The sequence below is a fragment of the Varroa destructor genome, unplaced genomic scaffold (genome assembly GCF_002443255.2).
Source record: "Varroa destructor unplaced genomic scaffold, Vdes_3.0 BEIS01000004.1, whole genome shotgun sequence".
NCBI classification, from domain to species: Eukaryota; Metazoa; Arthropoda; class Arachnida; order Mesostigmata; family Varroidae; genus Varroa; species Varroa destructor.
Genome location: NW_019211457.1, coordinates 40,041,415 through 40,163,459, shown reverse-complemented (window position 1 = coordinate 40,163,459; position 122,045 = coordinate 40,041,415). Strand labels below are relative to the sequence as shown.

The 122,045-nt window shown below is 40.1% G+C and overlaps 6 protein-coding genes and 1 long non-coding RNA gene across 21 annotated transcripts in view; 2 read left to right on the top strand and 5 right to left on the bottom strand.

The window, feature by feature from the left end:
- Positions 1-658: 658 nt before the first annotated feature.
- Positions 659-25,084, top strand: btv (dynein cytoplasmic heavy chain beethoven). Its single transcript, XM_086986798.1, has 21 exons — positions 659-693; positions 859-1,015; positions 1,967-2,169; positions 2,754-3,000; positions 3,393-3,727; positions 3,849-4,004; positions 4,202-4,482; positions 9,199-9,485; positions 9,667-9,761; positions 10,004-10,254; positions 10,444-10,676; positions 10,945-11,469; positions 13,590-13,772; positions 14,055-14,382; positions 15,693-15,889; positions 16,176-16,436; positions 16,525-22,620; positions 22,760-22,956; positions 23,280-23,352; positions 24,467-24,589; positions 24,828-25,084. Exons 1-21 carry the CDS (start codon positions 659-661, stop codon positions 24,984-24,986), a joined length of 10,422 nt encoding a protein of 3,473 aa, XP_086842924.1. The 3' UTR covers positions 24,987-25,084.
- A 3,003-nt stretch (positions 25,085-28,087) lies between these two features.
- On the bottom strand, positions 28,088-38,717 carry LOC111250089 (unconventional myosin IC-like). Of its 7 annotated transcripts, XM_086986515.1 has the most exons (12): positions 37,377-38,717; positions 36,900-36,966; positions 36,125-36,209; positions 35,184-35,634; positions 34,916-34,970; positions 32,767-32,868; positions 32,442-32,564; positions 31,181-31,306; positions 30,649-30,790; positions 29,751-30,281; positions 29,383-29,489; positions 28,088-28,294 (listed from the first exon to the last, which is right to left on the bottom strand). In XM_086986515.1, exons 4-10 carry the CDS (start codon positions 35,315-35,317, stop codon positions 30,109-30,111), a joined length of 855 nt encoding a protein of 284 aa, XP_086842641.1. In that variant the 5' UTR covers positions 35,318-35,634; positions 36,125-36,209; positions 36,900-36,966; positions 37,377-38,717; the 3' UTR covers positions 28,088-28,294; positions 29,383-29,489; positions 29,751-30,108. The 7 variants fall into 7 exon arrangements, with proteins under 7 accessions (XP_086842641.1, XP_086842640.1, XP_086842638.1 ...); XM_086986514.1 differs by lacking the exon at positions 36,900-36,966 and having other exon boundaries at positions 37,957-38,717; XM_086986512.1 differs by lacking the exons at positions 35,184-35,634; positions 36,900-36,966 and having other exon boundaries at positions 29,751-29,824; positions 30,143-30,281; positions 37,957-38,716.
- A 3,080-nt stretch (positions 38,718-41,797) lies between these two features.
- LOC147756194 (uncharacterized) lies at positions 41,798-52,361 on the top strand. Of its 3 annotated transcripts, none has more exons than XR_015326046.1 (3): positions 41,798-41,970; positions 47,543-47,701; positions 50,757-52,361. It is a non-coding gene; the product is annotated as an uncharacterized LOC147756194 (long non-coding RNA). The 3 variants fall into 3 exon arrangements; XR_015326047.1 differs by lacking the exon at positions 41,798-41,970 and adding an exon at positions 46,692-47,250; XR_015326045.1 differs by lacking the exon at positions 41,798-41,970 and having other exon boundaries at positions 47,400-47,701.
- A 466-nt stretch (positions 52,362-52,827) lies between these two features.
- On the bottom strand, positions 52,828-55,526 carry LOC111249419 (uncharacterized). Of its 3 annotated transcripts, none has more exons than XM_086986509.1 (3): positions 54,816-55,526; positions 53,464-54,327; positions 52,828-53,163 (listed from the first exon to the last, which is right to left on the bottom strand). In XM_086986509.1, the coding sequence occupies exons 2-3, from the start codon at positions 54,290-54,292 to the stop codon at positions 52,961-52,963; spliced, it is 1,032 nt and encodes a 343-aa protein (XP_086842635.1). In that variant the 5' UTR covers positions 54,293-54,327; positions 54,816-55,526; the 3' UTR covers positions 52,828-52,960. The 3 variants fall into 3 exon arrangements, with proteins under 3 accessions (XP_086842635.1, XP_086842636.1, XP_022659003.1); XM_086986510.1 differs by having other exon boundaries at positions 53,464-54,182; positions 54,816-55,523; XM_022803268.2 differs by lacking the exon at positions 54,816-55,526 and having other exon boundaries at positions 53,464-54,675.
- A 14,538-nt stretch (positions 55,527-70,064) lies between these two features.
- On the bottom strand, positions 70,065-83,357 carry LOC111250028 (uncharacterized). Of its 3 annotated transcripts, none has more exons than XM_022804626.2 (19): positions 82,948-83,357; positions 81,744-81,916; positions 81,069-81,270; positions 80,742-80,922; positions 79,944-80,174; positions 79,332-79,668; positions 78,419-78,663; positions 77,548-77,962; positions 76,676-76,906; positions 75,453-75,576; positions 74,982-75,311; positions 74,357-74,788; positions 73,459-74,013; positions 73,135-73,255; positions 72,735-72,983; positions 72,326-72,563; positions 71,875-72,066; positions 71,404-71,585; positions 70,065-70,973 (listed from the first exon to the last, which is right to left on the bottom strand). In XM_022804626.2, exons 1-19 carry the CDS (start codon positions 83,169-83,171, stop codon positions 70,800-70,802), a joined length of 4,836 nt encoding a protein of 1,611 aa, XP_022660361.1. In that variant the 5' UTR covers positions 83,172-83,357; the 3' UTR covers positions 70,065-70,799. The 3 variants fall into 3 exon arrangements, with proteins under 3 accessions (XP_022660361.1, XP_086844321.1, XP_022660362.1); XM_086988195.1 differs by having other exon boundaries at positions 78,419-78,555; XM_022804627.2 differs by lacking the exon at positions 76,676-76,906.
- Positions 83,358-84,200: 843 nt separating this feature from the next.
- Positions 84,201-87,452, bottom strand: LOC111249943 (DNA damage-regulated autophagy modulator protein 1-like). The gene is made up of 6 exons (XM_022804425.2): positions 87,310-87,452; positions 86,924-87,035; positions 85,743-85,947; positions 85,322-85,499; positions 84,966-85,051; positions 84,201-84,776 (listed from the first exon to the last, which is right to left on the bottom strand). The coding sequence occupies exons 1-6, from the start codon at positions 87,356-87,358 to the stop codon at positions 84,573-84,575; spliced, it is 834 nt and encodes a 277-aa protein (XP_022660160.1). The 5' UTR covers positions 87,359-87,452; the 3' UTR covers positions 84,201-84,572.
- Positions 87,453-96,835: 9,383 nt separating this feature from the next.
- The window catches only part of Ptp99A (Protein tyrosine phosphatase 99A), a 136,669-nt gene continuing 111,459 nt past the window's right edge, over positions 96,836-122,045 (bottom strand). Inside the window, exons 5-14 of one of the 3 annotated variants that reach the window (XM_022803937.2) lie at positions 121,133-121,334; positions 120,483-120,596; positions 118,749-119,116; positions 117,793-118,310; positions 117,045-117,213; positions 116,305-116,346; positions 114,143-114,329; positions 113,147-113,971; positions 112,555-112,828; positions 96,836-106,186 (exon numbers count right to left, since the gene is read on the bottom strand). In XM_022803937.2, the coding sequence (XP_022659672.1) occupies positions 105,685-106,186; positions 112,555-112,828; positions 113,147-113,971; positions 114,143-114,329; positions 116,305-116,346; positions 117,045-117,213; positions 117,793-118,310; positions 118,749-119,116; positions 120,483-120,596; positions 121,133-121,334 (3,201 nt within the window). In that variant the 3' untranslated portion in view covers positions 96,836-105,684. Of the gene's footprint in view, positions 106,187-110,606; positions 111,035-112,554; positions 112,829-113,146; positions 113,972-114,142; positions 114,330-116,304; positions 116,347-117,044; positions 117,214-117,792; positions 118,311-118,748; positions 119,117-120,482; positions 120,597-121,132; positions 121,335-122,045 lie in introns of those variants that run through there. The other 2 variants (XM_086988196.1, XM_022803938.2) reach the window with 2 other exon arrangements.

The window sequence follows — 122,045 nt, the reverse complement described above, 5'->3', positions numbered from 1 at the left end:
TTTATGAGATTGTAACTTAGAAAATGTCATTTTATGTACTATTGTTTTCTCGTAACGCCTTCTCAAATAGGACTATGTCCACGTTTTCCTGGTGTTGTTTGTGCCTATGGCCAGTTAACTACGAGGGCTCAATTTTTACATGAATACATCAAGGAGACGTGTTTATTTCTTTCCTACAGTGAGACGATTTTATAAAAATGACGAATTTGGATCTACGTATTTTATTGGCATCCGTCGTAACATTTGTTTGAACCTGAATTTGTCGGTAAACGTTTGGGCCTGTGGACCTTGTTGTTTCCATATCGATTCTAGTATAAATTCTGATTGAACATTTGACCAGTTATCCTCTAACTACTTTCGAAATAGGCCTCAACATAAGCAGCTTCAATATAATGCGATAAGGTCAATAATGGCGGCAATATGGTTTGTTGCAGAAAACATCAAATCGAGTTTATAGTAAAAAATAATTTGGCTCGCTGCCCGTTACAGCGGGAAAGGACGTAATAGCGCTAGTTGGGGAACTCTGAAACCGCACTAATAACACCACTCAAATCTAGTATGGCGCATTGATAAGAATAATAATGGAGATCATTCTATGAAGCAGGCACAAGTAAATATAAACGATCCTCAACGTCAAAGATGTCCATTGCTTTACACAATGCAATATTCAAACTCAATGAAAACGGAAGATCGGTTACGGCTAGCTGCTTCTCCACAGTTCATCAGTATACTAGTAAGAGAACAAAAGAGCTTCGACTCTTTCTACGTACATGCGGCGAGCCTTCACTCGAGCTCGCTTGTTTGTTTCCTCGAGCACTGCAAATCAATGAATATGTTTACTTTTTGACTTCTTTTCAGAAATGGAGGAATCGCTTTCCGACCGCCACTTGAGGAGGTTCGCGCTAAGTACTTTCTGCAGATCAAGAGGTTTCTTTCAATACCTCACCACTTCAAAGGAGTTTCAAACACCAACGAAGGAACGCTTGCCTTCGCATCAATCATCGAAAAACATGCTGTATGAATATATAATAGCAAAATTAAATGTATTTGATGGGTTTTTTTTTTCTATCATGGGAAAAAATAGTGCCAAGCACGCAGCCAACGTTATCGACAAACCAAATATGGTGGTTCAACCACATACATTTTAAAATCTGTTAAAGGCGGCATTTATGCAGTAGGAAGTCTCACAAAAGAAACATCGCAATGATTGAACGTAGCTGGGTATTTGATTGAATCCAAATATCCTTGAACCTTCGATTCAATACCATACGTTCCCAATTTACTATTTTTTTCTGGCGTTAAACTTGTTGTCTTGACCCAGACGCAGTAGAAAACAAACTTACATATTGACAGGAATCACGTTCCTATAGAAGTCTGTTTTTGGGCCTAATCTAATTGCTAAAGTGTTCAGGACCTCTAGGAATAGAATTGTCTTCAGAAGTCTACAACCGCTTTCAAAGGCAAAAAGAGATACCTTTACAGTTAGCCAAATTCACCTACACGGGGTTACGGCCATAAAATTGTTTCGGAGCAGGAACGGGCCTCTGCAGACAAACTTAACTAATTATTTTTTCTGCAGCGCAAAACAAAGGTTCTAGGCTTCACTCCGAAGTTCCTAAATAGAAATATATTCAATAGCAATGAAATCTGTTTCGATGGGATGTGAAAGGAAACCAAATACTCTAATCAAGGTAGACCGCACAGAATCTAGCAGTCTAGGGTCTTATGGGAAATGGCGACCAGGACAGCAGTGGCAAGAAGTTCACGCTCAACGGATAAAATAGATATCGTTTAATATGTGTAGTTAATTAAATGCTAGTTATCTCAGTAAGGGTTAATGTAATGAGGTTCGTGTTTACTACGAAAAACTCTCTCATCATTTATATATCATATATTTGAGAAGTACATGTTTAAGGACAGCGTGGAGCTGGTGCAATATGTCTATACACTTTTCTTTATTTTCTAGGTAAAAATAAATCAGCTTTATGCTGATGCTAGCCAGGTACTCGAGCAGGTAGAGAGAACACGGGACCGCTTTGAGAGCTGGGTAGCGTTTGGTGGAATTGATTTAGATGCCGTTGTTCAAGACTTCTGCAAGACCCCCGATGAGTGGCGATTGAACCTAAAGATGGTGAAAATTAAGAGTCAGGAATTTGTCAAAATGAACATGTAAGAACAAATGCAGATTTCGCTTTTTTTTTAATCGAAGACTGGCAAAATACGTATGAGTGGTGTATTTGTTAGCGTACCATAAAGCTCATATTTAACATAAATTCGCGTAGTAATTTTAGATAAGCTCTGGGGTAAATGCATGCTACTTCCGTTAAATCCATCCCTAAGTTGACTTTTAGATAGACGAAAAACGACTATTGGACAGTCGGAGTTTACCAGCAGTGATATGTATATGACGTAGCTGAAGCGTTCGAGTTAGGTTCATCCTCTGTAAGACTTACAAACTTGCTTAGTGAGTTTTAAGCCGAAGTGTTTCCTTATACAGGACAACCCTATTCTAGCCGACGTTGAATGTAAAAGTCTGTTGTCCTAAATCTACCAATTTGGGAAGGTCTTCTTCAGAGGGTACTTCTAAACTTAAGTGTTTAATACATGATTGCTATAATGAACTGGTGAAAGGCGCATTAAACATGCGCGGTATGTCTTTAATATGCTAATAGTGAACTTTGGCTAGCCTATAAGAACTTCCAATTCAATTAAAAAAAACTGCAAGTTAATGGTGAACCATTGGTGCCTTTCAGTGAAGAGGAAAAGTTCGATTGCATAACTGTGAGTTATGCTCCGATCAAGTCGTACATTGATTACCTGCTGTCAGAAATTAACAGCACTTTGGTTCGAGTTCTGCAGAGAACCATATCGCAGGATGCATCCAGAATACAAGTGTTTATCCAGGAGTCAACAAGCGCTTTACTCAGAAGGTCGCAAACGGTTGAGGAAATGACCGAATCAATCATAAAGTTTGAAGAAATCAAATTGACTAAATCTGAGGTTAGAGGAAAAATTTGAATGTGAAGGTAACGATGGTCACAAATATGTCCTTCCCTCTGCCTCTTGGACGTTCCTGATAACGAAACCCTTAATGTAGTACTAAAGTATAATCTATATATGTATATATAGACGTGTCACAATACCACATTGATCCAATATTTAGTATGAGTATTATCAAAGCATAATAATACAGTTTTTTAACCGGACCATTGCTTGAGCCAAACGACAATACCTACCATTGAGTCCTTTTAGATTGATGGCCTTGCCACATGCATATGCATGTGCAACATATGTGTAATATATATATATATATATATATATATATATAAGAAATTTCCGTCGCTTACTTATAAAGCTCCAATTGCTTTTATACAAATGGTATAACTTTACAGCTTCGTAGTGTCTACGAGCAGAACGAGGTAAAAAACGAGATCCTCGGCCGTTGGAGCCGTAAAAGCGTTAAGGAACTGAGCCAACTAAACGCTCAGTGGGATACTCTGGATCGCCTGCTAGAAGATTTCGAGGTCAGCGTGAAGGAACAGACCGAAATTCTAAGGGCTAACGTCCTAACAAAGATGCATAATTTTGACAGTGATGTCATTCGATTTGGACAACGTTGGAAAAACAGTCGACCAAAGAAGCAGGACAATCCTGGACAAACCGCACAGCTTCTTAAAGAGTTTCGGCTGGAGCTTAATGCCCTGCTAAAAACTAAAACAGAGCTCATGTGAGTGCCTTATGTTTTATCACTCATCCTCATTATGAGCTACCACGTGTATAGAGAAGGATTGCCATTAAATGATCCCACCACTGATACGTTACTACTTGATCCACCTGCCTATTTTCAGGGACGAAACTGTGCACTTCGGTCTGAAACCGCCCGATATTGTCGAGTTAGAAGCAATGGCAAGGGCATTTGATGATGAAGAAAAAGTATGGCTGATGTTCGAAGAATTTGAAAACGATATTAATAAGGTGGCCGACGAGGAGTGGGTTGTGGTCAGGTTAGTACGAATCAGTATCATAAGTCTGTGCATGATTCTACGAAACACGAATCTAATGATGCTATACGAATTACATTAAGGATTGAGCCTAGTCAATGCAACGTTTATTTTTCTAGAGATACAATACAGCTATCTAATAATTGTAAGAACTTCAAGATATAGCATCAGTATATCAACTATTTGGTGTGACATCGTAGGGGCCGTCTACATCGTTTCGAGAGTTTATTAGACGATTGGAGTCGTCGTCTGAAGGATATCGAGGAAAGTGCCGTCGCTGATCCATTATTCGCTCAGATTGATTCTTACAGAGAGATGCTCATTGTCCTCAAGTTCTGTAAAGGCGAAGAGTTTTCAGCGCAACATTGGGCAGATCTGTTCAATCTCACTCAGATTCCAGTGAAAACCGTCGACAAACTGCTATTTAGAGATTTCCTACAAGCAAAGGCAGCTTTGCTGAATAACGCGGATCAACTCAAAGGTATGTTTCTATATAACAAAAAGATAAAAATTTCAATGCTCAGCTTTTATCTTCAATAATCAAAATCTGTTCAGTCATCAGTGACACCCAGCTTCCTATATGTAATACACATTTACCATACATATACGGATTTAGAGCTGAACGTTGTCGTGCGCCGTAGGGGCCGATATATTTTGCACCATCGCTTAGGTAGATTGTATCTAAACAGACGGACACGGTAAATCGAAGTGAAAAGAAAATCCAAATATCAATAAATATTTGAGAGAACCGTAAGGCATTTCTTTCTGAGAAAGCCAAATTTTATAATTTCAGAAACGTTTAGGTAACAGCAGCGCAAAGGAAAAAAATGTGATTTTTATGAGGCCAATACGTTAGAATGGACCTTCTTGTGTATAAGACGACTGTCCTTAATACTTAACTGGGTAGGCTCAATTTTGATAAACTTTTACGTAAATGACTCGTTTGCATCATTAGTAGCATGAATTAATTTAAAGAATTAAATTGTTTCGATTAATAAATACGGACTAACTGTACGAACTCACACAGCCGAATAAATAAGTTAGTTTTAACTATGTCAAGTTAAATTCATCGTAGTTATGTTATACTGTTGAACAGTATAGAGTTAACCACAATCGTGAAATAATTTACGTACATAGGTAGCCAGCGCTGGCGTAATGTTTGATGCAATATCACCTTCAGTCGATAATCTCATGAGAAATCTTCACTCGAATTTGAATCTGGGACCACTAATTCATTGATTCTTTCTGACATTCAGCGAAACAGGCCCTATTTGTCATGCAGTTGCTCGATGAAAGATACGATGTCCTATCGGGCGCTGTTAGTAGTGGATAACATGCCAGAGAGAAAGACCTCGACAATGCGAACGATTCTAAAGCCCTGCTTCATCTGAAAATGAAGCTTTATACTGCTCTTTAGGAGGCGCAATGCTAGCTAAACGTTTCCAAGTTATAATCCCTCGTGTATCCTCAGATAGCCTCTACACGGATTTTTACACTATAGCGATGAAGACACACGTACCGAATGAGCAGCATAAATGCTCATTTGTACAGTGTTGTTCGATCTATTGTACACTGTTGTCCATTCTTGTTGTATAATGAAGCTCAATTATCCTGACAGTTACGCGTTTAAATAATTTAACTTTGTTCCTAGCTCGTTTGATACATATCGTTGATTGTCGGTCAGTTTACTATGACAGATATTTTTTGACATAGGCAATAATTTTGTCCCATGGTGATTTGGGATGCAAGCCATGCTTTCCGCAGCGAGAGACAAGATGTTCTATAAAATCGCACTTTGCATGTAATAGTAGCTCTCCTGACCCAATTCAGCCCCCGGGACAGTCTTTTTGACTCGTAGAACGAAACTCTCCCTGTGACGTTGTAAGGACCGAAAAAGGCCATTTTTGTATATTTGACCAGTCGAGTCCTTTGTGTACCCTTTCTGGTCTCGAGCAGACATTACGCGATATTGTCGACGTAAAACTACAAATAACAGTTGCATAGAACTCCTTATTTGAAACTCTCCATCCAAATACCTCACCTACGTCAGCTCGTTAGAAATCATCTCATACTTTTTGGTTAATAGCATTTTTTTCAGTTTTTTAGCAGTCTGTCAAAAGCATAGATTTATATATAGTACCACGTTAACAGAAGCCTTTAGTACAGTATATATAAATGTGTGATAATAATGTAAATATTTTTATAAAACTCAGAATTTGCTTGTGCCATTTATATATTATTATGGTATATTAATAAACAACGTATAAAATGAGCTCGCTCAGGAATTAACTGAATTGGTTAGTTTCGAATGTAGGGTCAAATGGATGGACGGTGAGGGCATTACCGTTAAAGGCTGAACCAGTTCTGAAGTAGCGATTTCTGTAAATTACGAGCTACAATTTAAGATAAAAATGTCTGGACTAACTGCTTGTTACCGCAAGCTGACGTTGCCTATATTTTCGCTAGCTACATAGTTTGAGATTAAGTACTTATATTCCATCTAACTAGCTCATTTGCTTGAGATATTAACATGCTGTGCCCCTTTGAAAAATAACAACTTGTTCTATATACTAGAGACAAAAAAAAAAAAGCTTTATTATTAAAGAAGTTTCTAAGTCGTGAACCTTCTCGCGTCAGCCATTAGTCTAGGAAAAAAGTTTAACTCACTTCAACCAAGTACAAATATAGGTCGGTCTTTGGTAGGTTCTTTTTAGGTCCATTCTTGGCAAGTTCAAGTATCTTTGCAAAGAAAATTCCTAGAACGCCATGAGCCGTAGCCGCTGGCGATCTGCAAAAACAATTAGCGTAAGAGTGTATTCAACTTATCGTTGCATCCGAACGGCTTCACATTAGTATACACATTGTATAGTGCATAGTCGACCTTGTGTCGTCTGCGGCAAGTACGCTTTCTATCGATTGCCCTATACAATTTTCACTTAAAGTACACTACACCCGAGATACATTTTAATAAGCGGCCGTGTCGAGGTGTGCCCCAAAAGCCAGGAAATAAGCAATAGCCGTACAAAACTAAAATGAATTTTCTCAAATCATTCCTGAACCGTATCCTATTGCTATTCTACGTTATAGTCACTGTTACCGATTACCGCATCTAACTTTCGAGTTGATAGAGCAGTAGGCCTAGGAAAGTCATAATCATAATAGCACAAAGCGGACTAGCATTTGAAGGGACTAGGACGAAAGCCGGACGTGAAGCGTTGCTTCTAACCGGAATGTACTCCGGTCATATTGCATTCATCGTTCATTTTGTTCAGGTCGGATCTTGTTAGGATGTACGACCCTGCCTCAGGGTCACCAGATCCGCTACAGACCGAAGTGCAAGGAAACACTTCATACATTTCTGCTATAAGGAAGAGTTTCTATGTTTGTCTGTACAACGTTTCCTCACTTACGTCCACAAACTTAGACCTATAAGTTGGCTTGGTGATGACTCATTACATTATAACTTTATATTACGTTAGCCAACAGTTGATTTGACTAAAACTGGATTATATTTTCAGGCAAGTAGAGCTGTACAGGTGCCTTGTTAACACTGATTGCTGAGTGAGGGGCTGCAAGTAGACCTGTTGTGAAAACTTCCGGGGCTTTTGAGACAAAAATATATATGCGGCGGCGGGTCAGGCTATATTACTGTGCACTGTTTAAATAAAAAAAAAAGCCTATGCCTTTAGCAGCGACAGAACTAAGGACTAGTTTGAAAGTGAACTTCACTCTATACTGATAGACTTACGAGCGAGTGCTTACAAATACTTGGCGTCATGTTATTTTTTGAAAACGTACCAAACTGACTCAGCGTATGCATGTCGTTACGTTCTGAAAGTTACAGTGGTTGTTACGAAACTGCAAAGTGAAGCTCCATTAAGAATATTACCAGAAGGTAATATACAGGCCAACAATAACTATAGACTAAAGCATCACGGTAGGCATGCTTCTATTTCTCATCGCGTATAGGCGGAAAGCGACTCGAAACTAGGCCGATATTTTAGAACATAGTCGCTTATGTTATTGGCAGACGAGAGACGGCCCCATCCGTATCGCCAGTAAAGGTGTTGTGACAAACCCTCATAGGGAGGCAAGCAGGCTACATAAAAGGATATACTGAGTTACTAACACGATGCGGATCGCTCGAATTGTTATGTCGCGCTGTCCTTGGACTCATGATTACATCGTGTGGTCGTCAATATCCGTCGTACAATTCTTCCAAAAACGAATTTGGTCATCTGAGTCCTGCAGACTAAGTCGACCTTTGTGGAAATTATGTTCTGCGGCCAGTGGTCGGACCACCGCGAGCGTACTCAGGCCGAGTAAAGTTAGAGTAGGCTATTTGGGTTAGAGTAGGCAACGCTAGAATCTAGCACAGTACGAGGTGAACGCTTTTCTAGTGAAACATGACCTGTGTCATGTATCACACATGTACATCATTGGGGGCAGCGAAATTTTTATTTACTTATCCTGCAAAGGGTGTCTCCGGGATGATTAAGGTAACTTTCCACATCCGGTAACAGCACTTCATTACACAAAGCGCTGAACACGGCATATGGTGCATACACCGTCCGAGCCTTAATTTCTTCTCAATCGAACCTCTCCTATATCTGTATATATCTGCGTATATATACCACCGCCTTGGTATCGACAATCGTTAAACTTTCAGGTTATTCGAGTTTTTTAATAAGGTATAGGAAGTGCAGTAACGATTTTTTATTATTTTGCTGAGTCGGTCTAGGAGGGGGAGACCGTTGTTGGAATTTGACTGAATCACTTGATAAAGCGGCATTGCGGAAATAATGTCGGTTAGGTCTTGATACCAGCGTTTATAGATGAAAACCCAACATGTTTGATTATTAGAGCATTTACGCTGTCCTAGAGTAAACCGATCAGACCCCTTTGTATGTTTAGGGGCACATTAAGCTCTGTAGTTTTGGTGCTAGAGCCATTTGAAGCAATGCGTATTAACGTTCGGTCAAGCCATAAAACATCACATAGATCAGTCCTTTCCTTGCTTACAGTCTTGCTCAGAAATCAGAAATACAAGGCTACACTATGAATATTTGTTTAACTGTATAATTATGTTTCTTCGGATGGAAATTTGCAATTGTCAGGATACAAAAAATCGACCAGGCCATAAACTGAACGAACAGTAAATAACTCTGAGATTGAACCTTTTATGATATTCTGCCAGACCTCAACAATCGTGCCCATGGTGAGGTGACCATCCGGGAAGCTTTTAACGAGTTGGATTTGTGGTCAAATACGGCCAAATTTACACTCGTGGAACAACGGGACTCCCGCGGAGAACTGCTTGTGCTAATCCGTGACTGGGCCGAGGTGACTTCGAAAATCGGTGACAACCAATGCCTGCTTCAGGCCATGAAAGACTCAATATTCTACTCAAATTTTGCTGACCGCGCTAATATCTGGGCCCAGCGTCTCTCCACACTCGACACGGCCCTTTACATTATGCAACAGGTCAGTTAAAAAAGAATTCAATTGTTCGTGTGGAAGTCAAGATGACCTTGGTCACTTGATGACTTCAGGCGCGACCTTATTCTGCAATCTATTATAGGACAGTTTCCTTTTAAACACTGCACATAGCATGGACTTCATCGCTACGTTCGTTATAATAATAATCATTATAATAAACTAACAGGTTCAACGACGATGGACATATCTCGATCCAATTCTGGGCCAAGGGGCCCTTCCGAGTGAATCCGCCAGGTTCAATTCAATTAGCGAGGAATTCAAGTAAGACCACTCGTTCGCTCGATGCAGCAAACATTACGGATATTTTACGTTACCTCTACTTGGCTTTTTCACCGACATAGATGATACGTTAATAAATATCTACCATTCATTACGAATCGAATAAAACCCATGAAGGCCTTTTGGTGATTGCGCAGTCAGGAGTCCAACTATAATTTAATAATATAAGCCATGCAATTGCTACTATATGCTGATGGATTGCTAAATCTGAAATGTTTATTCAGGAACCTTATGCGTACAATTCAGCGCGATTCACGGGTAGCGCTTCTAACAAATCAAATGGGATTGGTAGAATCGTTGACCAATATGCTGGACCAGCTAAATCGCTCACAGAAGGCCCTAAACCAGTATCTCGAAGTGAAGCGGTCCTTGTTTCCACGATTCTACTTTTTAGGCGATGAAGACCTTCTCGAAATCCTTGGACAAGCCACACGACCGCAGATAATACAGTCGCACCTTAAGAAGCTGTTCTCTGGTAGGCTATGCAGATCATGTAACAGACACATGGCTAGATTTTGCAATCAGTTCAGTACTAATCACGTCTAACGTATAAATACACCAATAGTCCAAAATTTAACCGAAGTATAAATGTGGCCGTCTGCGCAAAAATAAGGTATTGACCGGTGTCGATTTAATAGAAAATTTTACTTTTTAAAAACAACAGGTATTCACCGGGTAGAGTTTAACGACGGAGGGGAAGGTGGTCTGCAAATCGAAGCCATTATTTCTCAGGAAGGCGAATCAGTTCGGCTGGAGCAACCGATAAGGGTAGTTCGAGAGGTCGAGGTATGGCTATCACAACTTGCCAAAGAAATGCAGAGCACGTTACGGAATATGGCCTATCGATGCTTTTGTCACGAGGCCAAGGAAGTTGGCCTCGATGAATTTCCGTCGCAGGTGCGCCTGTTCTTCGTGTACTCTGCCATTGAACTTAGAGTAGAGAACGTAGAGGAAAAATAAAATATGCAATGTTCACGTGGAAAAACAAAAAGAAAAAATTATGTATATATAACACGTCGTATTTATTTTATAAGCATTTGTTGAAGTTTTGCCTTTGTATCCTCAATTGTGTTGTTTCAATGTACCTGTTGTTACACTTATGTAAGATAACGGTAAAATCATATGCAATGCTCTATCACAAAATGCTTCTACCGCCTACTCTTAGGTACTCTGCTTATTCGAAATGTTGTGCTTCACTCGGGATTGCGAGAAAGCGATTGCATCGAAGCAGCTTGATAAGTTCCGTGCAAAGTTGACGACGAAGCTTTCGTCCCATACATCTCGATTAGGAATCCTCACAAACCATGTGAATTCCCTCAAGCTTAAAGCGCTTGTGCTCGACATCACCCACAATATGGAGGTCGTTGAACAGCTTATCGAGCATAACGTTACCGCGTTAAGCGACTGGTGCTGGCAGAAGCAACTGAGATTCTACATGAAAGAGGACAATCGTTCAGTTTGCGTTCATATGTTAGACGCGGCCTTTGACTACACGTACGAGTATCAAGGGAATGTGCCAAAGCTGGTGCAAACGCCACTAACCGATAAGTGCTTCTTAGCACTTATGCAAGGTATGAAAATGGGAATGGGCGGCAATCCTTATGGTCCAGCCGGAACAGGAAAGACGGAATCGGTAAAAGCGCTGGGTTCGGCCCTCGGAAGGCAAACGCTGGTCTTCAACTGTGACGAGGTAGGTTCTTCGTTCCTATGAGAGCGTTCATTTTTGTAGAAGCAGGCCCAAAATTAGCGCAAAAGGTACCTATGGGTACTTGTAGCATATTTCTTGCACAATGGCATGTAGACCAATTAGAATATCCTAAGCCAGGCACTGGTTCCCGTTCAGTCGTGACTCCCTAACAGGTAGTTTAATTGCTAAGTGTTTATATAAAGATAAGAATACTTGAAAGTATGTATATATGTATGGGGAAGGTGAGGTGAGATGAGGCGGCTTTAAATCAAGAGCCCATAAAATGAAAAAAACACCGATTCAAACTTGGTGTAGTATAATTCTTCTTTGGTGCAAATACATAAGTAGTTCCAAGGTCAAACTGTAGTGCGTGTATGGTGTTGACTGTGACGTATAAAAGCGCAAGAAGGGATGGGACGCTTGGCACAGAGACCTACTCTCATGTATCTCAAACTCGAAAAACTTGCGCTTTGGCTGGTCACAATATACCACCAGATAACAGGTAAATAACATCCGAAAAAATGATTTACGGCGATTGGGCAAATTTGCACAAACTTGAAAACTAACCGGTAATTATATACATATGCGTGGTGGAGCGAAGATCTTTTGTCAGAGGCTTCACTTTTGCATTATCGAAGTACTAAAAAATAAGCAAACTATGTAACGAAGGGCAGATTCAACTGTACAATACATTTGTAGCAAAGATGCCGTAACGCTGCGCGCTGCAAGCATATTGTGAAGTATAATATTATAGGAACTACAGTTGACTAGCGTTGGATCTCTAACTCACAATTTCCGACTAAATCCATCGAGTGTGTCTGTGTATCTCTGTAACTCCATCCCGATTCTATGTTAGCATGTCTACGGGACAAACACAACCGTAAGTTGTTCGCCCGTTACTTATTATTTTTTCTATATATTCCTTGTATATACAAATACTGAACAAGGGCAGCCTTATTAAGCTCAACCAAAAAGATCAAACGAAAAGAAAACAGCTTCAACTTATAGGCGAAAACGTTTGTGCTCAATTATGTGATCCGGTACTTAGAAGTAACACTTACCGTGTTCCCAGCATTTTTTCTTTAAAAGCTGACGTGATAAGTTAGCGTTAATGTACCGTACATGGTATAAGTCAGACATTTCATATCCATCATCTAATCGGGAGTCGTTATTGTAGCCATGGCATCGTTGCATTCTGGACATCTACTAATGCTGCTATGCCATTATGAAAAATAGAAAAATATTATTACCGTGTTCCTGTTTCAAATATGTGGCACAATTAACCTCACACTTTACTGCAGTAATTTACGTAATCTTTTCTACTCTAACGGACGTATATTCGGTTCGTCGGTACTTCGCGCGATCTTGTCCTAGGCCAAAGCGCTTAGCAGCTCTTTGATCAGCCTACCCTAAAATGAACAGATCTTATACGTGTTACACCTCGTATAGCCTTCGAGTTGATATTTATTAGAGATTCACTCAAGAAGTTTAAAACGCTTATTTTAATTAATAATAATCTGATATTTTAATTTTCAAATACAGTTTTTATTTATTATAGCACCATTATTCAGCTTGCCGAACTCTAGCAATACAATCGAAGAAAAATGGCAAAATGTGCGGCGTAATTCATAGCAAAAGTATTTTCGATATTTTGATGTTTTTTCTTTTTTTTTCGAAAAGCCTTTCAGGGAATATTTTCAAAAGTCTCGTAGTCCCCCAAAACAGTCGGCATATAAGCCGCTTCGACGATCCTTAATCAAACCTCGTTAGAAAAAACATTATTATGTAGGCCAATTAATAGGACTAATACGATTTTCTCCGCTTAGATATATGTATTGCTCGTCATCATGTCAATCATCAACGCGTCAAACGTAGCGATCAACTATTTTCTGGAGGGTCTTTGGAAAGCGAAGTAGTTTATAGGACCGAGCCCTCTAGAATAAGGAATATAAGCAAGGAGTGCATCCACAAAAAATGTTGAGAATTACTCTCGATTCATGTAGGAAAATTATCGAAAATTGCCAGTGCCTTTTTTTCTAAGTAAGTCAACTACTGTTTAATAATAATCGTAAATGCCAGAGGACAAAAGAAGCAAAACGTTCGATACTATTGCGCATTTACAGGGGATCGACGTCAAGTCCATGAACCGAATTTTTATAGGATTGGTAAAATGCGGAGCCTGGGGTTGTTTTGATGAATTCAACAGACTCGAAGAAGGCGTACTGAGTGCCCTATCCGTTAACATCCAGGCCATCCAAAACGCTCTCAAGGACAAAAAGAAAATAGTCCACTTGTCTAACCAACAGGTTTGTCGTTACAAACTCGAAGCTTCTCAATGCAAAATAATCACCATTTATGCCTTGCGTAGGTCTCAGACACCTCATCCCATTCATATCCCTGCTAATCATTTGATTCCCGTATCACAGTGAGGACCCTAATGTGCTACTTGGTATAAGCAACGTTTGTGGCTCGAATTAATGTCGATTGGCTAATTAGAAACTAGTTTTTTTCACTGGTTTTATGTACATTTCTAGTACGTATAAAGATCTGAGGGAATATTTTGTTTTCAAAACATACATTTTCTGTAGGTGGACGTTAATCTAAATGCCGGCATCTTTGTTACCATGAATCCGGCCGGTAAAGGTTACGGCGGCCGACAGAAATTACCCGACAATCTTAAACAGCTTTTTCGACCTGTCGCGATGACCGTCCCTGATAATGTTGTTATTACTCAAGTGTTGCTCTACGCCGAAGGATTCAAATACTCCAATGTACTTAGTACCAAACTTGTAGCCGTCTTCACTCTGGCTAAAGAGTTTCTCTCGGAGCAACAACATTATGACTGGGGACTGCGTAGTCTCAAAAGCGTTATCCAGGCGTGCGGCACTCAGCTGCGTCACGCTGCCCTCAGTAGAGGTGAGTACCTGTCCTATATTCGAATTGACATAATTGGCTCGAGATCAACTAAGATCGAAAGACAATACACAGCCTTCACTGCGACGAGTTCTCGGTGCTGTACGTATAGACAGACGTATCATTTATCCTTATAGTTTCAATACTTTCAACTTGCTCCGCGGCGTAGCATGATAGGATTTTAACATACGATAAAATTATCATACAGTCAAAAGCTATCACCTTAACATTGATACTCCGTGCTAGTATAGCGTGTTGAAGACGTTTGGATTGTACGCGCTGATATAAAGTGTAAAATTTTTTATGATGGAACCGAATTGAATGACTGTTAAAGTTCGGGGTGTGCTACTTACGCCCGAATTAAAGTATACCAAAGTTGATCTTGGATGGAAAGAGCTCACCATGTAGCCAGAAAACATGCATGAGTAGTCTCTGACTGACTATCTCTTTGCAATAGATTGCCCAAACCATTTCGTTCCGAATGACCCATATATATGCGCTATTTTCCTATAGCATATAAAATGTAAGGTATCATCAACTAAAGTTGGTTAGCGATTATAATTTTTTTCGCAAAAAAATGACCGAATCGTGTACGAATTGGAAGAGGAGAGAGAGAGCCCCAGCTCTCTGGCTGTCCTACGTTAAATATGAGAAAGACTGTTTCTCCTTTTATCTTGTATCAGTATATCTTTACTGAAATATTCTTCCGTTCTGGAATTGCGTTGTCACTGATCACTGCGATGAACAGCGCCCGTTTGTAGCTTTCATAAGCCATTCGCGCCACAGTTTTGAAAAACAACGGTATCTCTGTATGAATCATTTAGATGTTAATGTTATTAAAATACATCTGTTTAGAGCTCAATGATATTCATTCTACTACGACGCAGGTAACGATAACAATGCTAGTATTTCCGGACAAGTTAAACATCTTTAAATGGCTATATTAACAGTACATGTTTGTCCATTTCTTCCCCTTCAACACTTGAGTCGGTAGAGTCTGGCAGCTGTACATATATAAATAACATCGTATTTGCAATACGCACATCATACAACAATGACTGGTAAACCACATGAACAACAGGTTCCTATTCAAAAAAAGGACAATTTTAAATTCGGAGGAATACCTTAATATTTGATAGATGTATTCCATTTAAGCACACATCTTGCATAGCGGGACCTATAAATGCTTCTGAATGCAATTCCTTTGCTTATAATTATCCTTCCAAAGCTGTAGGAAGCTGACCTCGCTTAATTAAGTTGTAGATGTAATACCGCTTGTAAATTTGTTGTATTTTATGTTGTGCATGAATAAGAATGTAGAGAACAGGATGAGTCGGCAGTCATTATTCGGGCGCTTCGTCTTAATACCCTATCGAAGCTTGCCTATCGAGACTGCCAGCTGTTTGATGACCTCCTCTGTGACATCTTTCCTGGAATAGAGCTAGAAGACTTCTCCAACGATGAACTTGCACAGACCTGCCGTGAGGCCTGCGAAGAACTTCGTCTTGAGGTAAGCCGCAGGAAGTAAAAGAAGAGATGATTGAAGAAAAAACACAATCAAACAAGCGCACTATCTAAATACTGAAAGCAGCCGTTCTTCAGTGTAGATCAGTACACAATATTGACCACGAAACAGCCTTACTTGACCCTTGAACATAAATAGCCCTTCGTATTTCGTATGAATCCTAGCTTTTGAAATGGTCACCAAAGTTAGCATATATTACAAACAACCAATAGACCCTTTTCATAAAACAATACTATAGGCTTTGATTATTTTGTTCCTTCCTGGCCCGTAGGTGGATGAGAAACAGGTTAAAAAAATGGTGGAGTTAAGCGAACAGTTACGACAAAGGATGGGGGTGGTGGTTGTAGGACCAGCAGGCTCCGGGAAATCTACGCTTTGGAAAACGTTAAAGGTTGCCCTTCTCAAGCAAGGCATAGATATTAAAACACACGTCTTTAATCCTAAGGCCATGGGCCGAGCTCAACTTTTAGGCAGAGTCGACCTTGACACGAGAGAGTGGCACGACGGAGTGCTCACCCTGTCTGCTAGACAGGCAAGTAGCTTTTCGAAAATAAATGTTTTTACGTTTATCTTTGAAACAATTTATGAAACAAGTAAACTAAACAGTGCGTGTGCTGCAGGTAATAAAAGAAGAGCATTCTACGAATTCGTGGATAATTTGTGATGGTGATGTGGATCCGGAATGGATTGAGGCGCTCAATTCTGTTCTCGACGATAATCGTCTACTAACAATGCCCTCCGGAGAGCGCATTCAATTTGGACCGAATGTGAACTTCCTCTTCGAAACACACGACCTGTCGCACGCTTCGCCGGCAACCATTTCGCGTATGGGTATCATACATCTAAGCGCGGAAAATATAAACCCGGCCAACATCGTTTCGGCGTGGCTAAAGAAAGAAAGGCCCGACGTGCAGTTGGCGCTCAAACCACTGTTGGATAGTTACTTCTTTAGCTGTCTTGACTGGGTAGTAAAACGTAACGAGAATGCTATCACAACCACTAGTGTTGGAACCTCTGTTAGTGCATTGTCACTACTGCATGGCGTTAAATCCAAGGCTGAGTTTACGGCTGCCCTCCTGCAAGGCTTTGCTGCGAATCTGAAGCCTTTGGCGAGACAGCCTTTCGCTAAGCTCGTGCTCACAACGATGAATGAGATGATCCCTGACCCCAGCAAGGCTGAATTTACGTTCTATAACAGGAAGCGTGACCGCCTCGATGTTTACAGCTTTACCGACACAAAGAGCGTTGACATCTCAGCTCTCACAGGACCGATAAACAGGATCCCCGTCATTGAGACGATCCACCTTCAACGAGCTGCGGACATTCTGATTTCCTGGCTGGACCAGCTCAAACCTATTATTATTGCTGGCCCTCAAGGCTCGGGGAAATGTCTTCTGGTTCGACACTGTTTCTCTAAGTTATCATCAACTTCAGTCCAGATGGCTATTTTGTACTGTTCATCGCAGACGCAGCCATCACATGTTCATCACAAACTTTTACAACACTGTATTACCGTAAACTCGGGCAGTACAAGCAAGGTCCTTCGGCCGAAAGATAGTGAAAAATTAGTTTTTTTACTTAAAGACATTGATGTACCGAAAAAAGATAAATGGGGCACTTGTCGGTTGATCGAATGGCTCCAACAAATAGTAAACTACGGAGGTTTCTATGATGATTGTCTGAATTGGATAGCTTTCGAGCGAATTCAGTTTATCGCAACGGTCACTGATCGGGCCCAAATTTCGACTCGACTTACTTCTATATCGCTAATTATTTCACTCGAACATCCTGACCGCGAGGAGCTGACCCAAATCTATTCAACCCTCATATCGCCTGTCCTCAAAGAGTCGTCCATGGATCAAAATATCGTAGCGACTGCCATGGCAAACGTGCTTACAAGGATACGAAAAAAGTTTACAATAGATTCTCGAAAGCATTACGTTTTTACTGCTCGAAACTTAACCACGTGGGCCCGTGTTATGACAAGATACACAAAATCCGAAGGTGAACTTCCTGTGGTTTGGTGTCACGAAGCATTGAGAATATTTGGTGACTCGTTGGCCACTGACGCTGATATGAAGGATTTCCTTACGTTATTTGCTGAAGTCCTCGATAACGATCTCGGTAGTGGATATAAAAATGTTCTGGTCGACTTGCTGACAAAGGAGTCATTTTTTGTATCTTCAGATGGCTTTTCCGGGCCTTTAGGTCGATATCTCATTAAACTTCATTCTAACGATTGGGAAGCTAGCCTGCAAAAAGTTTCAACACGATACGCAAGTGAAATCCGCCAGATCAAACCTGTGTTTCACGACGATTTCCTATACTTAGCTGCTAAAATTGATCGTCTACTAACACAAAACAACAATTCATTACTTCTTGTCGGACAACCTGGTATTGGCAGGCGGTTAAGCGTTTCACTGTTGGCCCACCTTTACGACTATATGTTTGTGACTCCTAGAACCACACTAAGCTACTCAATGGTCAACTTTAACAACAGTCTAAAGATTGCGCTACAAAATGCAGGAATTGAGAGGAAACCGACCATTCTATTTATTGAGGAATACCAGATTGAAAATGAAGAGTTCTTGGACACAATTTGTGGCGTCCTGGCATCCGGAGAACTCGCTGGACTGTTTGCCCCGCAAGAGCTGGAGTCTCTCAAAGAGGTGGCATCGGATGAAGGCTTCCGTGGTGGAGTGTTTGCATATTTTTCTGAAAAGGTTAAGCAGAACCTGCGTGTAATTATAAGTATGAATTATACTGACCCGCGGTTTGACAGAAGAATCGAGGACAATCCAGCGTTGTATAAACATTGCTGTGTTATCTGGACAACCGAATGGAGCACCGAGACTATGGAGCGAATGCCCATGCTAATAATCGAGTCTAACGACCGGCCTAAAACAGCGAATTCGGATCGTCGAACTGTGGACGCATTCTCCAAGCTTTTCTGCAAAATTCACAAGAGCGTCAGCGAAGATTACTGCTCGCCTAGAACGTATCAAACGTTTATTAAGGCGTATGATAGTTTGTACCAGCTGAAATACACAGAATTAAAACAAAGGAAAAATCACTTAAAAGCAGGAGTGGAGAAACTTGATGAGGCAAAGGAGACCGTCAACAAACTTAGAGCAGACGCGAAGATCCAAGAGGACTTGCTTGTAAAGAAAAGAGCTGAGGCCGATGAAGCTCTGAAGGCTATTACCGATAGCGTGTCGAGAACCACCGAGCAACGAACGGAAATGCAAATATTACAAAAGAAGATGGTAATCGAGAATAGGAAACTTGAACAAAGAAAGAAGGAAATTGATACTGAACTCAGCGAAATTGAGCCCCTGATTAGTCAGGCCAAAGCAGCAGTCGGTGGTATTAAGGCTGAGTCTCTTTCAGAGATCCGATCACTTAGAGCTCCACCAGATGTCATCCGAGACATTTTGGAAGGCGTGTTGAGCCTAATGGGCGCCAATGATCTCTCATGGGTTGCAATGAAAAGCTTCCTCTCAAAGCGGGGCGTGAAAGACGAAATAATGAACTTTGACGCTCATCAAATTACATCCGATATCAGACAGAATGTCGAGACACTCCTACAGAAGCGTGCCACTTCGTTCGATCCTAAAAATGCTAAAAGAGCTTCGGCTGCATCTGCACCTCTGGCCGACTGGGTACGCGCAAATGTTAAGTATGCGGCGGTACTTCAGAAAATCGAACCACTCGAAAGAGAACAAGCCGAACTGACGAAAAATCTTCAACAGTCTCAACAAAGATCCAAGGATCTCGCGTCTGCCCTTCGAGGTGTCGATAAACAAGTAGCTGAACTTAAAGAGCAGCTAAACAAGCTGACGACCGAAGCAGCTCAAATCGAAATTGGTCTTAAGGCAGCCCAGGATACGTTGAACGCTGCGGAAGGATTGGTGGCACAATTACAAGACGAATACTCCAGATGGCGGCAACAACTAAGTGATATCGATACTCAATTGCAAGACCTGCCTCTCCGTTGCCTTATGGCTGCAGCGTCTGTCATCTATTTGGGTCAGCTTCCAGAAGACGTTCGGCAGAGCTTGCTGACCACGTGGTTGAACACTGTGAAACTTTCTAGCGATTTTGACACCAGCAAGTTCCTATGCTCTGAGCAAGAAATACTTATTTGGAGGCAATATAACCTCCCCTCCGATAAGCTATCTGTGGACAATGGTGTATTTATTAAGAGCTCACCGATAGCAACGTTTCTTATAGATCCGACGAACTGTGCTCTGAAATGGCTTCAATCGTACAAGACAAAAATAGTCGAGGTCGTTGCTCAGAACGAAGATCGCTTCCTGACAGTGCTGGAGCTGGCAATACGTTTTGGGAAAATGCTAATAATTCCCCACACACAGACAGTCGCTCCCGTTCTTATCCCCCTTCTGCGTAAAGACCTTATAGCGCAAGGCTCCAGATCAATGGTGCAGCTTGGCGATAAACTTGTAGACCTGAATGAGGATTTTGAACTAATTCTTCACACCCAGAACCCTTTGACGGTACTACCACCTTACGTAAATTCTCTGGTGCAGGTTGTCAACTTCTCAATTACTAAAGCAGCATTATCCGAGCAACTTCTTGACAAAATTATCCACAATGAAAATCCCGATTTCGAGAAAAAACGAATGGAGCTCATTAGAAATCAGGAAACGATGAGGGTTGAACTTGCGAAAATGGAAGACGAGCTTTTAAATCAGCTGGCGTCGTCTCAAGGCAGCCTGCTCGACAACAGAGTACTTTTGGCGTCATTAAATCAGAACAAACAGAACAGCATTACAATTGCAAACGCGCTTAAAGAATCCGAGAAGCTGCAGGCTTCAGCGGAATTCGAACGTCATCAATACTCTAAACTAGCATCCTTCGCCAGTGATATGTTTTTTGTGACCCGAGACTTACGTCATTTATCACCAATTTATCTCTTCGACCTAAGCAATTTTGTTGAAGTTTTCGAAAACGTTCTCCGAACTACGACTCGGTCACCGAACGTTGAGACGAACATACAGGAACTCTGCAATGAGCTTCAAAAGGCAACATTTATCAATTTCAGTAGGGCTCTGTTCAAAGAAGACCGAATTTGTTTCGCACTCCACATCGTACGCAAAATGCAGCCGGAACACATTACAAAGATGGAATGGGACACGTTCATGGGACTTTCCGATACAAAAGCGGAAGTGTCAAAGAGCTCAGTACCCCCGTGGGTTGAGCCTGACCAATTCCCTACGATAGCTACCTTCAAAGCCAATAACATGGATATTTGGCCCTCCTTAGAACTGCATAATAGAGATATGTGGAGCCAGTTTGGCGCCAGTAGCAAATGCGAGGATGAGATTCCATCGCAACTTCGACTGAAGCCATTTGTCGAGGTATTGTTGATAAAAGCTCTTCGACCGGATCGTCTCTATTCGAAGATGAACGACTTCGCTGCATCCGCTATAAACGTCAAGGACCTATCGGCGGGAATCCGATCACTGAAACGTGTTTTCGTCGAGTTGTCTTCTTCGACTGTGCCGATACTGATTCCGGTGCCATCGGGGATCGATCCCAGTATCGAGATCGCTGAGGCAGCAGACAGTACAATTGGCAGTGGAAAATACACCCAGATCTCTTTAGGCCATGAACAGACTGTTGAAGCAATTAAAGCGCTTAAAAGGTGTGCGGTCGATGGCGAGTGGCTGTGCCTAACAAATCTACACCTTGTTACGGCTTGGATTCCGGTCCTACTCAAGGAGTGGAGTATGTTAGAGCCGCATTCCGATTTCAGGTTGTGGCTTACCACCGAACCGAAAGAAACCATTCCTCCGCAATTGTTGGAAATGTCTCTGAAAATCGCCTACGAAACGCCTCCGGGTATCAAACGTAATCTGCAGCGAATTTATGATTCATGGAACCAGGATACTGTGTACTGTCGAGGTAACCTTCAAGCCTCGCAGTGTATCTTTGTTCTAGCCTGGTTCCATGCCATTATTCAGCAACGCAGAGCCTACCTTCCTCAGGGCTGGTCCAAGGAGTATGATTTCTCTACAGGCGATCTCAAAGCCGCCCTACAAGTCTGTCAGCAGCAATTCTGCTCAGGGTCCGTCGAGTGGACCTATCTTCGAGGTCTTCTCGATGTCGCCATATATGGGGGTCGAATCGAATCAGAGTTTGATGCTCGTATTTTGGCAGCCCATATTCAACGGCTGTTTAATCCACTCGTCATTACTGGTAACTCGAAATCGAAAGGAGTTGCCCCAAACGTGTCTATGCCGATCAATACCACAACGAAAGAGCACCTCAGGGTTATCCAGGCCTTGCCCGATGAGGACCGTCCCGTGTTCCTTAATTTGCCCGCAAACATCCAGCGTACTCAGCAGAAAGTTAAGGCAAATGAAATTATCAGTCGGCTAAAACAAATGAATACTGCGAAAATCGAGGGAAGAGTGGAAAAAACTATAGAACGTTGGAGTCGTGGCGTCGGGCCGTTGCTTGCTTTTTGGAAAAAACTTAATGAAGGACTGAATATCCACCAGCAGAAGTTGGACGATTTTACTGAGGGGGACAGTCCTCTGGAGACGTTCATGCTAAATGAATACAACGCGGCTATTCGACTAGTTCAATCGGTGCACTCAGATCTTGCTGAGATCAGTAAAACGATCAGAGGCACCATACTGGTTACAAACAGTTCGGCCTCAATAGCAGAACAACTACTTAAACTGGAGGTAGGTTCATCGACGAGGACGATTTGTCATAAAAGTTGGCTTAATCCTATTATCAGTAGTAGTATTCTAATTTTGATGGTTTTCGTGTTTCCTAACTAAGTATGAAGATGTCCATAACAATTGCGATCTATTTGAACAGACACCGCTGGAATGGCAACGGCAATGGAGTGGTCCTGAAGACCCATACAACTACATGCGTCAGCTAGTATCTAAGGCGTCTGCCATTCAGAACAAATGGATGTCTTCATCGGGTTTTTCGTTTGACGCCATTTTCGACCTCGCCGAACTCCTTCACCCAAATAAGTTCCTTAATGCTCTCCGGCAGCAGACAGCTAGGTAAGCGAGCACAGACACATAATTTCCCTTTAAATTGGCTATTCATCAAACCATATGCGAAACGTTAGTAACAAAAAGAAGCAATGCCCTAGAACTAAATGAAATTATTATGTCGTCGATGTAGCGCAGTTATGCTCCTAGGCCTATTAGATAATTATTCCAAGCTGAAAATTATCTCAGGTTTTAAAGTAGCTTCCCCATAAGCCATCGCGGCAACTAAAGATACGGCACGCAACCCATAACCCTGAATCTGAGTTGCGGACTGTACCATTCTATACGGACAGGTCTAAGGCATATTTTTCTAATCGATAACCATATTTAAGGATAACCAAGAGCGCCATCAACAGCCTGCGTCTTGATGTTTCGTTCCGGAAACCACTGTCATGCCAGATTCAGGTGGGCGCCACCACAAACAATTGGTAAAATTCAATAGTTATCTCTAGTATTAAGACAAGTTAACATTGTTGCAATCACTATTAGACATTTTAGCGGCTTGCATTGCTCGAGATTGCAGTGATAAACCATCCAACTGGTCGTAAAACTTAAAGCTTTTGTATAGTATTCAACTGTCATCTTCCAGCATGCCTGGTCACCACCTACGAATGGCCAGCTCTGTTTTTTCTCTATAAGTTACATCGGAATCACGTTTATCGCGACGAGAGAAATATATTATAACAGTAACAGTATAAGAAATAGTACCATGTTATAGTGATCTTACTGGTAACGTTATTTGACTTATCTGTGGTAAAATTCAAAAATATTTCTCCATAGAAGCAGCTTCCAACATTTATCGTCCCAACTCAGGCTATTTCGGACGTTGTTGCCGCGTCCTTAGCGCGGAACGCGTTAAATTCGATGCTAACGAAGTATAATATCATATCAAGTAGTTTCAACCTTTTATCCATGGCAATATCTGCGTTAGAGTGCAATTTATATGTAGATCGAAGAAGTAGGCCAATGTGGTTTACGCCGCCTCTGAGGGCAACTCTTCGAGCAAACCGATTTTGCATTTGTTCAATGACGTCCACGTGTTTTTTTCCTAGAGATTGCCATATTTCGGCACCATATTGGAATTGGACAACGGCAAGCTTTTCGTAGAAAAATAAATGTAAAATATGTTGTTTCTTTTTTTTGGTTACTAAGAATCTAAAGACGTAGAAACCTATCGTAGTTGATGCTGATGTAATTATTCGGTTTATATAAAGATGAAAATCAAAATTTCGCTTAATTGTAATATCTAGATCTTTTTACCGACCTCATAAAAGAAACGATCATATTAGTTATAGTATATTTCGTTTTATGGTTTGTGGAAATATCTAGCCGTACAGCCGACGACACGCTTCACAGTTAATGTGATGCATAAACTGTGCCTTGTCTAAGGTCGCATCGTAAAAGAAAAACCTAAAACAACAAACAACAATGACTGAGTGTCGCTCGGCCTGTGATGCCAATGATAATAATAATGACAAATGTCTTGGCCAAAAATTGGCTCTCGTATTTACGAAAGCAGGTTAAAGTCGAGAATTTGTTGATCGAGGGGGCGGTCTTCGATGGGACATCATTATCAGAGTGCTTGCACAAATCAGCCACAACTTCGTTATTGCCCACCGCCCACTTAGGATGGATCGCGGATGTAAGTGCCCATTACTCATTTACTTAACTACTATATACAGAGAATATTCAACACTTCCAGAGCAACTGCAAAGCTATAGCTGCCTTGTTCTTAGTGATTTGATCGATTAAAGGTAACGGTTTGGCAAAGTAAGCGTTGACTGCTGAAACTCAAATTGAAAGGTAGCTTTCGGAACGCTTTCTTTTTCATATTTCATCAGCTTTATTTCGAATGATTCATACTATTTTGCTGCGTTTAGGTACGACTCCAGTCATCCAGCCACTCCAACATGGTCAGCGTACCCCTTTACGAGGATCCTGCACGTACAAAATTGGTCGCTTCCCTAGACCTTCCCTGCGATACTGACCCGGACACATGGGTCCTCTTCAATGTTACCCTTCTGCTTACGAATCTCTAGGTGTTGAGTGCGTTTCATGCCGTACAAATGCCCCTTGCGTCACTATCTCACATTAGTTTTCCGATTAACATTAAAGAAGTGCCAGTTTCACACATAAATCTGGTCTTTTTTTTTAAAATCAATTATCTGTCGATTTTATTTATTTAGCGTTTGTAAGTTAAGCTGTAAAAGGGAACTATCATCTGAGTCGTATTTCAGTCAAATTGTATGACCAAACTACCACCTAAAATGGTCTGTCTTCGGCAAATGACAACTGTAGAACCCGACCTATCAGTCGCCGCCTTTGGGAACGTTAACTCATCTCAAGCGGTTCACTATCACACCCTCTAACGAAACTATTTGACTTGAATAAACGATTTGAGAACCTGTTACTTTTGATTACGTAGCACAGTATATATATATATATATATATTACGCTAACTAATACTAACTATATAGCTATATGGAACGATTTCACCCCGGCCAAACTTCCATGATGGCCTAAGTGGGAGTTTTCATGCTAAAGAACCCAACGAACGACAACTAACCCGTCTGCCTGCCCTAATTCGTCAATACATATGTTACTTGTTTTCCAAATTTATGACCAGTGTCACCAGTACTCTATAATAACTGTTGCCAATCAACACTAGGCATCAGCCTTCCTAATGGACCTATTTCTGCTTCCTAGACTGTAAACAGTAGCATCAAGGTGTTTCATTTATAGCCAGTATTAGACGATCAGCTCAGGTCCGCACTGCGTATGAAAGAATATATGTATATATATATATATATGAATACGTTCTACGAAGACCTCTTCTAGAGGAAAAACGTTCACCTACATTATTGTTTACATACTAGACGGGTGGTATCAAACATCTTTTTCTGTTGTATAGGTGCTTCCTATCAGTGTCTTGTCGATTTTCAGCATGACTTTTCAGTCGAACGTGGAAATTCGGCTGCACTTTCTATTTTACATGCTTCATAAAATATATTCGATCATAGAAACAGGATCGAGTGTAACCTGATTTAATTTACCTAAATGAACACCCTTTTGTCGAAGTTGCTTTATCCATTTTCGGCCAGCAAAGTATATTTTCTAAATGAATAAATAAATCTACGTTTTGAATATATTCGTAAAATGTCGGAATCCTGATAAGCTTAAAAGCGTACCCTGTTCTGGCGCATATTGCTATTTGTTCCGTCAGTTTAACCATGCATTATTTTCGCATTTGGTAATAATGTGATTGTTTTCGTATTGTTACCTGTTTATATCAACGTCATGGAAGAACCAGGCGAGTACTCTTAACGATACGAGAAGCATGACGACTGATTTTGTAGGAAAAAAAAAGATGCCCTGCAAACAGTTTTGGCAGTTAATTCTCGTCGCTTTCTTCAGTTGGCCTTTAATAATACTATGGAGTATTAACATTAGCGGTTTGGCAGGAACGGCAAGCTATTTCCTCAATTCTGCGCCAAAATCACGTTTGCTAAACCGTTTGGGTATCTGCCGATATAAATCTCGCTATGACGTACGATAACCACCACCACCACCAAGACAAGGATCGCGTTTCTGTCTCGAACTAAAATTGGAATTTATCATCCTCTTTCCAACTTCGAGATTGTTCGTAATTATAGCAAATATATTTACGTATATTTGCTAAATATCGAGCACCGTTCGCTTTGTCTTCTCACTGCCCATGTTTTTTACGCTTCACGTAAAATTAACATTCTGAGCGGTTTAATCCCATGTGGTGTTATTTACGTGTACACCGTCAGTCAGCGCTCACGTACAGACGCTTAATGTAGATAGCGTCGTCGAGGTTTGCTGGACGACTTTAATTTTTTAACTGGGTTGGTCGATTATATCGGAACAAAGAATACCATTGACACTCTTTCAGATGTTAGGGCTAGACCGTCAACAGCTATCGATAGTGGCATAGATTTCCTTGAACGCACCCCATAAAATTCGAAGCCGTCGCACCAGTTTGTATCGATTTGTCGGTTCCGCGTCATTAGGGGTGTGATCGATAACAAGCGGCCAGTAACTAGTTTTTTCCCCTTCATCGACATTTTTATCATATTCGAAGTTTTCGTTTGCCAGAGGAGAATGAACCTACATTTCGGCCTTCCGTTGGGAGGTCTCTAACCCGTGGAAGTTTACATATATAAATGGATTTGGCCTGTCTGAGAAGGCAGCCAGCCGCTACAAAGCACCTTTTCCGCATTCAAATCACGTTTCGGGAACATATAGCCGAACATGTACCTTCTTGCAGCGCAAAAATCGGAGAGCAAAACGAAAACATGACTCGTTTTGTAACGCCTCATAACACTCAATCCCGTGACTGGTTGAAATTCCTGCGTTGGCAAAAGATTACCATAACATATGGTTACTATGCTGTCACATGGGTCTGCTGGAGAAACCCAAAATGGGTCAACAAAACCTTCCGCTAGGCTTTCTCACAAGGGTGAGTCCTGGATACGATGTGAAAAAAAAAAAGATAATTCTGAGAACTTCCACAAACAGTAGGAGTACCTGAAGCCGTTAAAAGGAGATTAGCCAACACAAGATAGTTTGAATTCAGTCTATTCAGGCGCGAGTTTACTTTTGCTACAATCGACCTAAGCCAAACGGTCAATATCAAATTAGCCTTTTGGTGCGGATAGAACAGGGCTTGACGAAAAGGGCATTCCACTTAATTAGCTTTAATAAACGTCCTAACGGCTATTTGCTTGATGACAAGAACGATTGTATAGAATTCACGTGTGAAGAACTGATGAGGGAATTGAGCTCGTCCGACATTGCTACGACGACATGGGCTTCGTATGACATGGCTCCCAATGCCATAAAGTCGAGCGACGGTTAACAGCTGAGGATCTTTCATGAAGCTTGGATTTTGGCAATTCCGTCGGTTCGGCCCTCAGACTGTTTTGTACTGTATCTTTGCGACGTTATCGAACATAGGCAAGCCCTAACGAGGAGAAAAGCACACGGTGCGTGTTTGTGCTAATACATAAATCGGGGGGTGGCCCCATTTGACAGCGGGTTGTCAATTTGCCTAGCGGTAGTGAAATGGTGTTGCTTGTCGGCTGCCATGGACGCTAGGTTGCGAAAGGATGAAATGTTTTGAGGTTTTCTACAATTATTATTTATTATTGTACTTTTCACATATTATAATCCGTGATCGGTTGATGTAAGTTATTGTCAGTTCGTATCAGCTTAACTAAGTACATGCAGAGCCCGCCGACTTGCGCTTCGCGTGATGCAGGGACAAACTCCGCGTCGAAACTCTATTGTCCCAACTTTGCCATCGCCTATGTGATGATATATACTGCAAGGTATCTCAGAATAACGGATGTTATATATAGTACGACCAAACTATGTAAAAATTACGATCCCTTTGTACAAAGCTCGCAATATCGTTCAAATATCCCCCGTGAATCGTCCATTAACTCGTTGTCGTGATTTCCGCTCTGTCAGGAATATACGGTTGCTTCTAGGCGTCGCGAAACACCTCACGATTGTCGGAAACATATATTTCAAATACATGTGATATCAATATATGGTCGAATACTAAGAGGTTTACTCCAAACGGCTTAATTTCACCAGAAAGTGATTATAAAGCTTTTTTGTTTTGTTTTATTAGCTGTCACCCACCGTAGTCGACAACTTGTTATGGAGATTGATAACATTTAGCTCCGTAATAGTACTGAATATTGATATGATAGGTTTACCGGTGGCCTTCGCTGTCGTTCTGAGTTGGGTATCAACATGCCGGAACACTGATATACACACTAACGATCTTGATTTCCATTCGCTATAAGAATCTAAGCGTTTCGATAAATCGTTGTTAACTGGCAGGTGTTTACGTTATTTTTCTGCTATCGCAATTGATGTGATCTTATGTACCTATGCTGTTTTCGATACATCTCGATAGGTAAGCAGAAGCCCGAATTGCTCCAGCATAAGTTTGACAGAAAAAAAGAAAAAAGTTCAGCGATCGACTACGGCAGTGCTGTGACGTTAACGCTGGAATAGATGAACGCTTATGTTATGTTTTTGAAAAGCGATGAAAGCGTTACTAACCGATACTGTATTTCCCTCGTTTTTTTTTTTACGAAAATTGTCAACAACTGAAAGCCGTTACAAATACAAGCAGATACGTCCATTTTCATCGCATCGTAAATATCACAACAATTATATAACGTGCGTCGTATAGCAACGCTTCAACGCAGGAATATTTTTCTTCTCAAAAAAATCTGCTCTAGGAACAACCGCACGACATGGTCCTGCTAAGGCCCTTTAATAAAATTCGGCACACGTCAATGCAACATCAATAATAATAATTTGTATTTATTTGTCAAGCAGATTGGGTAGCCGACAGCATCGGAACGCTAAAAGAAAGCAGTATTTACTTACGTGTCATTTTGTATAATATTCAGGGACGTTCTGTTTTCGGTGAGTAGAAAGGTCAGCGATAGACACTCGATTAGGAAACCACCCAAGTCCAGAATCAAATCGCCTTGCTGAAGACAATTGCGCAAAAGTTAAGGTTGAGACACCGTCTTTCCACGCGACCAATAACAGATTTTGTCCCCGAGTTGATTGATAGAAACATTTTTTATGAAAATAAACGCGTTCTGTGTAGGGTATTAGTTACGTAGAAAGTATACGCACCAACGATACATGACGAAGAATGCTAATTATATGTTATAGTATATTCAGTAAGTGTAGTTAGTCGCGAATCCACTTCAGTTGATCAATTTAACAGTGTTTCATGTGCTAACCTTTTTTAAGTCAATATTCGCACCGCGATCTTGTAAAACCACCAATCCATCGCTACGTGAACTTACATTTATGCCTGAAATAACAAAAAAGAAAAAAAAAGTTGTTATACTGTTGGAACTGTTCAAATAGTTTAGCTGGTGTGCGAAAGGTTAGGAATAGAGGAAGTTTGCGATTACTCCTTTTGTGTGCCAACTGTCTAATTTGTATTTAATCAGCAACAATAATCTCGTCCCAGATACGTAAAAAGTAAGTTCGGCTTAGCAAGTTTAAATATTGACACAACATAGTTACTTGACTTGCCCTAAGTAGATCAACTAAACTGAAGTATCTGTAGTTAGAGCACGAGTTAATTACGTTTCAACGCTTGAAATCTTTAAAGACATATATATACTTTATGTAAAGTTCAACGATAGTATAAAGCGTTCCATATACTGTATGGGAGCAAGATGGGATTGTTTCGGTCCCATCACAAAGATGATAGCCTGAACCAGAGCCGGTGCAGTTAGTTCGGACGGATAACTTACAAGCATCTGAAACCAAGAGCAGACACATTGTAAACTTTACTACTACTAACTACTTACTTACGTTTCGATATGACATATTCCTAAAAAGTTTCCTTTAATGCCATCAAATTTGTCATGAATTGTTTGCATGCCATTATGAATTATCACTGTTTTCTTTTTTTGAACGAACATCCATTACGATGCGATGGAAACATTCAATCAAACATCGTTGCGTAGCGCGAGGTAGTCAACAACCCCTTTGTCTGGTATAGAAGTCCCAGTTCTCGCCAACTATTACGCCAATAAATGATGTTTAAAAATTATTTGCCTATTCAAAAAAACAAAACAGCTGGTTAACCGAAATCCCGGACTCAGTAAATCTAAACGATGTTACCAGGCAGAGCCTTGAGGTGCAGGGTGTGCTTAATTTTAAAGTTCTTTGCGTCAACCAGGTAGATGCACTTTGTCGTAAGTATCAGCACCCATCGTCGTTCTCTGTAGCCGTGTCGATCGTACTTCGTCACTGGCAAAGAGTACTGCGAAGGACGAGTACAAAATCACGTTACTGTTCACTGCTAACAGTGTTGAAATTTGAAAAGCAGCTAAGCATACGATGCCCTCGTATTAGCAAAAGATTTCTATTCGTTCTGCGTGATTCCATAGGTAAAATAAGGACGATTTTAATGGTAAGACAACGGTACGGTGTTTGGCAAGCTCAACCGGACGCAAATACACCTAATAGCAGTAGAGCCGAACGTAAAACTCGAAAAATTTATCTAAATGAAAACGAATCTGGCAGACATGTTTTAGAAGGGCTTGCGAGAGTCTGTTATTGCAACTGACAGACAAGCTATTGTCCAGGTTGGATAAACAAGCCATAAGTTATTTTCTAACTTGTTGCAAGTCGCTGTCTATGCAGTACAAACCGATATGACGTCGCTATTTTCCAGATACTCATTTTGAAAGAGCTCGAGTTGTTGCTTCAGACTGGATGGCAGATGCGATGTAACGAATGGAACCTCAACACCATTCGAGTAACTTGATTTTTTGCCCTACAAAGCACATTAAATGTATGCGTTAAACTTCTTTATAGAATATCAACATTTTTTTTTTTCTAGATAATGATAATAATATGTGCTCTTGACGTCAACTCAGTTGACTGGATACTTACACGAGCAAGCTACTCGAAAGTAGTAACGATAGTTCTATTGCTTCATTTATTCATAACCTCTTATAGAAATGCAGCAAAATTATGAAATTAAGTATTTACTAACGCGTCTACAAAAAAAAAAACACGTTTGTCGCCAGTATCGCAAATGCGTGATAATCGAAGTACAACTACGTCGCAGAGCGCTCTCTTTGCCAGCTTTGATCGAACAGCTGCCTCACTCGCCTGTGCTGGCTTTGCATTTTTACAACGCTGCTATGGAAGATTCTTTTTTCAACGCTGACCGATTAACTCTGTTTCTGTTAGGGACGGACATGGATCACGTCGGCCCTAAGCCGACCCCTATCAGGGACTACGGCCCCGATATTCTAGCCCAATTTTTGGGACTCTGATTTTTTAATTTTGAACATTTTTACTAGTAAATATTTAAGATACAATTATGTAGTATGTTTCGATTGGCGTGTTCTTGAAATGTCCAAAAAGAGACCTGAAGGTTTTTCAAGTATTTGTTCCTTTCATTTTAGGGTTTACAAATAGTTATTTAGCACCTTTATTCAGTTCATCGAAATGTATCGGTTTTTTTGCAGAAATTATGCCCCTTCAGGAGTCGTTTTCAATATTCGATGATCACGTGACTCGTAGAGAAGGCAAGAGAATTTTTTAATTCTAGAGTAATGATATAAAAAGAGTGATTTTGCGTTTAAGAGAGATCTACAAAATGAGACATCAAATATTCTTGTCGTATATAACTTCCCTCATTTACTAAATTATCGACGCACCATTTCCCGAAGCCAGAATACTTAACTGACTCTTTTCCGTAACCCGATCCGTTTTACAAGCGATCCGATCGTCCTATATTGTTAACGCTTTACGCTTGTTCGCCAAGCGGCAGTTATATCAATACAAAAATGAGCGCGTATAAAGAACGCTCGGGAAACGAGATGCTGGTCATGAAAAGGAACGTACTATGACGGGGTCATCTTGTTTAGGTTAAAGGACGTGGCTTATGGTACTGGTACCTTGAATAATTCGCTGGCCTCAAGCTTCCATCGGAGCTGTTCCTTCCGCTCCGAACTCATATTGAGGAAATAGTTTCTTACAAGGATGCGCCGGTGCAGCGCCTGTAAAATTTGAGATGCTTCCTGAAAATAGAGCACTTAGTCCGTATTTGTCGTGTTGTCGACGTAAACTGCAGTAATTATTAGGTTGTACGCTCATATAGGTGATAAGAGAGTCAACAAATGTTAGCTTGGCGAGGGTACGTTCTCTCCTATTGAATCATGTATCTCATATATTCGACTAATGGATTTCTGTAAGATAATTCGCCAAAGGAAAAAGGATTACTTTGCAAAGTGATGGTGCTTCTGGCCAAGATTTGTCCATGACTGATTCGGGCAAGCTCCTTGCTAGTCGCTGCAGATATTCCACGCGTATCAATCTTAAGAACTGCAAAACACGTATCAATCATGAATTTAATCAACATTAATAAGATAAATAGTGAGAATAATTATTTAATTTAGTTGAAATGAGGAAAATCCTCTTCCGATCCGACAATGAATGATGTACCAATCCAGAGGGCGCTTGTCTCACTGCACCTGTATAAATGAACTAAATACTAACATCACGTTTTAGCTTAGGTGCGCATAATTAGGTACAGAAAAGCCACCATTTTGTATTGTAGAATCTTTTCCAGTTCGAGCTCATGGGCGCATAGGTGACGTGTCATAGATATTTGTACTCGTACGTTGGTTCACCTATGGGGTAAATTTCATATGGAGCTGCACACTGGTAATTCTCGAAAGCACCTTGATGAAGGATATGTTTATAGCTAAAATGCACTGCAGTATGCCTCAAGCAGGCAGCGGGCATACCGTGGCCGTGGGGTAAAAGAGCATTAACGGATAAATCGGTTAATCAACTTATCACATAAGTTAAAGCAGTGTCAGGAAGAGATGAGAAAGGCGAGTAAATATAAAATCGAACTCATAAAGTAAAGGTTCAATACGGAATTTGAGGTTTGATTGAAAGTTTCACACGGGTCAGCCATAAATGGAAACGCTCATATTAACCGTACATACATATATATATATATATAGAGAGAGAGAGAGAGACTCCCATACTGTTTTGCATATTTCTCATTGGCAACACTATGCAACGACAAAAGTCAAAGGAAGCTAGTTGATTCGATGGGCGTGTAGCCGCGATTGATCGCGGCCTTAGCTTGTACCGGGCACACATTAGCCCGAAAGCTTGTGAGAAAAAAAAAACTATCGCAGCTAGATATTTTACTGTTGGCAACAACGGATCGTGTTTAATGTGTGCATACAGGCTCGGTGAATTACACAGATGCTAATTAGCAAAAAAGACTGCCATTTCCATAACTGTCTAAAAGGTAAATTGGCCTTAGAGCACCACACAGTCTGTACGACCCTTTTTAGGTAACATAGGCTTTTTATTTCTTTCGTAGCGTGTCCAGGAATTATCAGTGAAATGCTTATTATAATAAAATCATGGTAATAAAAATAGCATAAGTAAATCTTGACACCGCTTTTATAGATGCTACTTATAAAAGACACCAAATATTCTTATTTCAACATATAGTATATGCATTGAGAATACTTCTACGCCCTACTACGTAGCGTATAGTAACCCAACATGTCTCAATTTTTGCCGAAATTAAAGACTGGAACCCGTGTTTCAGTAGTAGGCCTTGGTCCTGTAAGTTTCAACTTGGCTCAGAATTTGTTGAGCAATGGATTAAAGATACAGCCGTCAACTGACAACTTTCAATCGATCAAAGATTTGAAAATATAGCAGAAAAATATATAGTAGATTTAGTGAAATAGCAGAACATCGTATGAAATGTTTAATAGGATGACAACTACGCAAGGATTATCATGTTACTATTACGCAGCCACCCGTTTCCGTCGCGCAATAAATGCTGCAAAAAAATACGACGCTCCAATGGGCAGATTGTAGAACATGCGGCATTTTTTCTATAAGATTTTCAACTTTACCTTTTGCTTCTCTAAAGAGTTCCAACAATTCTGACGCACGAGAAACGTTATTGTTCCTATTTGCGACTTCAACTCGTCGTAAGGAGCCACCTCGGGCGCTTTGTCTCCATAAAAAGCATATTAAGCTTCGTTACGAAAACGTAGTTACTATATATAAATGATAACTTAGAACACTCATTTTCACTTCAGCAGGATCTATGCGAGAAATAACCTCGATAGACATGGATCACTTTAGAAAAAAGCATCGCAGGGCCAGCGCAATCATATGGCCGATCTAAACACGAGGCAGGTGAGACAGAGAGACAAAAAAGAGAGAGAAAGCAAAATAGTAAGCATAACGTGAAAATGAAGGTGTACTTAAAGAATAACTATAGAAAAATGAGGATACCAATAAATGCTTTATTTAGCTTTTCACAAAGAACACTTCTTATTGGAGCTAAGTAATGTGTATCACAGTGTATGCCCTAATTACGTACCTGTCTGTTCACGTCACTTTCTGGATTTTTTCTCATGATGAACCCTTTGATGAAACTGTAACGTGCGAACACATAAAGTAACTTCGTTACTTGAAATGCCCAACTACAATAATTTTAATGTAGTAACTTATACGAGATAAATAGAAGACAAGCGCAGATTCAAAATAGGCAGCGCGATCCAATAACGCAGGCGTAAAAAGTTGTACAACTTCGAATGGAATCGTAGAAATGATCAATGCTTCTAAAAAGATAGATTTTAAAAATATACCTGCTAGATAGAAGCCTTTTGTGTTTTGAAAGCATTGTGTCGTATATTAAAGGTACTATTGTGGCAGATGCTCTCGTCCTTCGAATAGACAATTCACAATGTAGAACTTGTGCAACGGCTGGTACCTGACACATGTAACGAGTCAGTAAATAAGCCTTAAGTAAATACAAATTCTTCCATCAGGAATCATCGCACAAAATAGCAATTTTCTTTTCTGGTTCGAGTCGAAACAACTCGTGCGAGCACCGGCTATGGCACTTCGGAAATGCCCTTGTGCAGGGGACCTTGACTGAAGCAAGCGATTCTAACGAGGCGTATCCCAGAGCCCCTTGCCCGTTAATAAATCATTGGTAACGGATTTACTGTGTGTTAATCCTTCAGCATGCTTCGGGAATTGTGGTAGTAATTCCGCTTGGAATCATGTTGCTTCCCTTGAATAGCGATTATCCAGCTAAAACCATTGTTTTCAAAGACCCGAAAGTGTTTGTTGTTAATACACCAAAGTTGAAACATTTGTTCGTGCCTCAACTATAATTTCGAATCTGGTATGATATACTGATAGCATGAAAACAGCTTGTAATTTTCTTGGACAATAAAAAACACTTCTAAAGGAAGTCGTTATTTATATTATAGAGTAATATAAATAATGACCTCCTTTATATATATAATAATAGTGCATAATATAATAATAATATATGTGTCCTGACAATAGCTAACTGTAGTCCACCCCCTTTGGGGGACCCTCGAAAAGGCATCCAGATAACTGCATAGGGAACAATGATTCTTATATCTAGCCGGTTTTTTTGCCCCAGCGCATATACAAGTATGACCTCTTCTACATCTTTGTTCTTCTCGATTATTTAAACTCCCTTTTTGATACACGTGTCTATTGCGTCATCATAGATATGCGATTTCGGATCGCTGACCTTGCATTTGCGTACCTGCGAATAATCTCCGCTGCCTTTCTCCGCTTTTCGAGCTCTCGCTCAGCCTGAAGACGCTTCCATGAACACTGAATCCGAATCGCTGTGAGAAAAAATTGTAAGAATCTAATTAGCGATAATCCACTTGATACGCAATGGTATTGATTGTAAACGTAAATGCATGTCCGCTCTTTGGAACTAAATAGCCCGCTTGTTCCAGTTGCTCTGCCCTACAATAGGCTGATACTAGACACTTTTTGCTTAGATGACCATTAAAGGAGGATCTTCTAACATAGCTCAAGGCGCGTACCAATGTTTAATGTTTGACCTTCATTAGCATTTTATGAGCTAAACGATTCAGCCAAACAATACTACCGAGAACAAAGTAAGTGGTCTTCGTCATCGAGCGGTTATGCTAGATGACGCTACACGCCCGTTTCCTTTGAGCGTTCAGACAATGCTGACGTCTGTGGGTTCACATCTATTCTTAAACAAGTTATTGAAATTCGTATAATTATCTACTTGAGAAATGAACATATCAATAGAGGATCAACTTGATTGATCACTGTTCGAATGTGTAGGTTGCGAAATTAGGTACATTTTTAAAAATTTTCAGATAGGGTAATATGTTTAAGCACCGCCCATCAGCTGTGTCTTCTCTATTAGTTTAGTATCATCATAATAACTAGCCCCTGTTATTACTTCGAAGCTATATTAAACAACGTCAGACTCACTTAACCAAGACATAATAGTTGCTATAAAAGTATTACTGCCAAGCTGAAACTAACGATACCTTGTCGAAGATCGCTCCCTTCGATCCTATTATGTATTTGCCCTAAGATCAAATACGTTCCCGTGGGCTTTTTAGAAGACGATGAAAAAATTCAAAGGTAATAACGCAAGCAGTCATATTTAGCAGATAAATTCCATGTCCACGTACCACGTTTCTTCTATCAAAATTGAAGTCTTTGCCTTTTCGCTGGAGCCTATCACTACTAACATTTCAAACCGAAATTGAACGTACAGCAAATCTGATTCGACAATGACTATTCCTTCTTACAGATCCAGAATTTAGAGCATGCGAGAGTTTCGTATTGAAATTTCAATAGCTATACCAGAAAGGATTAGCTGGGCTAGTAAGACCTCGAAATAAAGTGATTTCATTTTACAAGTCTTATAGACAACAATTTAATTAAGAGCCTTTCCTAGTTTCAGGTGTATAGCCAATTCAGGTTAAGATATGGGTAACAAGAGGACGTGCGCAGCTTACGGTTCTCCAGCATTATCTGGATACAATGGAACTTTCGTGTAGAGCTTTCAGGTCTATCTCGTCCAGTCGTATTCCTTCCGACTATGAGTTTACCCAGAGACGTTCACATCATTAGGGCGCCTCAAGCTCAGCTCTTTCCCCTCTTCAGTAATCTATACCCGGTTTGCTTTCCTAATTTTTCTAGCGTGTTTTTTTCTGATGAGTGTCTTTTAGTTCACACGTTGACTGGCTGAATTGTTTATTTTGCCGGTGAAGGTCCGAACCGAATTGTAGATCGACAAATCCGGATCGTTTGAAATGGTGAAAATTCGTAGCTTAATGATGACACCAACAAAAATCGATGGGAAAGAATACGTGCTCGCGTAATGGAATTGGTTATGGTAATATTATTACTTCGATTGCGTAGTGGGCACTGGCTTTCGACCAAGACAAACCGCTCTTTCATTTTAGTCACAAAAACGCGTTTCATTAGTTACTTGTTGCGTGTAGCGTATCTAGATAATGATCCACGATTCATGTTAGTGATCCAAGGTCTATCCGTAACTGTGCGATGTGATCAGGCAGTGATGCTTCAACTCACCCGCTTTCTTCATATGTTTGTACCTTTTCCGAGCAATATAGGCCTGAATCTGTGATTGGATAAGCGTGGCAGGCGTCGACATACTGCGTATTCTTTCAGGTAGTAGCTCCGTAAACCTCCGCATCCATTTTTGGGGTTTGGAGTCCGCAGCTGTCTGACTTCTGGTTACTGGAAACATCTTATACGTAGAGCTGATCAAGAACGATCGTTAACTGGTAGTACGTGTTGACCTGCTCACACTCGTAGCTCGCCCGTAATCTACATTCAAAGGCGAACTATTGCCATCCTTTAGTCGCCATGTGTTCACCGTTAACTTCCAGCGTAGGCACAGGCGTTTACGTAGAAAAGATCCCTCAGATATCAATATTTATCGTACTCTTTTCGCTTTACTTTGCACAACCTTTCACAGCAGTTCGTCGTACAAAATGAGTAAAAAAATCGAGTTATGTAGCACCTAGAAACGGACAAGTATCGATCAAACTTCAGATCGCGTGAATTGCGATAGCTGCGTTCTACGTCGAATTTCGGCTGTTGTGTATCCTTTTCAAAGGTTGTTGTAATCCTTTTTAACAGGAACGAGCAGTTCAAAGCCGGAAAACCCAGCTGTAAACAATTCACAAGTTAGGAGAGACTGTCCTGTTAGCTGACAAGGAAGGAAAGCGACACTGCTACTACCCGACCGTGTATCTAACAATGAATAAATCGGTTTTCAAAAACGATAGACCCAGCGGGCATGTACCACCAACCATACTATTGTTATCCAATTGTCTAAGGTAATTTTTTCACAGCTCAGAATAAGAGAGAGAGGAATCCCGCCTTCTCTCCAGTTCTGGTCGCCTATCACTGTGTATTAACTAAGTATAGGATCTGTAAAACCAAGGAAAGTACGCTTGCCGTACCAAAAGGCAAAGCCAATGGGACTCTCCTCCCCTGACGTCCCCGATCGTAATGACCACGTCAGGGCGAGAACCATAAGACGAAGTCAGCCGTATGAAACACACCACTAGACCCATAGCCATCATCCCTAGCAGTGTTGTCGTACTGACAGCCTTCGCTGCTGCCGTTGGTTCCAACGCGAGAAGAAATACACCTATAGATAGAGACAGTCGATAGGAAACGCACGTGCGGATCGCATCGTCGGCCGGTGTAACGCGACATTCACGTAAATTGTCGCGTTTCGGCAGGGCCCATAGGACGCTCCGAAAGCAAACGCGTGAGCAGCTACTGACTCGAAGCGATCGGCGCGGATTATCCCGGCTGACGAATCTTGGATAAGAAGTAAAACAATGTTTTCAACAGACAATGAGTCCACAAACGGGCGCGCGGAATCTTCTGTAGAAACTGTATTGTAGAAGTCGATGAGTTAGGGGCCCAGTGGGGCCCCGATGTAGTGAAACGAAGAGAGCTCGTAAGCCCTTTGAATTCAATGTGTGGATACGAGACAGGGAGGTAAAAAATACAGAGGATCTGAAAAAGGGCTGTCACGCAGTGTGGCAGTGAATCGATATATGCAGTCATACTGTATACATACGTAGCAGAAAACAGCGGAAAAACAGTAATGTCTCGTTTATTTGGACAGAAATAAAAACATACTAACACTGTAATGAATTTACTATTATAAGAGAATAAAAAAACACTCGACTATGACTCATACGATACCACACTTTTTTAAAGGAATCTAATTTCGTGAGAATTCTCTAAAACGATGATTTACATAGGCGAAATGGAACCAGCTTGGGTCGGTGGATAGCAGTTATACGAACCCCATTCATAGAAAGCTCTATATTACTTATGCTGATAATTCGCCTGATTAATGAATGTTCGAATCGTGGCATTATAATTTATTAGACGGATAGAGAAGGAAGGGGGGGGGGGGCATTATAGAGAAAATGGACCATTGAAATCGAACCTATAAACCATTATGGCGACGACTAAATCGAAGGTGCATAATACAGTATGTTCTGTCTAATAGTATATAGAGGGCGTCAGCGGTAGCTATTTCATGGACGTGAGGCCAATCCATCCCCCCATAACTTAATCGTTATCGTATCGCGTACAGTGTGGAAGTTACACAACTCTTTGTATTTTCTAACAGAGACGTAACATAAAGAGCAACCCTGATCAGAATTCGTGCCGTTATAATTTTTGTCTAGATAGTTATCTCTGAATTTCTATACTTGTAGAAAATTCGGGGCACAATTTATAATTCATTATACTTCCACTTTGTTCACCTATATCTCCAAATGAGTTTTGATAAGATTACCATCGGTGAAGTCATTATCCGCCGTTACTTTTCTGTTTTCGTTCATGTTCCATACGTTCTTAGTTATTAGGAAAGGAACTATCTTTTTCATACAATATACCATATAGGTGCATGTAGAGTCAATAGTGATGAAAGTGTGCTTTTGTCCTTCAGCCGGTCACTACTCACATGCAATAATAGTCTTACTAGCTAACTCCTATGGATCACCCTTTGCTGTTTCTGTCACGCAAATTCCAACCCCTGTCCCCTCTCTCCCTTTTATGAAATTTGAAGATAGACTTCTCGCTAGAACTTAATGCCAGATTTTTTCGCCTGCAACAACAACCACCGAATGAGCAGCAGCGGAAGTCGTTGACCAAGTCGAATAAATTGAGTAAAAAATTTTTTCCTAGTGGTTCTGTCGTTAAACTCTTCAGAACAAAAGTACTCGAAGTTCCCATAATGAATGTTTCTTGAGGGCAACTGGTGTTCCGTCTCGTAGGGAAGTTCTTATAGGTAGCACTTTTAAATTTAATAACGATAGTACTAGGATATACATTGCATCGACCTTGAGGATACAATGTACAACGTACTTTTGTCTCTATTTAATGTATGTGTCTCCCATTTTACAGTTGGTTTAGCGGTGTTACAAAGCTAGCCCGAAGTATAGCTTAAATTCTGTTTAACTAACCTGCTTAAGATTACTTAAATTTTAGGTAATAATAATAATTACGATTATTATTATTACTTTTTATATGTTTCTTTTTGTTACGATTGTTATATGTTGAAGTGATACACAACTGTGAATAATTGATGTTTTCCGCCTCCTAAATCACTAACGAGCTAATACCCTATACTTAACCACAGTATCAGTTCCTATTGGTATCAGTAAGGGGCGTGAGAAACTTACCTTTTCCCTCGTTGTGTACTATATCGATGTGTGTGTGTTTAAAAAAATTTCTTTTTTAATTAAGATAGGTCTGCAATTATATAATCAATAAGCAAGGAGGCAATTATGAAATAACCTTACCATTACAAGTGTATTATTGGCTGACCAATTTTAATTAAGTTCATCAGGTAACGAAGTAGCTTTGCTAAGCTCGCTCTCAATGATTTATGAGACCCTATAAAACTTAACAATGACCTTTACGATCATTGTTATTAGACGCCTAACATTAGATTATGTATTTTTCAAGCGCCGACGACAGTTCGAAGTGATCAGTCGAAAACGACAGTGGACTCCTCTGGAAGAACATCCCTCTACCCACAGACGCCTGAGTAACGCATGAACTAGCCTGGATATAATTAACATCAAAATGACAGCTAACGGCTGTTTAGCCGACTCAATTTTTGTATTTTTTCCTGACATTTCGAGTTGACACATTTTATTCTAATTGGAGTTATCCCTTCTGTTAGTCAGGTATAGCGATAGGCAAGTAGCGAAGCCAAGCAGTGGATGCAGTCATAGACATCTGGCCTATGATGTTCATAGGCTCCTTCCGGATAGAAGTGTCTACCGGTAACGTGATAATTAAGGGGACCTAATTTCAGAATATATATATCGAAAAAGGTGAAAAAAGACATTAACTGAATATTGAAGCAGGGTATCGAAAATTCCGGCGCCTGACTATCATGGTTTGTCTCATAGTATTCTCGTAGCTACCGGCCAGTCTTTTTTGGCGATGCCGGCCCGAACTTATTACCACAATGCTTAGAGCACCTGAAGGAATACCAAAGACGGTCTGTGTTTTCTGCTCGCCCAACTGCGTTTGGTACGTGTTAAAGCGATTTTTTTTAGAAATAATATTCTAATTGGCTTATATTTAGAAATTTACCTTATTTAATATAACGTAAAAGGCGCCTAACTAATTCCGATAATAGCAATACTTGTGTGGGATAGGTAACGACCCACTGCGTATGCGGGCTCGGTCTAGGCGGCTAGAATATTATGGGGGAAAATTTCTACCCAGAGCTTGGAGTTGTGCTCATTTTAAGCACCTTGACTGAAAGGAATGGGTCTATTAGCCGACCCCAGGCAAGAAGCAACCCCTGACAATGCTATCTTCAATGGAAAGTGTTCCATTGTTTGTCGACTAGTTTGAGACCATGTTCAGGTCCTCTCATCCTTAACAATAGCCATTTATTTATATTACGTTCCCAGTTCATCCCGGCGCTCGTTCATTGAAATACTCGTATTATGACGGAGTTCACCGAATAGCTAAAAGGTCAGATGCTGAACATCAGATTTCCTTTAAATGCCTTATTCGAACCCAGTAGAGGCTTTGTGTCGAGCCCTTAATCCGATGCAACATGTTACACTACAAACAAGACGAATCTCAAATTAAGGGCCCGCCTGAGGTCCAGGAATAACGATACTCACACTAATCGGACTACAGTTAGAACTTTCAGTAGGGAAAGTCCTTCAGACTATACCGATTCCGAGAACTCGCTCACACAATAATGATCATAGTAATAACCAAAAGCGTTATAAAGAAATAGGGCTAGCCGGGTTCTGTTCGATCCACGATTTCCACCATAAACCAGAACACAATGGATAAATATTTTTTTTTTTCCTTTTCGCCAATAGTAAAGCAAAGTTTGCTTTGTATGCATCACTTCACTGGCTGCATCTGTTTGATATAGAATAGATATAGAGTAGTAAACACTGAATTGGATTGAGTAGAATGGAAGGGGGAGCCGACGGTCAGCAATACGATGGGACCAAAGGAAGAAATAGCCTAGATACGAAAGCAAATGAATCATGAAGCTTGATCACAATGGAAAGCGGAGAAATGCAGGAAACGGATAGTAGATTTATATATTTGACGGGCGAGCCTCGACGTCCAAGTTGCTTGCTGAAAGAGATCGGAGGGGGATCATTGTTTCGAGTCTCGAAAATACACTATTTTTGTGTAAAAAACAAACCTTATATTTGCATATCGAAAAATTAAAGCAAACATTTTTGATAGTTTCAAATAGTACTACTAAGCTAAGCGTACGCCGATGGCGTTCTGCCGTTTCTACGGCAATACTGGCAATACCCTCTTGCCATACTGTAAAACCCCCACGATCTCCGGGCGAAAAATTATGAAGAAAACAAGTGACCTTTGCATTCTCTCATTGGAACTAAATCAATATTATTAAAAAGCTCTCTAAAAAGAAAGTATCTAAGAAGTATTAGAAGAAGAAGAAACAGATGACAATCTGATAGTGCAACAATCGGGTTTCCCCGATTGTTGCACTTGCCATTCCAAGTTCTCTCAACTTTTGCCAAGTAGGTAAGACGTAGGTGGTCTGGCATCGCCATGCTGGAAAACGACGTCTTTCTGTTGGCTTATATGTCATAATCTTGTTGGCAGTCTTTGGCTTTACCTTTGACCACGAAGTATACATATTTTTTTGGTTTCGTTTTTTATTTGCAGACAATTATCTCATGTAATACATTTTTCATTACCCGTGATAAATTGTTTTTAAGATACGATCGAATACATCTTTTGTTCGTCTTCATTCATGTGGCACATAAATATTGAATCCTATTTGCTTTCAAACTATTTGGCAGTGAATGTCTAATTTTTGTTGAATCCATGACTATTCACAGGTCGGCCTTGCTAAACTCTTGATAATAATTTCAGCAACTTTTTCCATAATTTATTGACTGCTAGGGAAGCATCTTGTACATCGAAATTCCGAGAACAAAAAGCGGCACAACTATCTTTGGGTCTTTTCTTCCAATCTTGGACAACAAGAGTTTTTTTTTCTGGGCCGGGGCAGAATTTTTGCCCTACTATAGTTTGCTAAAACCTTAGTTATCTTTAGGGCGCCTTATCCTAAGCTTTAATAGAGAATTTCTAAAAATTTTAATATTGCTGCTGCCGCCACATCTCAGCTTTCAAAGGACATCGACTTCGACCCGATACGACTTCTATTACGTAAAATATGTGATTTAGATTGATTCTGGCCAACATCATGGCCAGTATTTTTTTGACAGAGTAAGTTTCGAGAATAGGATCGCTGCAAACGCGTTTGTGACGTATATTAGAATGGCGTCAAAGGAAAATGCAGAATGCTTTTAGAAGGTCCGAATAGTTAGGAATTCTAAAATTTCTTTTTTTTAACAAGTTTTTTTTTTAAATCAAACCGCAGATCTAGCGAAGATGATCCTAGCATTGCTGCTTACGAAGCGAAAAATAAATTTGAAGACGCGTAAAAATAACGCATGGTAAACGAAGTCAATTAAAGACGCATTTACTAAAAGGAAACAGAAAATGAAAAAAATATATAAAGATAAATGTGTCGATAGTCTAGAAAAGGATGTAACTATATTTTTGCGGAGCGCGAAGAAGGAACTTTTGTCAATATTACCAACGAATAATCATTATTTCTCATGTATGGAAAAACACCTCAATTAATAAGAACCTTACTGGTAATCAAAGAAACTATTGCTCCCTTAAAGCCGTTGTCGCTAAATCAGTAAAACATATTAGTTAATGCGACTACTATAATAAAACATGGACGGTGTGCTTAAAGTAGGGAAATTGAGCACTATTATTCGTTCGTATTGTTCTAAATTAACAATGGAAGGCCATAATCAAACCAGGGCGTAATAAAAAAAATTGCCAAGAGGCTCCGAACTGTGGAAGCCCTGAGTGGCCTCGAAACGATGCTATGTCTTCGAAAATCCACGATGACGATTGCCATTGTTCTGTTATCTTGGGCATCAATATAATACATTGTCATTAGTAGTTATACCAGAGCAACTATATGTAGCGTAAATGGAAAAAATGAGTTGTTAGTCCTTATTTAAATAAGCTAAAGCAGGCATGAGGTAAGAACAAGGCACTAAATAAGGCTATCCAGAAGAAGACAAACATCACAAGAAGTGATTTGGTTAGTCTTCTGGGAAACGATCCACGATTGCGATGAAGATGTGAATGTTTCGTAGACGAAAAACAAATAGTAAATAACCGTAAATACAAGTAAACAAAGCTACAATTAAAAAGGTCAAAGAGAAAAAACATGACTCACAACCACATATAAACAATGAGAGGTTGTTAATTAGTAGAGATTACCGTGCGAAAATCAATGGAGATTGATCTTGCAATGTAGTATGCCAGATCAGTCCACCCACCGATCTGGTTTTAACGTAAACACTCATCGCGCTGATCTATTTCATATATTTTGGTCAGAGGCACATTTGAAAGCAACGGCTCATAAATAATGGAGCGCTCCTGTAAAATCGAAAACAAAGTGAATGACCGTTGATCTCTGTTATTTGTCAGCCTTAACGAAGTTTTGCCTCCGTTAGAGAATGATGAACTGGGTGAGAGGACACTTCACTAAATAATAGAATAATAATAATAGGAGGGCGTGACTATATGCGTATGAGTTCCAGCGTACGCACCTCACGGCTTCGGTAGTAGCAAAGCTGAGAGACTCCAACGTCGAAGGTCCTGAAGAAGTCGAGCATTGGCTAAGGGAGAATAATTTAATATGCGAAGCCTCACACGAACAACAACTAACCGAAGTAACGAGTTTACTGCTAAAGACAAAACACGTCGGCAGCGGTAACAACCAAAACGTACCAGCTAGTTAAATCGAGAAATAGTGGCTGACACCAAGAACAAAACACCTTAATTGGTATCAAAAGATTAGCAGCTGAGGTCGAGATGTATACATATGTAGATCTTAAAGTAACAAACGTTTATCCATATACCATTAATAGATAATAATAAATAAATAATAAAAAAAAAAACGATAGCACGATATTCGAGTAACGTCCCAGGGTGTTGGGGATCAAATCTGCAAACGTGTGACTTACTTCATTCTAGATCAATCCCATTTAACTCTGGAGAAAACATGCGTTATATCGTAGCGAAACGGAGAAAGACCACTTTAACAGGATCGCTATATGTATTATGGAAACCTTAATTTGGTCCGGTCGATTGCAGGCGCTCGCTTGCGTTCATTACCGGTAATGTTTTCGTTCCCTAAGTGGGTAACTGCGATCAACAACTCAGCGATACCTATTAATTATAGTATGATGATGAGCCATGTCGTTCTTGCAGTGCCTTCTACACGAACAGCAACTGATAAAGAACACCGCGGTAGGAACCGATGTTCGGTACTGTTGTTATTGTTGTTATGAACTGACGTCCATAATAGAAACAAAACAGCAAAGACGTTGACGTCAATCGAGGGTTTCGTACTGAATCGAGACTACCATGACTAATCATTTTGTTACGTGCGTGTGACTCACGTACACAGAAATGACGTGTAGTCTGTTAGATTAATAGTAGACAGCATCCGCCCCGCTTTGGTCGAGCAACGTAAAACGATCTTCATAAATTTTTAGCTCCATAGTCGGGACTAGGTTTTAGTTTTTTTTTTTTTTTTTTTTTTTTTTTTTTTGGTTATTTTTAACGCTTCCGACCATTTTTACTGTGCGAGTTTTTGTTCGAAATTACCTATTCGGTGTAATACTAAGGAGCGGGACCCACTAGAAAGTCTAGCCGAAGTGGGCTTCACTGAACTTAGCTGAAATTTTTCCAACAGACCCATCAAACGGCATTTGCGAAAGCTGAAATATGAACGAGCGATTGCCACATGTTTACGGTTACTACGGCACCGCACTCCAGGCGACGCACATTAGCGATTCAAATTTGTCTATTCGTTGTGAAGGACGATGAAATATCTGAGAACGAAGCATAAAAATCACTTTAGGGTTATTGGGACTTGGCCGTCGTGACTCGTTTGTATCAAACAGCTTGACAACACGGTGTGTCCACATGAACACTTTTTGTCTTAGAAAATACACATAATAATAATAATACTTGGTGCATATATAGCATTTTAAGTTCATAATGTATAATTTAAGTAGTTTATTTCATTTTTCGACGCACTTTCGATTATTATCTTTATATAGATAAGTTTCGAAGTCATCTATTATGTAGAATCAAGAATTTGCTCTCATGCGAAGTCTAACTGGAACGGGCCTCGGGTTTGTCCAACACTTACGAACACACAACTCAAGATGCGGCATAGAAATCTAAAAAGTAACTATTAACATTGTTTTTCGTTTATTCTTTATTTTTCTGATCATCAATATATAGTAACTATTTCTGCTAGGGTTAAGATCTGATCCAGTGTGCCAGCATGGTCGTTATTTTTGGTCACCATGGCAACGAACTCACAGAGGCGCATTGGCTACCCAGATCACGTCGTTCATTATATGAATAGTCGAAAATGCAGATCCTTGAGTGAACGACCTTTTACAACATATTAAGTCAATCGCCTAACCTAGAAACGTTTTCGCTTTGTCTCGCTTGTTCCCTTCCCCTACGACAGAGTTCGGTACGTCTGTCTAGCGTTGCTTCCAGGACCTGTCATGGTGGACCAAGCTGTTTAGGCTCGTTTGACTTGAAGCAACGTGGCTGAAACTTGATTTACCTGCACTGTTTAGCCGAGATCGACGACGGAATACTTCAGCCGCTCCCGTTTTCAGAGGTCAGTTTGTATGCTAGTAAACGAATATATATATATATATATATTCGTTAAAACGTCTCGAAAGAAGTCAGCTTACAGTTTGCTTACGCATTAGCATTATAGTTACACTATTTTTTAAATAAAATAAAATAAACACACATTTGTGAGAAATATTTCTCTCAGTACCTACTGCCTTAGATTTAAGTGGACTTCGATTATAGCCCCGGGCATATTAATAGTCGTATCCTAGCCTCATATCAAATCGCCTATAGAATTAAGCTGTTAGCATCATTCAGCTGAGTCAGCAGCATTCTCCCTAGGATCACCAATAAGCCGCGCGACAGCCCATAAATTAAGAGATGCTATGCAACGTGATGTTCGCTAAATGTCGAACAAACAACAACGGATACTTTTAAGTTCTATCTCATTGTCTTCATCGCGAAAATTACATGACGTTAAGCTACTAACTATGAAAATTTAAAAAACTGGTACACCATATTGTCACACACATGCGTCCAGTTAACCCAAAATCAAATTGGGCAATATATATAATCCCGAAAGGTTTAAGAAACCCATCTCTACACCACTTCTAGAATGGACAGCTGTACATCCAAGTATGGAATTAAGTTACACCGTCTATAAGAAGGGACGCTACGCTTGAAAATATTAGCAAATAAGTTACGCGAGATAACTTTAATAAAATGCTTCCCTATAATCCTGTGCAAAATGCCTCCTTTCACTAAGTCTAACACGAGGCGGTCGGTTCGATACTATGAATATATAGATAGATAGATAGGATAAGATCTCCGTGGTTGAAACACCATAAGTTATCAGGGTTCATCGTCGTCCAGTCCCGTGACGTTGACTAAATGATTCTGTAATATCTTATATTGTACATTTCATATTTTACAGGCTGGCGTCAGAGAGATTGTCATCATTTGACTGTAGTGCGACTATGTACTTGTCCTTCTAAAACGAAGCTAAACAGATACCAGAGTAACATTTTTGGCACATGGACGGTCATAATGCTTGTTAAGAGAGAATAGTTGCCAGTCCTCCTCGCCTATATTCAGCGTACGTCGAGAAGTGCCTAGAAAAATCAACTATCTCATCTTGATTTATCTCTAGCCGCCTAGTTTCTTTCTGACATATTACTGCAAAACATGAAAACATCTTGTCCTTTTTAAATTTAGCTTCCCTAGGCTGGACGGCTGTATCAATGCACCCATTAAAGTGAAATCCTAAAATACTTCGGTGCGCACACGGTACGACCATTGGAAATGCTACCATTACGCAGATATGCGCCTTCATTGTGGCTTATACTGTAAATGACCTAAACCATTTACTATTTCATATTCCCAGATACTTAGAAATATCTACAAATCAATTTGTCAAGACAGATTTACGCACTAATTATAACTTACTCAATGGCTAAGGTCCTTAACACAGACCTAGCTATACGCACCTTAACTGTAGGTTTTGTGCATGATGAAAAACGATGTAGCACTCGAGAGCATTGAGAATGCTTAGCGTCTCCTTAGGCGATAAGCACAAGAATATAAGGTTTACATTTTAAGAGGCAAATACTCTGAGGTAATGGATTAAGGTATTCTAAGTTTTCCTATAACTCCGTATCACCGTTCAAAGAAATCAGGAAGAGCGCTGCATTAAAAAAAAAAATGATCGTTACTTGAGAACGAGTAATTGCAACGAATGTTGAATTAAAAGATATACTAACTGTTGGATATGGCACGCTTTCAACTACAAACATATTTCGTATAAACTTAAACCATATTATCTTCCCATCTTCTTCCCAGTTTATGTGTCGCAATAGTTTTACTAGACTGAAGTTTTAGTATGCAATGTAATATTATAGCAATAGGTCGATTGCGCGTCACAATAAAAGTGTGGAAAAAAAACGTGTAACGTGTACTACGCGGCCTTTGTAGTGGACACTAACGGCCCAATAGCCGTGCAGCCGTCAGCAAAATGCTAAATACATAGCACAATATACCGTGTAGCAAATTGAAGAACGTCTGTACTCAAACTTCTACTTAGAACCTTTTGTAAATCGAAACGTCTGGAGAGCGAAGCAAACACAAAAACAACTTTATGGTTTACTGAAAGCTCTGTAGTCAATTTTTATCGAGAGTATCAAAGAGATTGACAGAACACATTGAGCAGTGGCAGCAACAGGGTAACAAGCTGTATGCTTACAAATGATCAGTGATTAATCGAGATGATTGATTCTTCGAACGTTAATTGTTTGATTAACTCTATGAGCTAAAAGCAGGCAATTGAAGTCAATTATAACTAGACCGGCTCAGTTTTCAAACCGAACCTGCACTATATTCGAAAAAAAACCGCGCAAGGCAATAACCTCTGCTGCGAAATAAGGTGATCAGTTCCATTCGGTGACAGAAATAAACCTTAGCTTGGCTTAGGCTTCGGCGCATATACATGCGGTACGTCATAATTTTTAAAGTATCACGTCACTGGCTATTCGTGGTTTAGTTGTTCCACGCTGAGCGAAAGGTATACGTATCCATACATACAGAAACGTGCTTGCATTGATGAACCAGCCCAGCGGAGTTTCAAACCATCAGAGTAAAAAAGATCTAAAATCCTTGCACTCCTAGATGCCGTGCAAGAAAAACGAAGCTTAATAATGGGGTCAGCGCTCTCTATATAGCACATGAATCCTAAAAATATAGTATACACGCATGCGCACACGAAAACGATTTTCTCGAAGATGCATTCGCGATCTAACCTTGCAGGTAAATTCAGGTTCTATTTTAGCTGCAGCAATTTAAGCATACTCCTCTCGAAGTTTAACTCTTTTGCCAACTTGTATTGTCTTAGCCTCAGTCAGGTAGCAACATCAAATATGTAGAAATAGTACTATAAGAATAGATGTCGACGGCATGTGCTTAAGGGTGACGAATATATTTGCGTTCTTGTGAAAGAACAATAACCGACCAGGTCCTTAAAGTCAAGCACGCTAATTGCTTTTTTTGTTGTTTATTCCCATCATCCTTCCTGTTATCGTTGTTGCTGTTCTTCTTATTCTCTATAGTCACTTTTGCTACCAGAACAACAACAACAACAATTTTTCGCTATGTTGTGCGCAAGCAGACAAGCCATTGCCTGTCTGTCTTCACCAGAAATTGCCCTCCGACAGTGAAACGACAAGGCACGCGCAATTTTCTCACTTCCGATGATTGCGTCGGACCCTCGGCACTGATGGCAACGCATGGACGGGGAACAATTTTAACAAGACCACAACAGCAGAGACAGCTGAAGTTGCGGTAGCAGCAGCCCAACAAGGAGAAGCATGCACGAGCCCACAGCGAAAAGACATTTATCTGTCTCACGGCGGATGCTTGTTGCGAGTATTTTTTTCGAGGTGCGTTACACAGGGAAAACACACTTGGTCCCGCCTCAATTGCCTATCGATACCGCTTACGACTTAAATGACCAATAGAAAGATCAAAACGATCATCTAGCCGATTGTCGAACGGCCAGCAACAACGCCAACAATGGCTGGAGTCGAGCCCATTGAAGGAAACGCAATCAACTGTAATTGAATCTGGTATATATCCGTTCGATTCCGGTGGCTCGTTCTTGGGCAGATGCAGTATTGTCTTGAACACACGTCGACTATAAACGTTTACTGTATTATAGCCTGGTGCAATTTTTGCTTTGGAGTGACAGTGTCAAAAATCTAAGCTCCCGGGACAATTTACAACGTTTATGTATTACAACAGGAGTATACTCATGTGTATCTCTGTGAGCTACCGTTGTATCCATCTGTCGCTACCCTTTGCCATGTTAGACAATTCAATTAACCATCTCTTTGGCCATTTTTTAACAACACACAAAACGCAGTCAAATACTACTGACGAAATAGAAGATAATGAATTTTCCAGGTCCCTAGAAAAACATCGCTCGATGTTGAGCTACGATACTTTTATGTCGGAAATAAGCGCCTGCTAAAAAGACGTATTTTGGCCTTTTAACAACTAGAAGTACTGAAAAAATAGGCCTATAAATCGTCAGCGCTATTAACAGTGCAAAAATCGGGACAAACCAACGTGGCAAAAAAATACTCCGTAAAATACTCGCGGCCCCGGAAGACGAGTCGCTATTAACCAACCGATTCGTCAATAACGAAAGACAATTATTTTCCTTTACAATGACAGAGATAATTCTTCTAAGGCCTATACGCTAGATAAAAAGTCTTTGTACAGAAAGCATTCATTCACCTGGGTGAAAATCGAGTTTCCATTTTTTTGGAACGTTCCCTGTAAACGGATTTACGTCCCTTTGCGCGAGTCACCCCACACATGCCTATGCTTGATTTCGTTTCATGGCACATAAGGATCAAGTCTCAATAAGCGTGATCTCGCAAAAAATATCTATTTTTTCTCTACAACAATGTTTCTTTCAGGTGTGTAATAGAATGCAAGGGATGACGATTTTCTCCATTATAGCAAAATATTTTCAGCACTTACAACTCATATGCCCAGATTGGTTATCGGTAGGTTTTCCTTCAAAACCGTTCATCGGGTTTGTAATATAGATCTGTTTGTCAGTGACATTGTTTCGCAAGCTTCTCTGCATGTGCTACTTAAGTATGTAGATTTATAAAAATAAACCAATAAACATATTTAATCCGTCATTCTGACTTTTTTTTGACTTATTACACCATTGACTCCAAGGAACGGGAGGAGGACGGTAGAGAAAGACCGAGAAGTAAGCGTCTAAACCCTTTATAGAACAGAGTAGATTAATTATATCGGCGTTGGTTTGAAAGGACCGTGAAGACGCGCAGAGAGCGCCCGCAAAAGAAAAAGCTCAAATCTTTATAAAACAAATTTTCCGTCGACTTTGTAAAGTAAACCCAACATCCGTTACAATCGTCTTTTCTTTGAAACTTTCCATATCACAATAAAAAAAAAATCACCAATTTACTATTTACTACTAGATTTACGATTCTGTTATTCTGGCCGAACTTGAGCTTGGTCGGAAAAGGATTTTTTTAATATTTTAGTTTTAATTCATTAATCATTTGAAATGTACTAATTTATTAGTCATTTAAAATGTACTAATTTATTAGTCATTTAAAATGTACTAATTTATTAATCATTTAAAATGTACTAATTTATTAATCATTTAAAATTCGCCAACTGAACGCACAGGTAGGGGCTAGAAATGGTTGTGTCACCATATACATGAGTCACGTGTCAAGCGTCCTATTACTAGTTTTTTTTTGTGATTTTAATAGATCTGAGAGAAGGAGTCCATTAAAGCAGAAGTTATGCTCTTTTCCAGGAAAGTTTTCCGGGACGACAGATCAATGATAACTTCATCCTTATCGTCCTTTAACGTATGTGCGTGCTTTAAATAGAATAACAACAGATTAGCCCGACTGTACTTCGACTTGCACGTTGACGCCCCCGACTGGTCACCGCCATAGGAACCTGTAAACGGAGCGTCGCTATCAATCGTGAAGAGAAACGCTAACAGCGAGCAGGAAATTCTACGTACACGAATGCATTTTTGCCTACGAGTACGAGTCCACACCCCAATCTATGATTTACTGATATCAGCCGTGGGCTATCAAGGTGTTTCATTAAACAGATTACTTATCGATCGACAGCACCTTGCTATATGACTAGCTATGACCAGCACAGAACTTTCTCACCCAACATTCAACTGTTACCTACGACAGCGCTTAAACGTAGATAGTAAATTCGGAGAATGGAACGTAAAGGTCTCACCGTGGGCTATTTTTGACGTCTTACGGATGCAACTACAGTCCAGCTCTGCCAAGACGGTCGGGATTAGGTGATTTGCATTATCGCCATACACGAAGCAATCGTCAGAATCGGCCCTGCCGATACAGCCACCTTCTTCCTCACTATACGCGGTGGTTATACTGTACGCAGAACTTTTCGATGCTGGTTCCCTTTCTGCACTGCGGCCCTTAAATGAAACAGATCGGTAGCCAATGACGGCCGATGTCTCCTGGTCTGTATATTCGTCATCGGAATCTGCATTTAATTCGTCATTATAATCACCTGTTGTTGAGCTGTACCTGTACGGTGTCGTTCGCATGTTTGACTGCAGTCCGGTTGAGCGATATCGAAAAGAGCATCTACTTTGTTTTCTTGTGTCCTGCGGCAGGTCAGACTTTAGCTGAGACTGCTTGGCTACCGGTTTTCTATGGCATTGTGCTATAGTTTCTGCAGGACATTTCTCAATGGTAACATTCCCACCACGGAGCTCACGACGATTCGTTAATCTTTCGTCATTTGGTGACTGACCGATATGGCGCTCGCTAGTTCCTTTGTACTTTGTGTTCACTGACGATGAATTTTGTTGGTCCTGCTCTTCTGAGATGGAACGTTCATCCGCTTTTCTGCGAACTTCTTTACTATGGCTGATATTTGCGTCGTACTTACTTGCCGTTAACCACGCTTGACCGTCACTGTTCGAACTTGAAGATACCAATGTCGTTATAATTGAACTAGAATCTTGAACGTTTGAGCTATTAGGTTTACAAACTGCACTTCGTTGTGAGCGTTTGAGGTCGCACATAGAAGACATCGTTGTGGGTACAGGATACAAACCGAGATAGTAAACTTTGTCGTTTGTAGGAAAAAAATGTATTTTTAAAAACTGAAATCTCTATAAATTACTTTATAAATTATATAAATATGGATACATACACTATGTTATTTAAGTTCGCTTCAATTCAGTGCAACGTAAAGTGTTCTGATATAAACTTTTTAGTAATACTAGCATGTTTGTTTACCTAATAACTACATCTTTTACAATTTCGACTTTGATATGTTGGGAGATCGGTAATGTTTACCCACTATACTTCGACTAAGCGAGAAAACGTAATTCACAGCGAGGGCATTGAAGTTTCTACATATTCTTAGCTGAAATTTTATAGGTATAAAGAGCATTAGTGTAACCCATTGAGCTAGAACCGCTTACCTAATTAAAAAGCTTTCTTTCTATTTTATCGTGACGTACTACCCTCTGCGTACTAAACTAAGAGAGATTCCATGAACGCGCGAACGCTATAAGTAAACTCGTCAATTGAGATTAGTCATTCACGTACCAGTCAGCCAGCCAGCCAGCCGGCTAGCCAGACACTTCAGAAAAAAGGCAATGAATCAGAGATTTGCATACGCTTGTGAGCGTCACGTTTATCTAGCACGTTCATCGTGCAGCTGTGACAACAATAGTTCCACATAGTCGCCTAGTTTCGAATAGCGTTCATTTGAGCTTTTGCGTAAACACGTTTACACTGAGGCATAAGCAACCTGTCTGACGGCTAGCAAAGCACACCTCACTGAAGAAGGAACAGAGAATCCTCTTGACAGGGTAAAGGCTCAAAGGTCCTTAAAATTCCAAGTGTTCTTCGAGAAACGAGATTTATAAATAGCTTTTCAAAAAAGGTAGAGTTGAATTTGCATAGCGTTTATCCTTTGGAACATTTATATAAAATAAAGCTTCACAGATAATAAGTTGAAAGTTGCTTATGAAATGCAAGACACCACTTAGTTATCCGTAGATCAAAGAGAGACAAAGCAGAACATTCATAGACATTTGTAACCGTAAGTTGAATTAGCAGGCACATTGAACATCTGTTGGATTAGCAGAGGATCAATATAGAATGTCTGAGCTAATGAATAAAACAGCACCTGGACCGTAGGAGCTATTGTCCGATGTATTTGTTACCATCCTCGTGGAAGTCAACGAAGACTAAGGGAATAATCAATATTCTATCTCACGCTTGGCAAATAAATTGTAAACATGTTCTCGGGACCTTTCAGTAGTGATCTCTGACTGCTGTAGCAATTCAATCTCTTAATTTTCGCTATTTAAGAAAAAACAACAAAAAACCTGAAGGATGACGGTGTAGCTTCAGCGGCCGCCGTTTAGGTAGCATTTTCATTGGTAACAGTTAACAATACTGCAGATATTACCAATAATACACATACATAAGTGCACGCGGTTTAATTCATCTAACTTCAAACTTTCTAAAAGAGATAAATATGTCAACGCTGAAGGAGTTTATGGCAATAGACAGACCTAATTTATCGTAGACAGCATCATAACAGCCGTAAACGGTAATTATGATTGCTTTACAAAGTTCTTCCATATCTAATTGTTAACCATAATTAACCACGAAATTGTAGTACGAATTCGTTAAATAGAGATTCACAGCTAAATGGAAGTCAACACCCCTTCATTTACCAAAGCTTTCTTGCTAAAATTTTGCAATTATACGTAGTGATTTCCAAGGCCTCTATGAAATTACTAAGTACCAACTAATCCGTCGAGCAACTACTTAGGTTAGCTGCTAAAAGATCAATCAGACGCATCAAATAATATTATCTTTGAATGAAGCTTATGAAGTACATTAGAAACCATGCCGTGTTGCTTTTTGACCCAAAAAAATCAAAATTAAGTCAGTCGGGACAGTCTCGTTTCTCCAATTTCATGCCGTCATACGATTTTCAAAAACCGTAAGAATTTCCGATCTGAACTTTTTCAGATCATGACAGAACGCATATTAAATATATTAAATCACTTAAAACCCAAAATATTATATAAAAAAAAAAAAAAAACGTTTGTTCACCCCTACATCTGTCCTTGGAGCTCATTGAGCAGTGGGTAAGCACTGAGTGAATGCTTCCCTGCATGCACGGTACTAAATTACAGAGATACCTGCTCGATCGAATATGAAAGGCACTTTTTGTAGTTATTATTTGTGAGGCATACGTGGAAGAAAAGTTATTAAACTTTGCGCGGCAATTTTGAAAAAGATTGCGTTGCTTACAAGAGCATTCACTAGGTGGGGCCTGGTGGTTCGCGATTGACGAATAGCGGGTATGTCTAGGTCGTAGCGAACGCAGAAGGTATCACGACTGTAAGAGACCAACGAGTAGGAGCAGATCTGAAAAAACAGCTTGTTTCAACAGGAAAAAATTCTAGTTAAAAGTTGCCATTCAAGAAAGGCTCAACTCAAGCTAAGCTGGCTAGCTGAGGTAAAGCAGCATGTGTTAGCCTGAAAAACTGAATGACGATTTTTTTTTTTAGAAAAAAGTAAGCATAATGTTTTGACACTTTTTTTACATGATGTCTGCAATCTGGTTTGAACATCTACGTCGTTTTGCCTGTGTTATGCTAGGGTTATTAACAAGTCTTTGACCTTACGTAGCAGAGATCGTACGAATTTCCTGGTATCAAAATGTTCCGTCCCACGTTTACCTGACTTGCGTCAATCGTTCATACTCTTAGAGTACATGTCATGATACAGGACACTTGCAGTTACCACGCATTGATGTTGCAGATCCTATGAAGGCCACAATCTGCCACCATGCATTCCCGTGGCCTTCTAGAATGCGAACAGAGGTTAATACATGTTTTATTAAGAATACTGGCTTCTTGTTTGGCTATACAGTATAGAAGACCTCTCTCACAAATGTTGTGAAAATCACCAGCCGTTTGACGTACGATGTCAAGGTAGGTTTCACCGTGGCCCGAGATCACCATGCGCGCCTCCGAAACTCCCAGTCTATTCTTCTTTCCAGTCTCCGCGTACACCTCCCACTGAAAAGGCGCAAACGACCGTGGCAAAAGAGAACTGGCAAAAATCAAGTCTGGGATCAGAAACACATCGAAGGGAATAAGAGTAATGATCATGTTATTTAGGTGCCATAGTTGTTTGATTACTTGTAGGTAATGTAAAGCAAAGTCAAATAATTAAAAAAAACTAATCGGCGTATAGGCTTCTACGCTACCCTAATGGAGTAAGTATAGGTTGATGTAAAACATTGCATACTTTTCTTCTATAGCAATGTAATTTGAAAGAAAGAAAGAAATTCAATATGTTGGAAGTGTTAAGAAATCAGAAAGCAACTATGTATGAATGTGTCACGCTAACAAATTTCCAAGCAAATAAGAGAGCAAACACGACTAGAAACCAATAAGGAGAACCTTTTTATGATCCTCGTTCCCAGTTCACTGTTTTTTTCTCTATAGCTCAAATCTTGCTTTATTTCGTATGTACAATGCTGCTACCAACGAATTACATAACTATGTCTTGGCGCTCAACTCTTGCGAAGCTTTCTAGCAATAGACGTTATGAGCTCATTCCCTTTTCACGTTCTCTCTCAGCATTCAAGGTGCTATTAGTTCTGAAGAAAGAATCACACAACTTAGGTTGTAACTTAAACAAAATGAAGCAGATCCTTCAAGCGATAAACTGTGGCGCATTTGATATAATTATTCATTGACTATCGGGCATTGTTTATTCGACATGTCATCCAGCAGATCTGCAATAAAATTAAGTAAATGCAACAAGCTTGACCTGAAGGAAGTAAAGCAGGTGACATGAGAAACGCGCAAGAAAAGATAGCACTGATCGGAACGAACTAACTAAGCTAAACCTATGTATCGTATACGATTTTTTTTTCATAAAACAGCCTAATTTATAGCTACTAAACACGAAAGGATCTTGAAACCTGAACCTACTTCTATTTGGGTATTCTAACCACAGGCTTCAATAATATGTTGGTTTTCACCAACAATCAATGTAATGTAAATGCGCCTGTTAAGTCTTCAACTTTTTCGTAACTCGTTATAGAGGAGCAAATCATTACTTTCCGACACTCGTGATAATATTATCATCATAGGTCGACTATTCTTTTTGGTATCTGCGTTTCTTTTTAGCTTAGAATTCACAATAGATTCTTTGGCCTTTGAGCCACAATACGAAAAACCTTCCTAGCTTTGCTTCATTCTTTCTATATCATAAGACTGAACTTCTCACATAATCATTGCTGAGACTGTATGGCTACTGATACTTTAGGTTACGGTAATCCTGAATAAGGACACGAAAACAACTTGTGCCTCTCCTACAAGGTTTTTAATGAAATCTTTAAAGCTCAACTGATCGCGTAAGTTTAATTAACGAGATTAAAACGTTTATAAATCTTGAAGTTATTCTAATAATTTATTGACCCAAGGGCTACAGAAACAAGGAGCTCCGAATCAATATTTTGTTGACTATTCGTAAAAAGTTGTAGTTTGAAACAACCTAGCGAAACTCTTCCATTCAATCGGATCTGAAGCTAATTCTAGATCTAATATACGCATCAGATATCATACATACGATTATAATTTACCTAACTACAATTTATACTGCTTCATAGACACATGTGGTGATACAGAAAGATCGTAAATTTAAACTTAATTCCTGTAAAATTTAACATGTTCTTTCACTATTAAGAGACTGACATCATAACATATTTGCAGTCGATATATATTCATGTATCAAAGTTATAAAATGGATAATTTTAAATAAGGATGGCTAACAGTAAATAAGTATCAGGATCACTTCTTCTCACAACAAATAAAACTCGTTTAACGAAAAAGTTGTAAATTAAGTTCTTTTAAATGAAACATAATTAAAGTTGATATCAAGCTGGCGTCCGCCGCATATATTAACGCTAAAACATACAACGTCCTGTAATTGTTTACACGACGTTGTGTGTTCTAGATCAGATTATACATATATATGTATAATATAGAACATACAGGAACAATGGAAATGTATTTTTAACTATGATCAATTCATTCTAGAAACTATGTAATCTGAACCACGGTTGCCTCGTGCCGATATTTCCAAATCGAAGATGTGCTCATCCGGTATAGAATTGTAATGCGTACTCAAAGTTATTCGAGATATTTCGTAACGCGCGTTTTACCCTCAATGGGCCCTGCATTCTCTTCTTTTAGTTTCAGGGTGCGGTGCATCAGCTCTCTAATGCACCGAGGCCCTAGAAGAAGCGCTGTCTGTTCGGAAGTCTCTAAACGAAGTACCTGATCTTTTCCACCGTTTTTTCCAAGACATTAATAGCAATCGCCGTCGACAGAAGCAAAATGGCGACACGCATTTCCACACTGCTTCCACCTATTTCTTGTCAGAAAAAATTATCCTTATTATTAGTATTATTTTTATAATTTGAGCCGCTGCCTGAATACTATCGATTAATGTTTTTTCTCTAGTGTCTCACTGTCGATTCGATAAAAAATCTCTTTATGGATGAAAACGGACTAGACTATACGAAGAAATCGTTTGTGCAAAAGACAATGTTCCAAACAATAAATTACCGTTTTTTCCGTCATGGAAACGCTAACACCATTGTCGATGTCTTTACCGCGCGGCATCCTCTTCTTGCGACCTTGTGTTAGGAACATCCACAAAATTTGGCCACGATTTTTGGCTAGTCTACTTATCTGCAATATATAGCATAAAGCAGGTTGCAGAGAACTAAAAAAGGAGATTGGGACAAGCTTTGATCCAAAGATAATTTTATACGGATGGAGAACAAAAACACGCAGTAAATACCCGACTATGGTTCCATCGTATAGTCGTTTGGGTTATATAGGAGAGGCAGTACGGGCGGGTTGTAATAAGAAGAGCCTTTCCGTTGTACAAAACCTTTGCACAAATATCGACAGCATTCCACGGCCAAAGTCGGGCTTACAACCCAGAAAAAGAGACGTGTACATCGATATCTGTTTGTGGAGTACAGTTTTTCAAATCCGTAGCTGTTTGCTTACGAATGGACGATCCGATCTAACAAGATCATCTAAAAATTCCGAAAAGTTGTTTTTAAGCGTTCTTATGTTCTTAACCGCGTTCCGTGTTGCCAATCCTATAAGCGTCCTGAAACGAACTTCAATTCACTATGGAGAAAACTGACCCACATTTAAACGAGAACAAAAAAGAAATAGAAGCTTTGGATTCTAACCATCACAGTAGGAACTTCTACTTTGTGGAAGAAGGCTTTTCTTTAGGGGAAATTTAACTACATTCACTAGAAATCGTTGTTTCCTTAATGCGATCCCCTCTTCTCACTCCACGGTGAAGAAGACTACCGCTCGTAGTATCGTATCACTCGAAGCAGTCTCCGAAAAGCGACTCAGAATAGCCTAAGAATTGATGGTTTTGATGATTTGCCGAACTGCCGTGGTACGTTAGTCAATATAAGGGGGTATCCCTGCCTCGGGTATGATGAGCTAGCGGAAAGGCGTGAACCACCTAAGGCGCAAACATGTTTTCACTCGTTTTGCCTGCACCTGCATGATTTCCACCGTAGAGTCTGTAGAGAACCGAGATCACACGGGCTTGACGATGCATGCACATGTTTCAAACGCGGGGAAATTGTGATAGATATCATGCTGCTCGTAGCCTCCTGGTATCATCTTAAGCACATCTGGCAAATTTCTTGAATTCATTTTATAGACTTAAGAAGAGTCGTATCACCCATATGATGCAAAGCGTGTCAATTGTCCCATCCATTTTGGAATATCGTGTTGTTGATGACCTTTGACTACTAGAAAAGGTGTATACAAAGTGAAATTTGACGTTGTCAATAGTCCCAAAGACCCCGTGAAAACAATAAGAAATAGTCGGTACTGTTATTTGCTTTTTATTATTATTTGCAATTTAACTCGTTACATTGGGACGATTGAAATCACCGAATTTTTGCGAGGTGCCTTTGTGCTCTGACACAATGATTGCCTGCGTATACTAAGGACATACCATTAATAACGGTAATCGGCCATAGAGGCCTAAATAAATGAGGATAAATTAGGCAAATACGTGATCACTTACGAGTAACAGTTCTGAACCGTTAATATATATAAATGATAGCCATCTATCATTTAACATTCATCTATACTGGATGAATATTTATACGGAAGCTTAGTCAATAACAGTGTACATTGATCAATCAGATATGCTGTTTTATTTAATAATCTCTGGCAGCTGTACTACCCTTCAAGTGTTTCCGTAATGAATCGTCGTCGACTTTCGTCGAAGTTCACTTGAACTTTCTGCTAAACTTGATCTCGAAAATGACGGTACCATTGTGGCCAAAAAAGCACGAACTGTTTTCGTAACCTTCTTACTGTTATCTCTTTATGTACTGCCTGTATAAATACGACAATACTATTCGTATTATAGTGCGTGCTTTGCTAAGTTCATGTTCAATATCTTGTGCAGTCAGAAAAATTATAAGAGGGCTTACGGCCTCTATTAGTAACCCATCACTGGAGATTTACAACCTATTTAGCTGTATTTGGGTCGCACACAGTGAATTTCCTCTTTTGGTGAACCCTGGTATCGCCGACATAGACGGCACTGTAAAGGTCGTCTCGGTATCGTTCAACCATTGATCTTTATAGCTTTTGTGAAAAAGCTGGTCCTAACCTATGTAGCGATACTCGTAACGACGGTCGTTTGTCAAACAGTCGTTTTAGTTAAGCGCGCCCCAATTATTAGTAATACCGGTGCAGATCTCGATGAGTGGTGATAAATTATCATGTAATACTAAAATACTTCTCTCCTTAAAACATGTATATTTCGAACTTCGTAAATCGACTTATATAGAATAGAATATCCTGTTGTACATATGCATCCGGTTGTGCAAACCATCATTCAATAATTTTGGCGAAGTCCAAAAAATATTTTTTAATTATACACAAACTAGAAATTCATCCCGGAGATAAAATTAAATACACTGGTATACTCCAATGATCTACGTGTACTATGTTATTGATAAAATTTTAGAAAATTAAAAAAATAGATTAATGAGCCATGTGTTCTGCTTGTACCAAAAATGCGAAAATGTTACTGCACTTTAGGTTAATTATGTTTTAATAAAAATAGAAAAAAATTCTATTTGCAACTATTTCATTTCCAAACCTTATCTTCCAAACCGAAACTCACTCGTAGGCCACAATCCATATCCTTTTTTAGGCTTTTAAAGGCTTCTAGCTTGCATAACAAAGCGATCAAAAAACCGAGATAAAAAAAACTCTAAATATTAATTCGAATAATGCTGTCTAAACATAGCGCTTAGTTAAGCTGTAGTTAACATGCTTTGTAAGTGAATTTCGTTTGCCTTAATACCCGAGTGGCATAATAGAATCGACACTCGAGAAAGGTCGTACGTGACCCTCAAGCCCTCACCTTCACCCGAATAGAAGAACAGTTAACAGACGACGACATCTCATATACAAGCATCAAATTAGTTCCCACAACACAGGCATATCATTAAATAACCAAGCTTGATATTTAGAGCTTAAGAAAATCTTCATACAACCCCTTATAAAGGAGAACGAATGTCTGGCATGGCTTACCGTAAAACTTATTGAAAAAAATTGTGATTTACAACTTGAATTGAGAAAATTTAATTTAATAAATAACTCTGAATGTTACAGAATTATTTTTTGGCTATTATTTTGTTCATTTCTACTGGGCCGTAGTGAAAGAATGATTCCGGTAATCTACTCTGTATTTTTGGAAAGCATAAAGGGTTAGTATTCTCGGTGTGTAACGACTCGAACTGATTTAATATGCCTACATCTTAGTAAATTAATGATTGCGAAGTTATCCTAATTGACAAAAACGTTTTTTAGGGCTGCAAGAAAGTCACTTTATAAACAATACTGTTAGAGGTGGGAATTCTTTTGTCCATATAAGGATTCGCTCTAGTTTATACTTCAGCGTGCGTAAACGGTTACTATGCCTTTTTATAGGCATGTTGGAAAAAAGTTCAGTAAGACCCATCGCAAATTATGCCTAATGGCATAAGTATTGGGCGTAAAAGAGAATACCTTAACGTCTGTTCTTGTACATTAAGAAATGTGAGCAAAAAATAAGCGTTATATAGAGCCGCAGTAACAAGCAAGGTTTTGGTAAGAGATGCATACTCTGAGCAAAAACTTGCTTACGATTATAGATTATAGAACTTTGCACTGCGAGAGATTTTTAGACATAACTACAATTTTTGAGAAATGCGTACGTTTGACGTCGAAACTTAGCAGGGAAGCTAATCTCACATTGAGAGCAAACCAATGGCAACAGTGTGCGAAGGGCCTCCGGTTTCTCTTCAGTATATCACTGATGGCCATTATTGCAACAGGTCGTAATCAAAGTCTTAACGCGATGCCATACTTCTTGGGGTCGACCATTTTTCCTAGTTTCTGATATGCATCCGAAAATTACTATGGACAGTATGATGAATTGTTAAAAAAACTCGAAACTTCCGATCCTTTCGCTTTGCACTTGTATTCCTTGTCTCGAATCAATAAACGTAGCCTAGCCAGAGTCCTGTTCCCGGTCTTCTTCGTGGAGTTTGTGAACAAATAGTGATCGATACACCGACGTTTCCGCCTGATCGCTTCGGCCCGTTCTCCACGACTGACTCCTTAGTCCCGCAATTATTTGTATACACATGTATGCCCCAAATGTCATGCTCCGTCGGTCACAACCGGTAAGGTGATGTCTTTTAGGAGTCTTTTGCGGCGAATAAAATGAATATAAACGATATACACTAGACATAAAGCAGCATTGGTTTTCTTACCGCCGTTGGAATACAGCCAACTCTGAGTTAGGAGGCTTCATCATTTACCCTTCTTGTTTTCACCCGACCGAAACTCTCTTTCGTTTACTTGCTGGCTCGCACACCACCGGTCTGTTAGAAACATTACGAATCGTCTCTGCGCAAATATTCTTTATTCTCAAAGGCGCCCAAACACTGACGAGTCTGACTGCGGCAACTTTTCTATCGTCGATACAGCCATTCTACAAAATTGGGGTTGTCACGTAGACGACAAGTAGCTGTAAGGAAGAAGAAGGAATACGGGGGTGTCTATTGCGGTTTCAATGGAACCGCGTGCGCTGAATGCCAGCTGCACGATGGGGTATGCTCAGCGCTGGAAATCTTACCGAGAAAGAAACACCCTGCCATTGTATCTAGAAGTGTGTGTGCAATATTTGGGTACCAATTCCGAAGGCTTCCGTTTTCTTGACCAGTACGTGCGTTAGTCGTGCTATAGATGGGTATGCAGAACGAAACAGAACACACTGGAAAACCATGCACGCATCAAAACATAGAAAGACACCCGTCGAATGCTATATGAAATGCGGTGACGGTTGCTAGTCACTTTTGGTTAAATTCATACCTCACAACAAGCGGATACAACAAACAGTAGCGTTTAGCTGGCGAACAAGAACAGTTTTTGGGCGTATATCGCCTGTGATGGGTGCCATCAGTGTTACGTAGGAAAAGTCGAGTCAAACAAAATTTACTTCAAACAATGAAATATAGCTTGCTAGAATAGAAACTATCTAAACTAGTTTGGAAACATTTCACCAAGCTTAACTAACGGTAAGATGGGATAAAAAAATATTGTGCTACTATGCCAATAATATTTTATAAATGAAGATATACAACAATATGACTCATTGTAGTTAATCATTCGTTCATCATAAAGTTCTCTCTAGGTAATCTCTAGTGATATGTACGACGAAAAATAATCTTCATGTTTCATGATGTTTCCGAAAAATAACTTCCGGACCACTACTTTTAACGAGATTATTGTACCTGAAATAGTTCTTATCACCCATTCAGCATTTTCCTCCAGAAGCTACTTCTTTGGGTTGTAGCAGCTTCCCAGGTATCAGGACAGAATTTCCACATACAAAATAGGAGTTGGAACTTAAATAAATACCTATTAGCTAAGTGTTAGGGCAATATGATCGCGTCCAAAAGTTACTTGAGTTCTAACCCATCCCTTCATTTAGAGTTCCCTGCATTTCAGTCGATGTTGTTGCATTGAGTAAATATATCTCACAAATTTCTTGGCTTTTATTCGTCGCGCTCTATGCCGACTGGAGAAACGATTGACATTTTGATTGTGTCGAGAACCAACAGTACGTGTAGAGAAATTAACTCACCAGTTATCCTTTAAGGGGCAGTTTCAGTAGTTTTGATAACTGCAACCCTAGAATGACAATCTTTTTTAACTAACCTACACGACGGCGATTGATTGCAGGAATAGGTTTTCATCAAAGAATTAGATTTGTCTAGATATAAAAGTAGACATACCTGAGGATGGATCGTTTTATTGGCCTATTATTTCAAGTAATATCGTAAAGGACATGTGAACTACGCGAGGATATTTTCATACACTTTGTAAAATAATCTGAAGCATTAATATATCTAACTATATATTAGAACTGATCATAATTCAGCCCTCTCACTGAAGTAGAAAAATGTATTAAGCCAAGTTTTGTACACTGTAATGAGTACATAAATTTCAGCTATATGGCGAAGACTTAGGCCTTTTTTGCTACTACTGCTACTTCTCTCTCTACATCTAAAAATAACTAATGTTTTAAGATGAGAATAAGTCTAATCGATAATGGAAACCGATTAATTAGATGTTGATTCTCTATCACAGAACCCATCGCTTGCATTAGGCAAATCCTAAGATAATCGTGGCACGGGTTTATACAATCTCACAAAAAGGCAAGACGATCCGCTGACTGGTAAGCAAAAGTACTCGAAAAGAAACAGACAAAATGCCAACGCTGCATGATCGTGCCTCACCGTAGCTTGAAGCATAGTAAATCGTATGCTCTTGATAGTCCATCTACCTCTGAAGTCTGCCAATAATAAGAACCATGGCGACAACATTGCAGCATTCAAGCAGGCAGACACAGCCAATGAAAAGGGAAAGCTACTGCAGCAGCTCTAAAGAATCTGGCGACAGTCGATGCCGGCGGCTTCACCTATAGAGTAAACAAACATACAGAGACCGATCGGAAAATTTGGTCGATACCGAAAGTTGAGTCTACGGTAGACGCTAAATAAACGAAGACAGATGGAACATTCCAAGAGCAGCTATTAGGTCGAGTCCGAAGTGCAGTTTCCAAAAGCCTAGCTTAGTTTGAGCGAAGGACTACTGGTGAAATGGACTGGGTCGACGAACGTCCGCAGCCCAATAACAACAAAGCGAAGATCATTTATCATGTAGACTTGTGAGTATGTGAGGAAGGAACTAACAATTGCCATACAATTTTTACTTTGCAAGACGTTATATTCGAAGATCGATCGAATAGAGAAACCCCAGCACAAATCGAAAACTGGACAGCTTGGTCAGCAAGAGCGACCGGTAAGACAGATCGTTCACGTAAATACATTTCAACAGTTTGCGTACTTTCTACTATTACTATTTCGCATCTCAGAGTACGAAATATATTTTCAGGTCTATAAGCTAGACATCGGAACCGAGTGGCTATAGCCTTTCACGAGCATAGATCAGCAGCCGGACTCATGTGCATTGTTATTAATTGAGAGTATGCTTCTCCTTTTTTAATTTGAAGATCAGTCTTTCTTAGCATGAATTTTACAATGGAGAGAGCCTTTGTCACACTAAGCCTAGCTATAAAAAATCACAATTGATTATCTTGCCATTTTCGAGATTATACGGCCCCGGGACGTAAAATAGATATGAACTTTGCTTACTCTATGCGTAAGGATAGACAGCAGAATTTAGGAATAGAACATCGCCAAATGAGATCGGCCAAAAAAGGCATTCATATCGCAACCAAACTGAGTCTCTCTACAAAAATCAGTACATGCCTTATTTATTGCAACGTATACATTATATAGATAGAGACAGCAGCAATATATGATATAGTCTTCATAATACGTGCAGGCGGGAAGCCACTGCAGCAGTGCAGCAAAGAATTTAACAAATCATTATCTTTTCAAATACCTTCAAGTTACTTTACTTTATAAAGCTTTTTAATGCCAGTCGCCCTGGTACTGGTCAGATTTTTCTCTAACCAAAAAGGAAAATACCATAATAACACAGGTTGATGAATGTTACTTATAGTTGACAAGATAACTCCTTTCAACTTCAGAAATATTACAATATGTAACAACATTCAATCCCAATTGTATCAACGTCATGACCAGTCGGCCTATCGGAGAAATATAATTGTATCCGTACATTCTGCCTGCTAATCAGAGAATAATCAGATATACAATTTGGTATGTTGAGTTATTGAACTTGGTAATACCTTGTGACTATTAATAAGCAGTTGATTCATATACGAAATGAGATGCACTGTTAATTTTACGTCTCAAAGCCAATTAAATTATACCTGCCCATTGAGGAGTAAACGAAATAGTACTAAAAGGGTATGAAATTCCCCCTAAAAGAATCACGCCAAAAAAAATCGTAGTGGGGCCAACGTGAAGATTGTAAACTCTACCTCTGAATGTTGCTCAGTGCTATAATCCCTCTACGAAAATCGAAAGTTCGAATGAGCCAGTTGCTGGAAGCCCGCTTCGCATAAAATGTACTTTGCAATAAATTACGAAATAATCCTATCTTCTAGCGTTACTGACATTTTTTAAAAGTACGTTGTTATGTTAAATTACAGTTTGTGGTTCTTTTGCCGTCTTGCGTGTCGCCTTGGCCAAAGGTTTGATCGGTGGCTTCGCGGGTGACCACAGCATTGCGGGTACCGCAAAAACCGCTTCTGTATCGTGCTTCAAGTAATCGGTAATTTTCACTGCATTTGTAGCCCGTCTTAACCCGCCAAGACGGTATCATTTAGTAAGGATGTATTCATTTCAGTCAAATACGCCCCATAATATGGCGAGGCCACAATGGCGGATTATGGTGGAATAAGTATTTCACGAATCGTGTAACACTACGAAGCTAGGTAGCTTTCGCATCTAGTCTGCGTCTAGGTCGCATCGGCTCATCGGGGCAGCATAATGGTAGTCCATAAGACAGTCAAAGGTATCATGAGACATTCAAAGGCATTGGGAGGTGTTCGGGACTTGGCGTAGTCGTATGAATAAGAAAAAACGAATATTACCCAAATTCAACATAAGCAATGCATTGCGTTCACTAATTCTCTATTTTGTCATTTTAGTTACAGTTTTCATAACATCTTTCAGTAATACTTGGCGGTACGTTCTTGTCAAAAGGATGTCATTCTATGCCTCAAGTAACTAATGGACTTAACAATCATAAGCAGATTAGGTTATTATGTACCACCAAGATTTTACACCCTTAGTATTTTCGTTTTATGATTTCGAAAATTCAATCAGATCCGACAATCACAATACAAGCAAATCCTTAAACAGTTCGTATTCACGATGAGCTTATCTGCTTGGTCATGTGAGGCCTCTTTAAATAGTTCAGTATTCACATTTCGACCGACCCCAGTCTACGAGTTCTGCTCGCTTCATCGGTATCTCTTAGCAGCAAAGACTCACCGCACTGAGATTTATGTACGATAAATTCAAGATTGTTGATGTAGATCAGTCATTCGTTCTACCCTGCTGGGAAACACAACATTACGCATTGGTCTCCTCTTTAACAGAAAAGACAACCCTATTCGATGGATTCGACGGTCTACGCCAAGACGACTCGCAGGTAGCACCCTTTTTTCTGCATTTTACAACCTACTAGGAGTCATAAATCCGCCATGATGTGTATGTGAATGAGAAGACTTCAAAGAAGAACTAAGACAGAAAACGGATATTTACCTTACTGCATAGGCTTATTTCTTACCGTTAATGTACCTTAGTGTTAACTACGGAAGCAAGACACTTATAGTCAAGTAGAAGGTAAACTCAACCGATATCCAAATATGCCAATATTGGAGTAGCAACGCATACTTTTTACAGATTCCATACAATGGGCACTAACGCGTACCGGACGTTGACCAGACAAAAAATAATTTTTCATCTTTTTCGAGATTATTCCGAGGTTAATTCATTGGATAACGAAAAACCGGAAAAACTTGCCTCATCGCTTGTCAAGGTATTCTTAGTCGGATTTATTTTCCTCCTATCAACAGTGAATTTGCGCAGATCGTACTCAACGAGATGTTTTCGCACCTGCATATTCAGGTCGAACCAGTTGCCAAACGTAAGCCTGCAGAATTTCGATAAAATATTTTTGACTAACATGTAGAGTTCGAGTGCACGAAACGCACAAAATACTATGTGCAGTCTTTTAGTACTGGCTCAAGTGAATAAACTGGCTTTCATTCTAATTTGTATATATCAAGAGACATAGGAAACACAGTGTTCGGATCCACATTACTTTATCCATTGCTAAGGCAGGTGAGAATATCGAAATTGAACATTAATTGAAAAAAACGAGCGCTTGGCAGACAAATTTCTCAACGTTACCTTTCCAATGATACATCTGGTAGGTTCTTTTAGGCAAAGTGTATGTTTTTTTGACAAAAAACAAAATCGTTTACGTAGAGAATAAAATGAACCTAAAATCTTACATTGCATTATTTGGCAGGAATATAGTATAATTGATTATACTAGACGTCCAGAACGAAAGTGAGTCGAATCAACCTACAAGGCTGTATTGAATAACCGCGCCCACCTACTCGTAACTACTCGTAAAGTATCTCCGGTAAAGTCTTCTCTAAAATGAAGATTCTAGTCCGTTCATATACACACCAAATACTTCATTTATTACACCGTTAAGTAGTAGTTTTGTAGAGCACAACTGTATTCTTACTATCTGTCCATGTTTGTTTCATCTTACAGCTAAGCTGAATGGCTAGTTTATTATATCAATCTGTGTGATTCAACTAAAAGTACATTTGATAAAAAGCCACTTCAATTGCAACCGCAGGTCCACTATCTTCAAGCGGCACAGGTAATTGCTCAAAGTTAGAGTAGACACAGTACATCCGTGATTACTGGGTATTATAAAAAATATTGTTTGAGTAACGAAAGTTATAAACTAGCTATGCTTTTTTTTTTTTTTTAATTTTAAGCGTGAGCGTAGGCTGTAAATTTTCATTGAATTATCTCAGAAATTAAGCAGGAAAAGTGCACGAGCTAGTAAATGTGAGTATTCTAGGTTTTAGCCTCTCTTAGCCTCGAAGGAATATTTAGGAGAAGAATTTCAATGCAAGACAGTCTTTACGCATGTGACATGAGAAAACAAATCAGTGTTTTCGTCAGTCGATCTCTGGACTGTGCTCTATCTATAGTTCAGGGTAGTTACTAAACCCAAAACTGGCTACAAGGTTATTTCAGCTGACCGAAATAGCCGTTTTAACAAAACAAACCGCGAAATGCGTCAATTCAACACTTGTTTAATTGTTTCCCGTTACCGCCAGACGGCTACGGTCGTGCAAATCCTAAAACACTCTATGCGCGAATGAATGCATTTACTTAGTAACAGAGTATTTTTTAAAGTCTATTCGGTGCTGAAGAATTCCATTTAACACGAATTCTACTCCGACCACCGGAACTGCATTTTTCTTACCAAGGGAAGCTATATCGCTGGAACAAGTTACGATAGCAGTGCGCTCAGCAGCCTTAGTTGGTTTTTTGTTCACCACCTGTGTAATATGTAAAAACCTCACTTAGGAAATACAGGTCTGATCTTTCTATGCCTGTGCTTATCCTAAAAACGGGATCAGTGACTCTACAGTCATTTCTAAAGCAGCTACTTGAAGAAAACTTGTAGCCAACTAAATAGGTGTTAGCGATGCGACAATTCATTGATCATTTCGAATTATCTACACCTTTTCTGCCACAGTAAATACATTTCTTAATCAACTTGGCCATTATCAGTCAGTAAATGACTATCTTAAAATAAAACACTTATTTCCTCCTCTATGAGTCAGTTAACACTAACCAACTTCGATGTTCAAACGCTCTCTTAACGCAACGACAACGACAAAATAGTCATAGTTCTATATCCTTAGTTAGAGAATGTAGGGAAGGGGGAGAGACGTAGAATACCTGTCCTTTGGGCTTATTATTTACCTTCGCATTGCAGCCTGAAACCATTTCCTTGATTTGCTCGGGATTAGGAACACAACTTTTCGTAACGAAAAACGTCCATCCGTCGAAGATCTTTTCCTCTGCCGCAACCCGAAGGGTAGCGACCAAATTGAAAGAATATCTCATTTCAGCGGCCTTATCAACTAACATGAACTGTGAAATATCTGCAAGAAAAATTAGCAGGTTATAATAAAGATTCAGAAATTAATTACTTGGAGATCACAATACCTAATTAAACAACTGATTATACCGAACAATAAGGTCACCAAGTCGGTATATAAATATAGCCGTTTGACTCATAGTAATATGACGAACTGGATGAGGTATAGAAAATACAGTGTTACACATGACAAAAAGGAATCATTCACTACAATCGCTAGCAGTCACCGGCTCATTGTGATTTGGCGGGGCCATAACGTATGTCAAACTAATATAGCATAGGCGCACACTTACCAAGAAGTTTTTTTGCTTTGTAAGACTCAGTCACCCAGTTCAGGTTTACGACAGGAACGCCTTTGGCAACGGCATACATCATTTTTACGGTTCGAGTAAATTTTGCGGCCACTACAAGCCCACACTGACTAGGAATGTCAGTGGTCTTTACTGAGAGTTCACTTAGTTTATCCTTTGGCGCGTTATCGATACCTATTCAGGGATAATAACAAAAATGTACTTTGAGTTACCGCAAATACACGCACCAATGGCTATACTAATTATTTCATACAAAGACAATAAACGTATTCTAATACGCTTTCTAATATTTCTTCTGTCAAGTATTAAGCAGGCTAACAGCCGCTACGTATGTATCGATTTATACGTAGTCTCAATAAGGACACGAGATAAAGGAGAATCCTTTTTTGTTCGTTTCGAGTTGTTGCGTGAGGTATAATAACAGTTTACTAACCAGTGAACATTACCCTGAGTTTCGCGGTTCTATTAACACTCAAGGTGCTCCCAGAGCTTGTAGTACTTCCCGCTATAGACATCTCTAATTCAGGATCTGGCAATTCAGGTGTAGAGCGGCTCCTCTTGGACAATAATGAGCTGGAATCCTCGGATAAACGCGCCCGTTTTCCCTTGGCTTCCGAAGAGCGACCACGTATCGGAATGACAGGTTGCCCCTCAGATAAACGATTTCTCTCCTGAAAAATTCCAATCAGCAGCGTAGTAAATTGAACTACATTGATTATTCAGATAACATTGAGATATAGCAATAGGAAATTGAGGTACCATCCTTTTCAAATATTATTGCTCGCGTTCGAACCGTTCCGTGCCGAAATACGACCCAATTTTTCTCAAGTAAATCTACACACCGTCGCTTTCGTTTTTTGCGGAGGCGGATTGGGTTGTTTAAATGTATTTTGGCCTGTGTTTGCAGCATCGGTATTTTCCTCTGTTTCCTGTAGAGGACTGATTTCTTCGCTGAATAGACCCATCGTCAAGTTGGCAGTTGTAGAGGTATGTCCAGAAGCGAGATCCTGTTTGCTTGTCCTTGTACGTGCACGAGTGCCTTGTGCTTTTGGAACAGGTGGACTTCCCTCACATCCACTTGTTGGCGTGCGCTAGAAACAAAGAAACGCGGTTATTCTATCTAAATAAAAAGTGGCTGTCGTTTCAATCAATTCCAAGTTTATATAGCTACTGCCAGTTAACGCAAAGTAAAACATTAAATGTTCCGTACGAACACCGTTATCTTATAAACTCATTACCTACCATATCTATGGTGTCTCTTGCGTAGGGATCGCTTTGACTCAGGGTTGGGTCCTGCTTCGAGCTTGATAAGCTTTTCGTCACGCGCTTTAAACGTGCTTCCGATCTGACGCGAGCTGCTCGTCTATCCAAGCAGCGCACACACAAAAAGATGAATATTAATATGCCAAGAGGTTTAACCAGAATGCTTCAGATTGGCGTACGTCTTTGTCTTAAATCTCTCATTATATCAGTATATGTCATAGTCAAGGATGCCATTAATTTTTTGAAAAAGCATTTTGCTAACCAGTCTCAAACGTGCATTTAGTTTTGGAATATAAAACTCACCTAGATCTCGTCGTGTTTTGCGTACTAGGAGCGCCCTGGGGGGTCTCTTCAATCACGCCAACAGCGCTGCTTTCTAGTACAACAATGGCCTCTTTCAATACAGCATTTTCCTGTTCGTTTTCTGAACCTTCGACTGGGTCCTGCGGTCCGTCCTCAATCGTTTCGGGGACAAAAACTTCTTTTTCGGGAGTCGAATCGATCGGTTTTGTAACCACAGCCGCAGTCAGCGCTTTGCCTTCCCTTCTAGACTTACGCGTCGAAGTCGAGTGCCGTGTAATCATGGGCGAACGTCGTGCAGACGCAACGGTTATAACATCATCATCCGAAGAATAAATAAGTTCCATGGAAGGTCGAGCTGTCATATATTTAGGCGTCGTGGGTGAAGCGTTAGTGTTTATGTTGTCTGGCTCAGACGCACTTGTACTTGTGGAGCCAGTTTTCGCCGTATCCTGATGTTGTTCTGTCATTACAGATTTCGATGATCTGGGTGTTTTAGCAGTAGGTGGAAACACCCGTCGAACATCCTTTGGGATTCTTTTAGGTGTACGACTAACACTATAGAAACGCGCAATATTACGAGCAGCCGATTAGCAATAAAAGAAAAAAAGTAGCATAATTTTGACATTATTAGCATGACTGATTTTAATTATTTAAATCATTTGCTGAAACTTTTTTGTTAATGCAGTAAGCATCTGAGGAAATATACAGAGAGTAATAAAATAGGTGACCGAAATAATCGTTCTTTACGCGATTTAATACACGATATCTGTGTGCCTGAATTCATAAATCGTTTCACATATAGACTCGTAATCATACATACTATCCTTATTAGCCTTCAATTAAATACAGTTCACTGAGAAATAAAAAATGAATAGAAGAAACGCCTTAAGAAACCTACTTTGCAACTTCGCGAGCCGTTTCACCAAGTGCATATCGATTCTGGCTTGGATCAAGAATACTTTCGAAAGGACTTTGGCTATTCAGTTCTTGACTATGGTATAACGATTTTTGGCGGTTGCTATGTCTATGCTTATCGTTTGCTGCAGCAGAACTCGCAGGCTGAGCAGATGTTTCTGCTGCCGGAGTCGATGTCTCGACTACCATGTTAGCGTCTTTCGTAGTTGTTAAATTACTTGAAAGTGTTCCTGCTACCGTAGATACATTAGTTGAATACTCTGATGGCGTAAATTTCGTATCTACAGGAGTTTCTTCAACGGATGATCCAGTAATCAAACCTACGGTAACCTGCTCCAGTGGTGCAGTATCGGAAACAAGGACCACAGTGGCAGATGCAATAACTGTTGACACGATAGGAGTCTTCTGGGGGGAACTGGAGGGTTCAGTCAAAAATGTATTGTGTTGTATTAGTAGGATACCCTATTTGTTAGAAAAATCCAGAGTAAGATAAAATAAGAGTCATTTATTTATCTAAATGTGTATATATATTTGTTGAACGAACTAATTTTAGATATGTTTATCTAAATAACTATAGTAAATCTGATGTTTGCTTGTAGAGTAGTTACCTCACTAATACAGGTCCCGGTACGCGCATATCTGTCACAGCAGCACTACTTGTCTGCAATGGAAATGCACCATTTTTTTCTACGCCGGTGGCCTTCTGCTTCATAGCGTTTTCTGCAGGCATTTTTTTAGAGAATGCTCCAGTGGAAACGTTTCTAGTGGACTTTCTTGTTGCTCTCTCAGCGACCTTAGTTCTGATATCTTTTGACCCTACCGCCTCGCCAACAGTGGGGGAGTTACTTTCGCTAAGTGGATCAGATATGTTAGCGCCCTTCTGAGGTCTCCCGCGCTTTTTCTTTGCGACTGGAGCGCCGTTACTTTCGGACGAGGTTCTGCAAAATTCAATGATGCATGCGTTAAAGTATGGTTTCTAATTAGTCTGGGGTATGTCATTGAAAAAGCTTGGTGCCTTATAAAGCCATTTCTAACCAGGCAAATATGCCCATAGCTGCGCTAAAAAACTATTTGAGTACCTTTTACGAGACCCAACTGGCGTTTCAGGTTCCGTGATAGGAGTGACTTGCTCTATTTGAGAAACGGTTTCCACTTCCGGCGATGAACAGCGACTCCAGCTTGTCGGTATCGGGGTATCATTGTCTAAAAGTTCAACAGGTACATTAAACTGTTGTAAAACGCTCGTCCGTTCACTAGTCAGCTGCCGGCAAAGAAAGCCAAATAATATGTCGTACCTTATACGAAAATAGTTTGTGAAGGCAATACATCTGAACGAACATTAAATCTGAATTTCATCCAGTATTTCAAAATAAAGCCAGAGCAATATATGGCGTACTCCGAACGTACTGAGCAAAAAGATTCAAAAGAAACATTTATCGTATCTACAGGTACATACAGGTAGACAAACATGTATACCCCAATACTTAAGACGATATACAAGGCACGGCCACTTACTAAGTTTTGCTCAAATTTACTAAGTCTACAATAGCAGATAAAGACGAATAATAGTGCGAAAATCACACTAGTATTGAACGCTGACAATATGTAAAATGAGACCGTTAGTAGAATAATGCATGCATCGACTGAACCAATGAAGTTTACGAAAATTAATGCCAGCGAAAGTCTCTAATCCACTGGGTTTACACATATATTCTATCTCTCGCTGGCACATTTGTAAAATTCATGATGATAATCTTCTTTCTGAGGCGCTGGTAGATAATCTCTCACCGCTAGTAAAATCGCTGTTCATTACTATATTGAGAATTGTTATGCCAGGGTAACCTTTCTTTATTAACACATGCCGTACATGTGCGCCTTCGCTTGGCATAAGCCACAGTGTCACAATTAACACAGCTACCTCCGCACAAATCGTTTTGCTGAAAACTATAAACATTCAAAAAATATTTTCAGACACAACCTTATAGTAGAAATATTCTGCCAGATCTCGCCATTTTGTCAACTTATAATTACCTTCAGTAGCACATAAATATGGCTAAAAGGTGAAGGTATCACGAAGAAAATCGCAAAAAAAATATTGGGGCGTCTCGAGTTTTATTAAAAACGATACACTCGGCAATTTTTAAACTTAACCAACCAATGTCATATCCTTCAGGAAAGAGAAAGACAATGATGTTTGTGGTCAAAATATGACCGAAGTAAAATTTTTTGTCAGAAACGACATCGGACGGGAGATGACACGACATCTAAGTTTTGCAAGACAACATGCTACGAGTTAACTTACTACGGGTTGCAGTTTCGGTAACCATTTTGGAGGTGCTCGTTGAATGCTTTAACTTTCTTTTGGCATCGTTCTCACTGTCGTTATTAATTTCCACGAGAGTCGTGAGGCAGTCACGGTATTCCTCGACGATACCGGGTTCATTATCGGCTAGCCACTTTGCCACAGAAACCATTCGTTGGTCATTACCCGTTTTTGCCCGACCCTTATCCTTTCGACCTTTACCTGGTCGTCCTAAAGTATCAAGAAATTGCCAATTGTATCAAGAAATATATTTAACAGGGAGTACTTGGAATTGAAATAAATATCAATCTCACAATCAGCTAAGATGATGCGTGTGCAGAGGGAATGGTAGGATTGACAATGCTTAAATGATTCCATCTCCATCTCTCTAATCACTTAAATGCAGCTGCAATAAAAAGGATTACTAAGACAATTATTGTTATCACAAAATTTGGACGTGAACTAAAGCGCAGCTAACTGGTATAACAGGAACCATTTGTTGGTCACTACATATCGGATTGAGGCGATTCTACCAGTTACATTAGTTAAACCCTTTGTCGAAAACGTATTTTTAGGCAGTGTTATGCAATACATAATACTTTATCGCCGCCTAGTTTTATTGATTTCATGAAACTGAGATGACCGATACCATGAGTTCATGACACGTGCGCATATTGTATATGGCCTACGAAATATATACCATATTCCAGAGACCGTACATGTGTATCGATTATATTCTCAGAGAATGCATATCACACTGTGCACATGTTAGCCATTTCCAAATCTGTCTGTGAATTCAGATTACATATTCTGTGGAGACAAAAATCTAATGCGATGCTTAGAAATTAAGCTTAATTAGATAAGAAACCTACTGTCATTGAGGAGTCCTTCAGTCCGTAGGTCCTCTTTAGCCTGTTCCCATGCACTTTTCCTGTTCTTGAGCTTTTCAAGGCGTTCCAACATTGTCGCCGCACTGATGTCTACCTCTTCGCTGGCAGAAGATGGTGCTTCGTCGACATCTTTATCGCAAGTATTGACGCCTGGTGCTTGTAACTCGAACAGATTCGACTGAACATTTTCATTAGGAACTTTTGCACCGATAGATGAACTTGTATTTGGACCACATTTAGGACCATCCTCAATCTGCTCATCGTTATCTTTGTTTAACGACTCACTAAGTATTGTCAACTTCAACGATTCCTGCGTATCAACAGAGAGTCTCGATCCTCTGTTGAACACCGCAGCCTTTAATGCCGAATCTTCCTTCTTCTGTGAAGGTGATGAGCGCTGATGTGCGGAAAAAGAAAAGAACGACATATATGTAAAGATTAGAAAAAACGATTTCTACATAGGCTATCTATAGCGAAGACCAGTGAAACGAAAGTATCGGACAGTAGAAACCAGAAAGCCGATTCAAGCTAAGTATCAAAAATGGGTTAGCTTGTACTCAAACGCATGGTACAAGTTGGAACTCTAGACGATATTATATGAGCGTAGCTGAGTTGAATTATTATGAGTTGAGAAATGACACTGTGGCACATGACATGCACTAGTCCTGGCGCTTGCATTAATGTCGGAAAATTATAACTTAAGAGAAGAACTTTCGGCTAATCTAGACGCGACAACGGAGCTGGTACAAGGATGATTTTTGCGCTTTCTCTGTGTAATAATTACGTAAGAACAAAAGCGTTCTATTCTCAAGGTGATAATAGTTGTTTTGTGCAACCGCTGTTGTTTTCTTACTTTGCTGGTTGCATCGTTTTCTTTCTCCTGCAGGGATTTTTCATTTTTTCCATCAAAATTTTGATGAGAATTCCCGTCCAAATCCGCCACCCTCTGTTCCTCTGTGCTTGGAACTTCAACCTCCTTTTCGTCACCACCTGAAGTTTCTCGAATCCAAGTACCAACCTGTGAATCATCGGCTAACTGTGTCCGACAAAGTTTTCTATGCGGAGACAAATCGCTCTGTGTGATCTCGGTAACTTCGCCTGCACAAAAAACCAAGTGACCATCACATTACCTATCATATGAAACCGTAACCAGGTGTAATGATGTCTCGCTCTTCGCTCAAAGTAAATTACTATAGAAAAATTTGATTATAAAACTGCCATAGCAAGAGTAATTAATGTGTCTTACCATGGTGTCATGACTAGTGGATATTAATTAGAATATAATGTATGCCCTCGTCCTTAATCAATAAGCAAAGTACAGCTATGTAAATGTTTTATGGATCTCGTCCTATTTTATTGGAGTTGAAAAACATATACTGATTAATTCTAACATATAAATATTACTTGTGTTAGGTAATAGTTGAATACACCTATAATCATTCTTAAAAGCATGCCAAAGCATTAAAGAAATGCCTTAATTGTAGCATGGAAATATCAGACATCTTTCTGGCCCCGGTACTCTATATTGCATAAAGGACCCGGAGAGAATGGCTAGCTGCACTGACCCTGGGGTGACGATAAAATTCAGTAGAAGTGGAGTTAGCGACTGGCTTTCGTTCTTCAATAAAGACGGCAGCGAGTCTTACTACCGTCACGATCTGTATAATGTATTAAATAATTTCATGAATTAACCTGAGTTTCTCCAAATATGAAGTTGAAAATTATAAAAATTGAAAATCATATAATGAATTATAAACGTCAGTTACCATCTTTATTAACCAAAACGCTGTCATGTTGCAGAGCAGACGAATCATTGCTGTTTCCCGCGACCTTCTCTGGAACTACTGTTGGCTCTCGCTCTGTGGCTTCGACAATGCCATCTATTTCGGGTGATAATACTTCATGTGAATCATCGGCCGAAGCGATCGGTATCTTTAGCTGTACGCTTTTTGTTGTTGCGAGGACACCTGTCTCAGGAACGGTAGAATGTTCTTGACGAGACAACTCCTCTTCCTGAAGATTTTCTTGGGGTTTTACCTCAAGCATTGAAATTGTTTTAGGTACCGCGGAGGAATTACGCTGCTCATTTGACTCTACCGCGAGCTATGGAAGCAAACCGCCGCACAGGTTATTATCTTCTTCGTTCGATACTTCACATCTAGGTATTTCTGGTATAGCGTATGCGCGTCTTTAAAAACTCGTTATGCGTGATTTTTGTGTTTGTATTCTAATAGCCGTATGCCATATCTGCCCATTCAGTTTGTTAATGTTGCTTATTTCAACTCTTATTTTATACATTAAGAAAAGAACTACATTATGAAATAAACTAAAAAAAAGCTGCGGCCGTCAAGCCTAAAGAACCACCTAGCCACGCGAACCTGACTGTTGAGATCTGGCAATTCCCTTTTGCCTAGGGTTTTTTTTTCGGGCTTTTTCTCTTCTTCATCACTGACATTTGAGTCCTCCGAGCTAAAATAGACAAGCCGCTTCTTAACAAACTTCTTGGCGGCTCCAACCTTTGCTTTGCGATGACTGCTTGTCGAACCTCTACCAACGAAGGAGTCGTCACTGCCTGATTCTTCACTGTCGCTGGGTTCAACGCGTACCGCCTGATAATAGAACTAACCTGATGTATCAGTTTGCATATTGACGACCAACAACAACAACAGCAAGTAATGCGTGATACACCTTTTTTTATCTGAGATTTTGTCCAGAGAGCCTTATGCATACCTCTTCACAAAATGTGTCGTATTCCTCCGCTTACATGGATAATATCAGATACAAGCAATCAAAAATGTGTGAAATCTGACAGTATATTAAGATGTTGCTCGAACAACTCTTCTAACAAGCTAGACTACCATGTAGAAATAGTACTGGCCATATAGAAATAAACATGTCATAAATTAATTATAGTTACACATACATAAGTTCACCATCGACTTAGTGTTTGATCGAGCGTTGAGGAGTTACACAAATTAACTCTGTTTACTAGAAATCAAATAGACGTTTTGAATAATCCTCGGGTCAACGAGGTTAAGGCATCGACCTAATTAGTAGGTAGTAGTGTCTGTGTACGTGCAGAATTGAAAATTCTGTACTCAGTATGAGTAAGCATTGTAATACGGAATGGCATTGTAGTGCAAGGTAGTTCTCTACAAGGTAGATATAGCACTGACCTGCAAAGAGGATGGTAGTGGCCTTTGTGAGAGTCGTCTTTGAGACAAGTTGCGTGTCTTCGATTGCTCGCCGATGTCAGCCGTCATTTCAACAACAACAGACGTGTCTTCTTCATGCGGCGTTTCTGCCATGGAGATCGGCTCCAGAACTGCGTAGGATTTTTCTTTCATACCACTAGCACTGAAAATCAAAAAAGACCAGTCACAATGTTTTAACGATGGTTCAATCGAACCTGAAATTTATAGTCCGTAATAATTTTGATGGTTTAGTTCTTACATTTGAGAGAAGATAAGTTTCAAAGTTGAACTACACTTCGATTAGCTAACCTGGTCAGATTATCCGCTTCCTCTGCCGCAAAGGCTTCATCATCTGTGGTATCAATGATCTCCTCATCGCTAGCGCTCCCTGTCGCTGCTGGTTTTAGAATCGACCCGTCTTGCTGAGTGGCTGGCACCGCAACCCAGAATGAATTCTGATTCTGGGGCTCTGTAGCGATAATGATTTCAGGAGATGAACTCCCGTATAAACCTATTTAAGAATTTGTTAAGTTAGTTATGAATTATCATGATGATGATTAAAAACGCGATAAGTTACTGCTTCTACACAGTCGGAAAAGTAAGCTTTAAGTTGGATTAGTCGTAAATCTACGAGTAGAAATAGGTTTTAAAGCAAAAAAGCATCTTGATAGCTTAGCCAGATTCCGCTTCAAGCGTAAGGCCACTTTTGCTAACTGTTAGTCTACGACTTCTTATCTTCTTTTGTCACTTCCCATACCCTGTATGGTTCTAGTACTAAAATAGTCAAAGTATACTTAGTTCAACGCCAATGGAATATTTGAACCCCGCTAACAAGAAGAAGATATACATATATTATCAATGTAGTCGATATGGTTTGGTTTATCGTTGTTGTTCACTAGTAGTACCCATCTAATGGACAAGTTTTTTTTATACCTTAAACGCGTGTCTTATTCTTTTTTTAATTTAAATTCAACGATTCTATACCGGGAATAGCGGCATTGAGTTGAATGTCATCTTCACATTGTGATGCTTCCACTTTTTTAGGGCTCTCCAGGGTAACAGCATGCGAGACGCAATTGTTGTTCTCAGAAGCGTAAGTCGAAGTTTCAGTGGGTCGATGGACGTCTACTGCGAAACTATCCGTAAATTGGTTATTTCTGTAAAAAGCCAATTTTATAGATAGCAAAACAAAAATGTTTTTATATAGCGTACTAATAAACCATTTAATTTTATTTTATAATCGCAGGGCTTTTTGCTGCCTTTACGTACTTTCCAAGATATAGCTTTCTTCGGCAACGACAAAAAATTATACACTTAACTGCGATTAACGCAACATATTGAACCCATGAAGTTCAGCTGAATGTGTGATCTTCAAGTAAGGTGATTGCAAAGAAGAAGCACAGGAAGTAATAACACGATAGTCTTCTCACTTCTCCGGTACTAAGGACTTAATCCAAAAGGTACGTCGTTCGATACTTTGGCAATTTCTGCTCCAGAAGTTATTAGTTCAGAAAGCCAATCATATTTTATCTTCTCTCCTATCTAATGGCGATATCGTGTAAAATTCTAGCCATCTTCTTTGCAGTAGTGCTTACTTGACTATACTTGATGCGACCTTTCACCCGAGGGTCGGAAATTTATTTGAAACTTAGTTGAAGATTATAAACAATTATAAACAAAATTATAGAAAAACGAATAGAAAATTATAAACAGAATGTATAAGCCTATTAAAAATGGCACCTCTGTAGATAGCTAAATCTTAGGCCAGTATCCCTACAGTTACCTATAATTTAAACAGCTTTAGTATATATTTCAAACACTGGTACAATTTATGAAGTATATTTATGTGGCGTATTTGCGACAAGCTTTCGAATGTAACCCTTGTTATGATAATACGACAGTCGCTGAAAGTACATTTCAGTAACCATACACTGTATTAAACAACGACTGAAATACTTCAAAACACTCTTAACTGGAACAAATACAGTCCACTTCTATCTGCATAATCTTTCATCGTGTACCGTACTTTCTACAACCATCTCCATTCAATTGGAGATTTAACCGCGTGATTATCAATAACCAAGTAGCAAGCGCTGATCTTTCTTCACTCTGGATAGATCACACGCTTGTTCAATCGCGTTAGCTCTATTCACTCCGTTATATGTGCTACTCAAGTCAACGAGCTTACCGGCCCTTCGTGCTTAAAGACGCAGAAGACTCCTTTTCTTCTTCCGTAGTGGCACTAATTATTTGGTGCTCACCGACTCTCAACTCAGCCGTTAACACGTTTCTGTCCTTTTCTTCACAGTTCCCATTCTGAAATCGCACTACAACCTGCGCGTCCAATGATGGTAGTTCAAGTAGTAGAGTAGATGGCCGATCACTTGTAATAGTAACTTCGAATTTCTTCATTCTGAATAAAGTTGTTTAGTCTAACATTTTAGTAAAATTCACACTCTTAAGTATCTCGTATCCAGTTATCAACTCATTAGAATTAACACTCTAACAGAAGATGAAGAAAACAAAGCACAGTCTGCCTAACTGTTAACCGAAAAATCTCTAGCTTACGAGCTATTTCACAACTGGTGGCTTTCGCGCCTCTCTGTAATATGAATGAACGCATTGTCCAGGCAGACGTTCCTAGGCGGGCGAACAATACAGCACGTACGCGCTAAACGACACAACGTTTAAGAAGTATGAATTTTTTTGAAGAAGTATGAATCGTTTCGTGCGACGTGCGGTTTTTGTACAGTCCATAAAGGAGAATACAATCGTTAGCTGTAAAATTCTATGTCAGGAATGTCTTGCACCAGGTCTTCAACCGTTTGGAAACTGGGTGATGGTGTTTGATTTAAATTTTAACTAACACCATACACCTCCTGCGGCAACAGTATTAATCTATATCTATATGACCTCATCATCGTTCTGCTTTATTCAGTATGTGGTACTCCGCAATATTTTGCTTAATATTTTAATTATTAATAATTTAAATCATAAAGTTAATTTACGTTAAAAAGGGAATGATAACATTTAGCTATTTTTGAATAACTCTGTAAGACAACAAGACGAGGATTCAGATCCGAAAACAAGAAGATTTATTGCTCGTTTCTGCGAAAATAGATTTGTACGATACGTTAAATATACTGGCGGTCTATCGATACAGCTATCGAACTACTGTCTTCCTCCATGATTCTCAATCGAAAATTTCGTTCTTCAAAGATATACTGAAGTTGTCCAATTGCATTGCTGCCCTGTAATGTCTCCAATTACTACTACAGGTATTTATGACATGTGTGGCGACGAAGATAATATTTTTAGCATTTTTTTGAATGTATAAAGGCGCTTCGATACACTTGATCATACTAGAGATTTATAAGTCACGTCCACAGGAATATCAATATTTTGGAAACAAGCTAATAAGAAAATGATAACAAAAACAAGCACGTTTTACAGTTTATTCTTTTCTATACAGCCGGAACAAGACTACTGATTGGATGCTCTTTAAATTCCTAAATAAATCATTTACTGGGAGTGTTAATGGGATACATAGAAAATAACAAAAAAATCTTAAATAAACAATACCGGTTTACCGGAATTTTCTTAATCTACTGATTTGCTTTTAAAGCAGCCAGAAGACAGCGTACGCTTCACGTTGGTTTAGTTCCCGAGAATTCGAAACGTCCCTATTGACATGCGAAGACGCTGAGTTGCTTGAAGAGGGCTCAGGATAAAGTCCCTCTAATGTCTTTCATTTCTTCTGGAGTTCATTATCAAATTATGTAAAATACCCTCTTCTAAAAGCACAAATCGAATTTACAGGACAGATTTGTAGAGGGGCGTATGCTCCGACGAAGCGAAACGAATTTCGATATCGTCATCAAAATGGTCTACTAATGGGTAGGTGTCCAGCTCTAGAACAACCTTGTTGAATTCGCGAATGAAGCTGAAAAAGTACGTGACGAACATGGCTACCGTTATCCATTCGGAGACCGCTGCAGCCATGAACCACGAGAACGCCTGAAAAAACATCTAACGATTAATAAAAGGCTAAAACAGGTAACACTTACAAATAAATTCAAGGTTACTAGATCTACCAGTTATTGATATAGCGCATAATCGCTCAAGGAAATGCAATTATTAGCTAAGAAGTTCCGAGATAGTCAGTTCGAAATATACACAATATATGGCAGTGGAACGGACATGTACCGGATCTCCTGGTAAGCGCATGTCATCCGGCTTTGTAATGCCCGATTCCAACCATAACCTTTTTGCAGTTACTTGGCAGATAGTGGCTGTAACCAGTACGAAAAAAACTTCATCAATTTTAGGTGCTAACGTAAAGGCAAGCGCGTATTCACCATTGTTTTTAAACATGAGCATTTTTTCGAAGTGCTTCTAAGTCTATTCTCATCTGTGTTCGTTAACAGGTACGACACAATGCCCGTCACTCTACGCGTTCATGCTTGTGATACTATTGTACAATCCAACCTGACATACAATTAGGAATCGACTCAATTGATGTGAAATAGAGAAAAACATGAACGTAACGAATTGTAACTCACTCGTAATCGCAGTAGTGACTGCTATTGTTGTAATTACCGCACGCACTGCTACTATGACCTTTCCGTTATGCCAAGGGTACATCCAAGCCGACAGGATACTCTGCATTAAGCAGTAGACCACGCCCAGAAGGAACATTGTTGTGGCTCCGAAATCATGTATGCCGTTGCTTGATGTCAGCTAAGCAGGAGAGTCATAACGCAGAAACAAGCAGCGCTTTCGATAAAATCAGCTGAAGCTTGTATCTATCGCGAGTAGCCTCATTTACTCATAAAGGTGATAACTTGCGACGACGATCTCCTCCTACACATTCATATATATCAGTCAACCAATCGGTCAATCAATGTCTGAATTACGGCCTAATGACCTTTGCTGAGCATACTGACTAATGTCGTTCACACTTACAGGTCAGGCATCACTTACTGGATAAGCCGCGACAATGGCAAGTCCAAAAATGCACAGAAATCCCACAGCAAGTGCGCAGAAGTTCAGCCATCCACCTTGGTTAAATCGCAATAGTTGACGGACGATAGAGTAACGGAGGACCATTGTTACAGCCGACCAGATGCACGACACCAAAATCATTAGTGAGAAGAATCCACTTTGTGGTGGATCCGCTCCCGTCTCGCTAGAATTAGAAGCCCGAAAAAAAATCAATTACGTGCTTAGAACGGTTCACAGACTACGGGAAAGTCAGCGTCCATAGAGCACGTTTGTCGCGAGTGGATCAAGTCTTCAGTACCAAACATGGTAGAGTTACAGGAGATGAAATATAGCCAAAGTGACGTTGGAAGCAGTTGCTGCCACAGAGCAAAACATATACTAGCGTGGTTATTCGCTTACATACACTCACATACACAAGCGCTTTCACGGTATGAAAAAGGCTTACGGCGATTCACCAAGCTGGCTTGAAATGGGCCAAAGTTGGGGCTATATGGGCCATTAATTATTCTGTGTAAAAAAACTCGGTTAATAGAGGAAGCAAAATAGAGCAAATTGAGAAAGCGCCGTATCTGACCGGACGATGCCTCGTAATAATTTAGTGATAAGTTTGGTAGGTCAAAGTTGCTTTTTCCATACGTGTTTGTGAGGTTCCGCAAGGCAGCGTAAATAGTTTATTGAATAATTCGAAATCTAGCACATTCAGAGATTTTGTTGAATTCGGAAAGCGAAAAGAACTATAGCAATATTCACACCGTGTCCTAAAGGCAACTTGGTCCCGCTGAAACCAGTACAATTATCGTGATGATATATAATTTGGATGTAAAGGATTCTCTATGTCTAGCCGTGGTTTATAATCAAAATAATTTGAAATATAATATATTTGTTGGTAATGTTGCTTAGCTCCGAGGTACGAGGGAGAATAGGATCGTCGCGATTCCTTCTAAAAACAACACATGGCAATATTGCAAATGAAATACTCAGCTGGAAAATATAGCTTTAGCGAAGGATATTTAGGAAGCCGAATTTTAGATCCATGGGCGGTGTGAGAGTGCTAAACATTTGATGTTGCTCCGATCTGAAGCAAACATTTCCTTGTCAGAAGCACATATATATATATATATATATATATATATAGTGGTCTTCAAGGATCGTTTACTTGCCTGATGAACGGAGCAAATACGGTAACATCTTCGGAAAGAACGGCCCATACAAAGGAAACGAGCGCGGCCGTTGCGATGCAAACACCCAACCCTGCCGGTATCCACCCAACTCCTGTAACCCACTTATGGAAGTTGGTTACGATATCCAAGCAGCCGACTGTATAAAGGCGTACTCGGCGAATTGCAGAACTAATGCTAGATCTTAATGAGCTAATAAAAGGATTACTTTTTTTGTTTAAATACCCATTGAGCTATCGTTTGGAGCATTAAGGCCTTAAGACCTGTTTTTTTTTCGCTTACATAAACAGCCTCGTTTATCCAGCCTGTTTATGCATCTGAAAAAACCTTTAGAGAAATGTTTTTCACAATCGGCATAAACGACTCACCGATAAATTTCACAGGGTTATTAGTTCTGGTATACGCCATGCCATGCATTTGTGGATTGTTAGAGATGAACGCTGATGTACACTTCTGCCGTAAGTCTATCAAGCGATATCTCTGGCCTTTTTCGGCAGGTCGCCAGCAAAAGAATCAGAGACAGACGTGTTTGCTGTTCATCTTGGATCCACAGCTGTTTTACGTTTGGCTTCGGGTTATCTGCAAGTAAATAAATCACAGCGAGATTTCTATTTGCTTGCAAATGTTGTTTGTGCCTGGCTCATCATACATATCGAATTTACCATAAAAAGTCAGACTTCACTTGGTTCGGGTGTGCAGATCTTTCTTGTTATTATTACTTATTAGAGATTAATGTAAATTGTTAGCTATAAATTTGCTAGTTGTTGGAGTAAACTTTCAATGCTAACGTTATGTTAAAGCGACCGAATTGAGGTCTCCGTAAAACGATAGCACTGTACTTTGATATTGCATGACCTATCTAATCGGTAACCGTTGTACATAACGAGCTTCTTCTGTTCAGGAAAAAAGCTACCTCTTAATAAGAAGAGCCTGCCATTTCAATGGCTCTCGTTAAATCACGCCAGAGGTCGCAATGACGATTTGAGCAGCAAAAGATATTGTCAAATGGATCTTCTACTTCAAAAAGATAATATTTCTAAACAAAGCGCCTATAACGATCTATGCACAACTATCTACTTGATGAAAGTGAACTTGTTGTCTGCTATCGGCGCCCAAAATAGATTCACTTATCGTATCCCTGTCCATTTTGGTACGCTAAACGTGAGGTCGCTAGTTGTACTGCCTTTACAATCGCACCAGCAAAGCTCAAAGTATTGGCCAGCAGTTCTCAGTAGAATTCGTTCAGCTAACTGTTCTCTAACCAGTACGGCTGTATTGACATAGTTCACATATAGGTGATTTTCTTTAGAGTTGACGTCTCGTTGAGTGATCTGTCGCTCCGAGCAGACAGATCACTCAACTAGTTTAGTCAATTGACGGATCTATATTTTGGTTCATCTAGTCATTCGATGTTATGCTTCGACGTAAAACACGTTTATACGTATCGTTCATTTATGTCCGTTATTACTGCTGTGATAGTTTCTATAAACGTTTATCATTTTCCTGTAGCATATGCCATAAAAGCATGGTTACTTTACTATTGAGAAATAAGAGACATCGATGGGTCCAGTTAGGATTAACCGATTCCTTCGAGTAGCCCGCCCAAGGCACTTTTTGCCCGAATAACAGCGTTCGACTTTGGCACTTCTCTGCAACGCCACATTGCTAACGCCTATACAATTGTCATTCCATGCAATAAAGAGATAAAGTTCGTATCCAATGTATTTCTGTCAATGGTCTGTTTAGGTTCGCAAATAACGGTTAGTAATCCTCTAAGGGCAGTTAATCAGGCCGTTTGAGCCAGATAATGATTTCGCTCTCTGCGTAATACGGAACGATGGCGCTGTTTGCTATTTCAAGTGAAATCATTTGGTAAAGGACGACGCTCCATCCGGCCGATTTTTTCCATTTGTGGCCTATCCATTCATGAGTGTCCAAAATAGATTTATCATTCGTTTAACCAAAGAAAATTCGCAACGGATAGCAGCTTAGACAAGGGCAGGGAAGGAAAATCGTCACGATTTTTTCTTGACAAACCGTGATATATATATATATATATATATATATATATATATATATATATATATAGTCGCTGCTCAATCAAGTAGGCTCAAAGAATTTTATCAGGATCCTTTCAAGGACAAATGCTCAGTATTAAAGCGAGATATTTTACCACGTACAAGCTGTTTTTGGCTTATGGAAGTAGCATTATTCTACTTTACACTGATACTCCACGTATCCACAAAGAAATCGGCGAACTAATGTAGTTTTTTGCTACCTTAACTATTAGTAGCTCCTGACACCATACATTAATGATTTTTACGGAGAACTGGACAATATTTCGTATCTGTCCTGAATTAAAAGATTTTACGATCCTCCAGTCATTCTCCATTGGGTTGAAATCCGCTAAACTAGTAGCACCCGAACCTATTTCGCAGAGAGTAGTCCAGAGATAACCCGAATTCTGTGACAAGGCGCGTGAAAAGGTAGTCACCGTCAGGGAACCATGCTCGTACCCGAAGCAGCATCTTTCTCTCGATATTTCTGTTGCTCTAGTTGTCTAATTTCAGTGTTTTTGCTAGAAATTGTGGACCACATAAGAACTTTTGATAAATGTTTGATTTTCGGCACGACACAGTTTTCAAAAATTGTTCGTTAACACCTTCGAAAGCAGGATTAGTGTCTTTTCCTCAATGTGCTCGAGAAACAGATTCTTTCCGAGTTCTCACTGCTCCATTTCTTTACCGGGTTTGTCCTGTAAAGATGGCTCGTCTCGTTCGAGTATTCGGTCGGCGTTTTTGGAGGTCTACTACCCTTGAAGCCCGTCCCATTGAGCTGGGACATATTGAGTTGGCGGCTAAGCGTTATTTTCTACACAGCAAGTCCGTTGGCTTATAATCTATGTGGAAAGCATTATACTGGACCGACCTTTTTGGGGTTCGTAAATAATCACAAGGTCCCACTGTTTCACAGTACAATTTTGTTGATTCTTGTGACCTTGTGTGTTCTATTCGACGACGTTAAGGGAGGTTGTCCTTCAACTTCCTTCCAGTAAACGCTAATAAACATAAAACATCTTAGTAGCTTTACACTTATTAGTGTTTAACTAAAGAATATACTAATCAGTGTTTTTTGCTCGTTCCGTTTCGACACTTTACGTATGGCAAGAGGCAAAATCACTAGAAAATACTCAAACGAATCAGACGTCACTACTTAGTTATTCATAGCCGACAGCAGTCGCGTCAGGTAGTTTGATAGAACGCGCTATAGAATAGGAGATACTGGCGCGAAATGGTAATGCTGGGCTCGTTGAGACCGATTACGGCAAGCTATTACGCCTACGTTCGTTGAGAGACGATATGTTTGCTTTACGTATCACGTTGTTTGTCAGCAATTTGCCGGCGACATGTAGAGTACCAGTGTAAAATAGAATGGTGCCAGACCGGAAATGATAGCCCAATAAGATAGCCCAATGCAGCCGATTTTTTTTTTGCAATTAAATCAAGTTATCTGTCTTGCAGGAAATACCTGCGCTCTTCACGCACCCGAATTTACCTGTTAGCCAAACACTTTTAGACATTGTTTTCTGAAGTTAAAGTCTTTAGAGAGCTACGGATAAGCTATGCTGGGCAGCTTGCCGACGATGATTTGTCCTTAACTGACATCATTCCATAACACGATTTAGCCAGTGCTACCAAAATTTACCCCGAAAGCCCTTGTTCTCTAGAATGTAAAATCTTATATTACGAGAAAATATGGCTCTAAGGTTTTGCACGATATAAAGCTACTGACACGTCGTACGTTTTAAAACTCGCCGTTTCCGTTCAGTTTAGGCCGACGGGGGAATCACAAGACCTCTAGGGGCTTACAGTAAGCTTTTATAGTATTTAGAGTTGAACGTTTGCAACCTCGTGCTTGCTGGAGGAGACAGCGTGGAAAATGTGTCCATCGTTTTGGCTAGACCAAGTGGTCAAAGCGCCCTACGCGTTTCGAAAATTTTGAAGGAGATTGCCAAGCACTCATTCATCTATATGTATATGTGTTCTTGTGCAAAAAAAAATAGGAATGATACAACTTTATTTTTTGCTTACCTTGTTTTCACTTTGTCATCTTGCTTTTTATGGTCGCCGTGAATAATCTACTCATTTTCGTTTTCCCATAGACAGAATTTTATTTCGCTGAATCACGCAACCGGCGGCCAATTGTGCTTAATGTGCTGTCTTAAGAAGCTCAACTTTTCAAGTATTTAAGTTGCCAAAGGCACTTTTGGGCAGTCGCAGGTAGTTTGTTGACGGCCAGCACCCACCAATAGATAACACTTCATACATATATTCCCGATCGAAGCGATGTCGATCACCATACAGTGATTTCTATATCGAAAGAGAACACAACGAACTAAATATTTAGTATATAATATGTAATTAAGCTTGCCCACGTGATTCGTCGGTTTCATCTCCGAACTTTGTGTAATAATTTCACCGATGGCAACGCGTCTCCATTACCATTTATATAGGACATGTGCCTGTATCCGCATGTGCTGTAATCGCTGCTTAGTGGTTGCGCTCTTAAAGAAGTACTCTTTAGAATCTCCTTTTTCTTCCAGTCAAAAGGATAAGGAAAACCACTCTTGGCCGGCAGCTTGACCTCTGCCTTATGCTTTATATGGCCTCTTCCAAGAGGGCTTTTTGCTCGTGACGTTGGCGCATTACTCAGCGCAGCATTGTGTAGACCCTACCGGTGTTCCCGTCTCTCAGGCTATCATTGCCTCTATCAACGTCCGTCGCGCTTCGCGAGCGATTATTCCTCCGCGTACCCGCTGCAAAGTGATGTTACCTACACGGCGTCTAGAGAGTACCCCGAATAATTGTCGATTCGTTCTTTTGCTTTCTCTCGCGCTTTGTTTTCTCTGCCATTCTTTTTACGCCACATCTGCATATACTGTCCAGGTGTGTGTGCCTCTCAATGGGAGCAGTTTCGCCCGGTAAGCCTAGGGTGAGAAAGTTTACCCTTCTCACTGGTTCTCTCATTTAACGAGGCGTATTGAAAGGATCGCGCTTAACTTGACTATTTCCTCTTCCAACCAATAGTGAGACTCCGCTATTTTAAATTATTATTTTTATTCTACACCGGCCGGGCTTCCGCCGACGGCTACTATGTTTTTTTTTTGGGTTTAGCTTCTCCAAGGTCCTGGAAGACATAAAATACCGGAGTAGCATGCAATTTAGTTGAAGTTCATGAAGATAATTTAACTCGAGGCAGCCTTTAAGGCATTTACAAGGTTATTCTCGGGTAGACTCTCAGCGATTTTACATGAACTTCCCATTGTGATTTGTATAACTGCAAGATTTAAGAATATCTTCGCGAATTTCACTTCAATAAGTTTAAACAGTAATATCCGGCGAGTAGCGCGCTTCCGTGCAAACCAGGAAAAATTGGTGTAAGGATATTTGTGTGCACGACAACCAAGAGAACTGGCGTTTCGCAAATTGATAATATCGTTGGCAGGAAATCCGAGCTTGTAAAATGTGGTCATAACGCTAAAAGGGAATCTCTAGAGTTGATAATAATGTTCGACAGAATCGCAGGTATATGCAGGTCTTTATTCCTAGATAATACCTAGTTTTTGGACAAATCCTTAGGTTTAAGTCTTAGGCCGTTTCTAGTATTGTACCGCAAACAGTAAACCTGCTCTCCACGCATTTTTTTACGTAGCTCTAACAGAAGCACAATCATGAATAAAAATCAGCAGACGCTGGATAATAGTCATAAGAGTATTTAGAAACTGGAAAGGTAAAAACGCCACCACGGGACACCAAGAACCGTAGTGTACCTAGCTGGGCAATAAACCATTAAGCATTGACTTTTTTTATATGATCTAGTACTAAACAAAACGTTGTGCATCTATTTGTATTCAGTGGTCGAATCCTTTGCTGTTAACAATGGTGATGAATAAAAAAACATGGCTACCAATCAAGTAAGTTAGTTATCTGCGAAACATATGTATCGCTCTGATAGTTAGTTAGCATTTTTACCTACTTAAATACTGCGTCCTCTAACTTCTCTGATTTCAACTGTATCAGTGTTGATTTGTACTATGGTTGGCTTCGCTGTGGAAGCTGGGCTGTTATTATAATTGTGTCGTTCTATTCTAGATACAGGTTGGCCAGCCAGATATTGTAGACGCACCAACTATGACTGATTATAGACTCTAACTTTTCGCGGCTCAACTTAACGTTCAGTCGCATTCGATCGGCGTGATTATTACGGCCTTCGCTACAATTTAATTATTACAATTAATTTATAACGATTAACAGTAATTTATTCTAATTAGTTCCACCGAGTCAAGGTTAGCGTAAGTTCAAGAAAGGCTATATGAAAAGTGGACACGGCCAAGCTATTACCTGGCAATATCAGTGCAAATCACCGAGGCTACGTGTATTCAAATAGATCCAAGCACCAACAACGGTAATTAGCAAGGGCTGCACGCAAACCGAGCGTCACCATCATGAGTGCGCCAGGCGAAAGCTACGCCATCGAGAGTTCGCGAGAATATAGGGGAACGTATCGCGAAAAAAGCACGCAGTTCTTCAACAATAGTCTTGTGATGTTTAACATCGATGCACTCCCTAACACTGTATTCGTTTCTCTTATCTATAAGTAGTAGACAAAGGCATAGACACTAAATATACATACCATATATTCGTGTTGAAGAGAAACGGGCATTTTCAAAATGTACATATCTCCTATTTACGTTTATTTTGAAGAAACTCCTTCCGCAGTCTACAACGTCCGTTGTTTAGAAACTGTGATTCATTAGGATCGAATCACTGAGATCCTCCCGCGACAATATTCTATAAAGGGACAGGCTTTACAGGTCGCCAAAAACTGAGAGGCAACCAGATAAGTCACTTCAGGGAGAGGCGCCACATGTGTGTCTGTAAACCCTATACCTCTTACAGGTTCTTCTCTTTTTACTTACTTCGAAACCCTGTCATAGGTTACAGTTCGTCTGTGATGTTTGACCTACCGGAAACTATGCAGTGTAGAAATATAAGCGGATCGTTCTGTCATTTTTCCCATTCAATATATTACGGAGTATATAATCAATTGGCAAATAGCCTAAAAAATGAAACTTTCCGAAAGTAGTTCCATAATTTTATAACATATGTATAGCTTAACTATGATTAAAAATCCTATAATTCAGGTATGGTTCAAATGTTTTTGCTATTGTTCTTTTGTGCATGATGCACGCTTACGTGTTCTTATGGAAGGCAAATGTTTTATAGGCACGTAAGCAACATCGGATTGAAACGTAAATCGTGTCATTTTTTTATTTTTATTTATTATAACACACATCGGGTCTAAAGAACCACATGGAAACTTCGCAAACTAACGTTCAGCAACTCTCTGCGACACAGCGTAGGTTTCTTCGATTGTTTCGGATGAGTTAAAATATATGTCAAAGATACACTCTTTTCGCCCGAAGCGCCTATCTTTAGAACTTTAATTCGATTAAATATTGCATTTCGTTTTTAACAAAAACAATTTAGATCGAAAAATTACTTACACGAAAGGGAACGATGCGTAGAAGAAATTGGTCTTCAAAGCAAATTAAAACGCTAATCTGCTTTAGAAAAGACAAAACCCGCGATTACCAGTAGCTTTAACTTGTATATATACCTAGAAACCGTGTTTTCTTTATCTTATTTTTTAGACGAAACAATCCAAGAAACTAAATAGGTGCCTGCTCCTAGTTTTTTTTTTTTACCTGTCCACTAGACGTTGCGGGCTTTGATCTCGTAAACAACGCCCAATGCCTTATGATATTATTTTATACCGAAAGCAATGTATTGTATTGGAAAATCTTTTTTTTTTTGTATTTCAACTGCTTTTTTATTTTTGTTTTCTATACATTTTTAGTCACTGAGTAGTTTATATCACCCTAATGGCATACAAGTAGGCAAATTTGATATGGCCGCGACGATACGCGGAGCGGATATGGCTTTACGGTACGCTAGTCAGGTAATAACCATTCGTGTTTTACTACTCTGGTACGGATCCGGGTCAACGACACGTGAATTCTGCCAGGATCTTTAGATCACGTTGATGGAAGGCAAGGCGAAGTCCTTACTAATAGCAATAGTGTATATAGTTATGTGTTTTCATTTAATATCCAGCAGACTATCGAGGTTACAGAACGCTATAAGGGCAACAGATCTGACTTGAGTTGGAGATAAGATGACCACGTTTTTTAGAGGTGCAACAGACATTTGTGTGAAGTTATAGTGAGCAGCTAAAACTTATTATCACCTATCCATTTAATAATACAATGGTAAGTTACGTGCCCACTAAACTTAAAGTCACATATTGGCCTACATTCTAACCTGGACACAGTGCACTCCATGATGAGAGCTACTGTCCTGAAGCGACGCCTGACGGCCTAAATACCCAACGTAGCTCCAAACGTTCAATTTGACATAGGTTAATATTTAGCCTCCAAGAACGAAGTAGTTTCTCTTCATGAGTACAATGCAGGTATTTTGAAGAAACACCAAAACAAATAGTTTCAGTGTTTCAAATGTTTGTCTACGTAGTTTAGGACTTAACAAGCCACTATGTTGCTATCCCCTGCAAACTTGTAGTAGCGTTTTTCATGTGGTGACAAAGTCGACGGCTTACTGTTATTACCATTAAATGTGAAGGTTGAGTAAATCATGTTACACAGGCTGTTATGAAATATGTTTAAGGATGCTCGGTGAAACCTAAGGGTTTCGAAGCCAAAATAAAAAATGAGTGCCGGGAAGTGTTCTTTTTATTTATTAAAACGAAGTTTAAAGAATCGCACGGAACGTACCGATTAGCCAGTCATTTGACGTTATGAATATATACATATTTGAAAAGTAAATATATGCATCATTTACTATTGGTATCACCGCTATCATAATTTAACAAGTAGTTTTGTTTTTGCTGTTTGCTTTCACACTCTGAGGTTGTTATTAGTTTTTAGTGAACTAGAACTAGTGGCTTTTTAAGAGAGTTTAGAGCAAACATGGATGTCATGAAGTTTTACATCATGAAGTGTAAATAGAAATCCACGCTGATTTAACATATGCTTTACCTGTAATAGCACGGAATGTATCTACATGAAAAATCGAACTACGATCTTTGAAAAACCTGGTGTAGGAGTAGGATGCATCCAGCTGACCTTCCCTTTTCAGGGGAGAATAACTAAATAACACTTCTGCAATAACTTAAGCTGGTAAACTGGCTTAAAGTACTGCACCAAAAAAAGCATTAGATTTAAACGTTTTACTAGCGGCGCAATTTAAAAATTTAGAACAGTTTCATACGAGAGTCATTGAAGATTCGGAATTATAAGTTATTAGGTGGATCTGACCCATAGTTCCGTAATGCCCTATCGGTTTGTCTAAACGTTACGGCTTAATTGCGCACTTCCAGTCTACCTTTGTTTGTCCAGACATGTTATTCATATTTGGTTCAACAACCGCGCTCTAGGAATAAAGCCTTCAAAAATATACAGCTTGATACAAAAAAAAACTCCCCTTATTCAGGCAAGTTCAATATAAATTTTGTTCATTTGAGACGAATTGTGTAACAGCTAGTTTCTACCATAAGTGTACTAATGTTAGCGTTCGACTTATGTCCGCTTGAAGTATAGCAAATCTTTCGAATTGCGTTGGTCGACTCTAACCGTTTATCTTAACTATAATATTTCAATGTTTACGTACTATTAAAAGAACCTAGAGAAACTGAAACGCTTTATTTCTGATTAGTCCATCTATATACACCTATATATATATATATATATATATATATATATATATATATATATATATATAGATGGACCCACCCAGAGAAAACACTGAAACCATGTTGGGTATAACATTAAGATTCTGAATAGTCGCATTTTTCCCTCTTTATTTATGCGTTCATTGCTCCATTGATCTTGTTGTCGGTGTTTCGTTGCTCCGGCAGGATTGCTCTTGCCTTTGTTTCTTTATTTGATGCTGGTCGCGCTCTCACACATCGACTTTTTTGTGTTTTAGCATTATCCTTTTTTTAACCATATTTTTCTCATTTAGTGCAATTTTTTTTCCTGTTGAGCGGGTTGTTTGTGGTTGTCATCAAACCACAACTGCATTTCTATGATGGGCGGCATTAAGCCCATTATTATTATTATTATTTTTACGACTTCCATTATATCTGCCAGGCTTTTCTTTCTGCTTTTCTGTTTTTTCTCTCCCGGTATTTTTTGTTCTCTCCTCGACTCCCTGTTTCCTTTTTTCGTCTCCTATGTAATTCTGAAGCTTTACAAGGAGTGTAATAATAGTGATAATTATCGTCGAAGTATAGAACTAATAAGTTACTGCTGGGCATTTTCTCTTTTCGCATTTATCGGACTCATTTATCAGACATCTTATTTTTACGTGTTAGCCTTATTGTTGCGCATGCGCCTTCTCTCTCGTTGACCGCAATTGCTTATAAGAATCGAAATTTTTATGTCTGGCCACAGGTTAGCATTTAGTTTTAGGTTCTTTACCGTGATTACTATTATTATTACTCTTGCTGTCAGCAGAATGTCGGCGACACGATTCACTAGAACAGTACTCTAAGTGTTATTAAATTTTAAGACTTTTATTCGGCATTCGGATTCCACACACTTTCACTACGCATATCTATATATATATATATATATATATATATATATGGCATAGTGTGTGTGTGTGTGTGTTTGTGTGTGTGCGGAGACATATGCCACCCTAAACGTGGTCGTGGGTTCTCTATTACTTCGATAGCAATCGAGAATTCCTCTCTTCTCTACAACATTGTTGTTCGTAATTATTAATAATATTATTATTATTATTACTCCTATGTATTTGTTATTCTTCTTATTTTGTAGGTCTTTGAAGTGACTTTCTTGCTCTCTCTCTCTCTCTCCCTCTCCCCTTTTTCAGTCAGTTTATATACACTTAACCTTTTCTGTTTTGGGGTTACTAGAACGGAAGTCGTTCCAGCCGATAAAACAACGAACCCCAATGCGTATTGGGTCTGCAATAGATCCTCCATTTGCTTAGCCTTTCCTACAAGAGCAATGATGCAGCTAGTTCTGCCATGCCGCCTACCTACTACCGTCTTTCGCATTTACTTAGCTTTGGTAACCTATCTTTATGCTTATTCCTCGCCTCGAACGGCCCCTTGCGAAGGGAGGCAAAGTCAACCGATTGTTTTTTGTACGTTATTTAGTACGTTTTGTAGTTATGTACGGATCAGGCGAAGACAGGAAGAGTTAAATCTTCACCATGTTTAAAAGACATGCAGGCAGAGCTTCGATCAGGTCATGAGTACCCATGGTTACCAACCCATAGGCAATTTGGGGGTATTTGTGAGCATTCACCATTTTTGCAGCGTCTTGTTTTTATCCATGCTGCCGTCTATTTTCGCCGAGAGCAATCTGAACATGCATGCAACTATATGAGTTTCTATATTAATAATGATAATGGTTATTGAAATTGTCGTGATAGGCTATGTACAGTGTGTGCTTCCTGGAGTTGCTCTCTGCTCTAGCGTCAGCGTTCGGAAACAGGTTGCCGTGTCAAGGATAGATCAGCCGGAACCATGTCTCCTTTCGTCAAGCCTTCGTGACCTCGATAGCCGTTTAACTGCTATTAGCAGTTACAAGCGTTCGCAGTGAAAGGCGCTAGGCTATGCGACGAAAAATATTGAGTACATTATATATGTACTTTCAACAAAATAATATTGTTGTCATTCGCTTCTCTTGTAGATTCATCTAAATGTTATTATCGCAGGGCTTCCACGGCAGTGGCGGTTATTTTTAAGTGAAATTGTGGTTGTTAAAACTACACTTAAATTTCTATTACATACCGTTTCTATAAATACGAATCCCAACCGCGCACGTCCGTTGAGAGAGCTTAGTTTGAGCCATTGCTGTGGGGAGAGTTCAGCGCTCAACACTTGCGAAACTCTTGTCCCTCAATTCTATTGTTTTTTTAACAAAGGCAGGGGCTTAGCTGTTTGGTCATCCGCACCGTGTACCCCTGTGAGCTCAATCACGGATTAGCAAACTCAGATTTAAGGTATCTGAGTGAATCAAGTTATATCGCATCTTCAGAACATCAGATCTTTATAGCCATGTTGAATCACGGCTAAATTGGCTCACTGAAACGTGCATGTAAAATGCATACAAACATGGTTATCTCCGACCAATACTTCAAGTTGTGCGGACGGGGCTAGGGCAAGCTCCGCAAGAAAATAAGCCAATTCTTGACGAATGTTTCACGTCCTATGCGCAATTGAATATCTGACTTGTTTATCACATCTCGACGTGGGGTTTTTGTTGTATATCCTATTCGCATTTTAACTGGACGAGTGGAAAGAGGTAGTAGTTCTTCCTCGAAGTACTCATTAACACAACTAGATCGCAAGAGATATTGCTAAAGTCATGATGAAGCCGCAGTACAAGCGCAAATAATTACCAAAAAGAGCATCGCCCATGTGTGCATAGAACGGCGGGCTCGGTAATAAGTTGTTTTCGCTTATAGTTTGAACGACAGTGCCGGTTAGCTTCTCCAATAGTTTTACTTCAACTAGAGAGCGGGAACCCATCTTTGCTGAATCAATACCCATATTGTAACCCAGGATCTATCATTTAGCCCCAATTGAAAGTTTTGTCTCATCTCCTCTTTTATTATTTTATAATAAAATGTATTCTATGGGTATCGAATGTATTCGAATGTCGCTGCTATGCAGAGCCAAATAATTCAACTCTGAGTCGTATACTAAATACACGTGTCATGAAAGAACGAACCGCCCGATCGACCGCTAGCGTATATCTTATTCAAATCGGCTCACGGTATGAGCAGCCTATATACGACTCTAGTCACATAGTTCAGGGCTAATAGATCGGCTTCGATTCACTTTACTAGAAGAATCTCTGTTCTTCTGCGTCAGCTTTTTTCAACCTTTAGAATATACACTGTTTTATCAATTATATTGGGGTCCTTAGAGTCTACTATCGTCTATACCGATTAAAGTCAGAAACATCCGCATTTAGGCAAGAGGACGTCTAGTAAGGGCCATTAATATCATCCACAAAAATATCTAGACGCAATTAGCTCAGCAATTGCGGAAACAACACATTTGGAAAGTCTCTGCTGTAACGGTTAAACTGTCTTAGGTCGAGCGATCAACTGAGCCAACCAACAGAATCTCTTTGTTCAAAATGTAAGCAAGTAACACCTAAGTGTCCGACATCAATGACAGAATGGAGAACGCTCATTACCGGGAAGTGTTTGCTCCCTGAAGCCTTCTGAAATTAGCGAAAATAGGAGAGTTTGAAGGTTTAAATTTTCTAATGGAATCGATCGATGCCTAAAGGATCCCAGTATTACAAACGGCAGTAATTGTTTTTTTGAAAAATATGTCCTCCTAAAGGCGCAATTTTCTAGAAAATTCCCAAGTGACTAGTAATTCTATAAAAACGGTGCAGTGTAGAAAATACGAACAATGAATATTCTTTCCAAATCAATATTCCTTGACGTTAATGTTGACTTCGGTAGCACCTTTGCAACGGGATTACGATAAAAGCGTAAAGTTTGCCGATTTTAACGCTGCTTTGCAAGTGGTCAGCATGTAGCTACATTTTGATATTCTATTGGCATTTGTCGTTACATATACGTTTATCGGAATACACTTTTTTGTTCTATTAGTTTTCTATCTATTTGTGTTACTATTACTGTGATCGGTCGAAGCATCAGTATCCCCTCTGTCACTATCTCAACTCAGTCCAGCTTTTCGAAACATCTCAGTAGTCATACATGCTCGCCATTTATTTTTGCAGTTATCCCGCGTCCCTTCTGCATCGCTCCAGCATACAACAGCCCTTTTACACAGCTATGATCCAAATAAAGATGATCACATTTAAACTACAGTACAATGTGTATAGATGTATGTCACAAATGCTTGCAACCATTATTCTCAACGCTGATTGAGTATCTTTAACACGCAATATATTCCTTCCACGTGACTGCTTCGGATCGTTCTCTGGCTCAGGCGCGCGTTTTTCTCTACCATATATATCTTTTCTGTCGCCGTGTTTCTACGTCATGAAGGCCTGTGCGTATGTATACGTTGTTCGTGTTCAAGCCGTAGAAGATAAGATTTGAGATGCCAAGACCTTGCACTGACGAAACCGTCCACACAGGCTCTCTTGGATGCTTTCATGACATGATAGCTAGCGCCGAGAATTCAGCCAGAGAAACTGCTATTATATTAAGGATTTTACTTTTGTGTGCTATTGTGACATTTTGCGTTTCATTACTTTATTATTGCATAAGCTAAGGAACTAACGTTATTTAATTTACGTCTCGCGGATGAGCTTACTCAGGTTGTTTCATAAATAGTACGTACTATATCTATACCGCGATTAAATTCTATCTGAGTCTCGCCTCCTTTTTGTTCCGTTATTGACGACGGTGAAATTAAGAAGTGGTAACATTAACCCCAATGGTGTCTTGATAATATGCTGTTTACTTGCGTCTTCTCGGTGTACGAAATAAAACAATTTATTTGCGGGCGTTTCTCTTTCATTTTTTTGGTCTCTGCCTTCTTTATGTGGGGTCCCCGAGCGGGAGTAAGTGGTTGGGCATGTTCGTGATCCTGCACTTTCCGGTTGCTTACGCCAAGCACGAATACCGTCTCGCACGCTAAACACGATATGTTTTCCTCGCCTTACGTCAGATTGTTGTTTCTTTTAAAAATGTTTGTATATCCTTACAAGACTTCTCGACTACCATGTAACTAAATCGGGCGCGCAGATGTATAGCACCCGACGTTTCACAAGTGACATTGCACCAAAGGAACGTTTTAATTAATTTTCTCATGTTGATCAAGTCATTGATGGCCGACGTGTTAGCCTCACCAAGTGTGCTACTCAATTCCTCTAAAAGAACATGCTAAAAGGAGATCAAATCAATCAACACACAAATACATAATAGGCGTTCATTATCTATTAAATTTAATGGCGGCCGCCAGAATAGAACAAAATCTGGAAGTACATAAATGACAGTTGTAAGGTTAAATAAATGTTTATACAGTCATTGGAGCTTCGTAGAACAACATGTAGTACTAACGAATGGATCGTTAAACAAGCATAAATCAACATCTACCACCATCAACAGCGGCTCGAAACGTGAAAGTGAATGGTGGGATACTGGAGAACCTGATCTGAATACATGCTATTTTTTATCCAGGACGCTTTTCGAGGCCTGCAGCCCATAACAGCATCGCCGGTACGCTAGCTCTTCATCAATACGCTGGCATTTTTTTTTAACTGATTTTTCGTTAGACAACCATCAGTCGTTGTTGTTACTGTGACCTTCTGCTTACACTAGCTTCCGTAAACTCGCAATCCAATTGTCACACATAATTTGATAAGTATCAGTTTTGCTTAATCGGATTGTTCATCACTCTAACTACGTATTCAGTTCTGTGTCTTTATAGGTTTTCTGCACTGGCCTTATTAGGCTCCATCGAGTTGTGTTGAGTAGCCTGAAGCGATATATAGCACACCGCCGCTGCTCTACCCTTTTATTATCTTTATTACTCCCTCATTCATAGTTGTCTTCGCTAATTTTTATTGAAGTTGTCGCTGCTGCAATACGTTTAGCTCTCACTCTGCTGTACAGTTGTATATCGCGTTCTCGCTTTACTTTTCATGTATCGTCTCGAATTCATACACCCTTTAGGCTCTATCCCTATAAGCTGTTATCCAAAACGGATATTAACGATTATTGTCTACGCAGTAGTTTCCCTTCATTTTCATCTTTTTTTTTTGCCGTTACTTGAGTTCCACAGGCGCACTACAGAATTTCCGTCCACATCATCGCCAATTGTTGTTATCTTGAGGTTTTTTTCTACACATACACCTTTTACATCTCGCGTTTATTATGCTTTGCTTTCTTTAGTTAAATTTCCAATCTTTCATTTTTTGCTTCTGTCATATATATATATATATATATATAGCTATGACGTATATCTACTAAAGCTTTGTACAGGGTTGGTTGTCAAATATCATTATCTCATTATTATATATATTATTTAATAATAATATGAATTACAATACACTACAATGAGAATATCATCGTTTCAATATTCTAATTAGATTATCCACACAATCACCATCCTCATCCTTCGTCTTCTCTTAGTGGTAATAAGTATTAGGAATAATAATCTTAATGACTATTATTACGTTGATAATCAGTAGTTATGTATTCTACAGGTTCCAGAGATGAGCTACAGTGTGCCAGAGCAGCGTTGAGATCACCCGTCGGACAGGAGTAGCTGGGCTCAATCCGCAGCATATACTTGGATTTGTTGTTAGAATTACTTCGAATTTCAGTTGAAATTTACCCTTTCGCTTGTTGATACTGTCTGCAGACGAATATTACCCAGCATTTAAAGTGAACATATAGTAAAGCGTCGCCACACAGCCTAAACAATATCCACGTGCCATAGTAGTGGCATGGCGCTGTAATCACGTCACACGCGGAGACAGACCCATTGGCCATAATATTGCGGTGCTATATACGAAAAATTGGCGTGGTAACCTCAACGGGGCTAAATGCAGCTACAACATGATGTAATTGTTATATTATCATCATAATGATCAATAATCACTTATACACAGTTCTTGTGACAACTATGCGTGTCCGCCTTGAGCTCCTCAATCTGACCGCCGGCCACTCCGAAGTCTTCTTCGCTTTTGCAATCGGTGGAGGCTTCTATTTTGCTTTGTTTCTCTCTTATTCTTTCTATCGTTACCTAACGTCTGCTGATTTTCGTTTTCTTAGTTACATTAGCTTAGGTAGAGGTCTTTTCAGTATGACACGAACAAAAATAGAGCTTTTCACCACAATGTTTCCTTCTGCGCTTTCAGTTATTCGACTGCCTCTAGGGTCTCTGGTGCCCGCTTTAGTGGCTTACTGATCGGTACTATCCGGTGACTTTGTAATACTAGTATTACACAGATTCTTTACAAAGCAATATATTAGCGATGAGATGATACTGATTTAAGTTGTTTCAGAGAGTGAGGCCTTAGCTGTCCACTGTTATCATCGATTTCTTCATAGGTCTTCCGATATTATGGGACGGAGAGTGGTCTGCGGGAAAGCTAGTCCTCTACGATTCTGCACGACATTGAAAAATCGAGTTCTTTAGGCCCACTTCAGTTCCTTATCGTAGGACCTCGCCTGCTAGCAAAGAGGCGCACATGTAGAACGAAGGAAGCAAGCAAGCAAGCAAGCATATTCCGCGCTACCCACAGCCTACTACAAGAAGCAGCATTGAGTGTGTGTATATGCTCTTTCGCCTTAAGCACATTGAGTAGTTTTTTTGAAAACGCATTATATTGTGGGAATAAGAATTGATGTAGGTTCGATGTAAGAAATCGATAGCGGTTGAGGCAACTGCCTCATAATTGAATAGTTTTCTTTAAAAGATTGAAAGTAGCGGTGAATCTACTCGATTAACAAACATGACCGACAATTGATCGTTGATACTTGATTGATTAATGTCTATAAGAGCAAATAGAGTTGAGTTGTGAACGACGATTAAAATGATAATGTTTGACCGCGGCCAGATCACGGTTGCACAGATCTGATTCGGCGCGGTGACTATATTTCTAGATGAATACGGATAATTTCACTAAGTGCATGGTCGCACCCGATTACGAGAGCAATGGGAATTAGAATAGTTGGAATCATGATTGGATTTCTTATTGATTCGATTCACTCATCATTGGATTATCGAATAAATAAATAAATGGCTTCAATTATTGTTCAGTCATCCCAATCTCAAATTATTCGGAAGTGGACTTCTAGCTTCGTAATAATCTAATAGCTTAGTTCAACATAATCAAATCTGGCTGGTGAGAATCTCAGCCAATCTCACGTTGTTGATGGTCCCATGCGACGCTAGTTTCCTAAGAAGCCTTGTATGAGTCTGAAAACGAGCAAGCCGTCCCCTCATTTCGTCACTGGATGATGCCGGCTACCGCAAGATTTGATATATTGTAGATTAATCGGCTGGCAAAAATGGATTTATTACATAAGCAGAACACATGAATTGAACTAGACAAAAAAAAGAAGATCATCACAATCGCTACGGAGTTTTCTGTACGATTTTCCGTCATCTAGCCATCACTACTTGGCTGTCCTGAAGGCATAATAGTCCCGCTAGTCGTACCAGTGTTTACTAACAACGGTATTAATCAATGGCAAGTTAGTGGAACGTGTCAATTTTTTAAGGGCTAAAGGGCTAGCACGATCATAGGCCGTTCTATACGTCACCCCTGTTTAGGGTCTACCTGAAGAAACCTACGGCTATCAGCAACATGGCCGAGCCAGTGGCTTTTATCTGTTGGTACACCACGGTTTCCTGACCAGCTAGCTTTCACTTATCTTAACCACTGCTAGGTGGAACAAATGGGGGCTACGCTGAATCTCATCGACGTTCAGTGTAGAGAAGACTCTTGCATGTTGCTAGTTCCGCTGCTACGACTATTACACTAAGATATTAATTCCTTCATATATATATATATATATATATATATATATATATATATATATATGTATAATTTCATGTACATTATAGCCCTATTATCATTATGGTTCGCGCGGTAAAATTGGTGGTAGTCCCGGTGATATTTAGCTGATAGGGTGTTGCGGTTGTTGTTGTTGTTGTTGCTGGTAGCCATTACTCATTGTCGTCGGCGTGTCATCGTCTGAACTTATTGTTGCCGTTACTATGGCCGTTGACGATTGTTGCGTTGGTGTCTTCGTCGTCAGAACACTTTGATTCTGATTTTGACTGCTGTTGCTATCAACGACAGAGACGGTATCGGATGGGGACAGAAGAGGCGATGCAGCTTGACCGCCGTTGACCGCGTTAATCAACACCGCAACCGAAAGCGTCGGAGTTGTTGCCGTCGGTGTGCTTGCTGCTGTTGTTGTGCTGTTCGTATTTGTTCCGCCGTTTTCGTTCGGATTGTTATGGTGACTGTGGCCTTCCTTCGCACAGCTAAGTATGAGGGTAGATGGGGGGCTAGCTGCTAGCTGCTGTGACGGCCGAAATGCCTGCGTGGCCTGCCCGTTATATGGGGGCAACGGCGTGTCCGGGATGAGCGTTGCTTCCAAGCTACTCAAGGCCCTGAAAAAGTATGAAGCAATAACGTAAGCATATGAATCGTTCAAGTTAGAAGATCGTATGGAAACAACATTTGAGGGGTTGGGATTGTGGTCTATGTGTATCACTCCGTGTGTGTGAAAAAAGGGGGAATAACAGACATGTGAGCATTATGCCGGCGGCAAAGACGTAATTATATAGCAGTGAATATTCGAGATAAACAGATACTTATACGAATATACAAGAAAAGAAATGAGACATTGGGCGAGCAGGATTAGGCACGATGCATGGCTCTGACTATGCTAATGGCCGACACGCGTTGATCGCATTTAATACGATACAACCATCGTACGACAGGGCTCGAACAACTAGACAAAATACACGCATGTAATATGCATGTATTTATATTATGTTAAGGAAGGGCACAGCTGATTGATACACTACAGTTGTGATGCCTAAGGCTTTCAGCTGAATTTGCTGTTGTTACTGACGATGAAAGGAGCGAACAGGCAAACAATTACAGAAGATAATCGCTTATGCTACCTTCTGCATTTAATCGAGGGCCGTAAAGCTCGGTTATAAACGGATTAATAACTTGAGTTAGCGGCGTCAACGATTAGCATTCACCTAGTTACGAAAAAGGAATACATATTTGAGGCGAAGCTGAAGTAAACCGAAAAGTTTGCATCCACCAGCGGTAAACGCACTTCTATCACAAAAAAAATCACAATCTCTCGCATTCGTTTTCACAGCACATCATACCTCACTTAGTACACTCGTAAGTTACTGAAGTATTCTTCTCACAATTTTAGTTGCCTAATCACCAATTCTATATTCGTAAGTCTCATTGTCTCGTGGTCTCAGTAAGTATTTGCGCAACCATTCTCACGCACTATAGTTTCGCGATTGGTCATAACCACGCGTTCGTAATCGACAAGATTAAGGCTGCTAATTAAACTAATGAAAGGACAAGTGGATATCAATCGCGCTTGATTTCTGCCAACCAGAAGCCGGATAGGCCTTACGTTAGTAAAGTTATAATGGAGTCATGTTCCTCATTGTTAGTTCGACTTTAACGAAATCTTTGTGTTATCAAAATACCGCACGTTCTCGTCACTACCAAACACACGGACTTACACAACAATTTCCAGACTCTACTTCCGAAGCGTTATCTCCAAGAAGTTTTTGTGTATGTGTATGTTCACTACATGCCACTTTCAATTCATTCTTCCATTCGGCACTCCATTCACTTCAGTTCACTTCACGCTTTTCACACTCGCTTGCGCTTTCTGGATCGGAGGAATCTACTCCTCCAGGGGTGGGCGGTTCAAAGGTAGGGGTACGAAACAAGCAGAAAAACATTGACTACGCACTAAATCTCTTCTTGCCAAATTAGTAGCAGAAAATTACTTGATATGCAATATGAATGCATGATGTCATCACTATATATAAGCCAATATAAGTAGAAATATACCCCTCCTTGGGGACATCCCGGTATCCACCCACATATTCCATCCATGCGGAACGACGACGAGGCGAGACGTAATCATGTAAATCCTCTCAGATTCGTCGGCAAATCCGGGGGTCCAACAGTGACTTCCCGGGTCCGCGTATGGAGAAATGAAACAGATACCGACGGGATCATTTAGGACGCATCTCTTAGCACTACTTGTTATTACTCGGTCCATTTTTAAAGTTAAAATAGAAAAGATCAAGGCGGTAGGGTGGATCAATATGATGTTATAGGAAGTTCAAGTTACTTCCATGAAATGAGAAACATGATGAAATCGGATTGGAACTGTACACCGTAACGAAACGATACATAAAGAAAACACCAATCTTTCCTATGTTGTTTTTTAGAACGCGCAATAGTAGTCGTTATAGGGTGCTATACACTGTGACGATCTGATCTATTCTAGACGAAAAGAAAAATTTCGATCGGGTTCCGATTACAGACACTCGAAACAGAATTATTTTTGACAATAAGCTAGACTGACTAAAGTGTTGATACAGCAGCAGGCTCATTATTACAATTTAAACCTACAACACGATGACATGTGAATGCAATATCATTGTGGTGTAGGTAATAGCGGGGAAGGATTTGCTCAGCGGACTACGAAACTGAAGAAAAAACTAATTTCTCGCGACGGAGCAACGTTACTAAGACGGCAGAGCACTACATGAAAGAACGGAAATCGATAACAATTTATTATTATTAGTTACTTGGAATTGGCGACCTGGCGAACACCTAGGCCAGCTTGGTTCGGCGGCTTGGCCTGGCTCGGTAGCTTGGCTTCTTATGACGAATGGGTAGTCATGAACTTGGTGGGTTGTGTGGTGAGAGTTGCAATGATGAAAGCGTCATCTTCCACCATCATCTTGCGTGTGATGCTTGCGGATTTTCCCTGGTTGAATTTTGTGTTCGCGCTCAAAATGTATTCGTGCTGAAAATCCTTGCCTGCTTGTTTGCTGACAGTTGCCAATTCAACTCTCGTATGAAGAAGTCCGTAGTAGTGTGAATATAGCAAGGGAAATTATAGATGAATGATTGGTAGTTACTGAATTCCTGTTGGAGGTATTGCGTAACGCTGAGGACTCTGCGTACGATCTACAGTTGTAGCTAACTGGTTATTGAAGCAAAGAACATTGTTCAATCGGTCGTTACTACCTTCTTATGGCGGTAGCTATGGGCAGCAGTTGGCGCTGTTGTTGCGTTGTGTCGGAATATGGATGCAATTTGTTTACTGGGTAGTCGTCGTAGTAGCAATCTAGTAATTACTAGAGGAAAGAAAGGTGTTCAAGTTGGACATGAGAGGTCATTGCGGTCGCAAGTAAGCTCTTCTTTTTTGTGAAGCATGAAGTTTCTGAGCGCCAATTTTGCCGATTTTTATTGCTTACGACACGCTGTTGGCCATTCTTACGTAGAAGAAAAAGATAGACACATTAGTAGTATTCATGCCGGCCGAACGTAAATGCAAGTAAAAAAAATTATCGAGAACCGTTATTGTTCCGTATTTTTCGATTCATCTTCGCTGCTTACGACTTTGCAATTACTGATACGTTATTACAGGCTTGACCACGAGCCACTGGTCCTGTGGTTTCCACATGTCCATTTTTAGGCAATCGCGAAATATCAGAATCACTAGATCCGTTAAGCAGAAGAAGACAGATAGGAGGTTAACGGGAATGGCTACACCACAGTTTATTAGTAAATTGACATGGATAGCAGTGATTAGGCAGCAAGGGGTGGATGAACGTTGTCCGTGATAGCGACGTACACAGTATTATAATATATGGAGCAGTTTTAGTATTGCTAATAATGGAGGTAGTAGAACAAAATTATAATTTTATGCAGGTCGTCCACTGTTCACACAGTACCCAGCGGGGAGATTCCTGGCCTTTTTGTTTCTCTACCTTTGTTTTTCTATCCGTACCTTGCTGTTTACGGTACCGAAGCTCCATTGAAGACAGTGGCTAAATAAAGTAAGATGACCCGCGACCCTCTAAGCTGAGTTGAAGGGCCGTATGAAGTTTTAAGAGACGTATTCATATTCCCTCCCCTCCTCCCTATCCTTTCACTGTAATCCGGCTTCATTTTCACCGTGCCTTATCGTTAGCGTAGCAATATCTTCATTACTTGAAAAGTAAGCGATTAGAATAAGAGCGAGAGGGGGCTTATAGAGTGTTTGCGTCGCGATCTGCGGCTATTCGGTTGACGTTGGGTTCACATTAAGACAACAGGTTGCTTTGCGTTACATTGCATGCTACGCTGGAAACGTTTATGCATGGATTGCGTTTAGCAGAAAATTATGCGGCGGAGAAAAATTAGTTTCCGATTCATAGACTGCTAAAAAGTGCCTATCAATCGCACTTGCTCCATCTTCTATAATTTTTTCTTGTTTCTGTTCTTCTATGTCTCGTTATTGCTGCATTTTCGATAAAATATCCGAGGATTAGTTCGAGCTGACCGATCGACACCTGCCTGCTGTTTCTTTGGTGATATTTTTATACCATTCATTCATCTGTTACTTGACTCCTGTCTCCTTTCATCTTCGCCTCCTTCACATGATCCCTCTTATTTGTCTACCGTCAGGTAACTCAGGTCTTAGGTCGTTTTCGCTGCTTAGTCTCAAATGAAACGACTGACGTCAATCATCATCAACATCCCATGATATCATGATGGCCGGATAGGTTCACGATGTTTTTTCTGCCTTGCTAGTTATGCTTCTACGACACATTTTCGCGCGTTTTCAGAATTTCTTCATAGCAAGTTCATCCTATGCTATCGTGTTACTCGTGCGGGTTTTGCACAATCGTGACTCTAGAAATAACGATGAACGGTGCAAACTTGAATTTTGTTCAGACCAGACCACCCGGTCTTGTCGGACCACTCCTCTATCTTTATCCTGGACTTTGTGCGCAAATACTCGCACTCGCTAGTTGGTCTTTGCTTTTGTTTGCTGCTCTGCTGCGGTACGTGAGGGTATTTATTTGAGCCTCCTCTTTAGTTGCTTTTCATTTTAGATACCGTTTGATTACCGGTTTGTTTGTGCTGGGTTTAGTCGCTCGCTCTCTACTTGACTGCGTTTCGTGTTGTCTCTAAATTTTTCAGGCATTAATCTTTGCTGTCCTGAGTCAGATTCAGTTTTCGTTCAAGCGGAACTACATCCTTCTTGCTCAACATATGGGCAAAGGAAGTGCCAAAGCTCCTCTAGTAGAAGCTCACCTCGTTGACCTCTGCACGAGATGCTATGAGAGAATAGGGTGTTTTTGCTTAATTTTTTTATTTTTTATTGTGATGACACTGATCTGGCGAGAGTGCTGTTGCTGTTCGCTGCTCCCTGGTGCAGTACGACTCCATGGTACATACACCTACAATCACGTTAACCACACATAATAGGCGTGAGGAACCGTTCGTAGACCAGGGCGGCCCATCCTTCATTTGTCGCCTGTATTTTTGTGTTACTAGTTGTCTGCTATAAAACATATAGCAATATTCATATCTAGATACCTGAAGTAATATCCTCCACACGTAGAAGTCATATGAATCGGATAAGCAATTCTAGAAATACGGATAATGAAAATAACGTAATTTTGTCTTCCTAGATTAACGATAGTTTTATGAAAAAAAAATTGCTGAGCCACATCACTTTCGGTTAGTATTCACTTGTTAAACGGGCAGGCGGGACCAAAAATTTTCACGTATAGATGTTAGTGTAATAAAATGTGATGCTATTGAATAGAGCAAAAAACAAGGCAGAAGATGGTGCTATAGAGGTTAGTAGCCACTACAATTTGTCTGATAGCTTTGATAGAAGTTACTTTTACATATGAAGTGCTTCCGTGCAAAAAACCCGAGGCCAATTTTCCTTTATGTTTAATTATCTATTATTTCCCGCTGGTCTCGTTAATGTTTCTAATAATCTGACGAAAAAAAATAGCTTACAACGTGAACATTTATAAAGATGACCGTGGAGTTCTCCGCGTAAAGGGGCCGAAGTCAACTTTTTAAAATCAATTTGTGGTTTCGTGCTCATATATGTTTTCCGAACCCCAATCTAACAAAATATCGGAAGATTCACAATGTAAGCACTTTGAAAGTTCGCTGAAGAAAAAACAAACATAGAGAAGTTCAGGGCTTTCCGTGCAAAAGGGTCTAGCTCAATTTCAATACGTTTAAGTTTAGCAGGAACTACAGAATCACGACTTGCCAAACTCAGCCTAAAAGTGTTGTTTAAATCTACTGGTAACTGTAGCACAAAGAAACCTCTTCAGCTTTATTATTTATGTTGTATGTAAAAAAAATGAAATTGTCGATTCTAATCGAAGTAGGCTTTTGCACGGAAGTACTTCATATATAAAATTACACTAGAGTTCAGAGAGTCATACTACCAGAGTTTATAAGGGGCATAACTTTACTTTAATCAAAGGTTTAGAACACTTAACACGTAGAGTCAAAATGATCAAAAGCTTCTTGTACAGTGTAGTTTATATATAGGTCTATGTGTTTACAAACTAGCTATTTTGTGATCGGTGGCAGGGAAGAAAGGACAAATGCATTCGAGTCAATTTTATACTGGATCTAAAGGTCATAAGAATGGTCGTCATTTAATCCTACGCCGTTTTCGGTAAATGTGTTCGAACACAATTGCCTTCTTGGTGGTAAAGAATTATCTACGCTATACAGCAATGAGGCAATATGTCTATCTGCGATACTTATCATTTCGAGCTTATGGATGAAGTCATTGAACTACTAAAACTCACTCTTCTCCAGCAAAAAGCAATTATAAAAGACGTTTAGAGATTCATGAACGGGTCAGCGATCAGCTTAGAAGTTGTTATACGCACTAACTACCAGAAGACGTTCCGAATGACATCAGATTGTTACTCACTGGTATAGACTATGTAGGTCTTGTATGGATCTCCATACACCCGGCCGCCTCAAATGAAGCAGCTTGGCATATAGGTAGACGTCGGCAGCGCGTTCCAAGGGCGAGTTGATCTGCTGATAGAGTGATGAGAGTACGCAGAAAGTCGCTCCTTCGGTTCCGCCAATGCGGTCCACCACAAGCACGGGTGTCTCACCGCTCCCCTGGGCAGTGAGGGCTTGCTTAATTAGCGAAAACAGCTCAAACAAAGCCTTACAGCCCGACAACCATGTTGGAGCTATATTGGTGGGCAAACGGAAAGAACCCAAGACACCGATTAATTTTCATGGAACAAAAAAGAACAACTGTCGTTCAATACATATTTTTGATATCAATGTTTTTGTATTACTTGGTAGAATTAACTAATTCATATAGTTTCCTTAATTTGCGATAGAACATATCACACCGATTTTTACTTAGCAAGCGTATACTTTATATATATGCATAAAACACAAGAAACACTGCGACAACTATTGTTGTATAGGGTTACGATATATTACAGCTTTCGTAAGAATGTTTCTACGACATTTTCTTCGACGTTTTACTGTACACTAACCATGTAACAACGTGATCTCTAGAGAGTCGGCGTCCTGACCGTGCTTAAGAATAAGTTTACCATTGGTGTCCCTCTTGACAACGAACTGATCATGGGTTTCAGAGGCCCCGACCTGCGATGGGAAGAAGCCTGGGTACTCCTTCCCATCCTGGTCGCAGCAAAGCAGTACGAGGACCTTCATATGGTGGTCCCAGACCATTTGCCAAAAATCAGTGACGGTCTCCTGCATCGGGTGTTGGGTAAGCACGTACTCCCGTAACCGGCGGAAGCCCTGCACGAACGTGGCATTTATGTAATCACTGCCCTCCTGGCCCGGTTTAGCTGTGATGTGCACCCGATAATGCTCGATAGGCAGCAGGTTGAGCGAGCGATTCTTGCTCTTGTTACACGGCTTTAGTGCTGACACGACGTTAAAATCTTTGGCCTTAAATACGGTGACGAGCTTGAACTGGCGCTCGAGCAGCGACGGGCCCCCGCTGGCCGATGGCTGGGCCAGGGTCTGCACGAAGCGGGGAAGTTGTCCCGCCGGAACTTCGGTCGGGGCGCCGCTCTCAATTGCCTCAAGCAGAGCGTCGTGGATGAACACATACTGCTCCTCCGTCTGCACAAGGTAGTTGCGCTGCCTTCGGATGTGCTTGAGGAACCCGTACACATTGATGCAATGCTTGTGTCGCATCATACGTAGCATGGCGTCGATGACGATGTACGTTCCGGTCCGGCCCACGCCAGCTGAACAGTGAACAATCATTGGTCCAGCTGTTGGCGGGTTAGCGGCTGCGGAGCGCACGACGAAAGACAACACCGGTAACGGATGGTCGGGCACTCCTGCTTGCCAGCCCACCATAGCGACAGGAAAAAAGCGAAAGGAATTTAGCAAAAAAAGTAGCTTTAGTGTAAACGAAATGCGACCAGAGCAACACAACTGCGAAAAGTAATGGAAAATAATGGAATAGGCGAATTTCATGTATTTGCAAACTGTAACTCAGTAACTCTTACCATGGTCGGGCCAGTTAGTGTAATGGTATTGAACGACGGTGCGTTCGCCCGCTTTTTTCTGTTTCAAGTGGCGCACTTGGAAGGTGCGTACCGTGTATGTTGACATGACGTCTTCCGAAATGAACTTAACCTGCAGCTGGCCGTACGAACACGAGCCTTCACTGGGCCAATACTGGTCGCACTTGCGCTGGAATTATCAACATGATATTGTACCAATAATGCACAAATAAAACAACCATCCAACCCAGTGTTAGGGTTGTTGATGTATGATTTTGTTAGAATTTGAAGGCGAGTAACTGCTAAGCGGCTGCCTGTGTTTGAACATGCTAGACGTCCAGTAACAATCAACGAGTTCAATCATCAATCAATCATTACAATCAATCAATCAGTCACTTGGCAGATCGTTCCATAGTAATCAATCAGCCAATCAGCGAAAAACTAAGTGCAAAGACATACAGGAGAAGATATCAATCCAAAATAGATTAAGATTTATTGGAAGATTTGCCGTGTTAATGCTTGTTAGTCGCATGGATTCGACTAATAATAAATGATGGAGAAAAGATTATTTTATGAAGTTAATTTCGGAAACGGCTAGAGTTTGTGTGTGCGTGTGAGAGACAGAAGGGGGGCGGAGGGAGGAAGGCAGAAAGAGCAGTATGCCTGTGAAGTGGCTTTTCTAAGGCACCATCGCACACAAACGATATCGATTAGACTGAACTACCGGTTACCTAGTGATTACAAATGTGGTTTCAAGTGATGACGGAAATTGAATAATCTCGTTGTCCCAACGGTTTTATTAATTAGCAGGAAATTTGCCACTTGCGAGTTGGAGAGGTATGAAAGTAAGCAGGTTTGGCTAGCGGAATCTACGATACCCGTTTCGTCCGCTAATTTTTTATCAACTGACAGAGTATTCAGAACAAAAGTAGAGCTCCTTATAGAGTACTATAATGAATCTGGACCGGCCTCGCAAGCAGTAAATACATCGTCACCAAATCACCAGCACAAGTAATAAACGAGCGCAATCAGGTTAGCGATCATTTCACGGGAACACATTACTACATTTGCGACCGTAACGCCAGCGGTAGCGGTGGCGGAAGGTGGCAAAGCAAGACTAATGGTAAGATCAGATGACACCAATTGATAGCTCCGCTTTGTTTCCCTATGACATCTAGATATCTCCATCAGTTTGTTATTATAGATTATATGTCAGAAAGGATTAAGCAGACATGTTCAAAGCTAAGAGGCATCAGATGAGAATATATTAAACAAGTTATGCTTCATGTTATCTTCTCACTTCCAAAAACTCTCTGATTGCTTTTCATTAACCTTATCGCATCAACTTCCCTGCGGCAAAAAAAATATCATAGGTATAAAGGTTACGAAGCAGCGAAGGATCCGAGTAGATCACCGTTTCATACCACCACACGCCATTTGCTACCTTTGCAAGCTTTGCGTCCTGCTAGCGGTAATAGTAAGGTTTAAAAAGGCATGTGAATTCGGTGATTACTCATAACGCACGCGCGCGGGGATGGACGGATGAGGTCGGGTCGGCATGGAGTACAAAAATATGATGGAAAACCGCCATCGTCCAGCCGGCAGCCAGCCTAATAACTAATAACTACTACGAGACATAATTACACTATATGAATACGATGAATAGAACTAGTTTGTTCTACAGTCCTTGTCTAAAACACCAAAAACGATACCACGTAAAAAAACTGTCGAGCTCGGCACGTCACCCCGCCGTGGATTCTTGCGGATTTCGAAAAGCAAAAAACGTGCTTGAAGAACAAAAGACTTGTTTGGCAATCGGTAACAGTTTATTTAATTGGTCCGGTATTTTCCTGTAGATGTTTACTGAAACAACCCGGCGTTTTTCTTAGCCTCAAAGTCTAATATTATTGTTTTTTTTTGCTACAAGTACCATGGCCGTTGGTTATGCGCATTCGGAAAAATACTCAAGAAATTATAATGCACGGAACTCGCGATGGACAATATGACTCAAATTGCGTACAGACGAAGTGTGCTGAATACAGCAAGAAGATTCCTATACAAGAGTAGGCAAGATGCCGACCAACGACTGAGATGGTGCCGAGCTCAAAGAATTCTTCGTTCCTTTTGTCGATTCTTGTTCACTTTTGCGCTTGAGCAATACTTACACTTCCCTCAAACTCATCCTGTTTCGCAGATATGGCGCAGTGCTGAAGGAGACGACAACAACCAGACCAAATATCATCAACAGGATGTATGCAGTTGAAAAAATATAGCTACAACAATTATCATAGCTTACAAGTATGCATTATTATGATCTGTCGGCATTTCCGAATCCCAATTTAACACCTCATGAGAGCCCAACGAGGCCATATATCTATGAGGCCATTATGGCCGTAATTTTTCAGTTTTTACACGCCTGAGACTCGACCGAATTGAGATCAACAGCATGAACAACACAGCGTCGTGCAGTATAACACCTTATATAACGCTGAATTAACATTTTTAGCTCTACAATACGTAGTATAACGTTTAGTCGTTGTACTGCCGTAATCTGCCCTGAACTCGATTTTTCGAAGGCTTTCGGTAAGAGGTGTAAAATGGAGTTGATTACATGTGTAATAAATTCAAATGCATTCTCGGATTCTTTTGCTTTTCCTTTTCATTTATATATATATGTTTACTGTGATTGAACCCAGATTCAGAATCAGCTAATATTGTCTACTTAGTAATTCCCTGTTTCGGTTCGTCGTCGCTTGACCATATCGTCTCCACATGGTCGTTCGACAATTTAACTCCATGTCCATCACGGCAAGATATAGCGAGAGGCAAAATATGATCATATTCATGTCTATATTATAGAGGTAATAAGAGTAATAGCAAACATACAAAAATGTTCAACACTTACCCTAGACCTTTCAACGAGATTAGTAATCATCACAATAACGTGCACCCTTTGTTCCCACACCATCCGCCAGTAATCGTCGAACGTTGACGGCATGGGCCCTTGCGTACCAATATATGCACGAGGTTTCTGGTAACCGTCAATATAATTCGCATTGATATAGTCTGGACACCTGTAAAGGTAAAAAGGTAGCAAAGTAAATTAACTATGGTCAATTAAGGGAAAATGTAACACATATACTTTTATGGTTGGTAACGAGTCATAATAGAATACGAATCTGTGAATCGGCAACAACTGCATGTATACGTCGTTTGCCTGAGGGATGAAAAAGCGGGGTAGACCCCGATTATTTAATTGAAAATGTACACTTATCTCACTTTCGTATGCTTTACCTAGATATCATTGAAAGTCCATGAATTGAAGCTTCGCATCAAATTAACACATGCTTTTCTCCACACAGTAGTTTGCCTACGACTAGTTTTCGAATACGAAGCGGACAGCAAGTATAATTTTCATAACCTGCATAATTTTCAAAACTTGGAATATACTCGATCAGATAATCAAATCGATAAGGACGAACATTTTAATGCATGGATGCTACCCTGCTGTTGTAAAAAGCCGATGCGTAACAACCAGTAACGTTCAAGGACCGCCAAGCTTAATGAGTCATGCATAATGTCAGGCTACTAGCATCTCCGCCATAGTTACTATTAACGTTTCAACTGCGTTACTACCTTTGTCGAGTACAAACCTTTTGCTCTGCTTCTCTGATAACGGCTTAAGGGTCACGCGCGTATGGTCGTAAGCGACGATGTTGACGTATCTGTTTTTGGGCTTATTCTCATCGAGCTGTGAGAAATCAGACGAAAGTTCGGCCTCAAAGCTTGCTTGCAGGGAATCATACTCCCTGCTGAAGCCGATATCTCCGTCCGAATGTAGATCGGCCACATGCTTGGGCCATTGGCAGACATCGATCGGTTTACAGTCGCCATCCTCGAACGTGTCGGACAGCAATACGAGCGTGGACGAAGCTCTCTCTCCGGGAAGCGGATCGTCGAGATAGTAGTAAGCAGCCTGGAAGTATTTTTTCCATAGGAAGAACGACACCAGGGCTAGGAGGAGTGCGAACGTGAGGCAGACGACGCCGGCGATCAACGCCGCCCCCACCCCTCCAGAGTAAGGGTATTGGCCTCCCAGCCAGGACTGGCATTTACCACCTGTCCCGGACAAGATCACTCTCCTGGATTCAGAGAACTCGCCCTTATAAAGCTATGATTAAAGAAAGGTTACCAGCGACAGCAAAACATATTAAAAACAACACATGTTAATAAAAACAGATATAAAGTTGATACTGATGTTAAAATAGTTTCTACACAAAAACATTTTCAAACTGTATAGATCTTGTCAGATTTTATTGACCAATATGTCGATTTGGATAAATAAATGTTGTAGCTAGTAGATGAGCAAGTTACGAAACACTCTAATTGTACTTATTAAGGCATATTTACAAGAAGTCATTGTCTTGATTCAGCGACGACCTACAACATACTAAAATCGTGTATGAAAGCCATATAGTACTAGATATAGGCGTGATTTTGCAGAGAACAACAGACCGATTTAATCCCTTACAGTCTTTGAAGAAAGCCTAGAAAAAGTTTGTTTCTGTATCTATGATTTAGTATACATAGTTCGATGTATGCGTAATACCTTGGAATGGTATAGCACTGAGCGAGTGGCTCCTTGTACTTTGACTTCATATAGGGTGTTAGCGGTCAGGTTGGGGATGAGCATGTGGTGCTCTTGCGATGGGTCTAGGCTCGCGTCCATGGCGATCTCTTCGAAGCTCCACGCGTATTCCGAGCGATAGTGCACGTAGTACATGTCCACGTGTGAATAGTACCGCGACGGTCGTCCCCAGGCGATGTACAAACTGTCACTGTTGTGGCAGGTCAGGTTAAAGATCGGAGGTGCCGAAGGTCCCGCCACATCCGTCTTCACCTCGACGGCGTTCGAGTTATCGCCAGTGTGCCGCTGCGTGTACGCCTTCACCCATATATGGTACAGACTGAATGGCTCTATAATCAGCAGAGACAAAATAAAGTACACCAATCGGATAGAAGGACAGCGAGAGAGCCGAACAACAAATTCACCCGTATTAGCCTTTTACTCTTTTGGAAATTTTTGGCACTCAATTGCTTATTACTTTCGTCATCTACCTTGCTTCTACTTGCGATTTTTAAAACTGATGAAATGACTTTAATTATGAAAGATTCAAGCCAAGACTATATTGCAAGCCAGGAAGTTGGGCAATTCCCAATTCTAGAAACAGCGGGCCCTGTTCTTCTTAAAAATATAATAGATTATATACCTACTATTCTGCAGTGTCGAGTATTTGGCGTAAAATGAAAGCCGATGCGCCCTGCATATTTGACTCTTTAATACCCATACCTATCGTCGGCAATTTGTGTAACGCACAATTATCGTTCAATATGCAATGAGTCTTTGAACTTTAACTGGCTTTCTTTGCTGTTCTCCCTCCCGGCTTCGAACATTAATTTCCGAGCATTGATTGGCACAAATCCGGCCATTGTGATTGTTACTAGCGTTTTAGTGATGGACGCGCAAGTCTGATGACATTTTGTTGGCGGTGCTTTCTTAAGGCGCTAGCGTCTTGTGGCAACGACTAGATGCAATGGTCCTTGTTGTCATTGTTGAACCGGCAAGAGACATAAGGAGGCTCACCGAGTTATTCGCCTCACAACGCAACGCATTACAAAGATTATGATGATCAGTGATGTAAAACGGTTAGCACGCTATGGCGTTGCAATTGTGGCAACCAGAGGCCAGATCTAGTATTACAACATACACACCGCCCTATTGTCTTTCCGAATTGTTAAAAGACACAGAAAACAAATTACTCAAGCAGTTTAAGATATATATGTATGTACATACTGGCAAGCCAGAAACCGACGGCCTTTCACGAGGTATCGGTGATGCCCCGGAAAGTCGACAGCGAACAATGAACAGCGATTCCCAAGAGGCTCATAAATAATTCCTTGCACAAGATAAGCCGTCAATAGGATTTTTCTCACTAGGGCAAATATTAATGGAGCATCACGTTGAACAGTCTTTTGTACTGGTCTGCGTATTACAGATACCCATATTAGTAACCACAGGATAGGTTTTATCATTGCTTTTACTAGGTTAGAGCGTAAAGTTTAGATTGTTTTTATGGCAGTGGATAAGCGAAGTGCCGTCATAACATGATACGGAGTGTTTGTAACTAACAAAGATATGAGTTCAGCTCTTCACAAGTCAGTGTAACTTTTAGTTGAATTTGTCAGCTAAAAGTATCGCTCATATTTTACAATAGTAGAAGTGCGGCCAGAGTAGTGTGAAATATTTAAAGTCAGATTCATTTTTACTAATAACAGTACGTACTCAGATCGGAGAGGATGTACTCGTTGAAGGGACGCGAGCCGATAACCTTTTTCACTTGGGTCTCATTTCTGGAACTGGCATGCGAAAAGTGGATCAGGTAACCGCGAATTACTCCTGTAAACAAATAGACAAAACCATTTAGAATTGGAAGAGTGGTCAAAGTCTTGTAGTTTGAAAACAAATGGCCGAAAGCCTAGATATATTCAACTACCTATTAGCCCGTGTGGAATTCAGCGTTCAAAGCGAGATCTCGAATCCTAATAAATACAGTAGCTATTAGCAAATGATTTTCAACGGCGTCACTATTCTCAAATTATAATTTAAATAGTTACATATATCTATCCCGTTTTTCTTACAGCTACAAAGCTTGCAAGCTCGGCTATTTTATGCACAGAGTATTTGCAACATGCCTGCACCAGTGAATTCGACTCGATATTTGGAACGACGGACCGTAGAGATGATATCTGTTTTCATTCACATCCGCTTACTCTGTTGTGATAAGGCTAATTTTTGATAGAATCCGCTTGCTGTAGCAGAAGGACGTACTGCGCTTTGTAGTCTTGTTCGTGCAGCTAACTATGATTGGGTTGACGAAAAATTGTCACGTAGAGTCCGGCTTGAAGTAGCCTACTGATCCACCCCACACTTACCGTTAGGTTGGGCTGGTTCGGCCCAATGTAGCAGAACACTGGCCTGGGTGACCTTATCCGCCGTTAAGTTCATCGGCGCCGAGGGAATCCCTTCGTCTGTCATGACCGGTACTACCACAGACGGACCGCGGCCCGCCGGATTAAATACCTGAAGAGACACAAGGTACTGTGTCCACACTTCCAAGTTTCGGATCGTATAGTGCTGAAATTTGAAAAGGTAGAACGCGCAACGTAAGCAGATACAATAAGGTTCTATAGAGTAGACAGTTTACATTGAGCGGAACAACAAACTATCGTAGCCATCTATCGTGCAAAGCGTTCTCTAAACTTATTCTTCAAGCAAAGGCATAGGCTATTTGCCAATGAATACCATGAAACGGTACTTCTACTGCACAACTAGGACAAATTGAGTCAATTACCAAAAGTCCTTGCGGCAAGGCTGTTTATCTGAGTAGGCTCGACTACCTAACTCGATTGTTTCTGCAAACTGATACGAAAGAACTTTCTTATGTTCTAACGACAAAGAAGTTATTTCTGAATCAACTAGTACGAGAAACTACCAGGGTGAAATGGTTTAATATACCTATATGCGCTAACAGGCTACACTGCAAACGAGTGCCTCGCTTGGTTTGTGTAGGGTCACGTTCACCAACATATAGCCAAATCCATAAGTTCTCAAAGGCATACCTGCTCTATCAGTCAAATTCAAAACAACAAATATGCTATTTAGAGATGACTTATTTGAGATAATCCTAACTACTCAAGTGTGAGCCAAAGAATCGCTCGTTCTCAAATACCGCTTCTTTCCTATAAAACCCAGGAAGATTAACGCAGAATTAGGCAGGTCTCCTTTTTTGTTGTGGGCCCTGTGAATATTCGGTCAAACTGAGTAAGTGGGCGTTTTCATCTATTT

What these genes read in the sequence shown, in the direction of transcription:
- btv (XM_086986798.1), top strand. Translation starts at nt 659, where the DNA reads ATGCAATATTCAAACTCAATGAAAACGGAAGATCG. An exon ending in AAAACTAAAACAGAGCTCAT is followed by an intron (nt 3,728 to 3,848) that starts GTGAGTGCCTTA and finishes GCCTATTTTCAG; the next exon opens with GGACGAAACTGTGCACTTCG. An exon ending in CCCTTTACATTATGCAACAG is followed by an intron (nt 9,486 to 9,666) that starts GTCAGTTAAAAA and finishes ATAAACTAACAG; the next exon opens with GTTCAACGACGATGGACATA.
- LOC111250089 (XM_086986511.1), bottom strand. Translation starts at nt 38,134, where the DNA reads ATGTTTCCAGTAACCAGAAGTCAGACAGCTGCGGACTCCAAACCCCAA. An exon ending in CAAACATATGAAGAAAGCGG is followed by an intron (nt 36,210 to 37,956) that starts GTGAGTTGAAGC and finishes TTTTTCTCACAG; the next exon opens with CGATTCGGATTCAGTGTTCA. An exon ending in GCAGCGGAGATTATTCGCAG is followed by an intron (nt 34,971 to 36,124) that starts GTACGCAAATGC and finishes CGCACGTTACAG; the next exon opens with TTTCATCAAAGGGTTCATCA.
- LOC111249419 (XM_086986509.1), bottom strand. Translation starts at nt 54,292, where the DNA reads ATGTCTTCTATGTGCGACCTCAAACGCTCACAACGAAGTGCAGTTTGT. An exon ending in GACGTCAAAAATAGCCCACG is followed by an intron (nt 53,164 to 53,463) that starts GTGAGACCTTTA and finishes CTCCGTTTACAG; the next exon opens with GTTCCTATGGCGGTGACCAG.
- LOC111250028 (XM_022804626.2), bottom strand. Translation starts at nt 83,171, where the DNA reads ATGAAGAAATTCGAAGTTACTATTACAAGTGATCGGCCATCTACTCTA. An exon ending in CCAGTTGGGTCTCGTAAAAG is followed by an intron (nt 75,312 to 75,452) that starts GTACTCAAATAG and finishes TGAATTTTGCAG; the next exon opens with AACCTCGTCCGAAAGTAACG. An exon ending in CAAAACACGACGAGATCTAG is followed by an intron (nt 73,256 to 73,458) that starts GTGAGTTTTATA and finishes CTGCTTGGATAG; the next exon opens with ACGAGCAGCTCGCGTCAGAT.
- LOC111249943 (XM_022804425.2), bottom strand. Translation starts at nt 87,358, where the DNA reads ATGCATGGCATGGCGTATACCAGAACTAATAACCCTGTGAAATTTATC. An exon ending in CCATTGTCGCGGCTTATCCA is followed by an intron (nt 85,500 to 85,742) that starts GTAAGTGATGCC and finishes TCTCCTGCTTAG; the next exon opens with CTGACATCAAGCAACGGCAT. An exon ending in TGCGCTTACCAGGAGATCCG is followed by an intron (nt 84,777 to 84,965) that starts GTACATGTCCGT and finishes ATGTTTTTTCAG; the next exon opens with GCGTTCTCGTGGTTCATGGC.